The sequence below is a fragment of the Zingiber officinale genome, chromosome 1A (genome assembly GCF_018446385.1).
Source record: "Zingiber officinale cultivar Zhangliang chromosome 1A, Zo_v1.1, whole genome shotgun sequence".
Classification (NCBI taxonomy): Eukaryota; Viridiplantae; Streptophyta; class Magnoliopsida; order Zingiberales; family Zingiberaceae; genus Zingiber; species Zingiber officinale.
Genome location: NC_055987.1, coordinates 45,529,134 through 45,673,312, shown reverse-complemented (window position 1 = coordinate 45,673,312; position 144,179 = coordinate 45,529,134). Strand labels below are relative to the sequence as shown.

General features: G+C 38.3%; 6 protein-coding genes and 1 non-coding gene across 11 annotated transcripts in view; 5 read left to right on the top strand and 2 right to left on the bottom strand.

Annotated features, from left to right (window-relative positions):
* LOC122024244 (alpha-L-arabinofuranosidase 1-like) overlaps positions 1–11,490 on the top strand; it is a 20,549-nt gene extending 9,059 nt beyond the window's left edge. Inside the window, exons 6-17 of the mRNA XM_042582822.1 lie at positions 4,790–4,859; positions 6,369–6,514; positions 6,594–6,639; positions 6,713–6,765; positions 7,384–7,528; positions 8,807–8,925; positions 9,011–9,082; positions 9,227–9,330; positions 9,947–10,003; positions 10,190–10,385; positions 10,922–11,062; positions 11,151–11,490. Of these exons, the coding sequence (XP_042438756.1) occupies positions 4,790–4,859; positions 6,369–6,514; positions 6,594–6,639; positions 6,713–6,765; positions 7,384–7,528; positions 8,807–8,925; positions 9,011–9,082; positions 9,227–9,330; positions 9,947–10,003; positions 10,190–10,385; positions 10,922–11,062; positions 11,151–11,279 (1,278 nt within the window). The 3' untranslated portion in view covers positions 11,280–11,490. The remainder of the gene's footprint in view (positions 1–4,789; positions 4,860–6,368; positions 6,515–6,593; positions 6,640–6,712; positions 6,766–7,383; positions 7,529–8,806; positions 8,926–9,010; positions 9,083–9,226; positions 9,331–9,946; positions 10,004–10,189; positions 10,386–10,921; positions 11,063–11,150) is intronic.
* A 12,992-nt stretch (positions 11,491–24,482) lies between these two features.
* LOC122024223 (protein ROOT PRIMORDIUM DEFECTIVE 1-like) lies at positions 24,483–28,327 on the top strand. Of its 5 annotated transcripts, none has more exons than XR_006123381.1 (4): positions 24,483–24,807; positions 24,886–26,282; positions 27,253–27,401; positions 28,032–28,327. XR_006123381.1 is itself a non-coding variant. In XM_042582801.1 (3 exons), the coding sequence occupies exon 2, from the start codon at positions 24,928–24,930 to the stop codon at positions 26,236–26,238; it is 1,311 nt and encodes a 436-aa protein (XP_042438735.1). In that variant the 5' UTR covers positions 24,483–24,812; positions 24,886–24,927; the 3' UTR covers positions 26,239–26,282; positions 28,032–28,327. The 5 variants fall into 5 exon arrangements, 2 of the variants coding, with proteins under 2 accessions (XP_042438735.1, XP_042438729.1); XR_006123375.1 differs by having other exon boundaries at positions 24,483–24,812; XR_006123382.1 differs by lacking the exon at positions 24,886–26,282 and having other exon boundaries at positions 24,483–24,812.
* A 36,311-nt stretch (positions 28,328–64,638) lies between these two features.
* On the bottom strand, positions 64,639–70,117 carry LOC122024215 (40S ribosomal protein S4-1-like). The gene is made up of 5 exons (XM_042582781.1): positions 70,022–70,117; positions 66,086–66,163; positions 65,827–66,007; positions 65,612–65,709; positions 64,639–65,282 (listed from the first exon to the last, which is right to left on the bottom strand). The coding sequence occupies exons 1-5, from the start codon at positions 70,022–70,024 to the stop codon at positions 64,845–64,847; spliced, it is 798 nt and encodes a 265-aa protein (XP_042438715.1). The 5' UTR covers positions 70,025–70,117; the 3' UTR covers positions 64,639–64,844.
* A 4,264-nt stretch (positions 70,118–74,381) lies between these two features.
* On the bottom strand, positions 74,382–101,526 carry LOC121997787. The gene is made up of 3 exons (XM_042552420.1): positions 100,986–101,526; positions 100,718–100,771; positions 74,382–74,556 (listed from the first exon to the last, which is right to left on the bottom strand). The coding sequence occupies exons 1-3, from the start codon at positions 101,288–101,290 to the stop codon at positions 74,382–74,384; spliced, it is 534 nt and encodes a 177-aa protein (XP_042408354.1). The 5' UTR covers positions 101,291–101,526.
* Positions 101,527–114,435: 12,909 nt separating this feature from the next.
* Positions 114,436–118,696, top strand: LOC122024206 (60S ribosomal protein L18-2). Its single transcript, XM_042582771.1, has 5 exons — positions 114,436–114,547; positions 114,634–114,723; positions 114,818–114,946; positions 115,048–115,230; positions 118,304–118,696. Exons 1-5 carry the CDS (start codon positions 114,545–114,547, stop codon positions 118,460–118,462), a joined length of 564 nt encoding a protein of 187 aa, XP_042438705.1. The 5' UTR covers positions 114,436–114,544; the 3' UTR covers positions 118,463–118,696.
* Positions 115,957–116,038, top strand: LOC122039382. The gene has a single exon (XR_006128211.1). It is a non-coding gene; the product is annotated as a small nucleolar RNA snoR53Y (small nucleolar RNA).
* Positions 118,697–142,619: 23,923 nt separating the features above from the next.
* The window catches only part of LOC122024196 (importin subunit alpha-1b-like), a 4,517-nt gene continuing 2,957 nt past the window's right edge, over positions 142,620–144,179 (top strand). The window contains exons 1-5 of the mRNA XM_042582761.1: positions 142,620–143,117; positions 143,259–143,355; positions 143,476–143,567; positions 143,674–143,805; positions 143,906–144,091. Of these exons, the coding sequence (XP_042438695.1) occupies positions 142,908–143,117; positions 143,259–143,355; positions 143,476–143,567; positions 143,674–143,805; positions 143,906–144,091 (717 nt within the window). The 5' untranslated portion in view covers positions 142,620–142,907. The remainder of the gene's footprint in view (positions 143,118–143,258; positions 143,356–143,475; positions 143,568–143,673; positions 143,806–143,905; positions 144,092–144,179) is intronic.

Sequence of the window (144,179 nt, the reverse complement as noted above, 5' to 3'; positions counted from 1 at the left end):
CCCTTAGGGTATATGGGAATCAAAGCCCACGTAGTTTTTTTATATTTTTATCCTTTTACATTGTCACTCACTTCCATTTCTCGTTCATGTCGTATTCGTTCCTTCAGTTTCAAAATCTTCAACTTCGTCATCTGAAAGTTGCATTCCTTGGAGTCTTTTCTCCGCTCTAGTCCAATCGTCCAGTAATGCTTGGGCTTCCAATGAGTCGGGAGACAACGTTGATCGTCGTTCATCTAATATGTTGTTGCCGGCACTGAACGTCCGCTCCACAGCAACAGTTGACATTGGACAAGTTAAAATTTCTTTGGCGATCACGGAGAGGATGGGAAAGTTTTGAACCTTCCCACTACTTTAAGATATCAAAATTTTCGCTATCTGCTTCATTAAAATAAAAAGAAGTAAAATCATTCTTAAGTTCCGGTGTGGAACTTAAGAATCCTTGTGAACGTTTTGTCCGTTCTTTTAATAAAAGTTGTGCTTTTGTAAGTTTTAAATTACTACTAGTAGTTTGTTGTATTTCAGAAATATTAATTTGTATTCCATATTTTGCATAATATTGATTATAAATATCATATGAATAAATTCTAACATTATATATAATATTAACTGGATCAGGAGAAGAATCTTTAATTGGAATTAAAACGACATAATATAAAGTTAACATTTCTTGTAAAACTTCTAATTTAAATCTAGGATCTAAAGCAAATATAATTAAATAAATTTCAGGAATAAAATAAAAATATTTTTCTCATTTAGCTTTCATAGCTAAGATACAAGAAGATAAAGATTCATTATTAATATGTTCATTTAAAACTAATACTATATTAGAAAAATTTTCTATAACTAATTGAGCAGTAGGATAATAAACACCAGAAAGTTGTTCGATTGCATCATTAAATACTTTTAAAATTTCACAAATACTACTACAAATATTCCATTATTGTGAAAATAAATATATATTAGTATTTTGTGCAAAAAAATGAACATAATAATCTTTATATTAAAATGAATCTTGTAATAATTGATATGTTGAATTCCAATGTGTTGGTACATCACGTGAAAATTTTTTAGGTCCCATTCTATTAGTTTTACAAAACTCACCCCTTTGTTTCATTATAGATAGATGGGACCATAAATAAGAAATTGCAATTCTAATTGGTTTAATATAACTTTCTAAAATTTTTAATTCATCTTAAACATATAAATTTAAAACATGGCATACACAACAAATATGAAAAAATAAACCACCAATAATAGGTTGACAAACAAATTTTAGATCATTTATAGAAGCGGTATTGGAACTAGCATTATTTAATGATATTGAAAATATTTTATGAGTTAAGTCATATTATTCTAAAATTAAACATAATAATTGTGCGATGTTATGAGCATTATGTGATTCATCAAAAACCCTAGAAGCTAACAATCTTTTTTTTGGAGATTCCAAGAGTTATCGATCCAATGACAAGTCACACTCATTTACGAATGTGTTTGCCAATGATCATTCCAAATATCGGAACATAAAGAAACTTTATTATCTAATTTATTAAATTCATCAATTAAATTCTTTTTTCCTTGTTTTACTAATTTTTTAATTGTACGAGTAAGTGTAGTCCTAGGAACACATTTAGCACATGAATTAAGAGATTCTTTACAAAAATCTTCAAATGTGCATTTAGATCCAAAACTAAGAGAAAGATGTTCTACGAAAACAAATTTAGCTAATGATTCTCTTAATTTATTATCCAAATATAAAAATAAATTGGAATCAGTATTGCCGCTAGTTGAAGAAAATTTTAATAATTGTGTTTGAGAACTGTCGAGTCCATATTCCGTCGGATGCTTCGTTTCTACATGTCGTTTCAACGACCCATAACCGTCGTCGGCTTGGAATTTGTAGGAAGCATTGCACTGCTTACATTTTGCACGCATTTCTCTCGACAGAAGAGTGACCTTCTCAAAATGTTTAGTGGCAATAGAAGACTTAGAGGAGGAAGTTCCCGAACCTTAGAAGTAATTGCATCACGCATTTCCTTGTGTTTCGGGTGTTGAATTCGGAACGTGCTCGATCTCATCGTCGGTGAATTGAATGTTGGGGTCCTCCTCCTACGGATTCATTATTTCCTTTCCCTTCCGAGCTCGAGATGATGCACCTCCACGGCCTCCCATTGTAATTGAAAATTGGAATTGAAAGCATATAGAGTATGAAATTGAGATTAAGATTAGAGAAAATGTGTGCGAAAATGATAAAATGAGCTCTCTATTTATAGAGTTTGGATAGTAACGGACACTAAATCATAGTTATTGATAAAAAAACGATCAAATGATCCTAACCGTTGAAAAAATACTCAAAATAAACCCCACCCTCCCCCAACGACTAGGAACCGCCAGTTAACCGGCGGTTCCAACGTCTAAGAACTACCGGTTAACCGGCGGTTCCAACGTCTAAGAACTACCAGTTAACCGGCGGTTCCAACAAGCAAAAAAAAAATATATCTTGTTGAACCGGCAAGCTGAACTGACGGTCCGTCGAGTTTGCATTTAAGGAACCAGAACCGGCCCGCCGAACCGAGTCAATGGGCAACCGGCCCGTTGACTCAGTTACGGGCCCGGGCCGGATCCGAGCCAGACCCGGCCCGGGGTCGGTTCTAATTGCGGGCAGATTATGCAATAGTAGATATGTGACACCCAATTCAGTGAGGAGGAAGAACAATTTGTCCTTCCAGCAAGTGAAGTTTGTCCCATCAAACAGTCCAACTTGAATGCATCGAAAATAGACTTTGAATGCGTCCATTGGATGGGCAAAATTTTCCTTAAGATTGTTAGAAATAAATTGATAATAGTACTTCGTTTTGAGCGTGAATCATTTTCCTCAAGGAAATTTTGTACCCACTATGTTGCTGTTGGTTTAATGACAAATTCCCTCCGGGATATTCAAAACAAAACAGAATTTATAAATTCCCCCAAGACAAATTAGAGAATGGAATTGATTGGACCAAGAAGATGTTAAATGAATTGGGCTTTAAGGATGTATATATAATGAATGAAACAACCTTTGGGAAAGGTTGTGGACATTCAAAACATACACATGTTATGAACAGGCACAATTAACCATTGCACTTGTTCAAAATTGGAGTCCTATATCACTAATTATATTCAACATATAAGATGATGGTAGAAGTCTAATTCTTTAAAAGGACATGCAGTCAAAGACAATCCTGTTCTGTAGATGCCATAAACACCAAGTGAGGGATGTAGCATTCCTGGTTATCCAGAAGGCACGCCAGCCTTCATAAGTCATTGCCGCCCACATAACTATAATAGGATTACATGGAGGTCCTTTGATTCTTTGTGAGGTTAAGCTGCTGGTTGTGTTGTCTTGTAAACATGGGATGAACATATAGATATCAATCCTGATTTGTTCTTCAGAATAGCACACTAGGTGGAGTGCAAGAAATTCCTCCGTCTTATGTGTTGGTTTTGGTTTGTAGACACTTTCTAAATTCATAATTCAAACTCACTGTACAATCACCAAGTACTTTATCTCCAAAAAAATAATCTTCTAATTCAAAAACTTTGGTATATGGCATACCTAAATCAATTAGGAGTTCCTGATAATGGGAGAAAGGAAAAACACATCTAAACAGTAGTATTGGCATCTCATATAATAACCGTATCCTGGATTGTGGAATTTAGTTCTGAAGAAATATAATCATTTTTCTTCATAGGAAACCACCAATGTCATCTATATCAAAGATTCCTTCTGGAATCTGATCGGGCAGTTATTTCCTGCACATTGCTTTGTATTAATAATCATCCAGTCCTTAAAATAACATTCACTTTCCAATTTGGCAAAATCATAAATTATGAGATTGGAAATGCCGACCATTTGTTTCTGGAGAACTATCATTTAATATTTGACAAGACCTGTCCCAGGCCAGTCCCAATTATGTTATGACTTATGATCAACTGTCACACCACTTGCGCAATCTAGCCATACTATGATCAACAATATTTGACAAGCCGAGATGGCTATTGTCTCTGTGGGAGCTACTTGCTTCTGCATACTAGGTGATTTATGCATCAGTGGTGACATTCCTCAATTTGAGAAGTTACCATTCTTCTTAGCCATGGAGTGCTCAATTATATGCCTCTTAGTTTGTCATGCCCTAAGTTGACAAAGTAAGCCCAATAAATTTATCTCTAGATGATTGCATGTTTTATCATTAAGGTTCCTTCTACTTAGCATACTTCCACTGCATAGTTGTAAACATTTTACTAGCATACCTACATTGTGAATGTCACCATCCCATGATCTTAAGTAACGGATTATTATTGTCATATACATGCACATATAAGGGAAGCCATTTTTATCTTGGAAAGACATGTTAAGATAATCATATATCTGTTGGGTTAGTCCTAAATAGTAGTTCTACATTCTTTTTAAATTTTCTTTTACATTGCCCTCAACAATAATGTGACACCCTACGTTTCTCTTGCTTGGTATGTTGTGTGCTAATAGAAAGGCTTTATAAACTTAGATGAGTGAACTATCATTAACTTATGCTCAAGTATTTTGGGATATTGGTTGGGCCTCACAAGACAAAGACAATACATCAATTGTCTCATTTAAATTTAAGCAAATTATGGAAGATAGATGCAATTAAAATATTGTTCGGTAATTTAAGTTTCCACTGTTTGATCCCCAAAGCATTATATGTGTAGAATAGTGAGAAGGGATATATTTTGTTTTAACATAAATTTTATTTATTTGGTTTATGCACTGCAGGGACATGGTTTCAGGAAGGATCTTGCTTCAATGTTGGCAGACCTGAAACCTCAATTCCTCAGATTTCCAGGTAAGCTTTGGGTTTTCATTATCCATGGTTTCATTTGTGTTAGGAAGAACAAGGTTCTGATTCAGTGTAGTAATATGAAAGTTAAAACTGCAGTGGATAACATAGATAAACTGCATGTTAAAAGTAAAACTGAGTTTACATGGTAAAGTTCTTAGAGGACAGGAAATAAAGATTGGTTTGTAGATGCATAACCTAAAAACCATAGGCATCATTGCAATTGTCATTACATGATGCAATGATAGAACAAATTGTTGTCTTTCTTTTCATGATGCATGATTAAAAGAAAAGAAAACAATATCGTCTTCTCAATGTTATATGTATAGCCAAAGACATTATGCTTCTATGAATATTCAAAGGCATTGTGCTGCTTTATTCATATGTGTATCACACAATATTTCACTTTAGGATTTCACAATATAATAGGAGCATAGGAACCCTAGTCATTTGATTTCTGGGGGACTAGAGGTAAGATAACATTGGAAGTATACATTTTCCAGTTGGATCTCAATATAGAAATTTTGTTGGATAATGCAAAAAAAAATAATAATAAAGGAAAAAAATTGAGGAAACCATGATAAATACTGAATCGAGTCACTTACATTTCAAATATTAGTATTAAGAAGAGACTAGAAAGAACTCAAATGAATGAATCAATTTCCTTTTACCAGTACCACATGCATGACAGATACAAGTAATGAAAAAAATATATGCCAAACACATAAGTAACCGAGATGCAAAAGAAATTGATTCACAATCTATTACCCAAATTGGCATATTAACAAACCATGCTCCACTCCAATTGCCATGGCTATAAATATTGGTTTCTTGAGAATACATCTTAACAACAAACAATGATTAACAGTAGCTTTGATGGGCGGTTTAGGTAGAAGTGATAATAATGAAACCACCAGTTTAGGAAATGATGTCATTGATCCGCAAGAAGCTCAACAAGCTTTTGAAATAGTTGAAGCTAACTTGGGTGGAGCCAAAGGTAAAAGACAAGCAATTGAAGCAAATCTGGCTCTTAAACAAGCTAGGATACAAGTGGAGGTTGCTAATGTTAATTCCTACTAGTTAAGTCATTAGACCAAAACAAAAAGTTTTTTTAGAAGTTATTTATATATACGCCACATGGTTATTTTTCTAATTGAACACAATCAAATCTAATTTGATAAAAGAACATACAAAAGAAATAATAAAGAAAAAAAGTGATTAAACCAAGATAAATAGTGAATCAAGGCACTTACATTTACAAACATTATGATTGTGAAGAGACTAACAAATACCCAAGTGAATAAATTTCCTTTTATCTTTACCACATGCATGAAAAAAATACAAGTAATGAGAAAAAATAGACATCAATCACATAAGTAAATTGGCTTGAGTTATTTTTAAGTGTACCAATTTGGTTTTATATCTACTTAAATGCATCTTAGTTTGGGGAAAACAAACCCATTTTTGGTTATTAATGTGGTCAATAGAATCCCTTGTGCTACTGCTTTGTTTTAGGTGGTTCTTATGCTGAAGGCGGATGGTTAAATAATGCATTCCGGTGGAGAGACACAATTGGTCCATGGGAAGAGAGACCTGGTCATTTCAATGATATTTGGAAGTATTGGGTAGATGATGGACTTGGGTTTTATGAATTCCTTCAAGTAGGTTTCTCATTTTAAACAGTTTTTGATCTCTATTTGTAGTCTTCAAAGGCTTTTATTTGATGCTGGATTGCTGCAGCTAGCAGAGGACATTGGTGCCGATCCATTATGGGTGATTAATGCTGGTATGCTATTTCATCTGTCAAAAGTTTTGTTGTAACTTCTGATTAATCTGTCTGACGCGTATTGCTATTACAGGAATCAGTCACAACGATCAAGTTAATCCCTCAAATATATTACCTTTTGTACAGGCATGTCCATAGACTCCCTTTGGTCTTCTTCAACTTGCAGATAGAAATTTTCAATCTCTAATCACATCACACATTGTTTTTTCATATGTTTTTTCTTGGGGAGAGAGAAACTAACTAGTGAACTAAATATGATAACTAGAAACTTAAGTATATTGCCTTTTTCTGCATCTAAGAGTTTCTTTCTGATGTGATCTACATAACAATTTAATTGAGTTGAATTTTTTGAATGTGTGAAAACTACGGTTTTTATGACTAGTGGATTTAGAGAATATCTGTTTTGTAGATTTTTAGAATATGTTATGTACCAACACACTAGTTACCAATATGTTGCAACTATTTAAATTGTATCTTGAAGTCACCTAGAGTTGGTCTATTGAATGGGTAGACGGGGTATATCGCTAATTAAACATAATAATTTGCCAATATATTTTGTCCAATGTCTAATGTCTGTCTTTATTTTTTGGGCTAGTTGCCTTTTTGCTCTTAAAGTGTAACTAGAAAATTAAATCTTTATGTTACTTTATGGCTCCAAAGTTTCCTTGTAAATAAAAAAATAAATTAAAAATAAATAACAAAGAAAGGAAATTGAGTTTGCTAACATCTGTCAAGAATGTATAGGATACTCTTGATGGAATTGAGTTTGCTCGAGGTGACTCTGGGTCTAAATGGGGCTGCATTCGAGCAGCAATGGGGCATTCAGATCCTTTTCTACTGAACTACATTGCCATTGGGAATCAGGATTGTTCAATGAGAAATTATAGAGGTATTTTTTTTTTTGTATTTGAAACACTGGATTATGTACAATAGCAACCAATTGTCAAGTATATTCACCTTGGTATGCAAGCAAGGACTCTTTCACAAGTCAACAGTTCAAACAATTCATGTACTTTAAAATGAACATACAGATATAGGCTCATTGCTTGTTTGTCTCATCAATGTAGGTTGGATAAAGTGTGAAAGTGGATATGTAATTTATGATAATAATACTCATCCAATTATAGTTTTTATCGATCAGATTAATTTGCTACAAGCCTGCAGCAGGTTAAAGAACCTAAAATACATATGAAATCAGCTTGGACATGTAGAGTGTGCTAATAATCACTTTCCTTTGTACAACATAACAACAAATAAGCCACAAGAACTAAGGCTTTATCCTCTTGCTACACTTGCAAGGAGAACTTTGGCACAAACGGTTAATCGATAATTGACCCTTATGATTCAGGTAAATCTTGTGTTGTCATTTTACTGCTTGATTTTTCAGACTTTCAAATTAGGACTTCTGACTGATTTTATTCAAGGTCAAGTTACCTTATGGTGGAAAACACAATAGACTTCATTGATTCTAATCACATGAACAGATGCCAAATGTACCATCGTCATCGTTGAACTGTGTTTGTCTGTTATTTTGGATCAGCTACATGATGCTTATCCCTCCATGAAGTTTATTCCTCCATTAGCTCTGTGCAATGGCTATTTAACTACCAAATTAATAAATTGTATTTTTTTAAAGCCACTAATCTCTTTAGCATTGTACCAGTTCATTCATTCAGGTACCAAGAACTCCTTTAGTAAGCCCAGATGGAAGAGAATTAAAATTCTTAGAAAATTAACATTTATGCCCTAGGACTATAACCAACATCCAAATTATCTATTTTAACAGGGAACACCAGGCCAGGCAAACCATTTGAGACAAAACCATTTATTCTAACAGGGAACATCAGGAAAATTGATTTATAATGTTTTAAATGTGGAATCAGGAAATTCAGAAGCACATAGTTGTGTGACAATCATCAGAAGTTTATTGCCTTTAGTTTATGGAAATAAAACTAGTTAAATATAAATAAGCAGTCTTAAGAACTATTGCATTCTTTATTATTATGTAAATTACTCTTTTGTCAAAATTAAAGAAATATATGGACTGCCATTGTAGTTTATTTCCCAAGACTAAGAGCAATGTTCTAGATTGTAAGTTTCTCTTAGTTTCAGTTTGAAGAAAAATAAGTGTTATATCAGACACTCGTCTTGACTTACCATGTGACAGGAAACTACTTTAGATTCCACTCAGCCATAAAGAAGGCTTATCCAGATATCAAAGTTATATCAAACTGTGATGGCTCCTCTGGTTATTTAGATCACCCTGCTGACATGTATGATGTTCATGTAAGAGCTTTCTTTAAAACATTTTCAATGTATGTATGTTTAATTGTATCAATAATAGCTGAATGAAGCTATCACTTCTATATAGGTTTATGCGTCTGCAGATAGCATGTTTTCCATGAGTCATTATTTTGATTGGACACCACGTGTTGGCCCCAAGGTCAGGATAATTTCAGCTATAGGCACTAACTCAAGAATGTAGATAGAACCTTATGTTGCAATGCTGATTTAACAAATAGTTTTTAGATGGTTTGAATAAGGGTACATTGTCTCTGGGAAGTCAATCATGATTGTATGCTTCCAGGCTCTTGTTAGTGAATATGCTGTAACTGGGAGTGGTGCTGGAAAAGGAAGCTTTTTGGCAGCTTTGGCTCAGGCTGGTTTTCTGATTGGACTGGAGAGAAATAGGTATTTGTTCCTTATTTCCATTCATTTTAACTGAACTGATGCACCGACATTCATCTACTGTGCTTACAAATGTAGATGATATTTATTTAGAAGAACATTGTATTTTGAGTACCATCTCGGGTTTACATGATCCTTTGACATATCTAATGCAAATATGGATCTACTTATTCTGCTTTAACCTACTTGCCTATATGATCAGTATCATTACCACAACAGTTCACCACCCTTAACTACTCTGATCTTCTTCCTCTTTCATTACCATTCCAGCCACCATCAGTAATACCATTCGGCAAATAATTCTGCAAATAAAGATACCAAATTTTTAGAGATAAGCTTTTATTTCCATCTACTTAATTGTACCACCACCGTGACCAAATCATGATTTTGTATGCTTCTTTTGGATATGCCAAACCTGAACAATAAGCAGTATTTTCTCTTTTTTTTTTTCTCCTACGTTTGTGCATCTGTTGTTAGAAGCTGCATTTCTTATTCTATTCTATCTCTTGGAAAAGAAAAATGAAAAATTCTATTTAATTTTGGTGTGATGTGTTCAAGCTATTTTATTCTTGCTTGTGCTGTTAGTCCCTACTCATGGTTTTGCTTGATGTCCTTGCAGTGACGTTGTTGAGATGGCAAGCAATGCACCACTTTTTGTCAATGATAATGATCGTAGGTAACTCTTTATTTGATGTTTCGCATCTTGACCAATGAGAATGGAAAATAATATAGCTAGCTGCAAGACAGTAGGAACTTCGGATCATGATCTCTTGTACTCTTTAAATTTATTATTGATCTCTGAACAAATTCAAAACAATCATTCTTTCGCTTACTTTTGAATTCCTTTTCTTTTGGAGTCAAGATGGAATCCAGATGCCATTGTCTTTGACTCATGGCGGCACTATGGGACACCAAGTTATTGGATGCAACACTTCTTCAAGGAATCAAGTGGTGCAATTATTCAACCATCGAACCTACAATCTACTTCCTCCAAATTGGTGGCATCTGCAATTAGATGGACCAATTCTGATAATGGCAACGATTACCTTAAGATCAAGGTGGTCTTCTCAAAAAGTCTGCAAATCAATTGCTTTTGATCTCAATCTTCATATATCAATGTAGTTCTGCTAGTTTTCTCTTTCTTTTATGCCATCACCCCTTTCAAGGACAAATCTACCTTTCATGTCATTTTCTTACTCAACCACAAGACTTGATGCTTTTAGGTGATAATTAACAGTCAATATTTTTATTAGACCTTGTTATTTAGGTTCTTTTCCAATCACTACTAATTAAATCTCTATACATGCTGCTACCGTAACATACTCTTTTGGTCTATGCATAGTTTTTTTCAAAGTATTGTTCGAATCTGTTAATTTATCCAGATTACTGTCATTTAAGATGGCTAAGCCAACAAATTCTAGAAACATTTTTTCTATCACATCACTTGTTCTGAACATTACTGATGATATAAACAGATAGGATCCATTTAGCCAATCCTAAATATTAGGTACTAATAGGATTTACCGATGATGATTGCATTAGATTTATTCTACTCACTGTTCCATTAATCAAACAATTGAACTTCTTTATCCAGATAGTCAATTACGGGGGTGATCTTGTGAATCTGAAGATCTCTGTGACTGGATTAGCAAACCATGTGAGAGCATTAGGATCTACAAACACTATACTTACCGGAAAATTGACAGATGAGAATTCATTCAGCAATCCAGAAAAGGTGAAGTAGCTCTATTAAACACATTCTTTCCCCCATTGTTTGATAAATTAAGCTCCCTGACACTTTTTTTGCTACTTTAATGTAATAGGTGGTGCCAATTGTGTACATGCTACCAAATGCTGGAAAGGAGATGAGTGTTTCAGTTTCTCCATACTCGATCAATGCATTCGACCTGCTTCTTGCACCAGAAAGTAGCACAGCAGTGACTGATATCTAAACACGTGAGAGGTAATACTCAAACAATAATGAGAAGAACCTATTCATGAAATAATTGGTTAATTTGTGTGTGTTCGGGTTGTGAATTTGTCAAGTGATGAAATGAATGTTTATTGCTTGTTGTGTTAGATTATAATAAGTATCTTTGTGATGATTTGTACAGTGAGATTGTAGATTTGATGTGTATAGATGAAGAATGACAATTTGCTACTTCCTCTTTGCCTCTATTATTTTGTGATTTTTACTATTTCCAATATTTAATTCGCAAGCAAGTTATTGAGTAAAAGGGTTAGTTAAGGGTAATTAGCAATAACTGAAATTACTAAAGGCTCTTTATTAAATATCAAAACAAGAGTTACTTAAGGAGTGATTTATTAATTTTAAATTTTCAGAGTATTTTAGAAAAGGATAAAGTGGGGGTAAAAATGAAATTACAAAAAAGAGCTAAAATAACATCTCTAATTATTAAAATGTGTTCCTCTTTGAATTTGTTAGGCCCTTCAATAGATAATTAAGAAATATAAGGTTTGCTCATCTAAGAAAAGAATATTAGCTATTTAAATAGACATCCATGAGTATTTTATAATTTATCCTAGTAGATGGATGAAAAATTTATATAGAGTCAAACATTTTCAAATTTAGTCAGTTCTAATAGTTTGATATCTGGATTCTAAAACAAATACAATTTAAATAGTGAATGTTTAAATTATTGATAAATAGTTAATTTAGTAAAATTAAATAACTTAACTAATCTGATTCATCCGAAAAATTCTAATTCATATAAAATAATTTATAAACTTTATAAATATTTTTTAAAAAATAAAACTATAAAAAAATTATAAAGAATTATAATATTTATTGATCATTAGTGAATAATTTTTTATTTTATAAAATTGAAATAAACATATATATATATATATATGTATATATATATATATATATATATATATATATATATATATATATATATATATATATATATATATATATATATATATATATTAGGAAATAAATTTAAATTCATAAAGAATAACTTTGATAAAGTATTTAATAAAAAGGTAATTATGTATATTCACTTAAGGATAATTTAGAGAAACATTTAAGTGCTTTTAATAAAAAAAAAATGTCTCCTATGTAAGATACCGAAAATTTTAATAATAAACATTATTGGACGAAAAATCTTATTGGATTTTTCATGAATTTTTAGAAATTTTTCGGGATTTAAACGGAGTCCGAATGACTCATTTTGAGGGGATGAATTGGTGGGGTTAAACGGAGCTGTTTGGGATACCCATTTAAATGAGAGTTGATCAATTTTATTTACATAAGGTTTAAATAGAAAACCTTAGTTTTTATTTTTCTTTTTTCCCTTATTTTCTCCCAAATCCCCGATTCTTCTCCTCCTTCCCCGAATTCGCCTGAACCCTCTCAATTTCCTCCTCTTCTCCATTTGCCCGATCGCGAGCTCTCTCCTCTAACCTGTTGATTTCTCTCCCGGCGACAATGAGCCACAGCTTTGAGGGCTTTTCGATCGAATCGACGCCGCTCAGCCCACCACCGACCGAGTCTCCTTCTTCATCTCTCTCCATCTCCCTCGCGGACAACCCGACATACCCGACGCCGAGGGAGACGATTTCTTTCCCCGGCGATCTCGTTCTCACCACGTCGCCGGAGGAAGCATTGCCGGATCTCAACAGTACGTGCCATTTTCGGTGGAGTGGATGTCTTGGTGGCTGTTCTTGAGCGCGATTGGTAGCAGCTCGGCGCCTAGGGCATCACGGTGGACTCGTCTTGCATCATTCCCAATCGATCGACCTTCTCGTTCATTCTCCTTGACCTGATCACTGGAGAGTGATTTGTATCTCTGCACCGGTTGGATTGAAGCGGGCGTCATCATCTAAGGGCGACCAATCTAGGTTAGTTATATCTGGAGCCTTGTAGATTCGAAGATCTTGTGTAATTTGTTTCCCCATTGTGATGCTCACTCTGATCCGGACTAGGAGGAGGGATTTGGATTAGCATGTTGGTGGATTTTCTTCCATGCCGATTACTGCTCTCTTCCTTTCTAGCTGTGGTTGGGATCTCTGGTGAAGAGGTAAGTGTTCAATTGAGGTAAATGTGGCCTTATTTGTTAAGGTTTAGCAATGTACTGCTTTATGGATCAATTAGGTTCTGGATTGAGTTTTTGGAAGAATTGGTGTAGGTGTTCTGTTGTAGCTTCCGGACAGTGGCTGGCTGGTTGTTAGCTACAGGATTTGCTGCCATCGCTCAAAGTAAGTGTTTACCACTAGTTTTCTTATTAGGTTTGTTTTGTTTTGGGTGATCATGCAAGGTTGAAAGAAGCAATAAGGTTTTACCTCTAGTTGTAAGTTGTTGCGTTTTGGGTTAATTAGTTGTTGATGGTGATTGGTTGATATAGTTAGTTATGTGATTATTCTTATGATCATTGGATTGATTGTGGTTGGAGTATCAGATGTGGCGGTTAGGGATTGATTATGTGGAAGAATTAGACATGTTGGATTCATGATGTATAGTGGTTGATTTAATGGATTACATGATTGGATGATTATCGTATTTGGAAGTATTGTGATATGTTGATTTGGGTGAGTTTTGGAGATGTATCATGTAAGACTTAATCTAAGTAGGTTGTATTATGATTAAGGTTTATTGGGGGATTAATCGATAATCATACTTGATTGGAGTTGTTCTAATTAGGTGGGGAGTTGTTTAGTTAATTACTTTCTATGTAATTAGCTAAATATACCATGCGATTCGCAGGACTTGGATTCGGGACGAGCGTTTCGAAGTGGGATTGATTTATCTGACACGGTCGACAGATAAAGGCGGATATTTCTTCCTTAGCCTCTATGTAGATTTTCTTGTACTTAGTGCATGGTTATTATTGGATGAATTAGGTTTCTTTATCTTATATCATGATCGGTTGTTGTCTTTCCTACATGATACTTATGCTTGACCCTTGTGATGATCTATTTAATTCATATACAGTCTCCACTCTTGATATCTACTCTGTTGTGATTACACGTGTAGAGTATGTCTTGTAGGGATTGTTGGGTTGTTGGTATTCTCATGCTGATTGAGTATATGATGTGGACTGTACATAGGTGGGTATGAGTTATAGGAGTCATCTTGTTGACCGTGCATTTACATGTGGTGTGTACATATGTATTTGTCATGTACTTTTGGAGGAGTTATGTTGATTGTATGTTTGGGGTATATACACATGTCTGTTGTGTTTTTATTGGAGGATACATGTTGATTGTATTTATATTTTGTGTACATGTTTCTGGTAGCATTATTGGAGATTTTTGGTTGATTATACATGTGTAGTGTATACATATGTTTGGTGTGATACGTGGAGGTATCATGACGATTATACTCTTGCTGGAGGTATTTATGAGGTTTGGGGTTGTTGTATGGATGATGATTATATATATATATATATATATATCATGTTCATCATTCATTGCATCTGATGACCATTATCTCCCTTGTGGTTGAGAGAGTCATTAGTTGGTTTGGGAATAGCACCGCACACTCGGCCACTCATGGGTAGTGGTAGCTGGAGCAGTTGCTGCTAGTCCTGTCGTGCCACCCGGTCATGAGGTTTTGTGAGATCCGGTGTTGTGAGCAGTCAGGGACCCTGATGCTATGTAGCTAGATAGCTATTAGCGGACTGTCCGCCTCGACCACTATATAGTGGGCTGGAGGGTAGTACAGTCGTCACAGACCCAAGCCTCTCGGCCATACAGGGGTCGTGGTATTTGGAGAGGTGGCGGGGGTGACCATGGAGCATGCATGCACTTTTGCATATGATGCGCGGTGCATCTGGGGGTTATATTTGCATACATGCCTAGTAGATACTAGTTGCATGTGATTGTCGTTGTTGCATTTGTTTGAGATATGATTGTTGCATATGGTTGTCATACTGCATACATGTCATTTATTTTATATGTATATGCAGTCGTATTTATATTGCATAGGTGTCACGGGTATATCTGTTGCAGATCTGGTGAGTTTACTGATCATTATACCATGTGTCGATTCCAGATTGGGTATGTATCTGTCATTATGTTAGTTGTGGTTTGTACAGTTTATATGTCAGGTTTTTATGTCAGTTATGTTTAGGTGCATTGATTATGATAGTATGATCGTGTTCTTTATTCCCTACTGAGACTGTATATTTGTGATCTCCATGTTTGTTTATGGACCATGCACCACTATCTTATCTATTACCCGTTGAGTTACCTATACTCACCACCGCATGTATACATTTATGTTTTCAGGTAGCTTGTAGATGGTTGATGTCGCTCGGGGTATCCTGTCTGCCGGGTCCTACGTCACATCCGAAGATCGTGTTTGTTTTCTTTTGTATATTCTTTTCTTATTTTTGGCATTATATTTGTGTTTAGCTATGTGGCTATCTTATTCTTTTGGTGTTGCATTTGTGTTTAAGCCGTGCCGGCATGCATTGTATTTATTTGTGTTGTGTGGGCTTTCCTTCGTTTTTCCGCTGTGTTTTAGTACAGCCGTGTGGGCTGTTTTATATATAACTGCGTGGTTGTGATTGTTTCATTCCAATCGAGTGGGCTGTTATTATAACTGCGTGGTTGTATATATAAATATTCCAGCCGCATGTGGCTGATGTATTTTGCTTGTATGGGTGCTTCAGATTGTCACCGGTACAGGGGAGATGTTGTCGGATTTTTGTCTGGCAGAGACTCCTTTGGGGGCGTGACATCCTATGTTTTTATATATAATTTAGATATCAATTTTTATGATTCAATTAATTTTTTTAAAAAAAATCATTGATCACCATAATAAATAAGGACACTGTTAGGATCCTTCGTACTCGGCTAGAGAGGGGGGTGTGAATAGCCGCCCCAAATCGCTCGTTTCTTCCTACAATTCGTTAGCGCAGCGGAAAAATAAACTAGAAACGAAAGGAAAACTACAAACCTCAAACAAACCGATGTAACGAGGTTCGGAGATTAGGGCTCCTACTCCTCGGCGTGTCCGTAAGGTGGACGACTCCAGTCAATCCGTCGGTGGATGAGTCCCCGGAGAACCGGCTAATACAAACTCCTTATGGGTGGAGAAACCTCGCCACAACACACTCTTGCAACAGCAAGTAAGGAGAGTACAGAAATACAAAGAAAGACAGCAAGAAATACAACAGTAAGAAAACTCTTGCTTGCCTTCTCTTCGACTGGAAGAAGCAGCAGCTCCAAGCGCCTACAACAGCAGGTGACCCAGCCAAAGGGAAGCTCACGCAAAGCTTCAACGCTTCAAGAACTCAGCAGAGCTCAGCAGCAGAAAGAAGAGGAAGAAGGAGAGCGACGCACAGCAGATGCCCTTGATCCTTTATACCTGCGAAGAAGAAACAGTGAAGAAACTAGCCGTTGCGTCGCAACGGCTAGGACCCTGATCGGTCCACAGACCGATCAGGGAAGAGGTGGATCGGTCCACAGACCGATCCCCTTCCTTTCCTTCTCGCGATGCTCGTCTCTGATCGGTCCACAGACCGATCAGGACATGGCCTGATCGGTCTGTGGACCGATCAGGCTGCCTTTCTTTTCGCCTCTGTTTTCTTACTGATCGGTCGCCAGACCGATCAGTAACCGAACAGAGAGCTTCTGTTCGGTAAAACAAGGTATCACTGGATCGGTCTGGTGACCGATCCAGAGCTTGGTTTTTTTGCCCAAACCAAGTCCCAAGACTTCCAAACCAATATCCGGTCAACCTTGACCTATTGGTACTTCATCCCTAGCATCTGGTCACTCCCTTGACCTGCTAGAACTCCCTGCCAAGTGTCCGGTCAATCCCTTTGACCTACTTGGACTTTCCTCAACACCAGATGTCCGATCATCCCTGATCCATCTGGATTTTCCCTTGCCTGGCTTCACTTACCAGGACTTTCACCTGGCTTCACTCACCAGGATTTCCACACTGCCTAACATCCCAGTTAGGACTTTCCCACTGCCTGGCTTCACTCACCAGGACTTTCACCTGGCTTCACTCACCAGGACTTTCCCTTTCACCTAGCTTCACTCACTAGGATTTTCACCTGGCTTCACTCACCAGGATTTCCACACTGCCTAGCTTCACTCACTAGGATTTTCACCTGGCTTCACTCACCAGGATTTCCACACTGCCTAGCTTCACTCACTAGGTCTTTCCCCTGCCTGGCTTCACTCACCAGGACTTTCTCCCGTGCCAGACTCCCTGTTTGGACTTTCCCCGTGCCAAGTCTCCATACTTGGACTTTCCGCGTGCCAAGCTACCTGCTTGGACTTTTCCCCGTGCCAAGTCTCCGTACTTGGACTTTTCCAGTGCCAAGTCTCCATACTTGGACTTTTCGCGTGCCAAGCTCCCTGCTTGGACTTTTCCGTTTGCCAAGTCTCCATACTTGGACTTTTCAGGTCAACCAGGTCAACCTTGACCTAGGGTTGCACCAATAATCTCCCAACCATCTATTCTTGTCCCATAACAAGAATAGAACTCTCTCACAAGAGTCAAACATCAACATGCAACTCAACTAGGTCAATCTTGACCTAAAGTTGCATCAACAATCTTCCCAAGTCAAACATCAAAATACAACTCGAGTCAAGTCAACTCGAGTCGGGTCAACCTTGACCTAAGGTTGCACCAACAATCTCCCCCTTTTTGATGTTTGACAAAATCATAATCAAGTTAGGTTAACCCGATAACCTAACTTAGGTTTTCCAACCATCTTCCAATGTCCAATGTTCTTTCCTTGAACATTCTCTGGACATTTTCCCCTTAGGTTAACCCGATAACCTAACTTGGGTTCTCCAATAATTCTCCCCCTTTTTGACACACATCAAAAGGTATTCCAATGTTCTTCCTCGAACATTCCTTGACATTCTTTCCCTAGCTTAGGTTAAACCGATAACCTAACTTGGGTTCTCTAATAATTCTCCAATGAACACTCTCCCCTTTTTGACACACATCAAAAAGAAAAAGGAGGGTATCAAGGTCAAGAGTTTCTTCCTAATGAAAGTCCCATACCTTTCATTGAAACTCTTATTTTCCCTTTGATACTAAGTTCAACAATCCACTTAATGATAATCCCATATCACTAATCCTCAAGGAGTAAAAACTCCCCCTAAAAGCCAACTCCCCCTTGACCATTGCACCAACAAAACAAGAGTTTCAAACCTTTATAAATCTAAAAACCAACTGTCAGCCGAAATTTCAGACATGCAGTCGAATTTCAGCACATTGGCACGCTATCAGACCTCACTGGATCGGTCACCAGACCGATCCACAGCACTCTGGATCGGTCCAGTGACCGATCCAGCCCTCCCTGGATCGGTCCAGCGACCGATCCAGACACTGATCAGGGATTTCTGATTTTTCTTCTCCCGAAATTCAGAAACCCCTAATAAATTCCAGAAAATTCGAAAAATTGTGAAATTTTGAGGATACATTCCTCATAACATACATTATCATGGAAAAATAGTTTTCTATGAAAATAGTTTCCATTTTCAAATCTTGATACAAAATTTGAAAACTTTGAAATAGTTCAAAGTTAAGTCATCTTTGTATCATCTTGCTCAATGAAGAATGCTATCACTAGGAAAGCTTCATTAAGGTTTTTCAAATCAATTTTAAAATGCTTTTAAAACCATTTGAATTTAGGACCATAATCTTAGGGCTAAATGTACATGACTTGTACACAGGCTTTCCCTATGATCCCTATTTTCTTGAATTAGGCTCATCTAGGTACAAAACCTATGCACCTTGATCCTAACTCATGATCCTAATATCTCACACACATCTAAAGTGTATCAAACACATCCAAGTCAATTTTGATGTGAGATATGGGTTAAGGTCAACTTAGGCTAAGTTCTCATGCATTTTCTAAACACCAATTTGATCTCAATATCAAATTATATGTTTGTCCTTAAATCAATTCAATTGATTATTAATGCAAGAGATGATGACATGGCATAAAATGGTATCATAAATGAAAACATGTGCCAATGTCATGATGTCATGGCATAAAGTTTGAAACTAAACTAACACATGACATATAGATAACCTAAGCATTATCATGACATTTCAAATGATAATAAGATAAATATGATGTCATGGCATGGCATATGGCAACCAATCATGGTAAGTTAGCATAGATAAATATACCTAGATTACCTATCTAAGTATCCTTAACCACTTTGCTAACTTAAAATCTAACCCTAGATTGCCCAAAGTGCTCCAAGAAAATGTCAAAACCCAAATTGGCATTTCTTGATCTCTTGTTTGATTTATACCATTTAAAATTCTACAAGAGTAGCACTTCTAATTTAAGGCCCGGATTGCCTTGATTACCTAAGAGAATATCAAAATCCCAATTTGATATTTCTCTAGGTTTTCAAATTGTGTCAACTTAAAGTGAGATTAATATATTCTCACTTTGGCACACTTTACTCTTCCAAGGAGTGAATGATAAAGATTATTCCATTTCATTTTCAAAGGTTCCCAAAAACCTTGAAAATGCTCCTTGAGTGTCAATTTCCTCAAAGTTGGGTTAACTACCCTTCTTATTGGAGTTGACACTCTCTAACCCATCTATGGGGTAGAGAAAATGCTCCTAGGAACCCAATACCTACTTGAGCTCATTGGGTTCACTAAAAATTCACTAGGGATAACTTCCCTAGCAACCCTCCTAATGACCCTCTTAGGCTTTGAAGCCTTGGTCATTTGGGTCTCATCAAGGTCAACTATAGGGGTGACTCCCCTTGTAACCTTGGTAATGGTCTTCCTAGCCCTAGGTTTTGTTCCATAATCGAATGGAACATTATGATAGGTGGGCTTGACCATTTGGGACTTAGGTTTGTGACCCAAACCTTTCTTGTCCTTGGACTTGGGTTTTTGACCCCTAGACCCTAGAGTCAAATCCTTAAGAGCCTTTTCTAGAGAGTCAAGTCTTGACCTCAAGACTTGATTTTCTTTCTCTAATACCTCAAGTTTTGGTTTGTCATTCTTTCTTGAGGTGTTCCTAGGCATGTGTCTAGTTGATTTAGGGTTTCTACCTAGGTTTTCCTTAACCTTAGAAGTGTTAAACCTAGGGTTAGCATTCCTAGTAGTATCCCTATCTAGGTTGACATGTTTAGCACCTAAGCACATGTGTTGATTTCTAGTGTTAACATGCTCATCATTATTGACTAATGCAATAAAATTACTAGCATGTATCCTACTAGAATTGCACGAATGAGCCTTAAAAGATACCTTAGGGTTTGCCTTAGCTCCCCCTATCGATGTGCATCCCTTGTCCTTGTGAGGTTTCCTCCCCTTCGGACATTGGCTCCTATAGTGTCCCCGTTGCTTGCATTGAAAGCACACCACGTGCTTCTTGCCTTTGCGTGTTGGGACTCCGGCTTCCTTGACCTTTGGTGCCGGTGGAGTCTTCCTAACTCTCTTTGGACATTTGCTCTTGTAATGTCCACACTCCCTACACTCAAAGCATATTATATGTAACTTATTTGAAATTGAAATGCTTGAGTTACCTAGGTTTGGGCATGGGTGTGAGCTCTCTTCCTCATCCCTTCCGGAGGTAGATGCCTCTTCTTCTTGCTCCGAACTTGAACAAGAGGAACTCTCCTCCTCTTCTTCCTTGGATGTTGAGTAGCCCTCAACTCCCAATTCGCTCCCTCCATGATGTGAGCTACTTGGCTCACTAGGCTCCTCTTCATGGCTTGAAGTGGAGCTCTCCTCATGGTACTTGGCCAAGTTATCCCATAATTCCTTGGCATTGTTGTACTTACCTATCTTACACAAAATATTAGTAGGTAATGAAAATTCAATTGTTTTAGTTACCTCATTGTTGATTGTAGATTGGTGGACTTGTTCCTTCGTCCACTTGTTCTTCTCTAGAGGCTCTCCTTCTTTATCCATTGGAGGAGTAAAACCTTCTTGTACACAAAACCAATTCAACATATTAGTCCTAAGAAAATACATCATCCTTACCTTCCAATATGCGAAGTTGTCGTTGTAGAAGGGTGGAATGGTGATGTCTTCTCCGAATTGATCCATCTCTAGCTTTGCTCCCACGGGTGTTGATCCGATGAAGAGCGACCTTGCTCTGATACCACTTGTTAGGATCCTTCGTACTCGGCTAGAGAGGGGGGTGTGAATAGCCGCCCCAAATCGCTCGTTTCTTCCTACAATTCGTTAGCGCAGCGGAAAAATAAACTAGAAACGAAAGGAAAACTACAAACCTCAAACAAACCGATGTAACGAGGTTCGGAGATTAGGGCTCCTACTCCTCGGCGTGTCCGTAAGGTGGACGACTCCAGTCAATCCGTCGGTGGATGAGTCCCCGGAGAACCGGCTAATACAAACTCCTTATGGGTGGAGAAACCTCGCCACAACACACTCTTGCAACAGCAAGTAAGGAGAGTACAGAAATACAAAGAAAGACAGCAAGAAATACAACAGTAAGAAAACTCTTGCTTGCCTTCTCTTCGACTGGAAGAAGCAGCAGCTCCAAGCGCCTACAACAGCAGGTGACCAGCCAAAAGGAAGCTCACGCAAAGCTTCAACGCTTCAAGAACTCAGCAGAGCTCAGCAGCAGAAAGAAGAGGAAGAAGAAGCGCGACGCACAGCAGATGCCCTTGATCCTTTATACCTGCGAAGAAGAAACAGTGAAGAAACTAGCCGTTGCGTCGCAACGGCTAGGACCCTGATCGGTCCACAGACCGATCAGGGAAGAGGTGGATCGGTCCACAGACCGATCCCCTTCCTTTCCTTCTCGCGATGCTTGTCTCTGATCGGTCCACAGACCGATCAGGACATGGCCTGATCGGTCTGTGGACCGATCAGCCTGCCTCTCTTTGCCTCTGTTCGCTTGCTGATCGGTCACCAGACCGATCAGTAACCGAACCAGACCGATCAGAGCAAACAAGTATCACTGGATCGGTCTGGTGACCGATCCAGAGCTTGGTTTTTGCCCAAACCAAGTCCCAAGACTTCCAAACCAATATCCGGTCAACCTTGACCTATTGGTACTTCATCCCTAGCATCTGGTCACTCCCTTGACCTGCTAGCACTCCCTGCCAAGTATCCGGTCAATCCTTCGACCTACTTGGACTTTCTCAACACCGGATGTCCGATCATCCCCGATCCATCCGGATTTTCCTGCACGGCTTCACTACTGGGACTTTCACCGGCTTCACTCACGAGGATTTCCACCGCCTAACATCCCGTTAGGACTTTCCCACCGCTTCACTCACGGGACTTCACCGGCTTCACTCACCGGACTTTCCCTTTCACCTAGCTTCACTCACTAGGATTTTCACCGGCTTCACTCACGGATTTCCACCTGCCAGCTTCACTCACTAGGTCTTTCCCTGCCTGGCCCAGGACTTTCTCCAACGCCTGGCTTCACTCACTGGGACTTCCATTGCTGGCTTCACTCACTGGGACTTTTCCCCGTGCCAAGTCTCCGTACTTGGACTTTTCCAGTGCCAAGTCTCCATACTTGGACTTTCCGCGTGCCAAGCTACCTGCTTGGACTTTTCCCCGTGCCAAGTCTCCGTACTTGGACTTTTCCAGTGCCAAGTCTCCATACTTGGACTTTTCGCGTGCCAAGCTCCCTGCTTGGACTTTTCCGTTTGCCAAGTCTCCATACTTGGACTTTTCAGGTCAACCAGGTCAACCTTGACCTAGGGTTGCACCAATAATCTCCCAACCATCTATTCTTGTCCCATAACAAGAATAGAACTCTCTCACAAGAGTCAAACATCAACATGCAACTCAACTAGGTCAATCTTGACCTAAAGTTGCATCAACAATCTTCCCAAGTCAAACATCAAAATACAACTCGAGTCAAGTCAACTCGAGTCGGGTCAACCTTGACCTAAGGTTGCACCAACAGACACTACAATAAATTTGAACTTATGATGTATAATATATAGGTCCCTCGTTATCAAAAGAGCATGCCCCATCACTTAAGTGACGTTTGATTTAGGGATTTGGAAATGAGGAAATAAATTCATTCTCAAATCTTGTGTTTAGTTGATGAGAATAGAATTAAAATTTTGGAATAAAATTTAAAAACTTGAATATTAATGAAACGCACCTCCTTCCTTATATTTGATGGAAATGAGAATGAGAATTAAGTATTGAACGAAAATACTTTTAATATATTTATTTAAATTTTCTTTCATATTATTTTTTCTCTCCTTATTCTTTTCATCATACTTTCTATCCTCATTCTATCATTATATTTTCTCGCTCATCATACTTTCTCTCTTCTCAATCTCTCTCATCTTATCCTCTCTTTTCTTATTTTCTCTTATCACATTTTCTCTTTCTTCATTTTTTTCTCATCACTCTTTCTCTCTCTTTATCCTCTCTGATCATGCTTTCTCTCTCATCACACTCTCTTTCTTTATTTTTTTTCTCATTACACTTTCTTTCTCTTTATCCTCTCTGATCGTGCTTTTCTCTCCCATCACACTATCTTTCTTTATTTTTTTCTTATTACACTTTCTCTCTTTATCCTCTTTGATCATGCTTTCTCTCCCATCACATTCTCTTTCCTTATTTTTTTCTTATTACACTTTCTCTCTCATTATATTTTCTCTCTCCTCAGTCTCTCCCATCACACACTCTTTTCTTATTTTTCTCATCACACTTTCTCTCTCTTCATGCTCTCCCATTATACTTTCTCTCTTATCATATTTTCTCTTTTCTCATCCTCTCTCATTATGTTCTTTCCATCACACTCTCTTTTCTCATTTTCTCTCATACTTTCACTTTCTTTATTCTTTTCCATCACATTTTATATGTCATTATAATTTTTCTCTCAACATTCTCTCTCGTCATATTTTTTCTCTCTTATCTAATTTTTCTCTTATTTTCTTTGATTTATTTCAATAAAAAAATATTCATATAACTAAATATTATTTTTAAAAATAATATTCATACTCATACTCATTTTTATTCTATAATATTATCATTTTTTATTTTTATTTTTATTTTAATTCTTAGGAAAAATCAAACGTCACCTTGACAATTTGAAGCTAATGGGATTTCGGATGATTATTTTTACATGGGTTAATTATGGGTACAAGATTTTGAAAATTTGAAAGTTTCGGGGTAACAGTGAAAATCTTCTCTGCGTTAAACCTACTACCCGTCTTTTCGCCCAATCCTTTTCTGCGCCGGGCGCAGTCTTCTCCGTGACTGACGAGGGACACTCCACCCACAGCCGCTGGCACCTCCTTCCCTTTCGCCTTCGCGAGCGCCCTCTGTAGCGGCACATCGCATCCCCTTCGCTGCTGCCGTCGCGAGGACTTCCTCCTCCGCGCAACCCTCTTTCTTGCGATCCTCGAAGCGACTGAACGCTCCTAGCCGCCCACGCTTATCCATAAAAACCCTAGAAAGTAGTCTTCCTCCGTAATCCTTGAAGCTTCACCTGTCGATCGCCGTGAAAATGGAGGAAATTTGTTGCTGACGGCTTGAATCGAAATCATTCTAGGGTGAGGTAAATTGCTCCCCATTTCTTCAACAATTCGAGATTTAGTGTCGTTATATATATATATATATTGCTGAATTAGGCCGATTCTGAACGCGGTCATAATTCCCTTAACGCAAAAACAATGAGAATGCTTCGAGGTATTGTACTTCAGACATTATCTTCGCCTTCTTTAAGTGAGATCTACAGCTTTGGCCCGTTTAACTACAACATACAAAAACGATGGAAGAAACCAGTAGATTCTGCACAAACCCGTCTGGAGAGCAGAACAATAGATTTTACGTTAGACAAGCTGATGAACCACTTAAAGAAGCTAAGGCAAGCACTGGGAGTTCATGAGTTAATGTCTAAACGTAGGGGTCACTACACGTCTGTCCAGCTGCTCTCGAAATGGAGACATATGAGTGGCTTGAACACGAGTATAGGTTCCTTTCTAAGGAAGTACCCTCACATTTTTGAGGTGTACGTTCACCCAGTTAAGCGAAATCTTTGCTGTAAAACAACACAAAAGATGGTTGACTTGATCACTCAGGAAAGTGTTGTCATCAAAGAAACTGAACAGGATGCTGTTCGGAGATTGAAAAAACTTCTAATGCTGTCCACAAATGGGACTTTACACATCCATGCATTATGGCTTATACGAGAGGAGTTGGGTTTGCCCGATGATTTCAGGAACTCAGTTATTCCAAACTATCCAGATGATTTTAGAGTTGAAGAACCAGATACCTTGGTACTGATATCCTGGGACTCAAGTTTGGCAGAAGCATCAATTGAGAGATGGAGGGAGAATGAATATAGGGAAAAATGGTTGAGTGAACATGAAACTAAGTTTGCTTTCCCAATTCAGTTTCCCACAGGCTATAAGATTGAAAAAGGGATGAGAGAAAAGCTAAAGAATTGGCAGATGCTCCCTTACTTGAAACCTTATGAGAAGAAGGATGACCTCAGGGTTGGCAGTGCTACGCGATTTGAAAAGCGTGTTGTCAGTATTCTTCATGAATTTTTAAGCTTGTTGGTGGAGAAAAGGCTGGCGGTTGAAAGGCTGGCTCACTTCAGAAGAGACCTTAGTATGGAAGTAAATGTGAGAGAGCTAATTCTTAAACACCCCGGCATATTTTACATCTCCACAAAAGGGAATGCCCAAACCATGTTTCTTAGAGAAGCTTACTGCAAAGGTTCTCTTGTTGACCCCAACCCTATTTATGTAGTAAGAAAGAAAATGCTAGATTTGGTATTGATGGGAAGCAGAAACACTGGACAGGTGCAACAGATGGAGCAAATTGAAGAAAGACATAACTTGTTAAGCAATGATTCTCTTATAAATGATTGTAATGATGATTGGTTTCTTCCAACCACTAAAGATACTGTCGAAGGACAAATTATTGATAATCTTGACAGCATTGGCGAGCATTATACTGAGGTAGAGCAGGAATGATTTCCTTTTCAGGAAGTTCCCATGAGTCATACAAAGACCAGAAGGTTTGTTAATTGTCAAGTTTTGAAGGCTCATCTTACCCACACACTATTAATTCATTTTTCTCAAAGCAAGCTTTAACAGTTGGCCTCAGATTATACTTTGCCATTTTATATAAGCTAAACCAGCAAATATCTTTTCATTTCTATTGCTTTGTGAATTAGATAGTTTCAGGGTAGAGTTTATGGATACCATGCCCAAGTAGATAAAGTATACTAAAAGTGCATTATCTTTGCCTTAGTTCATTATTTCTATAGATGGTCATCATTTTTTATGCAAGTGATCCTTTCATGAAAGCCTAAACAAGTTCTGACAAAACTCATTAAACTTTTTCTTTTTGAATATTGATTGAAAAGTGCAACTAACCAAATGTATTCTCATTGGTTATTTTCTCACATTGTATGGTCTTGAGAATGTAATAGGCAACTTGTTGGGCGATAATTTGCCAGACCCTGGAAAATCCTTGTGTGGACACATGTTCCTTGAGGAATTGGGTGCCACTCTGAACTAACAGTTTCTTGGTTATGCCTTTAATTACCCTTTTAATTGATTTAAATTTAGCTCACTAATCATCAACAAAGATATTTTATCTTTCCGTGAACAGAAGAAATTGATATTGATATAATGATTTTATCAGATGTGAATTTGAGGCTTCTTATAATTGCAAGAATTTATTGCTGGATAGAAGTATTTTTTGTCCAAAGACTCCACTCTCGTGCTTAGTATAAAGAAGTATAGCAATTTAGCTTGTATTACACTAAAGTTTAATTTTATAACTTAATAAAAAGCTTACTTTTGATCTGCAAAGTGTAGAATGTATTAAATTAGTCAGCTTTCCCAAGTAGAATTATCATCATATATACAAGAAATGCGGTAGGAAAGATTGTTATTCTTCATTAGTCTGCCTTCCCAAGTAGAATTAGTATCATATAAATAAACAATGAGGCAAGAAAGATTGTTTTCTATATCTAACAGTGGAGGGATAGCATGCACCATCGAGGAACACCCAACAACTCAGCTGCAAGAAGAGGTACAATGTGGAAGTAGAGGGAGAGAGCTCAAAGACAGTCAACACAAGACAGCAACAGTAGCTCACTGATAACTCCTGGAGCAGGAACTAGTTGGTACTCATCTTTTACTGAGACAGTCCAGCAATCTCCACCCATTTCTTTCAAATCGTCTAGCTCTTATTTGCTAAAATCTTCTGATATTAGAAATATAGAAAAGAAAAATTCTGTTCTGAGAGCTGGGTGCATAGCATGTTTAAGTAGATGTCATCATGCTAGAAAATGTCCTAAGCCCATGAGATGCTACCTCTGCTTGACGTCTGGTCAGAAATATAACGAATGCTATCTCCATGAGTTCCTGAATCAAGCAACATGCTTGCCTGAACAAATGGAAGTTCAGAACCATAGGTAGTTCCTCGAACAAGATTTTTTTGTAATCATGAGTTAGTAGAATTCCAGTATATTACCCCTTGCTCATATGGGCTCTTGAGTGTGCGTTCATGGAATTAGTATGATTAGTGTCTTCCTCAATTTGATAAATTCTATGCTATAGTGAGACTGCTGGTAGTTTTTTTTTTTCCTGCCTTTAATACTTTTAAACTACTTACAAGTTCTTGGGGTGTTTGTATTGATTGGAATAATAATCTGGATGATTCACTCTCATTCCAGAACTTATCATTCAATGTAATGAAGATGAGGCTATTCCAAGCACAATCAACTTACAAGTAAATGATTTTAATTTTACAGACAGGATGGAATTCCTTGCTACAGATCACAAGCCTTCAGAGAACCAGCTGTGCTAATTGGAAAAGATCAAACTGACAAGAAGTCTTTCTTGGGGCAGATGTTTTCCTTGGCAAAATTGATAATCAACCTAAATGGCATTCCGAGAACAGTGAGACTAAAATGAACGTTGGGCAAAAGATAAAAGTGCTCCCTTATTATTTTTTTTAAAAGGTTTTTTTTTCTGTGGTAGTTTTTTATAATGTGTTAAAATAAATTTTTATTTATAATTAAAAACATAGAGAGCTTTTTCATATAAAGATTTCTTTACTAATTTGGTTAAAATTATTTAAAGTTATTAAAATTATTTTAAAATGGTTAAAATATTTTAAAATTATTATAATAGCTATTAAGTTTGATCATTTTGAAGTAATTTTAATTTTTAAAGAATTTTTTATATATAAGAGTGGTTTATAGTATGTTTGATTAAATTGAAACAGTAGTTTTAATATATTACAGATAGAATAAAAATATTTCCGAGATTAGATGTGATTTTTGCATATGAATTTTGTAGATGAGGAAGACAATTGAGTTAATCATTGAAGTTGCTTGGCGTTCCGCCGAGTGGACGAACCAAAACTATCACATTGGTAGAGAACACAGCCATTGCCGGGGTGAGGAAGGTTATATGTATAGATGTGTACAATTAGGGATGATAATTTTCTCGGTAGGATATTATATTCAATGAGAATGAAAAAACAATATGGAGAGACTTTTTTTAATCTGATTAAATAAAATAATGACTATGGGTAATTAGGTATAGAGGCGGATTAAGTAGAGTCTTATTCATATCCTATTTGAATACCTGATTAAATATAATTGATATGTATTTTGTTTTTCAGTTTTGTAAACTTTGGGTTTAGCCCTTTAGGATTATGGGTTTAGGAATTAGGAGTTAGGTTATAATATTTAAGTCAAACAAAAAAAAATTAAATGCCAAACACAGGAATAAGAAGCAAGCTCACCTTCCTTTTTGATCATTTTGTTAGAGGGGGATGTATAAAGTGGACAAAGAAAGGAGACGGATTCCAATCGAAAAGATGGGTTCTCGTCTCGAAAAAGAAAGCAGAATCTTGAAAACACTCATATTAACCCCTTCGTAGAGCCAGCCATGTGTATTGTAAGTGATCCAAAGTTGCCCGGAGCGAGCCCCCCACCTAGGAGAGGAGATCCTCTAGACATTTTTTGTGATCCAAAGAATGTTCCCTTTGCATATATTTGTGGGGATACATGATCCTCACTTGTATTTGCCCAACTAGAGGTAAGTTCAGTTGATGAGCCATATGATGGGTATATATATATATATATTTGTTAAATCATAATAATTGAACGATAGTTAAATGAAATAAAGACAATTATTAGTATAAAAAAAATATGATGATTGATATATGTATGTGGATGAATATCTAATTTCTGATAGGTATGAGCATGAAATTTGAAAGTTGGATGGAGATGAGAATGAATTTAATAATGAATATAATAAATAAAGATGGAAATATAAAATCCAACCTATTGTCATTCATTTATACAATCATAAAAACATCAATTTTCTCTGCGGACATGTGTCCTTGGGAAAAAACTACTCTCATTTGACAGTCGGTTATAAACTGATCTCATGATTTATCTTTCTTTATTAGTATTCAAAAATGTACTATAGGTGGTTGCCTAAGCATTGCCTAAGCGCTCGACGGCCAACACTCGTACGAAAAGGTGCTAGGCGTCAAACCTAGGCGGCCCAACGTTGGGCGTCGCTGGACATCGTCATGGAATTTAAGAATTTTTTTATATTTTTTTTCAATTTAAAGCCCTAAATGGCTAAACTCTGTTTGATCTCACAGTTTCGATTGCCCCGGCTGCCTCTCGTCTCCTCCGGAAGAGCTGTAAGTTTTTTAATTTATTTTATATTTTTAATCAATTTTTTTCACCTCCTGCGACCTTTTGGCGTCGCGAGACTCATCTGGGGTTGTTGGACGAGTCGTCGAAAGCTTCTCGCGGTATCGGACGCTTCGCCGAAGGCTCCAGAAGCATCGGGGATGCGTCCAGCGCCAGTGTCATGTTGGCGCTGAACGTGTTCCTGACACTTCTGTATCTGTCGGAAGCCTCCGGCGAAGCGTCCGGTGCCATCGGAAGCTTCCGGCAACTCGTTCGACAACGCCAGATGCATCTAGGAATGCATTGTGCGACCCGTTGCCACCACCATGCCGCGTCGCATTCAGCACTTGATTTTTTTTAAATTTTATTTATTATTTGTTTAATTTATATATTATTTATTTAATTCAATAATTCCTCACTTAAATAGGATAATTTGAATAGACTTTTATACCCTCTAATCAAATTTTCCCAATAAATTATATATAAAAAATATTTAAAATTAAAATCTTTTTTAAACTTTATTAAGTTATTTATATTCTAATAATATCATATTTTAAATTTAAAAATTTTAATAAATATTATTAATTGATTTATATTCTGATATTTTTTTAAAAAAATAAAAAATTCTAATTAATCTTATTAATTCATATAAATTATATTTATATTCATATTTTATATTTAAAATGTTAAAAAAAATTAATAAATTTTATTAATTATTTAATTCATATAAATTACATTTATATACTAATAATATTTTTTAGTGATTTATATTAATAATTTTTACTGATTTATATCCTATAAATTTATTTTTAAATTACTTTTCAAGTTATCACAATTACAATAGCGAGCAATCCATTTTCGACGGCATCTATCACTCAACCTAAATCTGGGATTCTTTGGAGAAAATCAAATGACATTGAATGAGTGTTTGGGATGTTGATTGATCCTAAGAAGCTCGATAAAATTAAAACTAAGTTGTGTAAAAAAATGATGTCGGGGGTAGTGTATAGGATCCTTTGTGCCCGCTAGAGGGGGTGAATAGCGGTTCATCGCGCTTGCGTCGGTTTGCTTCATCTTGATGATGATATGCAGCGGAAATAATGTACAAGAATCACACAACGCTAACAAGTAGATTCATTTGGTATCCACCTCAAGAAGAGGTGACTAATCCAAGGATCCACACATGACACACTATCTCCACTATGAAAACCTCCTTCTCGGTCGCAGCCGGAGGCGGAGAGAAGCCTCGTACAAACTCACACTACAACACAACACTCACACAAGAAAGAGAAATACAAATACAAATGAATTCACTCTCTTCTTACTTACTTGTGCTTGAAATTGCCTCTTGAACCTTGAGAGAACACTCTCAAGAGCCTTCAAGAACTAGCGGTGAAGATCGGAGAAAGTCGCTGAAGATCGCAGCAAAATCGCAGGAAGAAAGTGTTAATACAGTCTGACCTGGCTGTTGTTTTGATGTTGACACTGATTTAAGTTTGTATCAGATATTAATTAAACTCAGATTGATTAATGATCAAGGTTGATCATGTGAAGAGGAAAAGTCTAAGTACGGATACTTGGCACGCGAAGTCGGAGAGGGCTCGGTAGCTCGTTCTCCAGACTAGGTCAGAGAGGGCTCGATAGCTCGTTCTCTGGAACGGACGAAGTCGAAGAGGGCTCTGCAGCTCGTTCTCCAGACTAGGTCAGAGTGGGCTCGGTAGCTCGTTCTCTGGACCGGACGAAGTCGGAGAGGGCTCGGCAGCTCGTTCTCCAGACTAGGTCAGAGAGGGCTCGGTAGCTCGTTCTCTGACCCGGATGTGGAAGTCGGAGAGGGCTCGGTAGCTCGTTCTCCGGACTAGGTCAGAGAGGGCTCGGTAGCTCGTTCTCTGGACCAGGAAGACGTTAGGATTTAGGGCTGGGAAGCTCTAAAACCAACAGAGGCATTAGATCGGTCTGTTGACCGATCCAGTGATACTTTGGCTGTCTGGATCGGTCTGTCGACCGATCCAGTGATACCTTAGTTATCTGATCGGTCTCATAACCGATCAGTAACCACACAGTAGCTCTCTGTGGGTTATCTGATCGGTCTGGTGACCGGTCAGTAAGAAGCGAGACACAGGGGATCAATAGGGGGATCGGTCTGTGGACCGATCCACCTATAGGCTGATCGGTCCACAGACCGATCAGCATCACTCCAGACCGATCAGGATGTGTCCTGATCGGTCCAGATAGCTATGGATCGGTTTGTTAACCGATCCACGACGATGTCGTTTGTCTTCTGCTGTTTCTCTACGATTTCTGATTCATCTGATCTAACCATCTGCTGTAAGCTTTTTTGAGTTACAGATTGCAGGTGTCGTGCCAATGCTTAAATTCAAATTAAGCTCCATCAGAAGAATAAGACCAAGTGCTCTTTCTGCTGTGTTTCGCTGCAAATGGTGCAATTGGAGCGTCAACGTTCACTGGCTGCGATCAGCTTGACTCTTCCTTATTGGTTCGAGCTCAGAGACACCAGTGAAGACCATGGATGGTATTGGTGTGAGTTCAGAGAACCAGATGAGGAGGAAGAGTGATTGGCGACGCCTGAGTTGGTCGCAGTGATTCGATACAGGTGACAGTGATTCGGCTCTGGCTGAAGATAGTAAGAAAGCAGAGGAATAAGAAGGAAGAAGAGAGGTTTGTGTAAGAAATTTTCAAAAACTCTCTGTCGATCATGCAAGAGTGCTGTGTGTTTGAGCTCTTGGCTGGGGAACTTCTTCTGTCTTTGCGCTTTGCTTTCATCGTGGCTGTATGTTTATTGTTCATTTCTCTTAGCCACTAAACTCTGTAAGTCTTGTGCTTCATTTCAAATCTTTTCTGAGACTTTGTGTGGAGAGGTTACTCCACCGAGAAGGAGAAATACTTAGCCGGAATTTGTCCGGGGTGTGATCTATCGAAAGATCAAGGGATTGTCCACCTTACGGACACGCCGAGGAGTAGGGGCAAGTTATCCCTGAACCTCGTACATCCTTATTGTGTTAGTGGTGGGTTGTTTCTTTTCCTTGCATCAGTTTTCCTTTTGCTTATTTCCGCTGTGCTAACAAACTTTTGTGAAGAGATTAATTGAGTTTTTAGAGGAGGCTATTCACACCCCCCCCTCTCTAGCCATCCGAAGGTCCTAACAAGTGGTATCAGAGCAAGGCGCTCTTCATCCGGATTAACACCCTAAAGAGCAAGAAGATGGCTATGAAGGAAGGTTTTAGCACCAATCGTCCACCCTACTTCGACGAAGCGGACTTCCAATATTGGAAGAGTTGTATGGAGTATTATCTCAAGACCGACATCTCCATGTGGTTCTCGGTCAAGGAAGGGTTCACACCTCCGAAGGACGAAGAAGGTAAGGAACTAGAGTCGTCAAGGTGGTCCGCCGAGCAAACTCGCAAAGGACAAGCCGATACCAAGGCGGTGGTCACTCTACAATGTGGGATAGCCAAAGATCAACTTGTCAAGGTAGGTCCATTTGTGAGCGCAAAAGATTTGTGGAACAAGCTCATCGAGCTCCAAGAAGGAACCCGAGACTCTCGGATCGCCAAGAGAGACTTGTTCCTAAACCAAGTACAAAATCTCACCATGAAGGAGAACGAAACGGTAAGTGAACTACACGGGAGGTTCAAAGAGATCATCAATGGTCTTCATTCTGTAGATGAACGCGTAGAGAATCGCGATCTTGTAAGGTACGCTTTCAAAGCCTTTCCGAGGAATGCCTTGTGGTCATCTATGGTAGATGCCTACAAGGTCTCCAAGGACCTTTCAATTGTTAAATTAGATGAATTCTTTTGTGAAATGGAACTTCATGAACTTGCTAACAAGGGTCAAAAAGAGAAAGGTATTGCCTTAGTTGTAGGAGAAAAGAGCAAGGATGGAAGAAGGAAGAAAGAAAAGAAGAAGGAGAAAGAGATTCCTACATCCTCATCCTCCTCCGAGTCCGATGATGAAGGTGGATCATCATCAAGCGAGATGGCAAACTTCGTAAGGAGAATCATGAGAAGGAGCCGGAGATACAAAGGGAAAGGTAAGTCTATTGATCAAAATGTTGATAAGACTAATGTTACGTGTTATGAGTGTAGCAAGAAAGGACACTATCGGAGCGAGTGTCCAAAACTCAAGAAGAAGGAGGAAAGGGCCAAGAAGAAGAAAGCACTCAAAGCTACTTGGGATGAATCCTCCTCAAGCTCATCGGAGGAAGAGAAGAAGGAGAAAAGCACTCGTCAATTAGCGCTCATGGCAAGGGAGGAATCGGATTCCGGAAGTGATACATCAGCCGCGGCTTCATCATCTTCGGATGATGAAGAAGTAACTTCTCCTCACTTAGAAAAATGCTATAAAACTATTGCACATTTATCTACTTTGCTTAAGAAATCAAAAGCTGAAATCAAATCATTAAAAGATGAAGTAGAACACTTGAAGACTCTTAGGGAAGATGAGGTTGATGACCTACATCAAGAGCTTCTTGAGGATGAAAACAAAGCCTTAAAGAGTGAAGTTGAGAAACTCAAGAAAATGCTTGAGAAATTCTCAACTAGCTCTAAGACCTTAGATATGATTCTAAATGCCCAAAGGGCGGTCTACAACAAGGCTGGGTTAGGATATCAACCTAAGGAGTCTAGTTTCATTTCCCTAGTGTCTAGAACCCAATTTCATATATCACATGCTTCTAGGGTTCATGAGACTAGGAAGGGTGTGACCAAGGCATGGGTTCCTAGGTCTTTCATTGTAGATGCATTAGGTCCCAAGATTTGGGTACCTAAAACATCTATCTTTCGTGTCTTGTAGGCATTTGTCAAGGGGGATCATCTATCAACTTAGTTTGTTGATAGTGGATGCTCCAAGCACATGACCGGGGACAAGTCACTCTTTACTACCCTTCAAAATAAAAATAGAGGTAATGTGTCCTTTGGTAATAATGGTAGCCTTAAGGTTATAGGAGTTGGAGATATTCATATATCCGAATGTCTCCAAATCAAAAATGTCCTTCTAGTCAAGGGGATGACCTTTAATCTCCTAAGTGTCAGCCAATTGTGTGATACGGGTTACACAATTGAGTTTCATTCAAGTCAATATTTGGTCAAACACATTGACACACTTGACACGGTACTAGTAGGCACAAGGGTAGATAACATTTATCAAGTATTTTTTAAAAGTGCTACTAATGCCTCTGCTAAGTGTTTCATGTCAAAAGAAGAAGAATCATGGCTGTGACATAGGAGGTTGGCCCATGTGAACATGAAGAATATTCGAAAGCTAGCCAACAAAGGATTAGTGCGAGGCCTACCAAGCATCAAGTACCAAAAGACAAAATTATGTGGTGCATGTCAAAAGGGTAAGCAAACAAAAACGTCTCATAAAGGTAAAAGCGCTGTAAGTACATCTACTGCTTTAGATTTATTGCATATGGATTTGTTTGATTGTAGTAATGTCATTTCTTTGAATGGAAGTAGATATTGCTTAGTGATCATTGATGACTTTACTAGATATACATGGACTTTCTTTTTGAAAAATAAGGATCAAACCATAGATATTTTTGTTTCCTTTTGTAGAAGAACTGAAAATGAAAAATCAACAACAATTAAAACAATTAGAAGTGATCATGGTGGAGAATTTCAAAACCATAGATTTTTAGAATTTTGTCAAGAAAAAGGATATAGGCATGAGTTCTCTACTCCAAGGACCCCACAACAAAATGGGGTTGTGGAGAGAAAGAACCGAGTCTTGCAAGAGGCTGCACGAAGCATACTCAATGAGTACTCACTACCGAGCTACTTATGGGCTGAAGCTGTAAATACCGCTTGCTATGTGCATAACCGAGTATTGATACATAGGTTTTTAGGAAAGACTCCCCATGAACTTTGGTTTGGGAAACCCCCTACAATTAAACATCTTAGGGTGTTTGGTTGCAAGGTGTTTATCTTGAACACCAAGGATCATCTTGGAAAGTTCACGGCTAAGGCTGACGAAGGGATACTAGTCGGGTACTCTCTCATCAGCAAAGCCTATTGAGTCTACAACAATAGGACTAAATTGATTGAAGAGTCCTCGGATGTAGCATTTGAAGAAATTCCTAAATCAAATGATCAATCAAGGGATGTAGGAGAAATTCAATTTGAACTTAGAAATCTAAGTTTAAATGATCAAAACATAAAAAGAGTTGAAATTGACTCCGATGATGATGAGCAAAGGCAAGAGAGGGCTCAGTCTGATCCTTTGCCTGATACTGAGCCCTTGCCTGTGTCTAGTGAGATCACTCATGAGGCACCGCCAACACCAAGGCAATCTAGGATAGCCTCTAGTCATCCCCAAGACCAGATTGTGGGAGACATTCAACAAGGGGTTAGGACTAGATCATTCTTTAGAAATGAGTCTAATGAGGTCGCCTTGATCTCAGAAATCGAACCAAAATTAGTTGATGAGGCATTGCACGATCCTGATTGGATCATAGCTATGCAAGATGAGTTAGGTCAATTTGAAAGGAGCCAAGTGTGGGACTTAGTTCCTAGACCTAAGAAGACCACCATTATTGGAACCAAATGGGTCTTCAAAAATAAGTTAAATCAAAAGGGAGAAGTCGTAAGAAACAAGGCAAGACTTGTAGCCAAGGGCTATAGTCAAGTTGAAGGCCTCGATTATGATGAGACTTATGCTCCCGTGGCTCGATTAGAGTCCATTCGTTTAATGCTAGCTTTTGCTACACATAGAGGCTTCAAGCTCTATCAAATGGACGTTAAATCGGCCTTCTTAAATGATTTCATTAAAGAAGAGGTCTATGTTGAACAACCACCGGGGTTTGTGAATACCGAAGCTCCAAACCACGTGTACAAGCTCAAGAAAGCTCTTTATGGGCTTAAACAAGCACCTCGAGCATGGTACGAAAGGTTGTCAACTTACTTACTAGAAAAGGGTTTTGTAAGAGGTCAAATAGACCCAACACTATTTCTGCGTAGAGATGGTGAAAACATATTTGTAGCCCAGGTGTATGTCGATGACATAATTTGTGGCTCAAATAATAAGGGCTATTTGAATGAATTTATAACTCACATGGAAAGTGAGTTTGAGATGAGTCTGGTGGGAGAATTGACATTCTTCCTTGGACTTGAAATCAAACAAACTCGAGATGGCATCTATGTCCATCAGACGAAATACACTCAAGAGATGTTCAAGAAATTCAAAATGAGTGACTCTAAGGAAGTATCCACTCCAATGGCGACGAACACTCGCCTTGACAATGATGAGAATGGAAAACCAGTTGATCTAACGCAATATAGAAGCATGATCGGTAGTCTTCTATATCTCACAGCTAGTCGACCGGACATACTTTTTGCTGTGGGCATGTGCGCTAGATATCAAGTATGTGCCAAGGAATCTCATTTAATTGCAGTTAAGAGAATTCTGAGATACCTTAAGGGCACAATTAGAGTAGGTCTCTGGTACCCTCGTACTGAGTCTTTTGATTTGATAGGTTATACCGACTCCGATTATGTTGGGTGCAAATTAGATCGGAAAAGCACTAGTGGGGGTTACCAATTTTTAGGATCATCATTGGTTAGTTGGTCAAGTCGGAAGCAACATTGCGTTGCTCTCTCCACAACCGAGGCTGAATACATTGCCATGGGAGAGAGTGTATCACAATTATTGTGGATGATCCACACCCTAGAAGATTATGGGCTTTCGTATAAGGGAGTGCAAGTGTTGTGTGACAACATCAGCACAATAAACCTAACGAAAAATCCAGCCCATCATTCAATGACCAAACACATTGAAGTGCGTCATCACTTCATTAGAGATCACGTAGCTAGGGGAGACATTGCGCTCACATATGTTGAGTCAAAATCAAACCTAGCTGATATTTTTACCAAACCTCTTCCGGAAAATGAATTTAGTCATTTAAGGAGAGAATTGGGAATGTGTTTGGCTCAATAGGTCATTAGGACCACGTCATGATCAATAAGGATATTAAAATGACAAGAGGAATTGGGAAATTAACTTGGGCAACTTGGGGGCATTTCACACAAACTATAAGGTTTAACAAATTATTTTTGTTTGCTAGAAATGGGGTGAGATGCTAGGATCAGCCGAATTATTCAAAATGTATCATGCATCCCTTAAATAATTAGGTTGAAGAGACATAAATTGAGTATGGGGAAGACCATTACATAATTCATGTGTATTTGGTTCTTAGATCTTACTCATATATTCCAACCAAGGAAACTTGGTTGGACCTTTACTTAGAATTTATCTAACTTTGGTTAATGTGTTGATTGATATCTTTGATCGATACCTTTCATGTTTTGGATTGAAACTAGGACAAGTCCTTGAAATAATGATAGCAATTTGGTTATATTTTGACAAACTTGAAACTGAACATAACAAGGTCGAAAATTTCAGTTTTCAAGCCTTGAGTTGTCTGTTTTTCTAATTGTCTGAAACTCTCGGGCTATAAACAATTTCAGACCATAATCTTTAGGAAATAGTTATGCTTGTAGATTCTTCAGGTTCTAGGTACTGAATTTGGAAGTTTTACTAGAGAAACTTCTACGAATTATCGAACACCTCTACGAATTTCAGTAACTGAAATTACTGGAGAAACTTCAGTATCAGACACTGATCGGTCTACAGCCCGATCAGGAGAAGGTGGATCGGTCTGTCGACCGATTCAAAATCTCTCCAGACCCTTCTGTTTGTAATCTGATCGGTCCAGGGGCCGATCAGGTTCGTTTTGTACGCCAGGAAGTCTACTGATCGGTCTACAGACCGATAAGTGGTTCCCTGATCGGTCCGGGGACCGATCATGTCAGTCTGGTAGCTACTGATCATTTTCTGATCGGTCCAGAGACCGATCAGGAGGTTCCCTGATCGGTCCGGGGACCGATCAGGAAGTTTCTGATATCTCCTGATCGGACAGCCGTCCGATCATTTCGACACCTGGACACCGATCTCTCTTAAATTTTCCCGATCCTTTCTCTTCTCCTTTCACGCTGAAGCCCTAGCCTACACTTTCCTACACCTCAACTCTTCTCTTCTCTTTGCACGCCGAAGCCCTAGCCAAAAGATACTTCAATGGCACCAAGGTAACTCCATACTTCCCTAGAACTACTCACCTTGGCATTTCAGTTTCATTTCTCACCGTTTCTGTGCATGTTGTTTTGGCTTTTGGTTGTTGGTGGCTCCGGTGCTCATTTACTTGTCCCATTGTATCACATTGTTAAAACTTAGGAAGAAACAAGTGGGTGAAGGAACCTCTAAGTCGCCTGAGAAGTCTAAGACTAAGGCTCCCTCCCGACCTCAACCATCTGTCTCCGGGAGATTCCTAAACCACCATTTTGAACAAGCCTTTAAACAACGGACTTTCAAATTGCTCCCTTGTAGGTCTGTGGATCGAAAATTCATGGACGAATTTTGTCCATCTGTGTCAGAAATCATTGCCTATTACAAACTCGATTCACTTGTCTATTTAGAACGAGATATCAATTATGACTTAGTATCTGAGTTTTATAACAACCTTCATCAAACTAATGATGTAAGTTATAAAACAAAAGTTGCTAAGCAGACTCTTGATTTCAGTTTCTCGGCTTTCTTTGATTATCTAGATTGCCGGAGGTGTTCAGGAAATGTCTTTTCTATATATCCTGATCTACCAGACCCCTTACCTTCACCCTTTGATATCTCATCTGACTCCATCTATGAGTATTTCTTCGGACATCCTAGACCGGGTGGACTAGATGAATTAGATGTTGATTTTCCTACTTTTGCAGCCTTGAGATTATTTGCCCCATATTACATTCTTTTTAAGATTGTCACAAACTGCCTTCTGCCAATCACATCTAAACCCTTGTCTGAGATCCGACCATATCATTGCCTGATGCTTTATGGATTGCGTCGGCGTCTCGACTTTGACATCATGTCTAGCATCTATTCTTCGATCATCTCCTATAGTGAGCCAAACAGCTTCACTGTTTATATGCCTTATGGGCATATAATTACAGATTGGCTCGAGACCCTTCAGATTGATGTCTCCAAGGGTAGAATAGTCAAGATGGTCAGGCAGGACTGCAGACTTGGGAAACGGGCATTTTCCAAGTCTGGCATCATAGGACAGAATGGGGAGGTTCGGTGGAAGGATGGAAGAGCACTAGGTGAGTTACCACGGGCACCTCCACGACAGGTTGCGGCTGCTCCTGTTGCTGCTCCTCCTGATGTTGCTGCTGACGATAGAGAGGCAGATCCTGATCTGCGCTGGCAGATCGCCGAGCTGGAGAGTCGCATTGATCAGCACGATGAGCTGCTGGTTGCTGAGCTCCACGGGCTGCGCGTTCGGATTGACCAGCGCTACGATGATTTACGCAGTCAGCAGTTAGCGACACATCAGGCGATTATGGGATGGATGGACAGATACCCACCTCCGCAGTATTTCCCGGGCTATCCATCCTCGAGCAGCGGCATGCCACCTCAGGGACCCACTCCTCCAGCTGATGATGCTGATGTCCCTCATGATGAGGAGGTTGATTGATACACATTGTTCTATACTGTCATTTTGATTATCTATGTTTTGGATGTTGTTTGTTGGATACTTATGTCTGACCTTGATACTTGCTGATTTCATATATTTATGCTGCTCATTTTCTTGTTTTTCTTTATATTTCACTTCCTATTGGCTATTAATATGCTGTTGATATGCCATGTCTTGTATGTCTCTTATTTCTTTATCACTGTCTTATAATACACTTAGAGGGCATTCTAGGTGGATTAAGAAAAAGACAGTATGGGTTGAGGGGGAGTCCTTTACCGTTTTCTTACCTAATTCGCACCTTTTCGATGTTTGACAAAGGGGGAGAAGATAACTAAGTTTAGAGATAAATAAAAGTTTGGCTTTAGAGGGAGGATTTTGATTCCCCTATCCTTACATGGTGTTGTATCTGTCTTAGGGGGAGGATCTTGATTCCCCTATCCTTACATGGGGTTGTATTTGTCTTAGGGGGAGGATCGTGATTCCGCTAAAATTAGGGAAATATGAACATTTCTGATCTAAACTTAAATCGTGTTGTCAAACAACAAAAAAGGGGAGATTGTTAATACAGTCTGACCTGACTGTTATTTTGATGTTGACACTGATTTAAGTTTGTATCAGATATTAATTAAACTCAGATTGATTAATGATCAAGGTTGATCATGTGGAGAGGAAAAGTCCAAGTACGGATACTTGGCACGCGAAGTCGGAGAGGGCTCGGTAGCTCGTTCTCCAGACTAGGTCAGAGAGGGCTAGATAGCTCGTTCTCTGGAACGGACGAAGTCGGAGAGGGCTCGGCAGCTCATTCTCCAGACTAGGTCAGAGAGGGCTCGATAGCTCGTTCTCTGGAACGGACGAAGTCGGAGAGGGCTCGGCAGCTCGTTCTCCAGACTAGGTCAGAGAGGGTTCGGTAGCTCGTTCTCTGGACCGAACGAAGTCGGAGAGGGCTCGGCAGCTCGTTCTCCAGACTAGGTCAGAGAGGGCTCGGTAGCTCGTTCTCTGACCCGGACGTGGAAGTCGGAGAGGGCTCGGTAGCTCGTTCTCCGGACTAGGTCAGAGAGGGCTCGGTAGCTCGTTCTCTGGACCAGGAAGACATTAGGGTTTAGGGTTGGGAAGCTCTAAAACAAACAGAGGCATTGGATCGGTCTGTTGACCGATCCAGTGATACGTTGGCTGTCTGGATCGGTCTGTCGACCGATCCAGTGATACCTTAGTTATCTGATCGGTCTCGTGACCGATCAGTAACCACACAGTAGCTCTCTATGGGTTATCTGATCGGTCTGGTGACCGATCAGAAGCGACAGAGATCAATAGGGGGATCGGTCTGTGGACCGATCCACCTATAGGCTGATCGGTCCACAGACCGATCAACATCACTCCAGACCTATCAGGATGTGTCCTGATCGGTCCAGATAGCTATGGATCGGTCTGTTGACCGATCCACGACGATGTCGTTTGTCTTCTACTGTTTCTCTGCGATTTCTGATTCATCTGATCTAACCATCTGCTGTAAGCTTTTTTGAGTTACAGATTGCAGGTGTCGTGCCAATGCTTAAATTCAAATTAAGCTCCATCAGAAGAATAAGACCAAGTGCTCTTTCTGCTGTGTTTCGCTGTAAATGGTGCAATTGGAGCGTCAACGTTCACTAGCTGCGATCAGTTGGCAACAGCTTGACTCTTGCTTATTGGTTCGAGCTCAGAGACACCAGTGAAGAGCATGGATGGTATTGGTGTGAGTTCAGAGAACCAGATAAGGAGGAAGAGTGATTGGCGACGCCTGAGTTGGTCGCAGTGATTCGATACAGGTGACAGTGATTCGGCTCTGGCTGAAGACAGTAAGAAAGCAGAGGAATAAGAAGAAGGAAGAAGAGAGGTTTGTGTAAGCAATTTTCAAAAACTCTCTGTCGATCATGCAAGAGTGCTGTGTGTTTGAGCTCTTGGCTGAGGAACTTCTTCTGTCTTTGCGCTTTGCTTTCATCGTGGCTGTAAGTTTATTGTTCATTTCTCTTAGCCACTAAACTCTGTAAGTCTTGTGCTTCATTTCAAATCTTTTCTGAGACTTTGTGTGGAGAGGTTACTCCACCGAGAAGGAGAAATACTTAGCCGGAATTTGTCCGGGGTGTGATCTACCGAAAGATCAAGAGATCGTCCACCTTACGGACACGCCGAGGAGTAGGGGCAAGTTATCCCCGAACCTCGTACATCCTTATTGTGTTTGTGGTGGGTTGTTTCTTTTCCTTGCATCAGTTTTCCTTTTGCTTATTTCCGTTGTGCTAACAAACTTTTGTGAGGAGATTAATTGAGTTTTTAGAGGAGGCTATTCACACCCCCCCTCTCTAACCATCCGAAGGTCCTAACAGAAAGCTCACAAAGAACTAGCGAAGGAAACGCTTCCCCCAGGCTTTAAACAGTATTTCCAATAGATCCAATTCATCCCCAATCGATTGCCACATCAGTACCGCTCCATCCCAGCCGTCCATCGCTCGTTTCCTGCCCAATGGTCACTTCCCAATCAATCAACCAATTGATTGGGACTTCTTGAATCAATCGCCCGATCGATTCAGAGCCTTTTTGTGCTCTCGCGATCGCACGAGAGCTTCTGCTGCCCAATCAATCGATCGATCGATTGGCAGCTCCCAATCGATCGCCCGATCGATTGGGAATGTTTCTGTGCTCGCGATTTCATATCCCAATCGATCGATCGATCGATTGGGATTTCCCTCAATCGCAGCACACTCCAATCGATCCACTGATCGATTGGACTCTGGTTCAATCAATCGCCCGATCGATTGACCAGTCTGAACTTGACTCAAACTCAAGTCCAAATTCCCAAACCCAACTCCCGGTCAACCGTGACCTATTGGGTCTCCATGCCTAGCACTTGGCCACTCCCGACCAACCTCGAACTAGCCTTCTAGTCTCCTCCATCAGCCTTGCGTCTCTCGGATATCTCCCATCCTTCACACCTTACCTTCAGGAGCTTCTTTCGGCCTCATCCTAGTTATCGAGTTCTCCTTGCCAAATCACACTAGGATTACCCGTGCCAAGACCACATGCCTGGACTTACAACCTTTGCCAATATCACATTTGGACTTTCTGTTGCCTGGCTCATCACCAAGACTTCCCAATTGCCTGGCTCCTCACCAGGACTTCCTCCTTTGCCAAGATCACACTTGGACTTTCAGTTGCCTGGCTCCTCACCAGGACTTCCCAAATGTCTGACTCCTCACCAGGACTTTCTCCTTTGCCAAGATCACACTTGGACTTTCAAATTTGCCTAACCTCCAATTAGGACTTCCACCACTGCCTAAACTCTAGTTAGGGCTTCCAATTTATCTAACCTCCAGTTAGGACTTCCACCACTGCCTAAACTCCAGTTAGGACTTCTATACGCCTAACCTCCAGTTAGGACTTCCATACGCCTAACCTCAAGTTAGGACTTCCATACGTCTAACCTCCAGTTAGGACTTTCCCAGTCAAGTCTCCTGTTAACCTTGACTTACTTGACTTGTATTCTCATTAACCTGGTCAACCCTTTGACCATCTCCATTACTGGATGATTGCTCCAACAATCTTCTTATATTGTCAAACATCATAACTCAAATCCTGACTCAAGCTTGATTCAACTCAAGCTTAGTCAACTTGTCAAACTTGACCTAGGGAAATTGCCCCAACAATCTCCTCCTTTTTGATGTTTGACACTACCTCTAAGTTAGGCTAAATCTCATAGCCTTAATCCTTTTCATGACAAGGCATGAATGAAGGTTTCCTTCATTCTCTCCCTTTCCTAGAGGGCAAACTCCCCCTACTTAGGATGAAGGCCTAACTTAACCTTCCATTCTCCCCCTTTGTCATACATCAAAAATTAAAAACAAACTCTTCTCCATAAGAGTTAACTCTTCGTTGTTTACAACCTCATATGTTGTTAACAACCCCACAATGAAGATCTCATAATCTTCATTGCCACCAAAGCTCCCCCTTGAGCTCTATTTCACTTCATAATGCTCATCCTAGAGCATGCCTCAACTTCGCAATGAAACTCTCATTCATTGTATTCAATGCTCCCCCTTGAGCAGTAATCTTCTCCTCCATGCTCATCCGAGAGCATTTTCCACTTTACCAATGAAGGTCTGATCCCCTTCATTAATCCAATGCTCCCCCTTGAGCAGTAATCTACTCCACAATGCTCATCCGAGAGCATTTATCATCCTAGCAATGAAGATAACCAATCATCCATTGCTCCCCAATACTCGACCTTGAATATTAATTCATCACGAAGGTTTAACCCCCTTCTAAGATCTTTGAAAATATTTTTATGTTTTCAAAGAGTAACTCCCCCAAAAACATGGTCAAACTTCTATCATTGCACCAATAATGACTTGGAGTTTCTAAATAGTTAGGAAAACCAAAACTTGAAGTTTTGAGGTTCAAAATTCAATAATGAAACTAAACCTCAACCTAAACTTAACCTAAATCTACCTTAACCAATCCATACTTGCTTTCAATATGAAAACTCCCCCTAAATGGATACAAGTGTATGCCAAAGGATTAAGAATGGTTAATGACCCTTGAAAACCAAAACTTAATGTTTTAAGATTTCAAAATTCAGAATTGAAACTAAACCTTATCTTAAACTTCACTTTAGTTTCTCTTAACTAATTCATACTTATTTTCATCATAAAAACTCCCTCTAAACGTATACAAATGTATTTCAATGAATTTGGAGTGGTTAACGGGACTCGAAGTGACTTGAAGTGCTGAAATCAGGCTTTTCAACCCAAAATCAGATTTCTCAATCGATTGAAGTTGGGACTCAATCGATTGAAATCACTTCAATCGATCCATTGATCGATTCCGCAAGCTACTGCTCGCAGAAATTTCCTTTGAATCGATCGACTGATCGATCCAGCCTGGGTCAATCGATCTGTTGATCGATTCACTACCCTTCTGTTCGCGGGAATTGGCTTCCCAATCGATTGGCTGATTGATCGAACTCATCCTAATCGATCAGCTGATCGATTGAGTTCCTGATTTCCTGAAATTCAATTTCAACGAAATTCAGAAACTCCCCAAAAATTCTACAAAATTCTAAAAATCATGAAAATTCATGTAGACATTATTTAGGGTATACTTTATCAAGGAAAAATAGCTTTCTATGAAAATACTTCTTATTTTCAAAGATTAACACAAATTTGAAAACTTATAAAAACTTTAGTGTTTTCTTCAAGTTTGTGTCTAACTATTCAATGATGATCACTATCAAAAGATAGTCTTCACCAAGGTTTTCCAAAGGCATTTTAAAATCATTTTCAAACCAATATCCAACCATGTTCTTTGGGCTCAATATACATGACTTATACATTAGCTTTCCCAATGATTGGAAGTCACATGACTATGTGCTTTGATGAACCTAAAACTCAACAAGATGCACTAAATGAACATCTTGAGTTTTGTTCTCCATCCTAACATCTCACTTGTATCTAATATGTGTTAAAACATATATAAGTCACCTTATGATTCTTTGTGAGATGTATATTTGGTTTTACCCTAAACTAAGGGATCATGCATATCTATCTAGGCATTAAGAGATTTATGATCATCCACCTAGGATGTCATTTGGTATAATCCCGCTTGTTGAGATATTTACCATTCTTAATAAATGTCTGTTGTCCTTAATTACAAGGAAATTAACATAATCCATGATGTTACATTGCATACATCAAAATAAACAATTTTTAAAAGAAAAACATGCTATAGCTACATGATGTATGTATGATATGATATGATATTTTTATATTTTTCATAATAAAAATAAATGCAACACATGATGTCATGACATTTGATAGGCAATCAATCATGGTACTTTAGCATAAATAAAATATACCTAGATAATCTATCTAAGTATCCTTAAACCTTAGCTAAAACCTTAAAAAATTAAGCCTAGATTGCTTATCTCTTGAAGGAATGTCAAAACCTAACCTAGCATTTCTTTTACCCCTTTTCTATTTGTGCCAATTGAAATTAAGAATTTAATCCTCAAATATTTGTTTGGCACATATACTCTCTTTAATGATCAAACATTTAGATTGAGACTTAATTTTGCTCTTAATCCCTTAAGAACATACTAATATCTCAACTAGACATTTCTTATCCTTTCTCAAGTGTGTCAACTTACCTTTGATGTGATTCCTCAAGGTTTGACACAACTTACTCTTCCAAAGAGTAATTAATTTGATTAAGGTTTAAATTTTCCCTTAACCCCTTGATAGAATACCAAATTTTCAACTTGGTATTTTTTTTTTTTTTATTTGTGCCAAATTAAATTTTAGTCCAATTCCTCAAGACTTGGCACATTTTACTCTTTCAAAGAGTAAATGAAATCAAATTAAGGCTTAGATTCGCCTTTAACCTTCTAAGAAAATGTCGAAACCCTAACTTGACATTTCTTATCCTCTTCTAAATGTGTCCATTTAACCTAAGTTCAAATCCTCAAAGTTTGACACATTTTACTCTTCCAAAGAGTAAATATCTTACATTAGGACCTAGATTTTTCTTTAATTACCCTAAGAAAGTATCAAAACCCCAATTTGGTATTTCTTATGTTTTCTCAATTGTGCCAAGTTAAATTAAATCCAATTTTCTTAGGTTTTGGCACATGTTACTCTTTCCAAGAGTGATAATTTAGATTAAGGTTTACATTTCCCTGAATTCCATAAGAAAATGTCGAATTCTAAATTTGGCATTACTTTTGCTTCTCTCAAGTGTGTCAATTTAAATTAGATTGAACTCCTCAAATTTTGACACATTTTACTCTTTCAAAGAGTAACACTTATAATCCTTTTCATTTTCAAAGGTTAACAATAACCTTGAAAATGCTCTCAAGTGTCAACTTTAACAAGGTTGGGTTAACTACCCTTCCAATTGGAGTTGACACTCTCTAAACTCATCTAGGGTGTAAAGAATATGCTCCTAGAAACCCAAAACCTATTGGTGCTCCTTGGATGCTCTAGATATTCACTAGGGATGACTTCCCTAGATACCTTCCTAAGGACCTTTCTAGGCTTCTTAGAAACCTTGGTCACTTCCACTAGGTCACTTCTAGGGCTAACTCCCCTTGTAAACTTATTTGTGACTTTTTTCGCTTTTCTGGAGCCTTAGTCACCTTTACTAGATCAACTCTAGGGATGGTCTCCCTTGTGACCTACTTTGTGACTTTGTTAGATTTCTTAGAAGTCTTAGTCACATTGGTCTTGCCAAAAGTACTTTTGGGGATTCCTTCCCTAGTATCTTTGACTTGACCTCTAATCCTAGGGTTGGTTCCATAACTATATGGAACCCTATGAAACGAAGTCACATCCTTCTTAGCTTTAGGTTTGTATCCCAAACCCCTATAGCCATTGGATGACTTTTGTCTAGCTTTTCCTAGGTTATACTTATTAGTGTGGTTAGCACTAACGGTCGAACCCAGGTTTTGATGAATGAAAAAATATGTTAAGTTAATTTTGTTGTTAATCTAACAGTCTGACCGAGTGTGCGGGAGAAGCCTAGACAGGTCGACGGGCTGATCGGACGTTTGGCACGAAGTCCAGCTAGGTCGACGGGCTGACCGGATAGCTGGCAAGAAGTCCAGACGGGTCGAAGGGCTGATTGGATGTCTGGCAAATAAGTGGAGCTAAGTCACTGGAGGGGAGTGACTGTGAGAACACGTTCCCGAGAAGGGAACTTAGGCGCCGATCCGACTTAGAACCATTTCGGAACTCTAAGTCGAGATCGTGATTAGATTCCGGTCTCGAAAAGACGGAATCTAAGTCATACTCTTTTTCTGTTAAACTATGAATTGTGCTAATAATCTGTTTTGCAGGGTATAATTGCCTCGGACTAACGTGTTTCTTGCAGGAATGAGTCTGCTGGAAAACTTGGGTCTGGGCACTCGGGAGGTACCCAGGCGCCCGGAGGTACCCGGGTGCCCGGAGGCAAAGTGTTATCCCCTTCGCGTCAACGCCACATGGAGGCTCTTGGTTGGGTTAGCTACGTCACACTGGGGCGCCCTGACGGTTCCAAGCGCCCCCGAACCTCCTATATAAGGAGGGTCAAGGCTGAAGCTCCAACAGAACTCAGAATTCGTTCTCCTGTGCTCCTGCGATGCTACGAAGCTCTCTGACGACGCGCTTTTCTTTTCAGTTCTTACTTTTTGCCGGTATTCTCTTTTAATAATTCCTGTACTCAATTCTTGTAATCATTTTCTGAATTATTAGTGAATTGCCCATCGAAAGCACCCTTGTGTGCGGGCCTTGGAGTAGGAGTCGTTAAAGGCTCCGAACCAAGTAAAAAGAACTTGTGTTAGCCTTGCAATTCTTTTCTTTATTCTTTTTCCGCTGCTTAACTCGCTTCGGAATTTTTTATTAACGATATTCACCCTCCCCCTCTATCGATTCTTCACGGTCCAACAAGTGGTATCTGAGCAGGTACCGCTCTGATTTGGTGAAACCACCAATCAAATAAGGGGGTGATCTGTTTTAAATTCTTTTTCTTTCGGCTTTCAATTTTTCGTACAATTCCAAACTGATATTATTACCTTTTTGAAAATTTCTTTCCGTTGTAATTAAATCTAAATTGGTGCAACACCAATTTAATCATTTTATTTCTTCCCGCACTACTAATCCAAGACCAAGTCTTGGAACCTCTCTTGTTTGTTTTCCTGTGTGCAGATTAAAATGTCGCAACTTGAGGGCTTCAGCATAGTGCGACCTCCCCTGTTCAACGGGGATGATTTCTCATACTGGAAGAAGCGAATGGAGGTGTATCTCAAGACGGATTTCGACCAGTGGCTCAGCGTCACAAAAGCCTATAAAACACTCGTTGACAACTCCGAGATTCCACTAGACCCGGAACAGTGGACTTCGGACTTGAAGAAGAAAGCATCGACGGAAAACAAGGCGATCAACACGTTACAATGAGGATTGATAAGGGAAGAGCTGAACCGGGTTGGACCGCATCGGAACGCGAAAGGGCTATGGGATAAATTGATCGAGCTGCACGAAGGAACTAGCGACGCTAAGGTAATAAAAAGGGATTTGTTGTTAAATAAAATATTTAATATAAAAATACAGGAAGGAGAAACGGCGAGTCAGCTGCACGCGAGGATCAAGGATATCCTCAATGGGCTCCACGCGATAGGCCACCAGATGGAAAACAGAGATCTAATCAGGTATGCATTAAATGTGTTTCCACGCAACAATTTGTGGGCATCTATCGTGGATGGCTACAAAATTTCTAAGAATTTATCTAAACTTAAATTAGATGAACTATTTTGTGAATTAGAGTTACACGGACAAACTAATGCTAGATCCGAGAAAGGTATAGCTTTGTTTACAGGTTCCTCCAAGGAAAAGAAGAACAAGCCTGAACCTGAAGAAGATTCTGACCAGAACTCTAATGATGAAGAGCACCTGGTGAACCTGGTAAGGAAGATGTTCACTAAGAAGAAAAGGAGCTTCAGCAAGAAGAATCTTCAGAAGATCAACACTCCAACCTAATCGAGGAACGTGACGTGCTTCGGATGCGACAAAAAGGGGCACTACAAGAATGAGTGTCCGAGATCGAAGAACGACAAAACGAAGCCGACTAAAAAGAAGACCCTTAAAGCAACGTGGGATGACTCGTCTTCGGAAGAATTGGAGAACGAAGATCAGAAGAACCAGAGCTACCTCGCGCTGATGGCTCACGAAGCAGAGTCGGAGGACGAATCGGAAGACGGGTCAAAACCCGAATCGAGCCACGAGTCCGTACTCGTTTCCGAAGGTTCCAAAGAGGTATACTTTAATTTGAACAAAAAGTTTTTTTAAATTATTTCATGTTTAAATAATAAATTAATGAAAATTGAAAAAGAAAATAAATTGTTCCTTGAGGAAAATCAAAACCTCAAGAAACAAATCACAAATAACAAACCAACTCAAGATCTAACACTTTGGGAGGAGAATTCATCATTAAAATTAGAAATTGACAATTTAAAAGGTATGTTAGAAAAATTTACTACAAGATCAAAAAATTTAGACTTAATCTTAAATAATCAAAAAGCAAGTTACAATAAAACCGGACTTGGCTATAAGTTAAGTTTAAATAAAACATTTAATTCATTAAAAACCAACACAAACCAACAAGAAAAGCTTGGGTTCCGAAAGCGTGCTTAACCACGCAAGTAGGACTTAACCAATATTACATACCTAAAGATAAAATATATTACATAAAGTCAAATAAACCAAATCAAAAAACAGAATACAAACCTAAACAAAAAAACTCAAAATCTAAATATTTTAAAACTCACCAAAACTCAACCTATCATCAAGTAAATTATAACTATAAAAGAAATAGACATAAACCCAAAACGAAAAATTACATTAAAGGTCAATAATTGAGGGGGAGACTCCAGAATAGCTGGCACCTCCAAAACTAACATACCCGGAAGGGTAATTCAAACTAATCTACCCGGCAGGGTTCTTAGGATTAATTAGAGAAGGGGACTCAAGTTTAACTTGAAAAATGGTACTGGTGAAATTTTGGATGATAGTATATTAGGGAAGCTTAGTCTATGCATGTCTAGGAAGATATGGCTTCGACCTGGTGCCTTTGGCTAAGTGGAATTGACCGAAGCTACCATTTATGGATCATAACCAGTTAGACCAAGGTTTTGTACTAAGTCCAGTGAATAGAACTATTTGGAAAACCTCGAAGGCATGGTTACACTAATGATGTCCAAGTGACTCACCATAACTCAGAAGTTTATCTAGAGAATGTCTATCTGTTGAACCCAAAGCTAAACCTAAATCTAACACAAGTTAAAATCAAACCCTAAAATTGAACATAATTCATCTCACAAAATTATAGGATTCCCTGATTGAAAACATAGATTGGGTGAGATGACTAAGGACTTAAATTAAATTAAAATTACAATCAATTAAATTAAATTTAAATTTAAATTAAAAAAAATTAAACTAAAATTAAATTTTAAAAATAATAATAATAATAATAATAATTTTAAAATTAAATTTTTTTTACTTAAAAACTTATTTTAAAAATTAACTTAAAATTTTTTTAAAATTAAAAATTTATTTAAATTTTTTTAACTTAAAAATTTATTAAAAATTTTTTAACTTAAAAATTTATTAAAATTTTTTTTAACTTAAAATTTTATTTTTAAAATTAATTTAAATTTTTTTTAACTTAAAAAATTTTATTTTAAATTTAAATTTCTTTACTTAAAAATTTATTTAAAAAAAAATTAACTTAAATTTTTATTAACTTAAAAATTTATTTTAAAAATTAACTTAAATTTTTTTTAACTTAAAAATTTATTTTAAAAATTAACTTAAATTTTTCTTAACTTAAAAATTTATTTTAAAAATTAACTTAAAATTTTTTTTAACTTAAAAATTATTTTAAAAAAAAATAAACTTAAAAATTTATTTTTAAAAAATTAAACTTAAAAATATATTTTAAAAATTAAACTTAAAAAATATATTTTACAAATTAAACTTAAAAATTTATTTTAAAAATTAAACCTAAAAATGTATTGTAAACTTAAATATATTTTAAAAATTAAACTTAAAAATTTATTTCAAAATAACCTAATCAACTATGAATTGTCCTTAACTGTCTAACAATTAGTTATTAACTAACTATCAGAAGATAGCAATATTCACGTGGTTAGTCAGGTTAAGTCTTTTTATCCAGTTAGTGTTTGACTAAACTAGATTACTTAACCTAATCACTATAAATTTGATATTTAACACCCAGACTTATGTTAATGCACTGATATAAGTATCTTAAGTTCAAACAATCTGCCTATGCATCTCCAGGGCCGTCTCAAGGTTTCACGAGGCCCTAGGCAAATTTTTTTTAAAAACCTTTAATAATTTTTTTTACTAAATAATTTAAAGTAAAATACTTTACCTAATTCTTTTAAATATATTAACTATTTTCTATCATATTTTTTTGATAATTTTTTAATATAATAAATTATAGAAAAATATCTAGAAGTTTCATCATTTAGAAAAAAAATATTGATTTTCTCTGGTTGGAACTTTTTCAACAAATAAATATATTCAATTATATATATATATATATATATATATATTAGATTTACTATTATTAGAAAGTTTTAACAGATTTTTTTTCCTAAATACTATCTTCCAGTGAAAATTTAATTAGTTTTTCATTTAAATTTTTAATTATATTATTTTTGAGTTTTAATTTTGATTATTAATAATAAATCTATAATGAGATTGAATAAATTTTTTTATTTTCCTTTTTTCATATATGTTTTGTATATTAAAATCAGATTATTTTTTTAACATAGATATTTATATTAAAATAATAATAGAAAGAAAAATAAATTCCTACTATTTTATCAAAATACAATATAATTACTTAGAATTAAATGAACAATAAAACCTAATTTACGTCATATAGCTTTAATTTGATGATATTATAATAAAATAAATAAATATTAAGTAAAGATTTTTTTAAAAAATCTGAGTTATGCATTTAAAAACTTTATTTATGCATTTAAAAACCTGATTTATGTACTTAAAAAGTATATAATAAACCGTGCACTTTAAGTATTAAAAATCTATGACTATATTCATATTTTATGATTTTTTTAAGTGCATAAATCAGATTTGTGGTGAATTATGATGGTAACAATTTGATATTTTGCTTGCACGGGAAAAAAGAAAAAAATGGAGAAAAAAAATTCATGTAATTGTTAATATTCTATTTTTTCAAAAATATTTGGATCTATTTCATCTATAATTTATCATTTATACATAAAAATAAAAAACATTTTGAGAAAAAAAAAATATTACTAAGTTAGGAAGGAGAAGGATGCCCTTTGAGAATCAAAGGAACATATGAGAGAGAGAAAATACAGAGCACATTCATGAGCGAATAAGATGATCTAATGGATTATTTTATTATAAAATTGATTGGAAAAAAATTTAGATAGAATTTTAGTAGAATGTAATTAATATGGAATTAATTGATCGATATAATGGGTTAATAAGGAGCGGAAATCGAAGCATCATTGTTGCAAAATTGAAGCGTCACATGCATGCGCGTGTTGCAACTTTGGTGTAGTATCCCGATCTATTATTATGATATTTAGCCATTAAAAATTTAATGAAAATACTATACATTTAAAAAAAAATAAAAATAATGGGCCCTCATTGTATTTGGGCCCTAGGCATAGGCCTTAATAGCCTATGCCTTAAGCCGTGTCTGTACATCTCATCCCTTTCTAAGTTTGGCAATATACAAACAAGGTATCCCTAATGTGTTGGTGAGATGCTCAAGTCCTAACTCTATAAGAACATGCTTTCTATGGATTTGATCTAGACTAGGGCTAAAATTGATTTTGAAATTTCTAAAAATAAGGGAATTTTGAGAAAAATGTAAGAAAAAAAATTTACTCTGGAATTTACAAATTATTTGAAAAAAAATAATTTTAAAAATAGTGGTCCTAGTCTATTAAACACGTTACTAATTGTCGACGTAAGTTGCTAAATTCACTTTCAAGGAGGGGTTTGGTGAATATGTTAGCTAAGTTTGACTTGAACTCAATGTTCTTGAGTTCAATGTCACCTTTAGTGACATGATCCCTGATAAGTGGTGTTTAATTTTGATGTGTTTGGTTCTTTAATGATGCATGGAATTTTTTATTAAATTAATTGAGCTAACATTGTCAATTAGTACTTTTGTATTTGTAAAGTTTAAATTAAAATCTTTTAGAATGTGCATCATCCATAACAATTGTGCAACATATTCTCCTATTCCTATATATTCTGCCTCAGTAGTAGATAAGGCAACACAATGTTACTTTCTACTAAACCAGTTGACAAGTGATGGTCCAAATTATTGGTATCCACCACTTGTACTCTTACGGTCTAGTTTACAGCCACATAGTCTAAGTCAGAGTAACCTATGAGTTCAAAGTTGAGTGTTCTAGGATACTAAATTCTTACATTTGATGTTCCTTATAGATATCTAAAAATTCTTTTTACATTAGTTAAGTGAGATTCTTTAGCACAAGTTTGGTATCTAGCACATATACTAACCGTAAATAAAATATCAGGTCGACTTACAGTTAAGTATAAAAGACTACCTATCGCACTTCTATAGTATTTTAGGTCTACGGGTTTTCCATTTGAGTCATTATCTAAGCTTGTGTTAGTTGCCATTGGTGTTTTTATTTCCTTGGTTTTTTCTATTCCAAATTTTTTAAGTAATTCCTTGATATACTTTTGTTGGTAAACATAATTTCCTTCATTAGTTTGTTTAATTTGTAAACCTAAAAAGTAAGTTAGTTTACCTACTAAGCTCATTTCAAATTTTTGTTCTATTAAAGTTATAAATTCTTGTAAAAATTCTGAATTAGTTGAACCAAAGATTATGTTGTCTACATATACTTGGGCTATAAAAATATCTTGGTTGATTGATTTTACAAATAAAGTTAGATCAATTTGTCCTTGGTTGAATCCTTTGTAAATTAGGTAGGAGGTCAACCTTTCATATCAGACCATAAGTGCTTGTTTAAGATCATACAAGGTTGTCCCCAGGGCGTAGCATAGATGGGGAGTGCATGGTTCTGTGGCTGAAAGGTCCAGGGGTCGATCCCTGGGGTGTCACTGCCTGGGGTTAACGTCTCCGCTATGCACTTTCCACCTGTGTACCTGCATTTACCTCCCTCCATATCCGTGGGACCGGCTCTAGGGGGGCCGCTGATGTGGCGGTTCCACATTTTTTTTAAGATCATACAAGGTTTTCTTAAGTTTAAAGACATAGTTAGGATGATCTAGACTTTCAAACTCAAGTAATTGACCCACATAAACTTCTTCTTTTATTGGCCCATTTAAAAAGACAAATTTAACATCCATTTGATAAGGCTTAAATCCTTTATAGACTGCATAGCTAAGTAGCATTCTAATAGACTCAAGTCTAGCTACTGGGGCATATGTTTCATCATAGTCAAGTCCTTCTACTTGACTAAACCCTTTAGCTAGAGCCGTCAATTTGAGTTGGGTCCGTTGAGTTGGTTCGCCCCACCAAACCAATTAAGCGGGTTGGATTGAAATTTTATCAACCCATACCCATTACGGGCCGGCCCGCCTAGACCCATGATATGCGCGGATCGACCCGCGATGGGCTTGGATTGACCCACATATTGAGAAATATATATTTGTGGATGTGATGAAGGACACAATACTATAGTATTTAAGATATAAAGTTTTTCTATAGGGTACAAAAATTAATATTTCATGAATATAATCATAAATTAATTAAAATTGGTATTTAAAGATATAATGTGCTAAAACTGATAATAAACTAATATTATTAACTAATAGTCTAATACATGCAGCAAACGTAGAATATACATTCTACCGTAAGACCTTAGCCTTGTAAATAACCAAATGCTTTAAGATTTGAAAGCTAATTGGTTACTGCAATTGTAGAGTAATACACAACGTTGAACACGACCCGATTGAGCATAATCTTACAACTCCACAATTGAGCATGAACAAGTGAGTTGCTACTGATCCTCGGCAAAACTGTTCAACATTACTAGTTTACAGGGTAGAAGATTATCGAGTAATTAACCAATGGCTCAGCGGCTAATCTAGAGTAGAGGGCAATGTTGAGCTGCTCCTATGTGTAAACCTGGCTCAACATCTTCACTGTATCTTGTTGGATTAGCCCACAATCCATCTATCTCCCTTTGTTGCTTTGATCTTTTTTATTGTCTCTCGTAAACCATCAATTTCTTTTTCAAGTAATTTCTTATGAATTTATCTCAAGCTACAATTTTTCAAAGTTACAATTTTTTATTCTCCTTTAAAGGTTGCATGTCAAGCTAAAGCTACAGAATCTTACCGAAGATATGAAAGTTTTTTTATTTTTTTTTTAAATTTTTATAGGTCCGCGGGTTGGCCAGCCTAACCCGCAACCCACCTTCGATTGGGTTGAATTGAAGATTTTCTAATCCGCCAAGTTGACGGGCCGGTTTGCCCCACCCCGCCAAATGGTTGGCTCGCCACAAATCGACCCGCCCCGCCACAGGCCAGCCCATTTGACAGCTCTACCTTTAGCTACTAGTCTAGCCTTGTTTATAATAATTTCTCTATTTTCACTTAGTTTATTTTTGAATACCCATTTTGTTTCTATTGCCTTTTTATTGTTAGGTGGTGGTACTAAGTCTCAGACTTCGTTTCTTTCAAATTAGGCTCATTCTTCCTGCATGGCTATGATCCAGTATGGGTCAAGTAAGGATTCTTCTATTGTTTTAGGTTCAATTTTTTAGATCAAAGATATTTGACTTAAATTTCTAAAGGATGATCTAGTCTGAACTCTTAGGTCTAGGTCACCAATTATTTGGTCAATTGGATGGTTTTGGTTAACTCTTACTATTCTAGTAGGTTCATGTACTTGAGGTTGATCTTCTTCTTCGTATTTGTGACTTAGGTTTTCACTGGCTCCCCCTTGACTACTGTTACCTCGAACAAAATTAATTGTTTGAATCTGAGTCTGTTCTAAGTTTTGGTTGGTCTCTTTAAATTTTACATTTGAGGATTCTTCAATTCTTAGTGTAACTTTATTATATACTCTGTATCCTCTACTGTTTAATGAGTGGCCTATAAAGATTCTATTTTCTTCTTTTGAGGTAAATTTTCCTAAGTATTCTCTTGTGTTTAGTATATAGGCTGGGCTTCCAAATACTTTAAAATATTTAATATTAGGTTGTTTATTATAATAGAGTTCAAATGAGGTTTTATTATAAGTTTTATTTATTATGATTCTGTTTTTACATCCAGGTTGTGCTAATAGCTTCTGCCCAAAAATATTTTAGTAATTTATACTCATTTAGCATTGTCCTAGAGGCTTCAAGTAGAGTTCTGTTCTTTCTTTCTACTATTCTATTTTGTTGGGGTGTTTTAGGGCATGTAAATTCGTGATGATAACCATTTTCAAGGCAAATTGATTAAAATTGTGATTTCTAAATTCACCTCCATTATCACTTCTGATTCTTTTAATTTTTTTTTCTTTTTTATTTTCAATTTGTTTGTAAAAATTACTAAAGACTTCAAATATTTTATCCTTATTTTTTAAGAATTTACCTAGTGAATCTATAGTAATCATCTATTATTACTAGGCAATAAAGACTCTCATTTATTGATTTGATTCCATGAGAGTCAAATAGGTCCAAGTGCAACAATTCTAGTATAGAATTTGTTTAAAGTTGATTATTTGATATGTGAGTTGACTTTGTTTGTTTTCCTTGTTAACAAGCATTACAAATTGTTGAGTTTAAGTTGGGTAATTTTGGTAAGCCTGTAATACCTCGGTTCTGGGATTCTGGTTAAGTATGACTTAAAAGGTTAGATGGTATCAGAGTAACCTTGCGACCGTGAGTGCGCCTGTGGCAGAGCACCCAGGGCACCACCTATCGAGGGAGATTCTGGGATTTGTTTATGGTGTGATTCGTGGTTACACAATGAGGACGTTGTGTCTTTAAGTGGGGGTGATTGTAATACCCCGATTATGAGATTCTGGTTAAGTCTGACTTAAAAGGTTAGATGGTACTATCCATATCACCAAGGTGCACCTTCCTTTTCGGAAGCCCAAATTTAAGAACTCCAAAGTTAAGTGTGCTTGGCTTGGAGAAATCTGAGGATGGGTGACCTCCTGGGAAGTTTTCCAGGGTGTGTGCGAGTGAGGACAAAGCACGCTGAAAGGACCTCCGGTGGCTGTGGATCTAGTCGTCAACCCGATGGCCAATTCTGGTGGCATTCCCGGTTCGGTCCGGGTGGGGCCCGCTCAGGCCGGAGTGTTACAAAGCATCTAATTAATCCATTTAATTTACTTAGATTTTTAAAGTTTGTGTGTGACATTCTTCTATGTCATGATCAGATTTCTTCTTTTTATGTCAAGTGACACTTAAGTGAGAAAGTAGTTAGGTTGATTGCATAGATATTGTCCTTTCTAAACTCTTTTAGTTTTATGGTATGGTTATCTATGTGCTGAGTTAAGCATTCAGAGGATAGGAACCTAAGCTTATATCCAGAATCATACAATTAACTAATGCTAAGAAGATTGTATTTAAGATTTTCAACAAGTAACACTTTCTTAACAATTCAATATTACCTATCCTAATTACCTTGAGTTTGTCATTGTTTCCAAAGACAACTATTCCTAAGCTTTTGTATGTTAATTGAGTGAATCTGGTGTGATCCCGAGTCATATATTTATAACAACCACTATCCAATATCCACTTGGTTTCTTACAACAGGTAGGAGTTAAAACCAATTTAGATTAAGCTTGATTTGAAATTTGATTAGGGTGAATAGTTTAAGTTTAAATTTAACTTTAAATTTTTAAATTTAAGTTTTAATTTTAGTTTAAGTTTAATTTTTGATTTAAAGTCCTTAATCATCTCACCCGATCTATATTTTCAATCAGGAAATCCTATAATTTTATGAGATGAGTTAAGTTTAATTTCAGGGTTTGGTTTAACTTTGTGTTAGATTCAGGTTTAGCTTTGGGTTCAACAAATAGACATTCTTTGGATAAACTTCTGGGCTATGGTGAGTCACTTGGACATCATTAGAGTAATCATGCCTTTGAAGTTTTTCAAATGATCTCATCCACTAAACTTAGAACAAAACCTTGGCCTAACTAGTTAGGATTCATAAGGGGTAGCTTCAGTTAGTTCCACTAAGCCAAATGCACCAGGTCGAAGTCATATCTTCCTAGACATGCATAGACAGAGTTTACCTAACCTACTATCATCCAAAACTTCACCAGTACATTTGTCAAGTTAAACTGTTGTCCCTATTTTAGTTAGTCCTAATTACCTAGTTGGATAAGTTATTATTTTGGAGGTGTCAACTAATTTAGAGCCTCCCCTGAATTGTTGAGTTTGATTTTTAAGTTTTAGATTTGTATCGATTACTTTTATAATTATAGTGGACTTGATGATAATCTGATTTGTTTGATTTTATTTTATCTTATGGATTTAGGTTTGATTTTGTTTTATTTTAAGTTTAGAATTTAATTTTGAAGATTTATTTTGATTTGAATTTAAGGTTTTAGGTGGATTTGATTTTATATAATGGATTTCATTCTTAGGTACATAATATTGGTTAGTTTCTACTCGCGTGGTTAGGCACGCTTTTGGAACTCAAGCTTTAGTTTGGGTCTTATTTTGATTAATTAAGGATATAAAGGATTTATTGGTTGAGCTGGACTTGTATCCGAGTCCGGATTTATTGTACACAGCTCTTTGTGACCCAAGTATCATGTCGAGGTACTTGGATCTAGTTGTGAATTTTTGTAGTAATTCTTTTAGTTCAATTATTTCATTTTTTAGTCTGAAATTATCCTCCTCAAGTTTTGCAACTTGAGTTGGGATTTCAGCTTGAATTGGTTCAGTTGTTGAACTTATTTTAATTGTTTATTAAGTTTATTATTTTCTTTTATTAGTTCGTTTATGTAATTTTCAGAGTTAATTAATTTCTTATTTAAATATGTAATAATTTTAAAAAATCTTTTGCTTAAAGTAAAGTATATCTCATCGAAACATTCAGAAATGAGTACAGACTCGTAGCTCGATTCGGGTTCAGACCCGTCTTCCGATTCGTTCTCTTATTCTGATTCGTAAGTCATTGGCACGAGGTAGTTGGTGTGCTTTAGTTCTCCGTCGTCTGATTCATCTTCGGACGATTCATCCCACGTCGCTTTGAGAGCCTTCTTTTTCTTCAGATTCGAGCAGTCGTTCTTGTAATGTTCCTTTTTGTTGCACCCAAAACATGTGGCGTTCATTTTGTTGCTATTTGATGTTGAATTAATCTTCTGCAAGTCCCTTTTTGAGAAATTCTTCTTTCTCCTGATGAACATTTTTCTTACCAAGTTCACCAGGTGTTCTTCATCATCTGAATCTTGGTCAGTCTTAACTTCTGATTTTGGTTTGGTTCTGATCTTCTCTTTTGACATTCCTGTAATAAGAGCAATACCTTTCTCGGTTTTGGCATTAGTCTGTTCGTGTATCTCTAATTCGCAAAACAATTCATCTGATTTTAATTTAGACAAGTTCCTCGAAATCTTATAGGCATCCACAATGCATTTCAAGGAAACACGCTTAGCGCATACCTTATTAAGTCTTGATTCTCCATTTGATGGTCGATTGTATGAAGCCCTTTTAGGATATCTTTTATCCTTGCATGTAGTTGACTCACAGATTCTCTTTCCTGCATTTTTATATTAAATAATTTATTCAAATAAAGGTCCCTTTCTGTTACCTTTGCATTGTTGGTTTCCTCGTGCAATTCGATGAGTTTATCTAACAGCTCCTTTGTATTTTTGTATGGGTCGACGCGGTTCAGTTCTTCCTTCGTTAGCCCACACTGGATTGTGTTAAGAGCCTTGAAGTCAATCTAAGCCTTCTTCTTCATTTTTGAATTTCAATGTTCCAGGTCCATTGGAATTTCGGCATTGTCGACGGTAGTCTTGTAGCCTCTGGTGATGCTGAACCACTAGTCAAATTCGATCTTCAGGTATACCTCCATCTGCTTCTTCCAGTACGGGAAGTCGTCATCGTTGAAGAGGAGAGGGCGGACGGTGCTATATCCCTCGTTTTGAGCCATGAATCTTGCATACAAAGAGAAAAAAGAGAAAGGAGGTCCCAAGACTTGGTATTGGATTGACAGTGTTTGAAATATATAAAAACATAGAAGAACTCGAGAGGTGTTGCACCAACTTCGAGTTAAAACCAAACGAGCGAAAAAAAATTATCTGAATAGATAAAGGTTTACCAATTTAGATAGAAAAAAACTAAAAACGTTTTCCCCCGGCTTGATTGGTGGTTGCACCAATTCATAGCAGAACTTGTCATAATACCACTTATTGGATCGATACACATGTGAAAGGAGAGTGAATCACGTGATTTTCAAAAACTTGTTTTCTCGTTTTTAAAATCGCAAATGCGAACGCAGTGGAAAGTAAATAAGAAATTGAAAACAAAAACCACAAGAGAACACAGTCAGTTTACTTGGTTCGGAGCTTTCGGCGACTCCTGCTCCAAGACCCAGGTCCCGCGGACTTACAGATGGGTAATCCACTAAAAACCTCATCCGGTACCTCCAGAAGAGGGAATCAAGTACAAAAAAGATTAGAACAAGTGCAACACACTGCATTTGTCCTTTTGCATAAATTAAGTACACAAACAAAATTCGTTACCGACACTTAAGGATCGAAATGGGAGCGCTCGTGTGTCATTGTCGGTCTACCGACCGCGATTGGAAGTCCTCGGAACAGTCGTTAGGCACAGTAGCTTTGTAGCAGAAGCCTGGAGCAGTCGGAAGCTCAAACGGATGCGTGGTAGTTCATATATTAATGTTCTATCAAAGCATTCTCGAGACTGCCTTAAATAGGGCTTGGAAGGCGCCTTCCATAGCTGTTGAAGGCGCCTTCAACCTGGTAAATTTGATCCCGAGCAGCCCGATACTTATCCGAGAATTCATCCAAAATTTATCCTGTGGAAGGCGTCTTCCATAGCCATGGAAGGTGCCTTCTGTGAACAGTACGAAGGCGCCTTCACTGCTTGAAGGCGCCTTTGGACACTGTTCATCCAAAGACAAGTTTTCTCCTTTGTCCTGCAAAACAATGTTAGTCCTGCAACATAAGGATAATAACAATTAATAATAAAGAGTAATAATTAGTTCATGTCCTCACAGGATGAGGAACTAGTCAAGGTCTCAATTTAGGGATCCCAAATGGACCTAAAGTGGATCGACGCCTACTGTCCCTCAACCAGGACACGTTCTCACAAGGTCACTCTCCTCCAGTGACTTACCTTAAATTACCAATTTGTCAGACATTCGGTCAGCCTGTCGACCTATTTGGACTTCATGTCAGCTATCCAATTGGCACATTGACCTAGCTGGACTTCTCGCCAGATATCTAGTCAATCCGTCGACCTATCTAGACTTCGTACCAGCTATCCGGTCGACCCGTTAACCTAGATGGATTTCCTGCCAGATATCTGGTCAGCCCGTCGACCTATCTGGACTTCTCCTGCACACTTAATCAAGTGGTTAGATCACAATAAAACCTAACTCAACTTACTTATCATTCATCAAAACCTGAGTTAGACCGTTAGTACAAACTGCACCAACAAACAAATTCAACAATATGTTGGGAGATGAGTTTATGAAAATGGAATTTCATTCAATGTTGTTGATAATGATAGCTTCAAGCAACTAATGAAAGCAGTGAGCCAATTCGGACTAGGATTCAAGCCTCCAACTCAATATCAACTTAGGGAGCCACTATTGAAAGCCGAAGTTGAAAGAACAAAACAACTGCTAAAGAAACACGAAGAAGAATGGGTGCTCAATCATGACAGATGTATGAAATGATAGTAAAAGAAGAAACATCTTAAATATGTGTGCTAATTATAAGCTAGGTATTACATTTTTAGAGTTTAAGACTAAATGATGTGTGTGTTGAATAAGTAGGAGTTCAGAATATTATTTAGATTGTAACAGACAATGATACTAATAATATGGTTGCAGCTAAATTGATGAGAGAAAAGTGACTTGGGATTTTTTGGAGTTCATGTGCAACTCACACCGTTAATCTCATGCTTGAAAGTGTTGATAAGCTTCCACGATATAAAAAGGTTATTGAGCAAGCCAAGTTTTTTACCATCTTCATTTATGCTCACCATGAGAATTTGTCATTGATGAGAAGTTTCATGAAAAAGATAGACATAGTCCAGCCAAGAGTTACCAGATTTGCATCAAATTTTCTCATATTACAAAGTTTGATTGAAAAAAAAAATCTAGTTTAAGGGTTATGTTTACAAGTAATATGTGGGAGAAATGTAAATGGTCAAAAACAAAGGAAAATTGGCTTACTCTACTGTGATAAGCATGAGTTTTGGGAATGTTGTAACACTTTATTTGAAAATATTTGTACCTTTGGTAAGAGTTCTTCGATTAGTAGATGAAGATAGAAAGTCATCGATGAAGTTTCTATATGGGGAGCTTCTTTAAGCTAAAAAAAACATCAAGGTGACCCTAAATAATGTGGAATCAAATTATCATACCATCATAGTGATTATTGAGTCAAAAATAAAGGATAGACTTGATACATCATTACATACTAATACATTTTGTTGAATCTCTATTTTTACTATAAAGATAATTCTATTGCTCTTTATGAAGAGGTCGCGATGGGGATTTTGAATGCATGAAAATTTTGCATGTCAATGAGTTAGATCTATAGGATACAATTACTACCAAGGAATTGGCAAAATACAGAGACAAGACTGGGTTATTTGAAAAAACATTATAGCAAAAGCATGTGAAAAAAATAATAATATATTTAATTCATGTGTATGGTGGAGTACATATGGTGCTCACATACCCAACTTGTTAAGAGCAGCATTGAGAATACTTTCATTAACTACAAGTTCTTCTGGATATGAAAGAAATTAGAGTGCATTCGAATGAGTAAGCTTTAAACTTCAAGTCTTTAATTAAAATATTATTTTTTAAAGTTTTATATTCATGTTACTCACTATTATATTTACTCTCTCTCTCTTTTTAGATTCATATAAAAAAAAAGTTGGGTGTCAACAGATTGAACAATCTAATATTTGTCTAATTTAATGATAGATTGTTGAACAAATAATAAAGAGAAAAAAAAAAAGAAATATCGATATCCTTCTTACAAAAGATGTTTCAAATGCACAAGGTTGGATTATGGATGGTAGAAAAGATGATGCAATTGAATTAGATTTTATGCTCACATGGCAAATGGTTGATGAACCAAGTAAAGTAGATAAAAATCGACAACTCTAAAGATTTACGAAAATAATTTTACATCCGAAGAAGAAGAAGATCACAACAATGATATTGAGTCTGTGTCTAATGAAGAATAAATCATTAAAAATTATAGAAAAAAATAGAATAAATTTGATATTAAATTTGTGTCTAATGATATTTTATTAATTATTTCATCCAATACTAAAGCATTGAGGATGCATAACAATTGGATGCGCACATTGTTGTGTAAGTCATGGAGTTTATAATTGCAAATAAAAACAAATCATTGAATAAAAAGAATGCCGAAATTAAAGAAAAGCATAAACTACATGTTCAGATTGCTTGAATCATCCTGGCCACTAATAATCCGAACAAAGAGAGACTCATGCTAGAATATAGTTTAAAGAAAAAAAATCCAGATGCATTGCATCGACACAAACAGTGAAGAATCCTTCAAAACACAGCTGATCAAATTGTATCTGAGAAATTGAACTAAGCAGTCACAGTCGCACCAGCAGCAGCTAGGCGCTTCCTGGCTTCCTCGATGATGCTGAGCTTGATACCCTTGCCCTTGGGAAGGGATACCCATGGCTTTGTTCCTTTTCCAATTGTGAAAACATTTCCCAACCGAGTCGCAAATTCATGCCCAGTGGCATCCTGGATATGGACGGTCTCAAAGCTGCCCTTGTGCTTCTCTCTGTTCTTAATGATGCCGACTCGACCAGTGTTTCTCCCACCGGTGACCATCACCACGTTTCCAACGTCAAACTTGATGAAGTCCACAATCTTGTTCGTCTCCAAATCAAACTTGATGGTGTCGTTGGCCTTGATGAGAGGGTCAGGATAGCGAATGGTTCGACCATCATAGGTATTCAGGTAAGGAATTCCCTTCTGCCCGAACCTGACAGAGCGAACCTTGCAGAGCTTGAACTGTAAGGCAAAAAACAAATTTGAATACAAGAAAGAAAAGATGCACTACAAGCAAATTGAACCTCGACTTCATATCAGAAATGATAAAAGTATACTTGTTAAGCGATCATTACCAGGATATTGTTGTCTCTGATTAAAAAAAAAGTCATAAAAATAATATAGCTCCTAAACGGAAGGAATGACTGATCAAAGACAGATTCACTGGATAGATAGATGTACAATAGTTATATGATCAAGGATCCAAGAAACTGATAAACCAATAATAGATAGACGTGCATAATCAAGGATCAAAACAACTGGTAAAAAAATTAAAGCACAAAGGCACAAACCTTTGCCTCCTCATCCTTGATTGAGTGTAGACGGAAGCGACCTTTGGTGTCATAAAGCAAGCGGAAGTTCTCATTTGTCTTTGGGATGGAAACAACATCTACAAGTGAATACAAAACGTGTTTAGGCATTTTGCGATGATGATGAAATAAAACTTTAAGTAACTTCCATCAGAGAAACAATAGTGATTAGTAAATCAGCTGGAATAGGCTCATACCCATAAATCCAGCTGGGTAATTCTTGTCGGTCCGAACTTTTCCATCCACCATGATATGGCGTTGCATCATAATGGCAGTCACTTCCCGGTTAACAAGTGCATAGTTCAATTTGTTTCTCACGATAAGAATCAGCGGCAAGCAGTCCCTTGTTTTGTGCGGACCAGATGACGGTTTAGGAGCCTAGTTGATAACCAAATGAATTATGTTGGCAGAAACAAGGTACACAAATAAGAAAAACTGCTTAAATTGAATACTCACAAAAGCTCCACCAAGCTTGTCAAGCATCCAGTGCTTTGGGGCATTGAGCCTCTTCAGATGTTTCTTCAACCCTCTCGCCTAATAACAACAAAAACAAAAATTATAAGAGAAAACAAAAATTATAAGAGCAAGCAGAGAAGCAAGAAGGAAAAAAACGAATAAAAATGTCAGAAACATTTGTCATGAAAAACTAGATTTGAACATCCCAAAAAAATTAATAACTTGTCTAGAAAACAAATATGTAAAACTAACAAATTAACAGAAGCCCGGAGATCAACAGCGAAAACATAAGAAATTCATCTATTTAAACAAGTAGTAATTTTAACCATCCAAATCTTCTTGATCTAGAAGCAAAAAAGAAAAGATTTAGTAGAGAAAAAAAATACTAAAATTTAACCATCCTAATCTTCTTGGTCTGAAAGAAAAAACACAATGGTCTAATAGAGAACAAATTACTGAAATTGATGTAGCATTTTCTAGACAAGACCGAGCTGCTAACTCTAGACAGATACAAATATCACTAGAGAAAACCCATGTGTTTTCGAATGATTTGCTTTACTAGTAGCATAAGATGCCAGGACTATAATTTATTGAATGCATTTGCAGAATACAGACTGTTATTAAAAATAGCAAGCCAAACTTCTTGGACGAACATATCTCGTGTAAAAAGCAAAAACCTCGTATACAAAACATGCTGTCATATTCATAATTATTTAAGGTGTGAGATGCTCAAAGCACATAAGCGCTATGGGACCTGAGACGGACGGCGAAGCGTATGCCTTACCAAAGTAAAGCAGGAATAAATCTTTACAATTCAAACATATATACAGAATTTCTGCCAACATATTTCACTAACAAAACTATAATCCATAAAATATTAATCAATAATGTAAATATAAAATAACCTAACAAATAAATACGCTATGTCATAGTTGTCAAAAGCGCACGAAGCGAGGCGCAAGCCTTTGGCTTCCGAGACCTCAGAAGCGCATGAGGTCTCGGAAGTGTGTATTTCGCACAAAAGCGCAAGCAATCGCCTTTGCGTGAAGCGCCGAAATTTCCTTTTTTCATTTAAAGTCCTAAATCCTATCATTAAAATGATTCATCTGCCTCTCACCACCGAAAGTGTTTGCTCGATCGGTAAGAATTTTTCTATTAATTTTTTACTTCAATTCATTTTCCCGACACCACTGTCACGATGCCATCGCCACCTAACATGACGATGTTTTTTCATAACTTATTATTTAATTAATTCAAACAACTCCTCACTTAAATGGGATAGTTTGAATAGGTTTTTATATATTCTAATTAAATTATACCAATAAATATATAAAAAAACTCTTAAATTAAAAAAATATAATAAATTTTATTAATTCATATAAATTAGATTTATAGTTATAATTTTATATTTAAAATTAAAAAAAAAATCTAATAAATTTTATTTCTGATAATTATGTTTTACTATTTATAATTTTTATTTGTTAATTTCAATGATTTAAGTCTTAATCATGTCAAAGACAATAATGTCATCAATTTGAAAAGATATTGCTTAGAGTTATTACTTGGAGTTTTACAACATATTCGGATCCTAAAAATCCAAATATTGTCAATTGTATTTTTTTATGTAAAGTAACAAATAGCGAAATTTATTGACACAAGCTACATTTAGTTGAGGCAATAGAAATGTGAAAGTTTGTCCAAAATATCCCGAGCATGTTAAAGAAGAAATTAGAAAGTTTATGCAAAAAAAAAAGATAATTTGAAGAATCAAATGGGTGATATTCCTATTGATGATTTTGAAGATTTGGAAGAACATGAAATGCTCTTCAAACTAAAGTGAAAGGAAAACGACCAATATCCAATCCAAGCATTGATCCTACGGTCTAAAATAAAAAGTGTAAACAAACTGGACCTAATAATCTTTATTTTATGAAAGTTGTCAATGAAATTGTCAAAGATCTGCAAAAAATAAAGGACAATTTGATGAAAAGTTGAGAGATATTGTGGTTGAGAAGTTTGCTAGATGGATGTATGATGTCAGAATTCTTTTCAATGTCGTTAAATATGATTCTTTTGAGTCTTGATTTGAAGCTATTAGGCAATTTGAATAGGGGATGAAACCTCCATCACATCACGAAGTCAGGGTTCAATATTTGAAGAAGTTGGCAAAATTTACTTTGTTTTTTCAGATCTTTTGAAAAAACTTACTTCTACACTTGTACCTGTGCGGTTCATGGTTTAAATTTGTTACTCGAGAATATATTCAAAATTTCTCACCTCAGAAAATTACATTAAGAGGCGTTGATGGTGAATAATTATATTTACAACAAATCACAAATAATGAGCATGATAAAAGAGTTTACTAGATAGAAAGAGGTAAGAACCTCAAAGACACGCTTCACAACTACTTTTTTTTACTTTAAAGCGATTTCACGTACAACAAGCAATTTGAGAAAGATGTTTACATCTGAAAAGTGGACAACTAGTCAATTTTCTAAAGAGGTTGCACGAAAGTTTATAGTAGAAGTGATATTGATTTCTTATTTTTGGAAAAATATGGTTTTTGCATTAAAAGTTGATGACCCATTAGTGAAAGTATTACGACTGATAGACGGAGAAAAAAGATCTCCTATGAGTTATATTTATTAGTCCATGGGCAGAGCCAAAAAAAACTATTGTTGTGTCATTTACAAATAGTGAAGAGAAATATTGTAGCATTTTGAATTCATTGACAAAAGATGGAATGTTCAACTCCTTTGCACTCAATCAGATATTTCTTGAATCCGGAGTATTTTTACTCAAACCCTAACATAGAAAATGATACAAAAGCAATAGAGGATTTGTACAAGAGCATATCCAGATTAGTGAGAGGTCAGAATTTACATGATAAGATCATGAATCAATTGGAAAAATACAAGAAAGAATATGGTCTTTTTGGTTTGTCAATGGCTATCAGATGAAGAACTTGAAAATCACAAAGTAAATTCGTAAGTAATATATTACGCAATATCAATATTCCAATAATAAAATTAATCTTATATGTTTTTGTGTTGCAAGCTAATTGGTGGTCTTCTTATAGTGTATCAACACCTGAATTAAAAATATTTGCAAGGAAGATTTTGAACCTCACATGCTCTTCTTCATATTGTGAGCGTAATTAGAGTGTTTTTGAACATCTAAGTTGGAATTTTTTAATATATATTAAAACTTATATTGTGGACTTAAGTTTTTTACTTTTAAATTTTTTTTAGTTACATTCTAAGAAAAGAAATAGGTTGTCTCAACAACGATTGAATGATTTGGTATATATCAAGTACAACAAAGCTTTGAGGCGAAGATATGACATGCAAAATAAGATTGATCCTATTACTTTGTTAGAGATAGATGATAGTAATGAATTACAAGTTCTTTCTTCTTTTTAATTGCAAACTATGCCTCTAAAAAAATAGAAAATAGCATAAATCTACAAGTGGATCCAAATCATCATCAACAATTTAGGCAGCATAAAAAGTAAAATATTAAAACTGTGAGGCAATATCCAATTGCTAAAGTTCCATAACACATCAAGTTAGCAATGCCTCTGAAACACGATACAAAGAAAGCCATAAGTTAATAAAACTGTGAACTAATACTCCATGTCTAAAGCTCCATAACATAGAGTTATTTTATTTTAATTTCTAATAACGCCTCTGAAAATAATACAAAAAAAACACAAAATCTACAGGCGGATCCATATCAGCATAACAATTTAAGCAAGAAAAAAACTGAACTAATATGCCAATGCTAATGCACCACAACAAGTCTAGGAAAAGTCTAGAAGGGCCGGCTTAAAAATGCGACACTGTGCATCCAAAACAATAAAAGTGTGCAGGGCAAAGGATGGGAAAGCGATCAAAAATGAAATTTTTTATGTCTAATGACTGAATAAGGACTAACCATGCTTACGGATCTCTCCCCTCTTCCTCTGACTCCACTCGATAAAACTCTGGAACGGCGAAGCAAATCGTTGAGATGACGACGGCGCAAATAACCCTAGAGAAGCAGCGGTTCGCATATATATCGGCTGGGCATTTTCTAAATGACTATAATGCCCTCAATATTTTTTTTTTATCCATAATGCTCGGAAATACTATTTTTTTTATTCAAAATCAGTGATAACTTAAATTTATATAATTTATATATTAAGATAATTTTTTTTAATGCACTCAAAAGTATTATATATTTATATTCTCAAAAGACGCACTAAAATTACATATTTCATACACCTAATTTCAAAAATACACTTCCTCTTTTGCAACCTTAAATTAAAATAAAAAATTAATTTTCTTTATTTAAACGAACCCAAATTGAATTGAACCATATAAAATAAAAATAAAAACTTAATTATTACAAAAGTCTTGATGATTATATATATATATATATATATATATATATATATATATGTTGGGTTTTTCGGATCGCGAAAACCGTTTTTTCGCATCGTGGAAACCCTGAATCACCCATGCACTGGATCTCGTGCGAAGAAAAGATTTCAAAACAAAATTACAAGTACGAGTTTCTACTTAGATCTACTCCTAGATCTACATGAAAAATTTTACCTTTGAAGCGAAGCCCTTCGCGTTCCCGCTCGTCCAAACGGTGCCGGATCTTAAGAGTATCAAGATAGATACTCCTCTAGAAGTATCCACACGAACACGTAGGTGGAGAAAATCACACAAAAAAGGTGTGCTAGCACCTATGTGTGGTTCGGCCAAGTAGAGGAGGAGAGGGAGAGGGAGAGAGCTCCAAGAGGAAGAAAAAGGAATAATGCACTTGAATGAGGAAAATCAATTTCATTCTCATTCAAAAGTGGCCAGCCAATTCAAAGTGTAACTCCCAAAAATTGCATTAAGTGCAATTAATGTGAAGCTATTAAAGAAAATGGCTTTGTAACTTCCATGAGGTGGCACCCATGATGATGTGAAGTAACATCATTGGTCCACATCAATACCAACTCACCAATGAGGTGGCATAAAGTCAAGTCAAACTTGACTTTTAATCTTCCTCTCAAGTCAAGTCAAACTTGACCAAATCTCTTCCATGGTTGATCTAATCTAACCATTTGATTCAAGCCAACTTAATATAATGAATCTAATTCATTAAATTAAGTTAATTTAATGAGTCATAATCTAAATTAGACTCATTGAATACATGAATCCACTTGAGTCCAACTCAAGTTAGCCCAATTAGGATTACTCTTAATCCAATTTGATTCATCAAATGAATCTAATCCTCTTGGTTCATCATATGAACCTAATCTCCATCTAATTGTCCTTAGTGTGTGACCCTATAGGTTCTTGTAACGTTGGCAATGTCCTAAACCCATTTAGGAGCATAAGTAATGAGCGGTATCTAGCAACACATCATTACTACCCAAGTTACAAGAATGTTGAAATCCAACATCACCTTGTGACTACTAATTGTGACTTCTCACAATATATGACAAGTGTCCTTATATCCTAGACATCTAGATTGGTCAATGTGAGACATACACCGTGTCATCCTTTGACCAATCTAAATCTTGAACTCCAAGTAGACTCACTAAATCAAATGAGCTCAATATCCTATATTGACTCATTTGGGCATGGCCATGCACCTCGTGGTCTCACTCTATCAAGAATACCGATGTCTCTCCCGTCATATAGGAGGGATAGATCCCATCTACATCACTCACATCCCTCTGCATAATTTGTTATATACCCAGGAATCGCCTTTATAGTCCACCCAGTTACGGGTGACGTTTGACGAAACCAAAGTACATAACTCCTTATGTAGGGAACCATGGTGACTTCAGGTCTAAGGACTAGTAGTCATACTAATAGCCACATGAGAAAATATATGACACTCATATAACGATCCATGATACTTTCTCATGGCGGGTCATTCAGTATACATTCTCTAATGTATATACATATGTCAACTTGATATCTCTATATCCATGACTTGTGAGATCAAGTCATCGAGTTGACCTACATGCTAGTCTTATTGCATTAACATTGTCTCTGAATGTTAATACTCGACTAGGAATGATTAAGAGTAGTGTTCCCTATATCATCTCACTATCAGTTCAACTAACCGATTGATATAGGTGAGAACCGTCTACTCAAGGACATTATTATACTTAGTTCATTTGGCACCAATACAAGTAAGTATAATAACCAAAATCCAAATGCATTTATTTATATAGATAGAATATGATACAACAAGTCCAAAATACAATCATCAAATGATTGACTCTAGGGCTCTAGCTAACAATATAAATATATATATATATATATATATATACGATTTTGATATATTACGCGATGCGCACAGTACGTGACTGTGCACGTCGCACAGTATATCATGATTTTTTTTATTTTGATTAAAAAAATAAATAAAATATATTAATTTTGATTAAAAAATAAAATAAAATATATTTTTTACGATTTTATTGGTAGGATTCAGGCATCCTAATTGGGATATAATTTTTCAGTTAATTTTTTCTTTTTAAGATTTTACCTTTAGGGTTTAGATTTTCCAATTGGATTATAGTATTTAGTTAAAATAAATAAAAAATGAAATAAATTTAAGTATTTACAGAGTATTGTAATATGTTAAGGGGATATCGTAATGTATTAGCTACTTATATAAAGAAATATTATTTTTTTAATTAAAATGTCTATGTTTTGTTGTTTTTTTTAATCTTGAATTAAAAAAATAATAATTTTTTTTTAGATTTTATTTGTAGGGTTCAGGCTTTGGGTTATAGTATCAAAGCTATTTTTTTTTTTTTTAGATTTTACCTCTAGGGTTGAGGCTTTGTGTTATAGTATCAAAGCTATTTAGGGTTCAGACATTGGTAAAAAATAAAAAAAATTATTAATTGATCTCCTACGCGACGCACACAGTGCACGACTGAGCGCATATATACATATATATATATATATATAATATGTTGTGCTACTGTGCTTTATTTTTATTGTAGCAATTTTTTTTTCACGGTAACAGTGATGGACGTTAAGTTTGTATTGTAATAACTATGATTCCATAGTTGTTATAATACGATTATAATTTGTTAAATCTGCATTGTAGCAGCTACAGAATCGTAGCTAGTTCAATGTGATCATGATTTATTCAATCATATTGTAGCACCTATGGTTGCATAGTTAATACAACACAAATTTAACGTTGTAACAACTACAAATACATAGTTGCTACAACGTGATTAAACAAATCATAATCACATTTTAGTAGCTATGGGTTCATAGATACTACAACACTACAAAACCATAGCTGCTATAACGTGGTTGTGATTTGTTTAATCACATTATAGTAGCTACGAGTCAGTAGCTACTACAACGTTAAGTCTATATTGTAGCAGCTACGAAACAGTAGCTGCTATAACATGATTGAACAAAATCATGATCACGTCGTAGAAGCTACGATTTCGTAGCTACTACAACACAGACTTAACGTCCGTCACTATTATAGTAAACAAATTTGCTACGGTGAAAATCAAAGCACAGTCGTGCAACATATAAAGTCATCAATTTGAGTTGTGTCCGTCAAGTTAGCTCGCTCCGTCAAACAATTTAAGTAGATTGGGTTAGAATCGTATCAACCCAAGTCCACCACAAGCCAACTCGCCTAGGCCCACGAACCATACAAGTCGCCCTGCAATGAGTTTGGGTTGACACGCCGGTTGAGAAACACATATAAGTTAAGTTTTATATTAATTTATTATCTTTCTTTGTTATAATTTTAAAATAAAAATAATACTTTTCATCAAACATGAGTACTCATTGGCATTCATTTACATTTAAAATATATATTTATGGATATATTTGATTGATGAAACTTTTCTGAAGTAAAATGTTGAAGATATGAAATTTTTTTTTAATTTTTTTTAAAATTTTTATAGGCTCACGGATTGGGTCGCCTAACCCGCAATCAGCCTTTGATTGGGTTAAAGGTACATATGGTGTGCAACCCTGGTTTTGAGCTTCTTATGTGAAGTTATGGATTTAAGCCCATTGACACGTGGATTGAATTTCTGAAAATAGACTGTGCATGACTAGGGAGACCTTAAATCTATGATTTTAGGGCATGGTAAGATTGAGAAGTACTGTAGAAACCTACAGGACTTAAATTGGGTCCTAATTCTTAAGGTAGTTTTGATGTGGTCAACCGAGTTAAGTTAAGTTATGCATTTTTGATGTCTTATGTCTAAGTGTGCAGGAACTTAGGAGTACAAGAAGTCGAGCGAAAGACGCAGCTAGCGAGAAGGACGACACGAGAACGAGTCAACAGGTTCGATACGTCCGAGGGACGAGGTGTTGCAGAAGAGAACGCTGCCTAACGAGAAGGAAGCGCGCGGCGTTTCCGATGCATGAGAAGCTGGATCGAAAGCTTGCTCGAGGAGAAGGCCAGAAAATGGGTTCAGATGAGCCCTATTTCAAATGACCAAAATCATTCAAGCGAACGGAGTCAGAATGTAGGAGAAATGAGTAGTCAATAGAAGTTGACTGCTCTAAGTCAAACACCTGGATGCTCCGGGCGCTTGGACTGCTCCGAGCGCTCAAACCCCTCGGGGCAGCCCAAGTGCGCCTCCCTTGAGGAGCCTTCGAATTGGCCACGTCAGCACAATCCGGGCGTCCGGAGCATTCCAGGCGCCTGAACCAAATAAGGTTGATCCATTGCGAACCGTTATGACATGGATAAAGTTTTATCCATGCCCAGGTGCCTGGAATTGCCACGTTAACAATGGTTAGATTTGACCAGCATACTATAAATAGAGTCCTGGTCTCAGTAATAGAGAACAACACTTGTACTCAAATTATTTTTCTATTTTACTACTTTAATTGTCAGTTGTCAACATTGTGAGAGGTTATTCTGTCCAAAGGAGAATTATAGTAAGTTTTTCATAGTCTTGGATTAACAATCTTCTAATTGCAAATCAAGTAAATTATGTGCCTCTTTCTTTCATTAATTAATTTATTTTAATGAATTATTTTACAAGCAAGTGTTTCTCTAATTTATTTTGAAGATGACGAGGAAGATTTGGTTTTATCTTTCAGGGCAATTCACCCCCTCTTGCGAGCTGCCCCAACAGGGACCTACACTAACAAAGTTGGCTAAGGTCATTAATGGGTTTTGCCCAAAACTCATTGATGGACATAAAAAATTTGAAATTATGAAACCTAGACATGGAGTGGAAGAATAGTATAGAGAAGGTATAGATGGTGTGCAACTATGACTTTGAGGCTCTTACATGAAATTATGGGTATTTATTTCAATGATCAAGACCATAGTGGTATTGATTTTCAAAGATCAGTGGCACTGTTTTAGAGAAATCACAAAATAGTAGTGATAGTTTCAAAGGATTAAAAACATCATGGTATAAGCACCACTATGTTTGAAAAATCACAATAGATTGGTGTTTGTTTCGAAAGATCAGGACCATTGTGGTACTGGTTTCAAAAGACTATAACTATTATGGTGTTGGTTTTTAAAGATTAACACTACCGTGTTAGAGAAATCACACTACAATGGTGCTAGTTTCAAATTATTAAGATCATTGTGGTGTTGGTTTTCAAAGATCAGCGTCACCGATGGTGTTGATTTCGAAAGATTGAGACTATTGTGGTGCTCATACTTATAAAACAACACTACAATTGTCCTGATCCTTTGAAACAACACTACAATTTTTCAAAATTTCTTAGTTGTCTCACTTTTCGTACTTAAACACTTACTCTCCTCTTTTAGCATTCATCAAAAATTATGCACATAAGTATATCAAAAGGAAGTAAAACATGCAAACACTCGATTTAAGGGAGCATTTAAAAATTTATAAGCATTTGTTTAAATAAATCTGTAAGTTTTTTTTTCAAAAATAAAAATCCAAAACATTTTTGAAAGGAGTTTTTTGAACCATTTTTCAAAACAAATATTTTAAAAAATATTTTCTAAGGTATTTTTCAAAATGTTTTCAAATATTTTCAATGTGATTTTGAACGTAGTTTTGAAAATATTTTACAATGTATTTCCATGTATTTTTCAAAAATATTTTCAAGTATAAATTTTGACAAGTATTTGAAAAGCAATTTTTGAAGAATCTGCACAGCATTTTTCTTAAGAAAATAGATCAAAATAATTTTGAAAACCTTTAAAAAAAATTGTAAAGTATTTCTTAAAGTAATTTTTCAAAAAAATTAAAAGAAAAAACTTTGTAAGAATTTTATAAACCATTTGTCAAAATAAGTTGTAAAGTAATTTTTAAAGAATTTTGCACCATATTTTCAAAGAAAATAAGGCAAAATAATTTTAGAAACATTTTAAAAATATTTTTCAAAATTAAAATTTGTGAAAAGACATTTTTCAAGGGATTTTCAAAGCAATTTTAAAAGTAAGTTTTCAAAACAAAATTTAAAATATTTTTAAGTTGTTCAAATATATCCTCCCCTTAAATTGATACTCCTCTTAATCTGACTAATTCAGATCCCTTGTCCCCCGTATCCCCTTATCGATGGGATGGTCATGACATCCGATATATGTGGTATCCTCGTGATGTGTAAAACATCCTTGAGATATAATCTGACACGTCCAATCAACAAGGGGACACAGAAACAAAGATATTTCAGGACAAAAATCCGAACTCTAATTTGACACATATGGTCAGCAAGGATCTTTATCTAATTATTTGAGATACTTAGTGTTAAAATATTAATTTTCAGAAAATAAATAACTTTGTAAAACTATATAAGTTAAGTTTGATTAATATTTTGAGTTTAATTCAATTAAGTTTCAATTGTTTACTTATTAATTATTTAATTAAGTTTTAAGTTTAAATTAATTACATTTAAATTGAATTGATTATTTATTTAATTAAGATTTAGATTTAAATTAATTAAAGTAAATTTTAAGTTCAGATCAATTTTATTAAGTTTAAATTTAAGTTTAATTAATTTAGAATATCATTAAAGTTTTTACAGTTTATAATTAAAGTTTTTTTTATATCTAGATTTAACATAGGTTTAAACTTACGTTTTAATTAACTAAAGTTAAGGACATCTGTAGTCGTAAACCTCTTACAGAGTTTTATGCTTTGCCACATCATTGTCACATCAAAAATTAAAAACCTTACTTCTTTTAAAAATGACTCTCTATTATCATAAAACCTCTCTCTTTTAAAAATTTCATTTTTTTAAAAAAATTCTCTCTTTATCCTCTCTCCACTAATTTTTTATAAACCTGGTCCCAAGATTTTGATACAGGTTTATAAAAAAACTATAAATTCCACCTATGCAGTGGGGGAGAGGTTTATATTGAGAGATTTATAGCATAAATTACATGCTATAAACCTCCCACTGCAGATGACCTAAGTATCATTAACAAGTTTTAGGTTTAGTTAAAGATTTAAGGTTAGTTTTAAGTTGTTTATTATTATTATTATTATTATTATTATTATTATTTATTAGGATGAATAATTCATAATTAATTGGTTTTAGGTTTTATATTAAGTTAGATTTTATTAATGTTTTAATTTAAGTATAAGATTTAATTAAGTTTTTGAGTTTTAGCTAAGTGTTTAAATTTAAATTAAGTTTTTAAGATACAAATTTTATAAAAGATTTAAAAGGATTTTTAAAATAAAAATATTTTTAAAAATAAAAGGAAATAATTTTTAAAATAAATTTTTAAATGATTTTTTAAATGATTTGTAGAAATAATTTTAAAAATAGTTTTAAAATATATTTAAAATATTTTTAAAAATATTTTTAAAATTATTTCTAAAATATTTTAAAAATAATTTAAAAGATTTTTAAAACGATTTGTAAAATGATTTTTAAAAGATTTTAAAAATAGTTTTAAAAATGATTTTAAAAATATTTTTTAAAGAATTTTTAGAAAATATTTTAAAAAAAAACAATTCAAAGTTTAAGTTTGATTAAGTTATATTTTAATTACTTTCTAATTTAAGTGTAATCCAATTTTAGTTTTAAAGTTTAATTAACTTTAATTTTAACGTTTGATTTAGTTTAATTTGTATATGATTTGATTACTTTAGTAAGTTTAATTAAGTGTTAATTTAAGGTTTTAATAAACTTTTAGATTTAAGTAAGTTAAATTTAGAGTTTTAAATTCAATTAATACTTAAAGTTTGATTAAGTTATTATTTAAATTTAATTGAAATAATATTTTTTAATTAAAATTTAAAAGGTTAATTAATTAAAACTATTTAATTAAATTTGGGTCCTTAATTATCTCACTCGATTTAATTTATCAACTAAAGTATTCTTACAATTGAGATGAGTTAGTTGAATTTTTTTTTATTTGAAAATAGTTTGACCTTTGAGTTAGATTCAGGTTTAACTGTCAGTCAATTAAATATATATTTTAAAAATCAGCTTCCAGGCTATGGTCAAACACAAAAGTCTTCTTGGATATCAGAGTAATGACTACTTCCAGATAAAGTTTTTTTTTAAAGAAATTTGACATTTAATTTTCCTATTGATAAACATTCTCTAACTAGTCTAGGATTTAGCGAGATAAATTCGGTTAGTTTCACTTAGTTAAGTAGACCAAGAAAGATACATCTTACTCCACTTGACTCTCTTGACTAAGTTTCTCTAACGTACTATTATCTCATCCCCCCTAATATTAGATTGGACAAAAGTGAAGTAATCCTTTTAAATCTAATCCTAATTACCTAGGCGGGTGGGCTATTGTTTTAGAGGCTCCAACTAGTTTGGTGTTGTTGGTCTCTTGCGGTTGGCAAGAAGTGTTGGTGCAATATTCCCCAGGTCAAGGTTGACCAAGTTGACTGAGCTTGAATTGAGTCAAGCTTGAGTCTTGATGTTTGGATTTCGATATTTGACAATACATATAGACAACAGATGAAGATTGCAGGTGCAATTGTTCATGTGAGGAGATTGTGAAGGAGAGTCAAGTAGGTCAAGGTTGACTGGATACTTGTCTGGAAAATCCTAGTGAGTGAAGCTAGGTGAAAGTCCTGGTGAGTGAAGCCAGGCAGAAGGAAAATTCTAGTAAGTGAAGCTAGGTGAAAGTCTTGGTGAGTGAAGCCAGACAGAAGGAAAATCCTAGTGAGTGAAGCTAGGTAAAAATCCTGGTGAGTGAAGCCAGGCAGAAGGAAAATCCTGGTGAGTGAAGCCAGGTGAAAGACCTAGTGAGTGAAGCTAGGCAGAGTGAAAGACATGGTGAGTGAAGTCAGGCAATTGGGAAAGTCCTGGTGAGTGAAGCCAGACAGATGGGAAGTCCTAGTGAGTGAAGCTAGACAGTTGAAAGTCCTGGTGAGTGAAGCCAGGCAGATGTGAAAGTCCTGGTGAGTGAAGCCAGGTAGATGTGAAAGTCCTGGTGAGTGAAGCCAAGCAATTGGGAAAGTCCGGTGAGTGAAGCCAGGCACGAGGAAATTCAGATGAATCAAGGCTGATCGGACATCTGGTGTTGAAAAGTCCAAGTAGGTCAAAGGAATTGACTGGATACTTGGCACGAGAAGGAAAGTCCAAGTAGGTCAAAGGGATTGACCGGACACTTGGCACGAGCAGGAAAGTCCAAGTGGGTCAAAGGGATTGATTGGACACTTGGTGAGCGAGTTCTAGCAGGTCAAGGGTGACCGGATGCTAGGCATGATGTACCAACAGGTCATGGTTGACCGGAAGTTGGTTTAGGGGACTTTGGACTTGGTTTTGGGCAAAAACCATGAGCTTGATCGATCAGTCGATCGATTGGCTCATGCCCAATCGATCAGCTGATCGATTGGGCGAGTCCCCACGCAAGCTTCTCCCAATCGATCAGTGGATCGATTGGGGAGAAGTGTCGTGTGAATAGAACCCCTCTGGATCGATCGGTTGATCGATCCAGAGGTCCCAATCGATCAATGGATCGATTGGGAGCTGCTGTTTGTGCGCGATAAGCCCTGGATCGATCAGCCGATCGATCCAGGCAATTCACGAGAGCACAGAGGCGCTTTGGATCGATCGATGGATCGATCCAAAGCCTCCCCGATCGATTGGGAGCAATCCAATCGATTGGGATCCGACCGTTGGCGTCATATTTAGCGGCTGGCGAGCTGTTCTCTCGGTAGAACTTACGGCTTGCTTCTCCAGCGAGCACAGAGCTTCTCCACAGGGTTCTCACCGCCAGATCTTGAGGGTTCTTGGAGGTTTGTCCAAGTCAAGAGGCGGATTTACAGCAGAAGAAGAAATCTAGGGTTAGGGTTTTCTTGTGCTAACTTGTAAGCTTCTAGCTTGGATTTTGTTCTCTTTCCCCTTCTTCTTTAGTGTGAACTTGTAGGGCTTCTCCGCCTTTGGTAGTTACCATAAAGGAGTGTTTTATTAGTGGAGGGTGCGTGAGTGTGTGGATCCTTGGACTAGTCACCTCTTGTGAGGTGGATACCAAGTAAATTCTCTTGTTAGCGTTGTGTATTTTGTTTCTTTATATTTTCCACTGCATATCTTGAAGAAACAAGTAACGACAAGCAAGACGAGTGCACCGAGCTATTCACCCCCCCCCCCCTCTAGCTACATAATCGGTCCCAACAAGTGGTATCAGAGCAAGGTTGCTCTTCACCGGAATCATCGCCGAAAGGGGCAAAAGGCTAGAGGGTGAAGAAGTTGGAGCAATTCTACAAGTCAAGATTTCTTCAAGCTCAACTTCAACATGGAATTCCAAGAGGACTTGGATTCGACACAAGGGTGCCTCCACCATATGTATCTACAATCTTCGATTCTTGGAGATCAAGAATCGAAAATTTTCTTATGATGGAGATAGAGCAATGATTTGCTCTTATGGAAGGCTTCGAAGCTCCAACAAGTTCAAAGGGCAAAATTCTCAAGAGGAGCAAGTGGAGCCAAGAACAAATCCAAAGATGTGAGGCCAATGACAAAGTGACCAATCTTTTGGTCAATTTATTGCCGAGCAACATCTTGGAGAAAATTGGAGAATTTGAAGATGCCAAAGAGCTATGGAGCGAATTGGCAAAGATTCATGAGATCCCCTCCACTATACCAAACCAAGAAGAATCCAAAGAGGCTGATTCATTGGAGCAAGACCAAGAGGAAGAGGACTTCGAGGTTGAGAGATGCTCAACTTCCGAAGAAGAAGTCCAACAAGCTTCATCTTCAAAGGAATTAAATGAAAAGAGCAAAGAGGGAGCATACTCTTTGTTTCACATACAAGATGAAGATGATAAAGCCTCCACCTCTAGGATTGAGGGGGAGTGCGGATTATTGACACCGGAGCAAGAAGAAGTCTCTACATCCGGGTCAAGAGAAGAAGAGGATGAAGAAGCTTCCACCTCCACAAGTCAAGTCAAATCTATTGGAGGAAAATCATTTTCGGATCAAGAGGAAGTCTCTACCTCCGGATCCAAAGGAGAAGATGTCATTCCTACACATGAAGGTATAAATGTTTCAATTTAAAATAAAAATCATATTATATGTTTTGAATGTAGGGAACATGAGCATTATAAGAGCAAGTGCCCTAAATTGGCTAAGAAGAAGAGCCAAGTGGCACTAAAGGGCAAGGAGAAGCCCAAAGAGACCGCTCCCGGAACAAAAAAGAGCAAGGAGCACATTGTGTGCTTTTCTTGCAATCAAAAGGGACATTATAAGAGCTAATGTCCCAAGGGGAAGAAAGCGATCAAGGCTCATGGAGGAAGCACAACTCAAGGGGGAGCCTCCAAGGTAAAAAGAAAGGTATCATTTATTGAGCATACTCCCTTGAATAATGGTAAAAAGCATGCTAGTTCTAATTTTTATCATTTTAATGCTATTTACCATAAGAATAGAAAGCATGAGAGCTTTAAGGAAAAACATGTGGCTCTCCTTGCTAAGACTACCACACCTAGGGTTAGGAAGGTAGGTAAAAGTCTAGGTAATAACACAAGGGACCATAGTTATAAGCCTAGAAACAAAAATGCTCATGGAATAATTGAAAACCCAAAAGCTAAGGACTTAATGATGGAAAATCAAGTCTTGAGGTCAAGACTTGATAAATTAGAAAAGACCCTAAAAAGGATGGAAAATATCCTAAAAGGGCAAAATGAGCATAGCCTAGGTCTAGGAGTACAAAAGCCATCCAATGACCATAGAGGTTTGAGATACAAACCTAAGGCTAAGAAGGATGTAATTTCTTATCATAGAGTTCCATATAGTTATGGAACCAACCCTAGGTCAAATGGTCAAGTCAAAAGTACAAGGGAAGTTATCCCTAGGAGTATTTTTGCAACTAAAGTGACTAAGACTTCTAAGAAGTCTAATAAAGTCACTAAAAAGGTCACAAGGGAAGAAATCCCTAGGGTTGGCCTAGAAAAGGTGATCAAGGCTTCTAAGAAGTCTAACAAGGCCACTAGGAAGGTATCTAGGGAAGTTATCCCTAGTGAATACCTAGAGCATCCAAGGAGCACCAATAGGTTTTGGGTTCCTAGGAGCATTTTCTCTACCCCTTAGATGGGTTAGAGAGTGTCAACTACGATTAGAAGGGTAGTTAACCCAACTTTGATGAAGTTGACACTCGGAGAGCATTTTCAAGGTTATTATTAACCTTTGAAAATGAAAAGAAGTGTTATTTACTCTTATAAGAGTAAAATGTGTCAAATTTGATAAATTGGATGATATTTTAATTGACACAAATTGGAAAAATCATAAGAACTACCAAGTTGGGTTTTTGGTATGTTCTTAAGGGATTAAAGACAATCTATGCCTTAACTCAAATGGTGATTCTTGGAAGAGTAGATTGTGCCAAAATTTGAGGAATATAGTTAATTTCAATTGGCACAACAAATTAAGAGTAAAAGAAATGTCAAGTTGGATTTTAGCATTTTCTTGATGAAATAGGGGCAATCTAGGTTTAATGTTAAGTTAGCTAAAGTTTTAGGATACTTAGATAGGTAATCTAGGTATTTTATGTGGGACCGTTAGAGTCGATAGAGGGGGGGGTGAATATCGATTCGAAAAAGACGAGTATAAACGCAGCGAAAAAATAAAATAGACACAGATGTTTTTATTTCGTTCGGAGCCTGTGACGACTCCTACTCGAAGGCCCGTGGTCCTTGACCACTTTCGTTGGGCAATCACTAACAAGTCGAAATATGATTACAGAATGAGTATAGGAAATGCAAGTGAAAATAAAGCAATACCGACAAGGAAATTAAATAAAAACCGAAGTAGCACTTTGTCGGAACTTTGTTGGCGTCGCACTGAACGTCGAGCAGCAAGACCAGCAGTAGAAGAGTTCTCAGCTTGATTGATTCTGAAGCTCCTGTCTGGGGCTTCTTTTATATACTGTTCCAGGCGCCTGGATCCCTTCCGAGCGCCTGGAATGTGACGTAGCTGCACAAACCATGATGCTCCACGTGGCGACGACTCGACTGGATAGAATTCGCCTTCCGGGCACCCGGATCCCTTCCGGGCGCCCGGACCTCCGGGCGCCCGGATCCCCTCCGGGCGCCCGAACCACCTTGTTTCAGAAAACTCCCTTTTCCTGCAAAACAAAGTTAGTCCGAGGCAAATATGTATCCTGTAAAACAGATTGTTAGCACAGTTAAAGTTCAACAGATGGATAAAAAGAGTATGACTTAGATTCCGTCTTTCCGAGACCGGAATCTAGTCACGATCTCGACTTAGACATCCGAAATGGATCTAAGCCGGATCGACGCCTAATGTGTTAGGATCGATGGACACGGCTAGAGAGGGGGGTGTGAATAGCCGCCCCAAATTCTCGCGTTTCTTTCTACAAACTAGGGTTAGCGCAGCGGAAACTAAATGCAGAAAGAAAACAGGAGAAGAAATCAAACCTCTACGCAAGGATGTAACGAGGTTCGGAGATGAAACTCCTACTCCTCGGCGTGTCCGTAAGGTGGACGAAGCCTATCAATCCGTCGGTGGATGAGTCCCCGGAAAATCGGCTAAATCAAACTCCTTGTGGGTGGAGAAACCTCGCCACAATCACTTGCAACAGCAAGCTAAGAGTACAAGAGAATAGCAAGAACAAAATACAACAGGAATGTAAACACAGTAGCTTGCCTTCTCGTCAACTGGGGTCCCGGATGAAGTAGCAACTTCACGGACAGATGCAACAAGCAACTTAGCAGCAGCTGATCCAGTCGTGGAATGAAGCTCACGCGAAGCTTCGACAAGGAGGAGCTCAACAAAGCTCAAGCACAACAGCACTTTTCAACTCGAAGGAAGAAGAAGAAAAAAAATGCCAGCAACGAAGCCCTGGACCCCTTTATACCTGCGAAGAAGACAGCGAAGAAACTAGCCGTTGCGTCGCAACGGCTAGAACCCTGATCGGTCTGCAGACCGATCAGGGAAGAGATGGATCGTCACTGATCGGTCTGTGGACCGATCAGGCTCTGTCCTGATCGGTCCCCAGACCGATCGACCCCTCCTCGGACTGTCCGATCAGAGAGTCTCCTGATCGGTCGTGAGACCGATCAGTGCTGATATCAGATTCGGACATCTGAATTCGAGCAACTGATTTCGCAGTCGGTTCTCTGGACCGATCAGGAACTCCACAGGAGGCTACTGAGTGGAATCTGATCGGTCACCGGACCGATCAGGAAACACTGAGTATCACTGGATCGGTCTGCAGACCGATCCAACTCCTAGGTTTAGAGTGTCCTCTCTAACCTAGTTCGGAGAACGTGCTACCGAGCCCTCTCCGACTCCATATGCCAAGCTTCACTCACTTGGACTTCTCAACACCAGATGTCCGATCACCCTTGATCTATCTGGATTTTCCCTTGCCCGGCTTCACTCACCAGGACTTTCCACACTGCCTAACATCCCAGTTAGGACTTTCCCACTGCCTGGCTTCACTCACCAGGACTTTCCACACTGCCTAACATCCCAGTTAGGACTTTCTCACTGCCTGGCTTCACTCACCAGGACTTTCCACACTGCCTAACATCCCAGTTAGGACTTTCTCACTGCCTGGCTTCACTCACCAGGACTTTCACTTTCACCTAGCTTCACTCACTAGGATTTTCACCTGGCTTTACTCACCAGGATTTCCCGACTGCCTGGCTTCACTCACCAGGACTTTCCCCGTGCCAAACTCCCTGTTTGGACTTTCCGCGTGCCAAGCTACCTGCTTGGACTTTTCCCCGTGCCAAGTCTCCGTACTTGGACTTTTCCAGTGCCAAGCTCCCTGCTTGGACTTTTCCGTTGTCAAGTCTCCATACTTGGACTTTTTCCCGAATCAGGTCAACCAGGTCAACCTTGACCTATGGTTGCACCAACAATCTCCCAAACATCTATTCTTGTCAAACATCAAGAATAGAACTCTCTTTTCATCAAACATCAACATACAACTCAACTAGGTCAACCTTGACCTAAGGTTGCACCGACAATCTTCCCAAGTCAAACATCAAAATACAACTCGAGTCAAGTCACCTCGAGTCGGGTCAACCAGGTCAACCTTGACCTAAGGTTGCACCAACAATCTCCCCCTTTTTGATGTTTGACAAAACCCATAATCAAGTTAGGTTAACCCGATAACCTAACTTTGGTTTTCCAACCATCTTCCAATGTCCAATGTTCTTTCCTTGAACATTCTCTGGACATTCTCCCCTTAGGTTACCCGATTACCAATGTCCAATGTTCTTTCCTTGAACATTCTCTGGACATTCTCCCCTTAGGTTAACCCGATAACCTAACTTGGGTTCTCCAATAATTCTCCCCCTTTTTGACACACATCAAAAAGAATTCCAATGTTCTTCCTCGAACATTCCTTGACATTCTTTCCCTAGCTTAGGTTAACCCGATAACCTAACTTGGGTTCTCCAATAATTCTCCAATGAACACTCTCCCCTTTTTGACACACATCAAAAAGAAAAAGGAGAGTATCAAGGTCAAGAGTTTCTTCCTAATGAAAGTCCCATACCTTTCATTGAAACTCTTAATTTCCCCCTTGATACTAAACTTAACAATCAACTTAGTGATAATCCCATATCACTAATCCTCAAAAGTCTTAAGGAGTAAAAACTCCCCCTAAAAGTCAACTCCACCTTGACAATTAGTTAAGGCTCCCCCTAAAGGTCAACTCCCCCTTGACCATTGCACCAACAATGTCTTGGAGAGTTTCAAACCTTTAGAAATCCAAAAACACCACTTCCAGAACTGAAATTTCAGACAACAGTTGAAAAATCAGAAATTGGCACGCACTGATCGGTCCCTGGACCGATCAGAAACCCCCTGGATCGGTCCCCAGACCGATCCACGCTTTTTGGATCGTCACTGATCGGTCACCAGACCGATCAGGCCTTCACCAGATCGCACCAAGCTCTCTGGATCTCACTGGATCGGTCCACAGACCGATCAGAACTTACCTGGATCGGTCCCCAGACCGATCCAGACTCTGATAGGCAGATTTCTGAAATTTCCTTCCCGAAATTCAGAAACTCCTAGAAAATTCCAGAAAATTCGAAAAATTGTGAAATTTTGAGGATACATTCCTCATATCATACACTATCAAGGAAAAATAGTTTTCTATGAAAATAGTTTCCATTTTTCAATCTTGATACAAAGTTCAAAAACTTTGAAATAGTTCAAGTTTAAACCAACTTTGTATCACAATGTTCAATGATGAATGCTATCACTAGGAAAGCTTCATCAAGGTTTTTCAAATCAATTTTAAAAATGCTTTTAAAATCATTTGAATTTAGGACCATAATCTTAGGGCTAGATGTACATGACTTGTACACAAGCTTTCCCTATGATCCTTAATTTCTTGAATTAGGGTCATCTAGGTACAAGGACTATGCACCTTGATCCTAACTCATGATCCTAATATCTCACACACATCTAAGGTGTATCAAACCACATTCAAGTCAATTTGATGTGAGATATGGATTAATGTCAACTTAGGCTAAGTTCTCATGCATTTTCTAAACACCAATTTGATCTCAATATCAAATTATATGTTTGTCCTTAAATCAATTTCATTGATTATAATGCAAGAGATGATGACATGGCATATAATGATATCATGAGTAAAAACATGTGCCAATGTCATGATGTCATGGCATAAAGTTTGAAAACTTAAATAAAGCATGACATAAAAACTAGCCTAAGCATTATCATGACATTTCAAATGATAATAAAATAAATATGATGTCATGGCATGGCATATGGCAACCAATCATGGCAAGTTAGCACAAATAAAATACCTAAATTCCCTATCTAAGTATCCTTAGCCTTAGCTAACTTAAAATCTAACCCTAGATTGCCCATATATCCCTAAGAGAAAACCAAAATCCCAATTATGGTATTTCTCTAGGTTTTCTTAAATTGTGCCAAATAAGATTAAAATCGATATTTTTCAAATATGGCACAATTTACTCTTCAAGGAGTAAATAATAATTCTTTTTCATTTTCAAAGGTTATCAAAACCTTGAAAATGCTCCTTGAGTGTCAATTTCCTCAAAGTTGGGTTAACTACCCTTCTTATTGGAGTTGACACTCTCTAACCCATTTATGGGGTAGAGAAGATGCTCCTAGGAACCCAATACCTATTTGAGCTCATTGGGTTCACTAAATATTCACTAGGGATGACTTCCCTAGCAACCCTCCTAATGACCCTCTTAGGCTTTGAAGCCTTGGTCATTTGGGTCTCATCAAGGTCAACTATAGGGGTGACTCCCCTTGTAACCTTGGTAATGGTCTTCCTAGCCCTAGATTTTGTTCCATAATCGAATGGAACATTATGATAAGTGGGCTTGACCACTTGGGACTTAGGTTTGTGACCCAAACCTTTCTTGTCCTTGGACATTGGTTTTTGACCCTTAAACCCTAGAGATGACTTCTCCAAGTTCTTAAGAGCCTTTTCCAAAGTATCAAGTCTTGACCTCAAGACTTGATTCTCCTTCTCTAATACCTCAAGTTTTAATTTGTCATTGTTCTTTGAGGTATTCCTAGGCATATGTCTAGATGATTTGGGATTTCTATCTAGGTTTCCCTTAACCTTAGATGAGTTAATCCTAGGGTTGGCTTTCCTAGTGTTATCCTTATCTAGACTAACATCTTTGGCACCTAAGCACATATATTGATTTCTAGTGTTAACATGCTTATCATTATTGACTAATGCAATAAAATTACTAGCATGTATCCTACTAGAATTGCACGAATGAGCCTTAAAAGATACCTTAGGGTTTGCCTTAGCTCCCCCTATCGTTGTGCCCGGTCTCTTGCCCTTGTGAGGTTGCCTCCCCCTCGGACAATGGCTCCTATAGTGTCCCCTTTGCTTGCATTGGAAGCACACGATGTGCTCCTTGCCCTTGCGTTTTGGGACTCCGGCTTCCTTGACCTTTGGCGCCGGTGGAGTCTTTCTTACCCTCTTTGGACATTTACTCTTGTAATGTCCATACTCCCTACACTCAAAGCACATTATGTGTAATTTATTTGAAATTGAAATGCTTGAGTTACCTAGGGTTGAGGATGGATGAAGACTCTCATCTTCATCCCTTCCGGAGGTAGAAGCTTCTTCTTCTTGCTCCGATCTTGAAGAGGAACTCTCCTCCTCTTCTTCTTTAGATGTTGAGTGGCCCTCAACTTCTAAATCTTCTCCTCCATGATGTGAGCTACTTGGCTCACTTAGCTCCTCTTCATGGCTTGAATTTGAGCTTCCCTCATGGAACTTGGCCAAGTTATCCCATAATTCCTTGGCATTGTTGTAACCTATCTTACACAAGATGTTAGTAGGCAATGAAAATTCAATTATTCTCGTTACCTCTTCCTTGATTTCGGATTTGTGAATTTGTTCTCTTGTCCACTCCTTCTTCTCAAGTGGTTTTCCTTCCTTATCCACCGGAGGAGTAAAACCTTCTTGTACACAAAACCAATTCATTATGTTAGTCATAAGAAAGTACTTCATCCTTACCTTCCAATACGCGAAGTCGCCGCATTCGTAGAAGGGTGGAATGGTGACGTCTTCTCCATAGAGATCCATTCTCTAGCTTTGCTCCCACGGGTGTGAATCCGGCGAAGAGCGACCTCGCTCTGATACCACTTGTTAGGATCGATGGACACGGCTAGAGAGGGGGGTGTGAATAGCCGCCCCAAATTCTCGCGTTTCTTTCTACAAACTAGGGTTAGCGCAGCGGAAACTAAATGCAGAAAGAAAACAGGAGAAGAAATCAAACCTCTACGCAAGGATGTAACGAGGTTCGGAGATGAAACTCCTACTCCTCGGCGTGTCCGTAAGGTGGACGAAGCCTATCAATCCGTCGGTGGATGAGTCCCCGGAAAACCGGCTAAATCAAACTCCTTGTGGGTGGAGAAACCTCGCCACAATCACTTGCAACAGCAAGCTAAGAGTACAAGAGAATAGCAAGAACAAAATACAACAGGAATGTAAACACAGTAGCTTGCCTTCTCGTCGACTGGGGTCCCGGATGAAGTAGCAACTTCACGGACAGATGCAACAAGCAACTTAGCAGCAGCTGATCCAGTCGTGGAATGAAGCTCACGCGAAGCTTCGACAAGGAGGAGCTCAACAAAGCTCAAGCACAACAGCACTTTTCAACTCGAAGGAAGAAGAAGAAAAAAAATGCCAGCAACGAAGCCCTGGACCCCTTTATACCTGCGAAGAAGAAACAGCGACACAGCGAAGAAACTAGCCGTTGCGTCGCAACGGCTAGAACCCTGATCGGTCTGCAGACCGATCAGGGAAGAGATGGATCGTCACTGATCGGTCTGTGGACCGATCAGGCTCTGTCCTGATCGGTCCCCAGACCGATCCCAGCTCTCCCAGCTCTCTCACAGAGAATCGCATTCGTCTCTTGATCGGTCGTGGAGACCGATCAGGCATACACCTGATCGGTCCCTGGAACGATCAGGAGCTTCTTTCTTCACTTCTGATCGTCGCCTGATCGGTCTGTGGACCGATCAGGAACTCCACAGTAGGCTACTGAGTGGAATCTGATCGGTCACCAGACCGATCAGGAAACACTGAGTATCACTGGATCGGTCTGCAGACCGATCCAACTCCTAGGTTTAGAGTGTCCTCTCTAACCTAGTTCGGAGAACGTGCTACCGAGCCCTCTCCGACTCCATATGCCAAGCTTCACTCACTTGGACTTCTTAACACCAGATGTCCGATCACCCTTGATCTATCTGGATTTTCCCTTGCCCGGCTTCACTCACCAGGACTTTCCACACTGCCTAACATCCCAGTTAGGACTTTCCCACTGCCTGGCTTCACTCACCAGGACTTTCCACACTGCCTAACATCCCAGTTAGGACTTTCTCACTGCCTGGCTTCACTCACCAGGACTTCCCAATTGCCTAACATCCCAGTTAGGACTTTCTCACTGCCTGGCTTCACTCACCAGGACTTTCACTTTCACCTAGCTTCACTCACTAGGATTTTCACCTGGCTTTACTCACCAGGATTTCCCGACTGCCTGGCTTCACTCACCAGGACTTTCCCCGTGCCAAACTCCCTGTTTGGACTTTCCGCGTGCCAAGCTACCTGCTTGGACTTTTCCCCGTGCCAAGTCTCCGTACTTGGACTTTTCCAGTGCCAAGTCTCCATACTTGGACTTTTCCGGTGCCAAGCTCCCTGCTTGGACTTTTCCGTTGTCAAGTCTCCATACTTGGACTTTTTCCCGAATCAGGTCAACCAGGTCAACCTTGACCTATGGTTGCACCAACAATCTCCCAAACATCTATTCTTGTCAAACATCAAGAATAGAACTCTCTTTTCGTCAAACATCAACATACAACTCAACTAGGTCAACCTTGACCTAAGGTTGCACCGACAATCTTCCCAAGTCAAACATCAAAATACAACTCGAGTCAAGTCACCTCGAGTCGGGTCAACCAGGTCAACCTTGACCTAAGGTTGCACCAACATAATGTTCCCTTCCCGGGAACGCGTCCTCGCAGTCACTCCCCTCCAGTGACTTACCTCACTTACCTGCCAGACGTCCGGTCAGCCCGTCGACCCGTCTGGACTTCTCGCCAAGCGTCCGGTCAGCCCGTCGACCCGCTTGGACTTCTCGCCAGCTATCCGGTCAGCCCGTCGACCTAGCTGGACTTCTCGCCAAGCGTCTGGTCAGCCCGTCGACCTAGCTGGACTTCGTGCCAGACATCCGGTCAGCCCGTCGACCTGTCTGGGCTTCTCCTGCACACTTAATCAAAGTGTCAGACAATAACAAACTAACTTAACCTGATTTGTCATTCATCAAAACCTGGGTTAAATCGTTAGTGCTAACCGCACCAACAATCTCCCCCTTTTTGATGGAATGACAACCTGGTTAAGTTAGTGAAAACATATGCAAGTAACAACATGCATTTATGTGGTTTTTAAGTTAGTTAGTATTTTCAAATTGGTTTAGCTAACTTAACCACCTAACCCTCCCCCTTTGGCATTCATCAAAAAATAAGCAGGGGTAAACAAGCATAGTGTAGAGTAATAAAAAGTTTAGTTCAAAAATTCAAAGATACTGATAAACGTACAATTTTTAACAGCAAGTTAAAAAAAATAGTCAAGTTGACTTGGGGGAGTTTAAAGTTTTGAAAACTTGTTTAAAGCATTAGCTTTTAGCTTTTAGAAAAATTGCTAAGTTTAGATAGTCTAATTTTCAAACATAAGTGTATAAGGTCTAAATTTCAAGATCAAGTTTAAATTTTCAAAACAAGTTTCAACTTTGAAACACTTTTCAAACATAAGTTTTCAAAATCAAAATTCCAAAACTAAGTTTGAAAAATTTATTTTTCAAAACTGATTGAAAAATACTAGAAAAATTCAGTTTTCTAGAATACTAGAAAAGTACTAGTTTCAAAACCATGGTTTAAAATACTAGAAAAGTTCAGTTTTCAAGTACTAAGTAAAAAGGATAAAAAGTTTGTGATTTAAAACAAACAATTGTGAGTTGATTTAAGAAATTTTTCATAATTTTAAACAGGTTGATTTTGAAAACTGATTTTTAAACTTTGATTTTCAAAATTAAGTTTAAAATTCGATTTGAAAAACTGAATTAGTTTTATTTCTCCCCCTGAACCTGACATAAAATTTTGAAAATATTTGCTAAATATATTCAAAGTAGAAAAAAAATCGAGGTAGAATTTTATAGAGAGATTTTAAAGAGAAGATTAAAAAATAGCACTTAAGGAGATAATTAAAAACCTCCCCTGAATTTGATACTCCTTTAATTTATTAATCCTCCTTATTTATTACTCCCCCTTAATATAAGATTTTACAACCGTAACATATTTTCGTACCTAAGTGTTTTAGGCGATTGTATAATTATCTTTATAAAATTGTTCATTTAAATTTGACTAAACGTAATTAACGTTAGATTCAGTTGAAATGAGTTAACCTTTAGTGTTAGTCATAATTATTATTATTTATATTTATTAATTTTTTTTAAAGGGATTTCTAAACCAGCATTTAAAAGGAATTTAAAATGATTTTTATGTCAATTAACATACGTTTGATTCAGTTTTGATTTTAGATTTAAATTAATATTAGTGGTTAATTTAAGTTTAAGTTTAATTTTAAGTTTAAGTTAAAATTTTTAATCAATATTAAGTTTTAATTTAAGATTTAATTTTCAGTTAAGTTAAATTTAAAAATAATTTTAAGGTTAAAATGATGTTTAGGATTAAAAATAAGTTTAGAGTAAAAATAATAATTTTTAAAGTGAAAATAGTCTATAGAAATAATTTATTATTATTACTATTTTTGTTAAGTTAAAAGAATTTTATTATAGTGAAAAAGTAAGAAGAAATTTTCAAAATGATACATAATTTTTAAAATAGTTTTAAAATGATTTTTAAAATAGTTTTTTTTTAAATAATTTTTAAAATGTTTTAAAATAATTTTTTAAAAGAATTTTTTAAAGTTTTTAAAATAATTTTTTAAAAGAGAAAAAAAATTTTAAAAGAATTTTTTAAATTTTTTAAAATGATTTTTAAAAGAGTTTTTTTTTTTAAAAAAAAATAATTTTTAAAATGTTTAAAAGAATTTTTAAAAGAATTTTTTAAAGTTTTTAAAATGATTTTTTTTAAAAGTGTTTTTAAAAAAAATTAAAATAATTTTTAAAAGAATTTTTTAAAGTTTTTAAAATGATTTTTAAAAGAGTTTTTTTTTTTAAAATAATTTTTAAAATGTTTAAAAGAATTTTTTAAAGTTTTTAAAATGATTTTTTTTAAAAGAGTTTTTAAAAAAAATTAAAATAATTTTTAAAAGAATTTTTTAAAGTTTTTAAAATGATTTTTAAAAGAGTTTTTAAAATGATTTTTAAAAGAGTTTTTTTTTAAATAATTTTTAAAATGTTTTAAAATAATTTTTTAAAAGAATTTTTTAAAGTTTTTAAAATGATTTTTTAAAAGAGTTTTTAAAAAAATTTAAAAGAATTTTTAAAAGAATTTTTTAAAGTTTTTAAAATGATTTTTTAAAAGAGTTTTTAAAAAAAATTTAAAATAATTTTTAAAAGAATTTTTAAAAGTTTTTAAAATGATTTTTTAAAAGAGTTTTTAAAATGATTTTTAAAAGAGTTTTTTTTAAAAAAAATAATTTTTAAAAATGTTTTAAAATAATTTTTAAAATAATTTTTTAAAGTTTTTAAAATGATTTTTTTAAAAGAGTTTTTTTAAAATAATTTTTAAAATGTTTTAAAATAATTTTTTAAAAGAATTTTTTAAAGTTTTTAAAATGATTTTTTAAAAGAGTTTTTGAAAAAAATTTAAAATGTTTTAAAATAATTTTTTAAATTTAGAATAAATTTTTTAAGTTAAATATAAAATTTTTAAAGTTAAATTTAAAAATAATTTTTTTTTAATAATTTTTTTAAGTTAATTTAATATTAATTTTTTTTATTTAGTTTTAATTCGAAATTTAATTCGAAATTTTAATTTTAATTTGAAATTCAAAATTTAATTTTAATTAAATTTGAAATTCAAATTTTAATTTTAATTTGAAATTAAATTTAAAATTTGAAATTTAATTTTAATTTGAAATTCAATTTAAAATTTGAATTTTAATTTTAATTGATTTTAATTTAATTTGAAAATTAATTTGATCATTATTCATCTCACCCGATCTAGATTATCAATCAGGGAATCCTATAATTTTGTGAGATGAATTAGATTTTATTACAGAGTTTGGTTTAACTTGTGTTAGATTCAGGTTTAGCTTTGGTCTCAACAAATAGGCATTTTTCGGATAAACTTCTAAGCTTGGTGAGTCACATGGACGTCATTAGAAGTAACCAACATTTCGAGATTTTTCGAATAGTCCTATCCACGGAGCTTAGTACTAAACCTTGGCCTAACTAGTTAGAATCCATTTAAAGGTAACTTCGGTCGGTTCCACTTGGCCAAATGCACCAGATTGAAGCCATATCTTTCTAGACATGCGATGCCCAAGCTTCCCCAACGTACTATCATCAAAAAACTTCACCAGTACCATGATTCAAGTTAAACTTGAACCCTCTTTAACTAGTCTTAATTACCCTGTCGGGTAGGTTGGTTGGGGTTACCCTTTTCGGGTAGGTTGGTTAGGGTTACCCTGTCGGGTAGGTTAGTTTTGGAGGTGCCAGCTATTCTGGAACCTCCCCCTGAATTATTGGCCATTAATTTAGTTTTTAGTTCCGGGTTGATTATAGTTAAGTTTTGGTTAAAATCTAATGTTTAATTTGTAATTTAGATTCAAGTTTTTAATTTTGAATTAATTAAATTAGTCAAATTATCTTTCTTTAAGAGAATGTATTTAATATTTAAATTTTCTTTCAATTTCACTTTTATTAGGTTAATTGAACTATCTTTCTTTAATAGCTTATTTTTAAAGTTTAAGTTTTTATTCATTTTTAACTTTGAATTAATTAAATTGTTTGAATTATGTTTCCTTAAAGGTTTATCTTTTAACCTTTTATTAATTGTTAATTTTGAAATTTCTAGATTATTTTTGTTTAATCTGTTATCTTTAACATTTAATTTTAAGTTTGCCGTTTTGATTTTATCAAAGTGTTTGATTTTATCCTTATATTTTCTTTATTTTTTAAGTTGATATAATTAGTGGAATTTATTAGATTATTCTTATCGTTAAAATTTAATTTTTTATTAATTAAATTATCTTGGGTTTGGATAAGATTTTCTAGATTAATATTGTCTAGATTATTAAATAATTTATTAATTTTATCTAGATCAATATTGACCTTGTCATCTCTATCATTTGAGTTTTCAGATTTGTTTAGGTTCAAGTTTGAATTTTTTAAATTAATTAGATTTGTTTTATCAAATAATATCCTAGGGGTATTTTTGTAATTATTGTCAACTATATTATTTTCGCATATATTTTCAGAAATAACCAGATCAATGCTCATATTTTTTAAACTACTATTAGCAGGGGTATTTTGGTAAATATCACTAACCTTGAGCGCAACCCCTAATTCAGTAGGCTTTTCGATTGGATCTAACCCGAGTTTGGATTCAATTTTTACTTGATCCTTGAGCTCCATCGGCTCCTCGTGAAGTTTGATCAATTGGGTCCAAAGCTCATGTGCATCTTTGTACTTTTCTAGTCTGCATAAAACATTGTTAGGTAAAACATTACAAATGATTTTACTTACATTTGTGTTTAGTTCTGAGTTCTGAGAAGGTTTTCTCAATATCAGCCAATAATCAAAGTTTACGCTTCCTAAGAAGCATTCCATTAATCGCTTCCAATAGTTGAAATCTTGATCGTATGGTGGTGGTTCGTGGGGGTTCCGTCCTTCTTGAAAAGTCATTATTCTTGCACACAGAGAAACAGAAAAAAAAATCCCTAGACTTGGTCTTGGATTAGCAGTGCTGGAAAAAATAATATTTCACTATTTTCGGAAAAAATAATAAAATATTTGAAAAAAATATTATTTCAAAATTTTGAAAATGTAATATTTTTTAAATACTAAACAATGGTGAAAAGATGGCGATGTATTTTTCAAAAACAGTTTTGGAGGGAAAAAAATGAAAGACGTAAGGTTTTATTTAAAAGACAAACAATATCTAATTTTTCTTTAAAAAAGTCCCCCTTTGCCTGATTGGTGGTTGCACCAAATCAGAGCGGTACTTGCTCTGATACCACTTGTGAGACCGTTAGAGTCGATAGAGGGGGGGTGAATATCGATTCGAAAAAGACGAGTATAAACGCAGCGGAAAAATAAAATAGACACAGATGTTTTTACTTCGTTCGGAGCCTGTGACGACTCCTACTCGAAGGCCCGTGGTCCTTGACCACTTTCGTTGGGCAATCACTAACAAGTCGAAATATGATTACAGAATGAGTACAGGAAATGCAAGTGAAAATAAAGCAATACCGACAAGGAAATTAAATAAAAATCGAAGTAGCACTTTGTCGGAACTTTGTTGGCGTCGCACTGAACGTCGAGCAGCAAGACCAGCAGTAGAAGAGTTCTCAGCTTGATTGATTCTGAAGCTCCTGTCTGGGGCTTCTTTTATATGCTGTTCCAGGCGCCTGGATCCCTTCCGGGCGCCTGGAATGTGACGTAGCTGCACAAACCATGATGCTCCACGTGGCGACGACTCGGCTGGATAGAATTCGCCTTCCGGGCGCCCGAACCACCTTGTTTCAGAAAACTCCCTTTTCCTGCAAAACAAAGTTAGTCCGAGGCAAATATGTATCCTATAAAACAGATTGTTAGCACAGTTAAAGTTCAACAGATGGATAAAAAGAGTATGACTTAGATTCCGTCTTTCCGAGACCGGAATCTAGTTACGATCTCGACTTAGACATCCGAAATGGATCTAAGCCGGATCGACGCCTAATGTTCCCTTCCCGGGAACGCGTCCTCGCAGTCACTCCCCTCCAGTGACTTACCTCACTTACCTGCCAGACGTCCGGTCAGCCCGTCGACCCGTCTGGACTTCTCGCCAAGCGTCCGGTCAGCCCGTCGACCCGCTTGGACTTCTCGCCAGCTATCCGGTCAGCCCGTCGACCTAGCTGGACTTCTCGCCAAGCGTCCGGTCAGCCCGTCGACCCGCTTGGACTTCTCACCAGCTATCCGGTCAGCCCGTCGACCTAGCTGGACTTCGTGCCAGACATCCGGTCAGCCCGTAGACCTGTCTGGGCTTCTCCTGCACACTTGATCAAAGTGTCAGACAATAACAAACTAACTTAACCTGATTTGTCATTCATCAAAACCTGGGTTAAATCGTTAGTGCTAACCGCACCAACATTTTATTTATGCTAATTTGTCATGTTTTGGTTGCTCATTATATGCCATGACATCATGTTCATTTTTGCATTCATGCTCTATTATGAAAAACACAAAAATATCATGTCATATCATACATACATCATATAGTTATAGGAAATTTCTTTTGAAAATTATTTATGATTGATGTATGTCATAACACCATCATGCATTATGTTTAATTTCTTGAAATTTAAGGATCAAATGACATTCATTAACAAGAAACATCCTTGGTGGATGTTAAATATTTCTAAAATGTCTAGGTAGATATGCGTGATCCCTAGATTAGGACAAAATCCAAATTTTACATCTCACAAAGACCTATAAGGTGACTTGTATGTGTTTTAGTGCACATTAGATACAAGTGAGAGGTTAGGATGATGAACAAAACTCAAGATGTTGATTTAGTGCATTCTTTTGAGTTTTTAAGTTCATCAAAACACATAGTTATGTGTTTTCCAATCATTGGGAAAGCTAATGTACAAGTCATGTGCATTGAGCCCAAGGAATATGGTTGGATATTGGTTTTGAAAATCATTTTAAATGCTTTTGGAAAATTTTGATGAAGGCTATCTTTTGATAGTAATCATCATTGATTAGTTAGACACAAAGTTGGAAGAAAACACTAAAGTTTTTACAAGTTTTCTAATTTGTGTTAATATTTGAAAATATGAAGTATTTTCTTATAAAACTATTTTTCCATGATAATATATGTCCTAAACAATGTCTACACAAATTTTTATGATTTTTAAAATTTTGTAGATTTTTCTAGAGGTTTCTGAAATTGACTGAAATTAAATTTCAGCCTTTTCAGAGCTTCAATCGATCAGTGGATCGATTGAAGTGCCTCAATCGATCAGCCGATCGATTGAGAGCAAGCTTCTCGCGAACAGAAGCTTCCTGGATCGATCCACCAATCGATCCAACCCTACTGAATCGATCAGTGGATCGATTCAAGCAGGTTCAATCGATTGGGACCCAACTCCAATCGATTGGGGATGCTGATTTTAGCTGGTAAAGTCTGATTTCAGCATTTTGGACCACCTTTAGTCTAGGTAATTATTCCTAACCCCTCAAAATACATGTGTATATATTTAGGGAGAGTTTTCATGATGAAAACAAGGATGGATTGGTTAAGGAAGACTAAGTAGAAGTTTAGGTTGAGGTTTGATTTCAATATTGAATTTTTGAACCTCAAAACTTCTAAATTTGGGTTTCCTAAAGGTTTAGGGATTCCAAGTCATTGTTGGTGCAATGACAAAAGTCACGAGCATGTCTTTAGGGGGAGTTACTCTTTAAGGACATGAAAATTTAATTTTCATACACCTTGGAAGGTGGTTAACCTTCTTTCGTGAAAATGCTCAAGGTTGGGCATTTGACTACAATGGAGAGTGGATATCTTCATTGTTCCAAGTGGTGCATGCTCATGAATGAGCATTTGATGATAATGAAGGATATGAGACCTTCATTTGAATCGGCTGTGAACAACGAGTGAAGTTGTGAACAACGTAGGGTAACTCTTCAGGAGGAGGGTTTTGTTTCTGTTATGTGCCCAAAGATGAGGCATGTAGGGATTTGATGTGTGCCAATAGGGGGAGAATGAAAGAGTTTAAGTTAGACCTTCATTATCTAAGAGGAAGTTTGCCCTCTTAGGGGGAGAGTGTAGGGTTTAACTTACGTCTTCATTACCTAGTGGCATGAAGAGAGTTGAGGCTATGAGATTAGCCTAACTTAAATGTGGTATTATCAAACATCAAAAAGGAGAAGATTGTTGGTGCAATATTCCCCAGGTCAAGGTTGACCAAGTTGACTGAGCTTGAATTGAGTCAAGCTTGAGTCTTAATGTTTGGATTTCGATGTTTGACAATACATATAGACAACACATGAAGATTGCAGGTGCAATTGTTCATGTGAGGAGATTGTGAAGGAGAGTCAAGTAGGTCAAAGTTGACTAGATACTTGATTAGAAAATCCTAGTGAGTGAAGCTAGGTGAAAGTCCTGGTGAGTGAAGCCAGGCAGAAGGAAAATCCTAGTGAGTGAAGCTAGGTGAAAGTCCTGGTGAGTGAAGCCAGGCAGAAGGAAAATCCTAGTGAGTGAAGCTAGGTGAAAGTCCTGGTGAGTGAAGCCAGGCAGAAGGAAAATCCTGGTGAGTGAAGCCAGGTGAAAGACCTAGTGAGTGAAGCTAGGCAGAGTGAAAGACCTGGTGACTGAAGCCAGACAATTGGGAAAGTCCTGGTGAGTGAAGCCAGGTAGAAGGAAAATCCTAGTGAGTGAAGCTAGGCAGTTGAAAGTCCTGGTGAGTGAAGCCAGGTAGATGTGAAAGTCCTGGTGAGTGAAGCCAGACAATTGGGAAAGTCCTGGTGAGTGAAGCCAGGCACGAGGAAATTCAGATGGATCAAGGCTGATCGGACATCTGGTGTTGGAAGTCCAAGTAGGTCAAAGGAATTGACCGGATACTTGGCACGAGGAGGAAAGTCCAAGTGGGTCAAAGGGATTGACTGGACACTTGGTGAGCGAGTTCTAGCAAGTCAAGGGTGACCGGATGCTAGGCATAATGTACCAACAGGTCATGGTTGACCGGAAGTTGGTTTAGGGGACTTTGGACTTGGTTTTGGGTAAAAACCATGAGCTGGATTGATCAGCCGATCGATTAGCTCATGCCCAATCGATCGGCTGATCGATTGGGCGAGTCCCCACGGTAAGCTTCTCCCAATCGATCAGTGGATCGATTGGGGAGAAGTGTCGCATGAACAGAACCCCTCTGGATCGATCGGTTAATCGATCCGGAGGTCCCCACTACAACAAAAACCTTCATAGACATCGGTTTTCCACCGGTGTCTATTTGATTTTCGACCGATGTCTATGAAGCCGATGTTAAAAGTCTGCCATTTTAGACATCGGGTTAAAACCGGTGTAGTATCACTTAACGACACCGGTCTTCGAATCGGTTATTAACCGGTGTAGTATCACTTAACGACACCGTTTCATCAACGGTGTAAAACCGATGTAATATTGTATGTTAATAACACTAGTTTTGGCAGCGGTAAATGACCAATGTAATATTACTTTATAACACCGGTTTTACATCGGTGGAAAACCGATGTAATATGTATATTTTTTAACAGCACAGATTTGATTTTAAAACCGACAATAACAAAAAAAATACACAAATATTCACAAATTGTACAAATATTCTTCATTCAATAATATCCATAAAATACACATATTCACAAATTATATAAATAATCTTCTTACAACAATATCCATAAAATACCCAAACATTCTTTTTACATCAAAAGCTAGCTAATAGATATCAAAATCAAAGTATAACATTCTGTTAACACATCAAGGTACAACTGTCTCAAATGTAATCTAGCATGCATTCAGCCCACTCGAACCGCACTTCATCAATTTCAACTCTGGAGTACTTGAGATTTGTAAACTGTAAAAACACATAAATAATATATTAGTAAATTAAGACCAAAAATCATAGTTGAAAAAGTAGTAAGAGCACCAGGTAACAAGATGAGTAATTGGAATGCTTAAAAAGAGAAACGTTCATCAATTATCTCAACCACAAATAAATAGAAAGAAGAATCATAGATGTAAGATACTGATATAGTCCAACACCGGCACAAATTTAAAGAAGCAATTACCTATCTTTGTAAGCTGAAGCCAAATTTGCATGGGCTTCAGGCATAGTTGGTCTGATATTCACAGCACGTATATAATCCTGAATTGCTTCAGTAACTCTACCAATCTCCTTAAATGTGTTCCCTCTATTGACAAGACCATCAGCATCAGTCTGAACTAGCAAAAAGCAGCAATTCTCATGATTGAATATCCATGCAGGAAGCAAAGGTTGAACTAGCAGTGTAGCTATGTAGGTGCTGCCTAGTATCTGCCAAATTAACGAAATTAGCCGAAGTATCTTGCCAATATAAACCGACAAAAATCTCATGATTGAATAAGGAAGAAATAAAAGCGAGAAGTGATTTTTACAAAAATTCCATATAGTAAACTGGAATTCATATCCCTAAGAAAAGTTTGATCCAATAAAATATTTTAAACTGTATTTGTCAAAGCCAATGCAGATGCTTCCCCACTAAAATGAGAGGTAGTTGCACTAAATGGTCAACGACCATCCATCATTGATGATCCTTCTCACTTCAATCTCATAGCAGTCCAGATGGCATTCTAACTGTATCCTGTTAAAACATAAACGTGCTGTAACCAACTGTTTGACAAAAAATCAAGCATGATTGCGAGGGCGTGATGGCAATGAACATGTTGTTAGTACATGATTGCAATGAAAAAGGTAGATATAGTACTCTACCTGTTGCTTGTATAGAATAGCCAAGTTGTTGAAGGGCGCAGATATCCCTGTTGTAACTGCTAAAGTTGCCTTATAGAATGATGCAGCAACACTCATCATGTTGCTGCATGAAGAGAAGTTTCATTAAGGAACAAAAATAAACTATCTGCACAGTTGTCATCAAACATTTCTAAAGCTTACCAATCCATGTATATGTTGCCAAGGCTTGACAATGCTTGTGGATGGTTAGGTTGTAAAGCAAAGCATGACTTGGGAAAAATTATTAAAATGAAGTTATTCAACAAGGAAAAAAAACTTAAGAGAATAAAAATATCCAAATTAAAAAGTCACCCTATAATATCCACAAGCTCTGGCCGTTCTACAAACAATAGCTTAAATAACAGTTTTGTCAGTGCTTCCCCTTCAATTAGGAGGTAAGCAACCATCAAGGAAAGTGAAGGTTTGATAAAGAATTCAATAAAGCAGGGAGCAACAATATACAAAGGGCGTAGTATGTTGCAAAAACAGAAGACGCTGATCAACTATAGGCACAACCCTAGTACTGAAGAAGACGTGCCATCTGAGATCACCATAACATTTTCTGGCTAAATTCACAAACCTTTCTTTGATACTAACAAAGATTGTGCATCTAATATTATTTGATGTGTGAAAGGAATGACAAAAATTTTCAGTTAAACGGTCAAGGTTACAAAGTATACTAACTGTTGAGATAAATTTGATGCTACATCCTGCCAATTAACAAGGCCTCACTAGTTCTTAAAGATAGACTAACAATTACACATGAGTTGGATTATGGGTTATCAGAATCCAAATGGCTTCTGACCCTAATACATGGAATGAGATCCACTTTCTACCAGAATAATTCCATCGATATCATATAACCATTGTTGGTCCATGTGACAAGGGCATTATAAAATGCATGCACATGACCCCACTTGTAGCTACTCACCAACATAAAGCCTATAACGAAGCAGATAAACTAAGATATTTTATTGATAGATATTTATTTATTTACACACTGAAATATTGAAAGATATCAAAATTTTTACTTGTTTGCTCAGCTTCTTTGATCTGTACATTTGAAATAATATGTTATAAGGCAACTGATTTGAAAGAAACTAAATATAGTGATGCATGGTGTATAATAGATTATTATGATTTTTCTTGAAATATATAAAATAATTTATTCACACTATCTTCATTTGGTTCAACTACTATCAGTTGGATCACCTTCTTGAGGCCATTCAAGTTCCTCATAAGCTAGACTAATAAGTATGTGGACAATTTGGTCACTACAATTTTGTTATGACTAACTTTACTTTTTTACACTGGGTTGGCTTTAAAATTGGGTGAATAATTAGGGATGATACATCTGATCAATTTTTGCAGTATATAGAAAGCAGAACGCCATATGACTGCATCCAGTAAGTCAGATGTTTATAGCTACGGAATGATGATATTAGAAATCGTTGGAGGGAGAAAGAACTTCAAAGCAATGGCAGACCGCAGTAGTGAAATTTATTTTCCAGACTGGGTTTATGACAGTTTTGATAAGTACTATGATTTGGTCACTCCTGATACCAGTCTTGTTAGTCCTGAGACTGATGCTAATCCTAAGACTAAAGAAATTACAAAAAAGATGATGATAGTGGGTTTATGGTGCATACAGATAAAGCCAGAAAATAGACCTTCAATTAGCATGGTTGTCACCATGTTGGAAGGAAGCATCATGGACCTGCAAATGCCACCAAAACCAGAATTCAATTAGAGTGCCATTTGAAGATTATTAAATGATGCAATATTGTTTTTGTTTCCACAGTATTCTGAACAATAAAACAAAATCAAGCCTGTATAACATTTGGCTTGAATGTAATCTGTGATCAAAGTAATTTCTTAATTCTGTTTTGTGTGGTGAGATTATATTGGAAAACAAATATTGTTTAAATGCTTGTTGACCTCATAATGTTGTAAAAGAGTCGCACAAATAATTGTTTATCATATGCCAAGCTAGTAATAGGGAGATATATATTCCCTTAGCACCCATAACAGTCAACAGGATAATGTTTTCTTCATTATATTGTTTTGTGTGGTGAGATTACTATATGTTGGTTGTGGAGATTACATGTCGAAATGCAGATTAGTCTAACTGATGAAACCTTCTACTAGATAGCCAATGAGGATCATAGCAGTAGCAGAAGATCTAAATTTAAATGACCTTTGTAGTCTATCTCATGAGCAAAGAAACTCGCGAGTGCCTACCTCTCTTCCCTCAACATAGTGATTCCTCTTGGTTTTCAACTTGAAGGGCCAAAGGAAAAAAGTTAACACAAACCTAGACGATGAGAAAGAATGGAGAAAAAATGCCTTACTACAGACCTGCCAATGTATGTTAGAATTGTCTGTAAGAGGAATGTGTGCAGCTTGTTCAGTGTTCCATATTCCCTTTTGTAAGTGACAAGACAACAATGTAATGTAAAATTCTTAACTGCATCGAGCTAACATGATATGAATGAGCTATGAACACAGAAGAACAGAACGATCCATACCCATTTGACACATGAGAATCCAACCTATGCAACATGTTCATTATAGGGAGATAGTAATCTGCACAGATATATGAAGAGGTCCAGCTAATGGATTCCAAAAATCAGAGAAAGTAATATTGTAAAGCTCGTAATCGGGCACACAAGCTTGAACCCCAAAAGATTTTTTTTCTTCATATGCTGGAAACTTCATTCAGATCTCTTGCTGGATAGTGTTTGAGGAAATTCATCAAACACATTGCATGCATCAATCAATTAATACTTGCAATCAAGATATCAAGAAGATGAAACTCTAATATTTTTTAGTTTCCACTATACTTGAGTTTCTAGGTTACACATGCAAGAACATGGCCTTGACAAGCAAAGTTTCAAGCTTATTTGAGTTTCAAGAAATTTAACTGACGAAGAAGAAATCACCTGCCAATCTCAATTGCATAGTCTGACCACCACATTCTTTCGCGTCCATACCATCGCTACCACTGGACCAGAGATGATGTACTCCACAAGGGAACCAAAGAAAGGCTTCGTGGAGAGGTCGACGTAGTGTTTCTCCGCAAAGGAGCGTTCCACGCTGACCAACTTCAACCCTGATCGACGCACAAAAATAACCAAGAAAATTTCTCGTTTCTTCTCTAAAGTAGACGGGGAAAACAAAAAAAGGATTGCAGTTGGTAAAATCTTCACCTTTCAAGTAGAAACCCTTTTTCTCAAACCTACTAATGATTTCTCCAACCTTTCAACTAAAAAAAAAAGGGAAGAAGAAGGATTTTGGTGTTTCAGTAACACATCTACTGTAAATTACGCAATGCAACGCCGAAGAATAGATTAACGAAGTGAAGGAAGAAGAAATCAAGGGGGAGGGAGAGGGAGAGCACACCAGGCCGCGTTGGACGCCGTCGGGCTTGATTATGATGAAGGTCTGTCTGTTCCATCGCCACGCTCGCTTCGTTTCTATCGCTTGCTTGCTGACGTTGTCAAGGAGAATGATGACCGAAGGCACAGCTTTCATAGAGTGGGAACGGAAACCCTAATTTAACTCAGCTCCAAAGAAGATCCTAGCTAGAAGTGCGAGTCTTCCCAAGTCAAAACTACAAAAGCCAATCAATTTGCTGGCAGCGGATGCTGACCACGGACTTCCGCATGGGGCTGGCCAGCGGCTGGGCTTCCTCGGCGTGAGCGGTGTCGCCGTCCGCGGGGTGGCCGACCACGGGGTCGCCAAGGCAACAGGGGCGATAGCGTGTGCGACGAAGAGTGGAGCGGAGACCGGCGGGCGAGAATGAGCTGCCATCACCGCTGCCAATTCTGGAGGCGACGTCCGGGGGATGGAATGCAACTCTGTCACCTCGTCCTCCATGGGTCAAGCCGCCTACGCTGCTACCCTCTGCGTCCTCAGTCAAACACAAGGCAAGCTGTGCTGTGCATCGATCTAGGAAGGGGAAAAGGGAGATGAGGCCGGATGGCCAGCAGTGAGGAGGAAAGTGGTGGATATACAGTGGATGTCGCGATATAGGTTTAGGTTTAGAGGGAAGAGTGAAGTGTTGTAAATTTTGGCTAAGTATTAGTAGGAAAATTAAATTATTTTATTTTATCATAGACATCGGGTTTCAAAAACCGCTGTTAAAACTGGTGTATATTAACGAAAAAAAGACGCTCATAGATATTGGCTTAAAAAACCGATGTCTATGAGCGAAAATATGCGCTTATAGACACCGGTTTTTGGAAAAAATGGTGTAAAATACTCAAAGACATCGGTTTTTGTTTAAAACCATTGTTGTTCCACCGATGTCTATGAGGGTTTTTCTTGAAGTGCCCAATCGATCAATGGATCGATTGGGAGCTGCTGTTTGTGCGCGATAAGCCCTGGATCAATCAGCCGATCGATCCAGGCAATTCCCGAGAGCACAGAGGCGCTCTGGATCGATCGGTGAATCGATCCAAAGCCTCCCCGATTGATTGGGAGCAATCCAATCGATCGAGATCCGACCGTTGGCGTCATATTTAGCGGCTAGCGAGCTGTTCTCTCGGTAGAACTTACGGCTTTCTTCTCCAGCGAGCACAGATCTTCACAGAGTTTCTCCACAGGGTTCTCACCGCCAGATCTTGAGGGTTCTTGGAGGTTTGTCCAAGTCAAGAGGCGGATCTACAACAGAAGAAGAAATCTAGGGTTAGGGTTTTCTTGTGCTAACTTGTAAGCTTCTAGCTTGTATTTTGTTTTTTTTCGCTTCTTCTTGTAGTGTGAACTTGTAGGGCTTCTCCGCCTTTGGTAGTTACCATAAAGGAGTGTTTTATTAGTGGAGGGTGCGTGAGTGTGTGGATCCTTGGACTAGTCACCTCTTGTGAGGTGGATACCAAGTAAATTCTCTTGTTAGCATTGTGTATTTTGTTTCTTTGTATTTGCCGCTGCATATCTTGAAGAAATATGCAACGACAAGCAAGACAAGCACACTGAGCGCACCAGATTTGGCAGAAAAGCCTCTTACAAGAGTTTAAGCACTAGATCACAAAGTAGAACAAAAGAGAAGATTGTTTACAAGTGTTGTATAGATTACTAAGATCAAGGTGTTGGAGTGTATACTAAAAGCCTAACTTTTGTAAACATTTATTTTTGAAATAAAAGAATCACATTGGTCAAATGTCTATATTTATTTGTTAAATATAGTTGTTCAATTAATTTATAAAGTAGATAACATGGTGTGTGGTGTTACACACAGAAGATCATGTTATCAGCTTTTTATAAATTATAAACAGTTGCTCACGACTAAGATGGAAAGGAACAAACCATTGATATAGTCGTAGTGTAATTAGGTATTAGTTTATCTTGATTAATAAATTACACTAATACACTCTAAGTGTATTGAGTAAGACCATTTTATGTAAGCTCTTTTTATACTGACTTAATAAAAGAACTAGACCTTAGTTATTATGGAAGTATGTACTCTTAATCCTAATATAATAAACAAGCATATATATTTAGTATCTATTTCTTTAACTTGTCAAAGGGTGAGATTTAGCTTGATAAATCAATAGACCCGATAAGTTGAGAAATGATATTACTTATAGTGTGTGTTGTTGATTATAGAAGGAAAATGTGTTCTAGTAATCTAGGTTGAGAATGTCCCCAAGAGGAGCTCATAAGGATTGTCATGTTAAACCCTGCAGGTGGACTTAGTCTGACATGATAATGAAGTTGAGTGGTACTACTCTTGGAGCTAGATATTAATTAAGTGAGTTGTCAGTAACTTACTTAATTAGTGGACATTCGTTATCTTAAACACAGGGAGACTAACACACTCATGATAAGAAGAAGCTCATAATGTAATTTGGGATTGGTATGGTAGTGCGATAATAACTCTCTAGTGGAATGAGTTATGATCCTGTCCGCACACTAAGTCGATGGAAATTGGGGACGTGGCGCTCTCTACTGCCTCCCGGTGATCTTCGCAGCGACGTAGCCTCCGATGAACCTGCAACAAAGTCGAGCTGGGAAGGGGTTCCTGGTGACGACCCTTTGACGCTCAAGTCAGGCGATGACAAGAAGAGACAGAGGCAGAATAAACACTGTGGCTATAGTAGATTAAGGAGAAAAATTCTCCCTCCGTTGAAGTCCGGGGGTCTTTATATAGGACCCTGAAGAGATGTGTGCACGCTTCCCAAGGCATGCACGTCCCCTAAAGCATACCTTGGAATGGTTATGTCAGAAAAGCATGTCTGACACCATATCTCAATTGTCCGAGCATATCTCTGTCATGGCAGCGGAAACTTCCTCCGTACGATCCTTGGTACAGCCCGGCCGCCGACCATGCTGCTTGTCGGCGGCAGACGTCTTGAGAATGATATCACTAGCTGCCCCTTTTGTCCTCTTCTAAGCCCTTTGTCTTTAACCGGGCCGGTCGGGCTGACCGCTCAGCCTCCCGGGCGCCCGGGTATACACATACCTCGGACTGGGTGAGCCAGTCGGTCGGTCATATACTCGGATGGGGGCACCGGCTAGTTGTTCTGCCGTTCGACCTAGCAACCCAGCTACCCCGCATAGCGGTTCCTCTATAAAGGAGCTTGTGAGCGTCGGAAGCTCAACCCGAGGTCGAGCTGTTTTCGTGCTGGCCCGGGGTCTACCTAGGCCGGTCGGCTAAGAGATTCCTCCCTGCTCGGAAGAGCCTTTGACTTCCTCCCTGCTCGGCCTGACCTTTGACTCTCTCATGCCATTGACCCCTTCCTCTGTGGGCCCCCGCTCCTTACCACCGGATCAAGTTATTATCGATGGACTTGAGTTGTGTGTTCGGGGTGAACACGGGATACTCAAGCTCATCGGAAGACCAAAACCAATTTTTCCTCTAGGTCCCTGTCGTAGCCTCATTAGTGTCTTATAAGCCACTCATTAAAAGCCCTTCTTGGTGTCCAAGAAAGGAGGCCGACCCATTGCTTGGTGACCAAGCAATGGTCGGCCACCATCTCCTTAAGAGGGCCGACCCTCTTGCTTGGTGACCAAGCAAGTAGGGGTCGGCCATAATAAATTCAAATAGGAGGGGTGTTTTAAATTTTTAAAATCTTCTCTTTGTAGAAAACTATAAGTTTTAAAAGAGAGATTTTATTTTATTTTTTAAAAAAACTTTCCTTATTTGAATTAGGCCACATGGTTTAATAGAGAGTTTTAAAAGTTTTAAAACTTTCCTTTTTTAACCATCCTCATAGTTTTAGAAAAAAAGGAAGAGAAGTTTTAAAAATTAAAATTTTCTATTCATGTTAAAAAAGGAAATTTTTGAAGAGAAGTTTTAAATTTTAAAATATGATTTTAATTTTTTAAAACTTTCCTTTTTAACATCCACTTTAGGAAAGAGAGCTTGTAAAATTTTATAAGAGGATTTCTTCTTGTAAAATTTTATAAAAATTATTATTCCTTCCTATAAGTGGCCGACCACCCTTGCTTGGTGCCCAAGCAAGAGGCCGCCCAAGATTAAATCAAGCCAATCATTGATTTGGTGATTGATTCAATCAAGAGGGAAGAAAAGGAAAAATAAAAAGGGAAAAGGAAAAATTAGAGGAAGATTTTAATTTTTGTTAAAATTCTTTCCTTATTTGCCTTGAGCAAATAATATAAAAGAAGGGGTGAGGAGGCCTCATGAGACACAATTCTTATTCTCTTGCTTGGTGATCCTCAAGTGGCCGACCCCTCTCTCCCTCTCTTTTCCCTTTGCTCTCTTTTGCTCCTTGGTGGTGGTGGCGGCCGAATTCTAGAGGAGGAGGAGAAGCTCTTTGGGTGGTGTTCATCTTGGAGGATCGTCGCCCACACGACGTCCAAGAGGAGGCGAGGAATGCGGCAGAAGATCTCGAGGTCATTAGCTTGAAAAGAAAAGGTATAACTAGTAATTTTCTTCTGCATCATGCTAGTTATTTTTCTTTGTTAGAATTCCAAACATAATAGACATTAGATCTAGTTTTTTGAATTAGTAATTCGTGTTTGTGTTTTTCTTTTTTTTTTTCGAATTTGTGATTCGATTGTTCTTTTTGGTTAAACCTAGAGTTATATTAGGAAATTAAATATTAGCTTTCCTTAAAAGACTTTGTCTAGGAAGTGGTGGTTGCTCCCATATCCAAGAAGGTCTTGTGCCTCGTCATGTTTAACCTGGAAGCTAATTTTGGAAATTAATATTTAATGGAATTTATAACGTAGGTGGATTTGAATAAATAGTGTTAAGTTCTACTTGCGATTCAAATCTAAACCATTAAGAACATATAAGTTAAATTTGGAATTAATGATGTTAAGTTCCGTCTGCGATTCCTAATTTAACTTCTAAAGAACACAATAGGTTATTTAGGAAAGGTTCGACACTTGTACAAATTTTTTGTACAGTGGAATCGGTACGATCTTCCTAGGACTAACCAACACAGGGCTGTATTTATAGTCTTGCTCAGGGCACTTAGAAGGGTTACAGATGCCTAGGTGCGGATAAAACTTTATCCATGGCGCAACGGCTCGGTGAAGATAGAATTTTCTTGTCTGGGCACCTAGACCAGATACGGGCGTCCTGACCGCCCGGACAGTCAATAGTCTATTGATTATCTAGTCCCCCCCTCCCCGTTTTGGCTTCAATCACTTGGGTGATTCCGACCATCTAGAATAGGGCTCACCCGAACCTATTTTCTGACCTTCTCCTTGAGCAAGCTTCCACTCTGGATTCTCGTACCTCAGAAATGTCGTGCGCTTTCTTCTCATCCGCTAGCTTACTCTTGCGCAACTCCTCATCCCTCAGACACACCGAGCCTGTCGACTCTCTCTCGTGCCGTCATTTAGCTAGCTGTGTGTTTCGCTCGATTTCTTGTGCTTTTAAGTTCTTACACACTTAGACACAAGGATCAAATCATAACAAGACCTAACTTGACTTGGTTACTCACATCAAAACTACCACGGGGTACTTACAGACGCCTCCCCTTGAATTATATATCACTTAATTAAGTTTAATTAATGTTTCAATTTTAATTTTTAAGTTCAAGTTTAATTTTAAAATTTTAATTTTAAATTAATTAAGTTGGTTAAATTATATACTTTAAAAGATTATCTTTATTGTTTAACTTTTTATTAATTTTTAATTCATTTTTTTTAAATTGGTTAAGTTATCTTTGTTTTAAAAATTATTCAAATTTTTATTATTTTATTATTTTTGAATTAATTAACTTGTTTGTATTTATGATTTTATCTTTAGTGTTTAGCTTTTTATTAATTTTTTTATTTTGAATTAGTATGATTTAATTTTGATTTTATTAAATTAGTTTTATCTATAGATTTATTCTTAAGATTTAAATTCTTGTTTATTAAATTATTTTTATTTTGGATATAAATTCCTAAATTGACATTATATAGATTATCAAATATTTTATTAAGAAATTTATTAATTTTGTCTAGATCTATATTGACTTCATCATTTTTATCATTTGAATTTTTAGATCTATTTAAGTTTGAATTATTATTTAAATTAAATTTTTTGTTATTATTTGAATTTTTAAGATTTTTATTGATTAATTTATTCAAATTCAGATTTAGTAAATTAATTAAATTTTAATTTTTATTAATTAATATATTTGATTTAAAAATTTTTGAAATAATTAAATCTAATTTTTTTATTAATTATTTTATTTAATTTCAAATTTTCTGAATTAATTAAATCTAAATTATTTAATATGTTTAAGGAAGTATTTTCATAAATATCTAAATTATCATGCAAATTTATAGAAAATATTTTTCTAAACTATCATGTATATTATTTAAATTGCTACGGACAGAGATATTTTGGTAAATATTACTAATCTTAAACACGACCTCTAATTATGTAAAGTTTTATGCTGATTCAGACTCGTATTTAGATTTGACTTTGACTTAATTCTTCAGTTTTAATAGATCCTCATGAAGTTTGGTCAGGTGAGTCTAAAACTTATAAGCATCTGGTGTTTTCCAATTCTACATTTAATTTCGTTAGACAATAAACTTAAAATTAAACTTATTACCTTTGTGTTTGCTTATATGTCTTGAGCGGATCACCTTAGTGCTATGCCACAATGGAAGCCATTCATCATTACGAAGCATTCCAACCGACACTTCCATACTCTATAGTAGTCTATTTTGTGTGGAGGTGGTTCGTTGACATTTCACCCGAACGTCTCTTTATGCTCCATTTTCTCTTGCACAACACAATTAAAAAGAAATTCCAAGATTAAGTCTTGGGATAAGTAGTGTGGGAGGAGAAAGAAAAAAAATAAGGCCCGAGTGATGTTATGCTAATTTCGAGTAATTCGAAGAAACCACAGTGAAAAACTTATCTGAAGAGGTTACTGTACCGGTTCAGATTGATTCAAAAAGCTTAAAATTGAAAAAGTAAAGCGGAAAAACAACAACAGAAATTAAACCTCCTTCTTGATTGATGATTGCACCAATTCAGAGTTAGCAGAACTCTGATACCACTTGTAGGAATGAAGCGTACGTGAAAGGGGGGGGGAGAGGTGAATCACGTGATTTTAATTACTTGTTTTTTTAGTTTTACAAAAAATTGAGTATGCAATGGAATTAAATAAAATACAAGAAAACAAAAGCACATAACGAGTTACTTGGTTTGGAGTTTTCGACGATTCCTACTCCAAGACCCGCTATCCCTTGGACCGTATCGATGAACGACAAACGGTTGCGCAAAAGCTTGCAGAAGAGATGTGTTTGAAGATTTGGCCAAGGCTTTCTTTTATTGAGCATTGAAGGTGCCTTCAACCGTCTAAATTTTATCCTAAGAAAGCAGTGCCTTATTATTGCTAAGGTCTTCTGTGTCATCCGACCGAAGGCACCTTCAAATGTGTCGAAGTCCCTCCCGCATGGAGTCTTTGACCAAGCCTCCAAGGCTCCTCCACTCACACAGGAGGTGCCTTGAGTTCACTCAAGCCTAAATTTGTTTCTTTCATTCTGCAAAATGTGTTAGTCCAAAAACTAAAGTGTACCCTGCAACACGAAGTTAGGACAATCATAATATAACAATATTAGTTAGTTATTGTCTTTCCAAGATAAGGAATTAGTCATGGTTTTAGTTTAGGTTTCTAAAATATACTTAAATTGACCTATACCTAAAGTCCCTAATTGAGACTCGTCCTCACTGGAACTCTCTCCTCTAATGACTTATCTTACTTACCATGCATAATCGATTAACTTCCTTACGGTCCACCAAGTCTTCTCGCTAGTTGTCAAGTCCGCAGACCCAACTAAACTTCGACCAACTGTTAGGTCCCGCAGACCCAGTTGGACTTCTCACCAGATATCAGGTCACTTCTTGACCTATCTGGGCTTCTACACTTGCTATAAGGTCATTTAGACCTAACTGGATTTTAACCAAGTGTCAGATGAGTCAAATCCTGCACATTTGGTAGGAAGGTTATATCACAACACATTTAACGTTAATTCAATTATTATTCATCAAAACTTAGGTTTGATCATTGATGCCAACTGCACTAACGATCTTCTCCTTTTTGATGCAATGATAATCTAATTAAAGTTAGAAAAATAATGCAACAAGAAATAGTAATAAAAATAATTTTTATTTTTCACTTTTATTTATACACTTTAATCTTATAATTTTTTATTAACCTTCTTTTATATATTTATTTTTTGATTTTTATTAAAATTTAAATTTTTTAAAAATATGGATAAATTTATAGGATTATGAGTTTAATGACATAATTTATATTCAAAAATAAATTTTTTAGGACGATGACTTTTATATGAAACTACTTGATTATTCGATGAAATATTTAATTTTCTATTTGGTTTAATTTGGTTCAGTTTAAATAAAGGAAATTATTTTTTATTTTAATTTAAGGTTTACAGACAAGAAGGGTATTTTTAAAATCAGGTGTTTTTTTTTTGGGAAATATGAAAATCTTAATGCACCTTTTGGGAATTCAAAACTTTGAGTGCATCTTTGGGAAATTATCGTTTTTTCTATTTTAATATTTATTATAATTTATTATTTTTTATATTTCTATTTTTTTTACATTTCTCTAATTAATACATTAAAAACACAGATAGTTTCAAATTTGTATATAAAATAAATTAAAGAATGCTAAAAAAAATGAAATGATTATAATAATTAAAGATATAATTTGCTTGCTATTTAATAATTAGTATGTTTATTTATATAATAACTAAAAATTAATATAAAATCTACTAAAATGATCATATTTTTTATTTAAAAAATTATTTTCGTATTTATTGATGAGTTGAAGTATAAAAAAATTTGTATTTTATTATATTAAGTTAATTGAATTTTTACTCTTTCTTTAAGGGGAGCTTATTCTTTGTTTTTTTTTAAAATTGATTTATTATCTACTGTTTTCTATTAAAAAATGATTTATTAACCTATAATCAAGTTCACCATGGAGCTAAATTTGGATGTCACACATAAAATATATGTAAAAAAATACCCTTTTTAGAAATGAAAAATGAATACAGTGAAAAAATAAAACTATTTTCATTTTTTTAATACTTATCTTTTTAATACAAATCAGTATAATAAAAGTTTTTATTGCCGGCCCAAATCTTTGCAATCCATAGATTCGTTTTCCGAATCTTGATGAAATTCTATCTATCGCTATCCATCATAACGTCCGTCACGTTACCCAAAGATCTACCCAAGGAAAAGTACGTGGTTCCCATCATCTATTCGCTTTGCTGTTGAACTGGTAGAGACTGTGTGTCCGAATTCATTGATGCTCAGTACAGCGACTGGAAACCCTAGTTATCCTCCGTCTATATAAGCCATGCTTTACAACCGAGGGGAAGAGGAGCGGACTTCAGCAGCAAGGAGCCGCCATGGTTATTCGAAGCCCTAATCCTCTCGTCCAGTCCTCTTCTTCCTCATCCTTTCTAATCTTCCATCTTTTTTTTGTGTATTGACGTAGGGTATCGATTTAGTCGCCGGCGGTCGTAGCAAGAAAACTCGTCGCACAGCCCCCAAATCCGACGATGTCTATCTCAAGCTCATAGTTAGGGTATGATTTACTCACACGTATATATTGTTTCTTATTAGGTGACTCATTTGGAGATTAGAGGAATTTGATCTCTTCTTGTTGTTTGGATCATCAGCTCTACAGGTTTCTGGTGCGTAGGACTGGAAGCAAGTTCAACGCCGTGATCCTCAAACGGCTCTTCATGAGCAAGACCAACCGGCCTCCCCTATCCCTTAGGAGGCTGATCAAGTTCATGGAAGGAAAGGTTGAATATTTTTTTCATCACTGTTTTTTTCCGTGGAAGTCTTTTGTTAATTCATTTCATCCTCTGTATATGATCTGCATTAATTTGTTGGTTTGGATTAGGAAGACAAAATTGCCGTGATTGTTGGGACGGTGACTGATGATAAGAGAGTATACGAGGTGCCTGCTATTAAGGTGACGGCTCTTAGGTTCACGGAGACTGCAAGGGCGAGGATCTTGAAGGCAGGAGGAGAGTGCCTCACGTTCGACCAGCTTGCTCTACGAGCTCCTCTTGGGAAGAACACTGTAAGTCTAACCGTTTGTTGTCCATATTGTTTTTTTGGTGTGTAATTTCTTATCTGTATAAATCCTTCTTGCTAATAATTATATTATGTTTTATGCTAATTATTAAAAATCACATCTATTGTTTTATTTCATTTTATATGCTGATTATGTCACTTAATTTTAAAACGGATAATTTCTTGTAAGGATTTTTCAAAGCTTCTTATGTATCTTTTTTGTCTCTTAGTTTTACTTCCATATACTTTGTTACTACAAATTGCATTCTATGTTGGTTGAAGATGTTGTTGGTTTATAAAAGTTACATCTTTTGTTTAAACACCTTTTCATTAGACTGTTTCTAATAGCTTGGTTTATTTTCAACATCATGTGATGTTGAAGCGCTTGAACATCTGTGTAGGATACAATTGAATTGCTCATGTGTCAATTCCTACTCAATTATGTTCAGTGACAACTACAAGCAATCTTCTAACACATTTTGGGTAGTTTTGTTTATCTAGTGATGCTGCACAGGCTAGAATGCCCTTCTAACTGTGTGGTTTGATAACATCCTTAACTTTTGCTGAGCGTTAACAGCGTAGGCAAAAATACCAAGGGCTTTCTCTGTTCATTTGCTACTCTACAATTTATTTAGAGTTTGTGTGTATGTATTTAAATGTTGAAAAAATAATATTATGTCATAAGTATTGACACTTTTTGAGCTATTTCTTGTTTGAATGTCTTGTTCTTTTGGTTCCCGATGATGTTTATCATTCTTTACCATGCTAATGCTGAGATACTTTGATGAATGTTCAATGTATATCCTGAGGGAACTTATCATTCTTCTTTGAACTGCATAGTTTTAGGTTTCTAGAGGTATCTTACCATCATAGTGAAAATTCCAATTTTTGAACGTTTTGTCGAGGTAGTATTCTTTTTCACTCTTTGTAAAATTGTCAATTATCTGTCTGAACCAACTTGTTGATTGCAATGATGATATTGTTATTAACCCAGCTCATTATGAGATATTCCATCTTTTGGAACATCAAAGAATACATTTCATGACAATATCTGAGGTCATTATGAGATTCTCTAGTAATTCATATTAACGCACTATTCTGTTCTTGTTCTCAATTATGCTTATCATTCCTTACCATGCTAATACTGAAAACATTTGATGGACTTTCAATGTGCAATTTTAGGTTATTTTTGTTCTTAATTCTATTAGCCGCGAGAGCTATGAGAATCTATTTTCAGTTTTTATAATTATGAAATTCTCAATCTTTGAGCTTTTGTCAACGTGGTATCCATTTGCATTAATACAGTAATGCCATATATCAGTTTGAATCATACTCTAATCGTGCAATGATGATATTGATATAAACCCAGCTCTATGAGATTTTTCCAATTTTTTGGAACAATCAAAGAATATATGTCACGACAATATCTGAGCAAACCTAAGTTCTGTAGCCTTTCATATTACATTCTAGTATTTCATATTCTTTTTGAAATTGAACGTCTTGAATGTTTTCAAATAGTAAAGACTTCACTGAAATTTTTGCTGACTTCAATGATGTGTTTCATGACAATATCTGAGGTCATTATGAAATTCTCTAGTAATTCTTATTATCCCATTATCCTATTTTTCTTGTTACCAATTATGCTTATCATTCCTGACCATGCTAATACTGAAAACATTTGATGGATTTTCAATGTGCAATTTGAGGTTATTTTTGTTCTTAATTATTTTAGCCGCCAGAGCTATGAGAATCTACTTCCAGTTTTTATAATTCTGAAATTCTCAATCTTTGAGCTTTTGTCAACGTGGTATCCTTTTCCATCAACACAGTAATGTCATATATCAGTCTGAATCATACTCTAATTGTGCAATGATGATATTGATATAAACCCAGCTCTATGAGATTTTTCCAATTTTTTGGAACAATCAAAGAATATATTTCACGACAATATCTGAGCAAACCTAATTTCTGTGACCTTTTTCATTTTGCATTATAGTATTTCATATTCTTTTTTAAACTGAAGGTCTTTAAATAATTTCAAATAGTAAAGACTGCACTGAAATCATTGCTGAATGCAATGATGATATTGTTATTAACCCAACTCATGATGAGATCTTCCATGTTTTGGAACATCAAAGGATATGTTTCACGGCAATATCTGAGGTCATTATGAGATTCTTTAGTTATTTTTATTAAGACCCACTATCCTATATTTCTTGTTCCTATTTATCCTTCATCTCATGTTTAGTGTTAACTAGTTCGTTATTTTTTTTCCTATTTATGCTTATCATTCCTTACCATGCTAATAATGATATTGATATCCCTTTCCATCAGTACAGTGATGTCATATATCAGTCTGAATCATACTTGAATTGTGCAAATGATGATATTGATATAAACCCAGCTCTATGAGATTTTCCAATTTTTTGGAACACTCAAAGAATATATTTCACGACAATATCTGAGCAAATCTACGTTCTGTTGCCTTTTCATTTTGCATTCTAATATTTCATATTCTTTTTCAAACTGGACGTCTTTGAATGATTTCAAATAGTAAATACTGTACTGAAATCATTGCTGATTTCAATGATGATATTGTTATTAACCCAGCTCATTATGAGATCTTCCATGTTTTGGAACATCAAAGAATATCTTTCATGACAATATCTGAGGTCATTATGAGATTCTCCTAGTAATTCTAATACTGAACATTTGATGAACTTTCAATGTAATCTGAGGTTATTTTTGCCCTTTATTCTATTAACTGCCATTGTTAATACAGTAATGTCATATATCAGTCTGAATCATACTCTAATTGTGCAATGATGATATTGATATAAACCCAGCTCTATGAGATTTTCCAATTTTTTGGATCAATCAAAGAATATATTTTACTACAATATCTGAGCAAACCTAAGTTCTGTAGCCTTTTCATTTTGCATTCTAGTGTTTCATATTCGTTTTGAAACTGAACGTCTTTGAATGATTTCAAATAATAAAGACTGCATTTAAATCATTGCTGAATTTTTGTTTGTGAAGCAATTTATTTGATGTGACAAAAGCTTTTTCTACTTGTATAGATTATCCTGAGAGGTCCCAAGAACGCAAGAGAAGCTGTTAAGCACTTTGGTAGAGCTCCTGGTGTACCACACAGCCATACAAAGCCCTACGTGCGATCCAAGGGGAGGAAGTTTGAGAAGGCAAGGGGTAGAAGGAACAGCAGAGGATTCAGGGTTTGAGTTGGTCTATTCGATACTTTGGGAGTTGTATTGGAGTGCAAAAATCTTCCATCATGTTTCTTTCTTCTGTTCTATTTTGCATCGCCAGGGATTTGTCAATTTCGCTTAGATATCTCATGCCTTTTTGAGTTGATTCGTTAATGATCAAACCAAAATGTAGTTTGCATTTGGTTTCTTAAAATGCATATCTTTGTAGGTTGTGATGTTGTCAATATAATTGCAATGTCAGTTCAATCTCTTTACTACGTCAATATAATTCTTTTTTAAAAAATTATTTCTAGATTTGTTATGTTTAATTATTAGTTTTTACAAGTTTATTTTTATTTTTTATTGACCTTGTTCAAAAATATTTATTAAAGAATTTATTGTTTTTTTTATCTAGTTTCGTTGACCTTATAATTTATTTGGGCAAAATATTATTATAAAAATGAAACCTAAATTTATTTTTAAAATAAATTTTAAACCATTTAAGCTATTAAAAGAATTTTAAATTATTATATATATTTAATAAATATTATAATGTTTATAAAATTAAATTGTATGTGATCTTGTTCGAGAGTTGAGTCGACAGATGTTGGGGACGTGACGCTTTTTGTTGGCTCCGCGTGTACTTCGGGATGAGGTGGACCTTCGGTGAATCTGTAACAAAGTCGAGCCGGGAGGAGTTTCCCTGCAACGACCCTTCGACGCTCATGTCAGGCAGCGAAGAAGAGAGGTAGAGTAACGTTACTGTGGCTACAATAATGAGAAATTGCATACCTCCGATGAAGTCTGGGGGTTTTTTATATAGGACCCCGGAGAGGCGCGTGCACGTTTTTTGATGCATGTACGCTTCTCCAAACATACTTCAAACATGGATGTCAGAAAAACATGTCTGACGTCATTCCGCAATCGTCCGAGTATATTTCTGGTATGACAGTGAAAGCTCCCACCGTACGATCCTCTGTACGGCTCGACCGCCGACCATGCTGTTTGTCGGCGATCGGTGTCTCGAGGCTGATATCGTCAGCTGCTCCGTTTGTATCCTTCTGGGTTTTGTCATCTAATGGTCCGGTCGGGACGACCACTCGGTTCTCCTGGCATACGGGGATGTGAGTGTATCGGACTGACCGGGAAAGTCCACGGTCACATGCTCGGATGAGATTGCGCCTTCTTGTTTTGCGATTCTTCTGAGTGGCCTGGCCGCTCGGAACGACATTTCTTTTACCTTGAGCGTCGGAAACCCGATCCGTGGTCGAGCTGTCTTCCGTCCGGCCTGGGAGATTTCCGGTCGGATGATCGGATGACCTATCCGCTCGGCAGGACTTTAGGGTTGACCCTCCTGACCTTTGACCACCTACCTGCCCGCGTAGGTCCTCCGTCCTTACCACCGGATCACGTGCCTCCCTCTCAAGTCTAGTCGAAGGAGGCGCTAAGTCCGACTGACTGGATTACAAGTCTATCCGAGTGACAGTCGATCTACCACTTTCGATAATGCCCTTCCGCCCAGCCTAAATGGAGTCACGTGCTGTCGTTCGGCCGACTACTGATGATTGTCTTGTCGACCCGCTGACGATCAACCCTGACGCCCCTCGTATCTCCTTGGAATGCGCGCAAATCCTTGCCATTAAGGCTGAGCACGCTGCCCCTGCTCCGTAATGGGGCTGATTAAATGCGCTCCTATGACCAGATGCCACGTGGCGCTGTTGCCGTCATCGTACGACGGCGGCGTCGCGTCCGATGGGACCTTTGGCGGTTTGAAACGAACGGTCAGATATGGGCCTCGAGTCCCGTGACCTGAATCCGACGGCTCGGCGGGACCGAGCTCAACCTTATAAAGCTCTCGTCGTTCTCCTCCGCCGCACTTTCGCCTTCGCGTGTCCATAAGCCTTCTCTTGCGTTCAGTGCTCCGACGACTTTGTTCCTCGGCATTCCGGCGACCCCTCGCCCTCTTCTTTCGGCCGCCTTCTTTTCCGTAAGGATTCCTTGCCTCTTGCTCTTCTGTTCTCGCGTTTTTTCCCGCATTCTTCGCTATGTTTGTGCTCCGTGGTTACTGTTCCTATCGTCTTTCCGTCGAGCCCCCTGCTCTTCCTTCTGCCTTTGGTCTTTCCACTATTCCGACAATGGCCAGCTCTTCTCGTCCTTCCGAGCTTGCCCTGGGTCCCTGGTTCACGACTATGCAGTTGTGCTTCGACGAGCGGGATGCAGAGAGCCTAATTAGCACTTTTGACCTTCCGTCCGACTTCGAACTCATCCTGCCCTCACCTTCTGCCCGACCCCATAAGCCGCTGCGCGACACAATCTGTTTTTTCCACGATCAGTTTGTGGCCGGGCTGCGATTTCCTCTCCATCCTTTCATCGTTCAAGTCTGTAATTTCTTCGGTATTCCGCTCGGCCAGTTGGTGCCAAATTCCTTTCGCCTTTTGTGTGGAGTTGTTGTGTTATTCAAAATCCACAACATCTCTCTCCGTCTGGAGGTTTTTTACTATTTCTATTACCCCAAGCAATCCAAGCTGGACACTTATCTGTTCCAGTCTCGGATCAGCTTGGTCTTCTTCGATAAAATGTCCACCTCCAACAAACATTGGAAGGAATACTTTTTCTTCCTCCGTCTCCCCGGACGGCTTCCCTTCTTGACCAAGTGGCAGGTCGGACCACCGACTTCACCCGAGCTGAAGAGGTACAAGACTCGGCCGAATTATCTCCAGGCTGCGAATATGCTGGCTGGCCTCAAGCTCGATATCAATAAGCTTCTATCAGAAGGGGTGATGTATATGTTCGGCCTGAGCCCGAGCCGAACCAAACTCCCGAACAGCTTTGGTAAGGTATTTACTTATCCTTTCACTTTATGTCTAACTGATTTTCTCCTCTTTCTTTCGCAACTAACATCGTGATGGAGTCCATGCTGCTCGGAATCTTGAAGAAGAAGGCAGTAGCAATTGAGGCAGCAGCAGTCAAGGAAATGGAGCAGCTGAACATCGCTCCGGTCGGCTCTCACGAAGGTGAGAGCGAAGCGGACGCTGGGGAGTCGGCCGCTTAGATCGCCCCTACGGAGGCGACGGGCGAAGCAACCACCAGCAGGGAGCCTGCTACTCGGGATGACGGCTCCGACCCAGAGGATGAGCTTCCCCTCGGGCGGAAGAGGCGTCGAACAGAGATGCCTCTGTGCTCGGCTACATCCGCAGTACAGGCATCCGAGCGGACGGGCCCTCTTTCTCCCCGAGGCCAGGCTCCTTCTGTCGAAGCCCTTTCCTCCAACCAGACCCCCTCCCAGCTACAATTGCCAGCAGATCCCATCGCAGCTTAGCCGGTCAGCTCCCTGCCTCCAGTGTCTCGGAGGCCTCGCCGCTCGGCCATACTCTCTGCGTCGTCTGCTCTAGCATCTGATCTCTCCGTGTCCGCTCACATGACGCCGGGCAGGCGCCGCACTGTTAAGGCCACCCTGCATCTTCCCACCGAGGATTACCTGGCGAGTTAGATCGGCCCTCGGCCCCTGAGCACATGATCGCCATTCGGGGGCCGCTTGCCGAGGTATGGGAGGATGCCCGAGCTCGCGTTGCCATAATGTCTACCGGTCTGCTGGCTAACAGTCACATGCGGCATGCCACCGGCGTAAGTCTTTTGTCCACCCAAAATTCTGTGCATCGCTTCCCCGTTCGGCGCTAACCAGCTTCTTTTTCGTTAGCGTTGGGTGGAAGACGTAGCGGTGGCCGCTCGTCTGGCGATGCTGGAAGAAGAGCTGAAGCATCTCAAGACTTCCGGCGGGCCGTCCTCTTCTCAGGGCCCTTCATATGCCGAGTTGCAGAAGGAGCTGGCCAAGACCAAGGAGCTGCTGGAGGCCGAGCGAAAGAAGACAGCCGATCAGGCGTACATGCTAGGCCAGCTCGAAAAGCAGATCAAAACCTACGACCGCAAGATAGAACTTGCGACCACTCGGAAGAATAATGCTATCGCCGATCTGGAAGCGAAGAATGTGGAGGCCTGCGCCCTGGAACAACGGGTAAAGGAATTGGCGGACCTGCTGGACGGCGAGAAGAAGGGTCGTTTGGCCGAGGTGGTGACTCTTAAGGAAGAGCTGAAGACCTTGCGGGAGGCCCTTGAGGCCTCTCGCTCTGCTCTCAAGGAGTATCAGGAGGCTGAGCCGAGACGGTTCGCCGTGCTGAGGCATAAATACATCCGCTCGGATGAGTTCGTCCAGAAGGTCTGCGATCGGCTCGTCCACGCCTTCGAGTTGGCTATTACAGCCACGGCGGATTATCTGAAGGCAAAGGGTCATCTCCCGGAGTCCTTCCTGATCCCCGTCCGCGAGCATGCCGCCCTTCTTGCCACTATGCCGAAGGATGTTTTCGATTTTCTTGAATGAAGTGTTTTTGTAATTATGCCGCTCGATAGGCGAACCTCCCCTTTTATGAAAATTTTGTTGCGCTTCGCTAGTTTACTCTTTTTGGTCTTAGATAGTCGTATATCCCGAACAGGCTATGTTGATTTCTGTCTTCTAATGGTTGCCACACGCTTCTTGTTAGTCGTTGCGTTTCAATGTTGCCTCTAGGCGATCCCCAAGCCGGGGCTTATAGTCGCTGGTTAGTCTGAGCTTTATCGTCACCGGTTCAACTCTAGAGTTTAACGTCGCTTCTCGACGGTCTTCGGGCCGGGGGGTTTATAGTCGCCGGTCTGACTCTAGAGTTTAACGTCGCCGCTCGACGGTCTTCAGGCCAGGGGGTTTATAGTCGCCAGTCCGACTCTAGAGTTTAACGTCGCCGCTCGACGGTCTTAGGGCCGAGGGGTTTATAGTCGCCGATCCGACTCTAGAGTTTAACGTCGCTGCTCAACGGTCTTCGGGCCGGGGGGTTTATAGTAGCAGGTTCAACTCTAGAGTTTAACGTCGCCGCTCGACGGCTTCGGGCCGGGGGGTTTATAGTCGCCGGTCTGACTCTAGAGTTTAACGTCGCCGCTCAATGGTTTTCGGGACGGGGGGTTTATAGTCGCCTGTTCGACTCTAGAGTCTCATATCCTTTGTCTTTTTTAATTTCTACTCCTGCAGCTAAAGGATACAGACGAACGGAGCATACATGAAATAAATTATACTGGCGCACCTTTTACCTCGCTCGGTACGGCTGGAGGTGGTTTGCACTCCATGGTCGTTCTAGCCTCCGTCCATCCTCATCTTCCAGGTAGTATGCACCCGATCGGAGCTTCTCGACGACTCTGAAGGGCCTCACCCAGGGAGCTTCCATCTTGCTCACATCGCCGACCGGCTTTACTTTCTTCTAAACTAAATTGCCGACTTGAAATGCTCTGGGAATACACGCCTGTTGTAATTCTGCTTCATTCTTTGCCGGTACACCATCAGCCGGACGGCTGCTTTAGCTCGATCTTCGTCAATCAGGTCCAACTCCAGCTGCCTCCGCTCGGCGTTGTCTCCATCATAATTTTGAATCCGATCGGACTCTACGCCGACCTCGATTGGGACGACTGCCTCTCCCCCGTACACCAAGTGGAACGGCGTCACACCCGTTCCTTCCTTTGGAGTCTGCGGATGGTCTATAGCACGCCCGGCAGCTCGTCCGCCCAGTTTCCTCCCATGTGATCGAGCCGGACTTGTAGAATTCGAAGGATTTCCCGATTGACTACTTCGGCTTGACCGTTGCTTTGAGGATATGCCACGGAGGTAAAGTGTTGCTCGATGCCATACCTCTCACACCATTCTCCGAGCTGCCGTCCAACGAACTGTCGCCCGTTGTCAGACACGAGCCGGCGAGGGATTCCGAACCGACAGATTATATGTTGCCAGATGAACTTCTTGACCATCTGCTCGATTATCCTTGCCAACGGCTCGGCCTCAATCCACTTGGAGAAATAGTCGACCGCCACTAGTAAAAATCTTCGCTGCCCGGTCGTCATAGGGAAAGGTCCTACGATGTCCATGCCCTACTGGTCGAACGGGCAGGACACGGTAGATGCCTTCATCTCCTCCGTTGGCCGATGGGAGAAGTTGTGGTACTTCTGGCAGGACAGACAAGCAGCCACGGTCCGAGCGACATCTGCATGTAGGGTGGGCCAAAAGTACCCGTCTAGCAGAATTTTCCTCGCCAGTGATCAACCGCCCGGGTGTTCTCCACAGGACCCTGATGTACTTCCTTGAGTATGTACTCTGCGTCTTCTGAGCTGACGCACTTCAGCAACGATTGGGAGAAAGCCTTCTTGTAGAGCTAATCTCCAATAAGGGTGAACCGACCGGCTCTTCTCCTTAACAACTGGGCTTCATTCCGATCGGAGGGTGTGGCTCCCGAACGCAAAAATTCTGTTATGGCGGTTCTCCAGTCGTTTGGGAACGTGAGGCCTTCCATCCGGTCGATGTGAGCCACCAGGGACACCTGCTCGATCGGTTGCTGGATGACAACCGACGATATGGAGCTTGCAAGCTTGGCTAGCTCATCCGTTGACTGGTTCTCGGCTCGGGGGATCTTCTGTACGACAACTTCAGTGAAGCTAGTTCTGAGCTTTTCAAAGGCTTCCGCGTAGAGTCTGAGCCGTGCACTGTTTAACTCAAAGGCCCCTGAGAGTTGCTGAGCGACTAACTGGGAGTCTGAGTAGAGTATCACACGGCTGGCTCCCACATGCCGTGCCGCTTGTAGGCCGGTGATGAGGGCCTCGTACTCCGCTTCATTATTTGTTGCCCGGTAATCTAACCGGACGGACATATGCATTCGTTCTTCTTGAGGAGAGAGTAGCAAGATGCTATTGGTTGCTACTCGAAAAACCTAAAGGTTCCACTGTACAAAATTTTTGTACAAAGGTGTGAACCTTTTCCTAGCTACCATGTGTTCTTTTAAATTAAATTTTGGATCGCCTGCGGAACTTAACACGTTTGATCCAAAACTTAATCTATTTGTTCTTTTAGGTTTTGACTTGGATCTCCTGCGGAACTTTACACGTTTGATCCAAATCACCTAAGTTATTAATTCCATTAAATATTAATTTACAAAATTGGTTCCCAGTACTGACGTGGCGAGGCACATGACCTTCTTGGATATGAGAGTAACCACCACCGACTAGACAAAATCTTTTAAGGAAAGCTAATATTTAATTTCCTAAAATAACTTTAGCTTAACCGAAAGGAACAATCAAATCACAAGGAAAAGAAAAAAAACAAAAGAACACAACATCAAAAAATATATTCGAAATACTAGAATCGTAAGCCTCTTGTATTTGGTATTATTTCCAAAAATAACTAGTATGATGCGGAAAGGAAAAATTACTAGTTATACCTTTTAGAAAGACCTCTTGATCTTCTACCGTATTCCTCTTCTAACCTCGGACGTTGTGTGGGCAACGATCTTCCGAGATGAGAAACCACCAAAGCACCTTCTTCTCCTCCTTGCTAGGTTCGGCCAAAACAAAAGCTTCACTAAGGATGAAGAAAACCACCAACCAAGCTCCAAGGGATGCAAGTTTTCTCTCCTTCTTCTTCTTCTTCTTCTTCTCCAAGTAGTATCCGGCCACCACAATAGCTCCAAGCAAGAGAAAGGATTCGGCCACCACAAAGAGGAAGAGAGGGAGGGAAGATGGCCGGCCACAACACCAAGGAAAAGAGGGAGAAAATAATAGAAGTTGTAACCCATGAAGGCACCCAACCCCTTCTTTTATATTCCTTGGCTTTGGCAAATAAGGAAATTTATTTATAATAAAATTTCCTTAACTTTCCTTGACAACAATTAATTAAGAAAAATTAAATAAAATTTCCTAATTAATTGTATGTGGCCGGCCACCTCATGTAGAGCAAATAAGATAATTTTTAATCAACAATTAAAACTTCCTTATTTGTCTTTGGAAATTTTAAAAAATAAAATTTCCCTTTAAAATCCCTTCATGGTTGATAAAAAGAAATTTCTATAATTTTAATTTTCAACATGTGAATAATTTTCAAAGAGAAAAAATAAAATATCTTTCCAATCTACAAAGAAGGAAAGAGATCTAATCTCTTTCTTTTAATCTTTTGTAGATCCTTTAAAGAGATATATTTTAATTTTAATTCTCTGTAATAAATTATATCTTCCACATAATAAAAATAAAAATAAAAATTCTTTTTAATTTAATGGGGGCCGGCCACCTAAGCTTGGGTTCAAGCTAGGGCCGGCCACCCATGAATCAAGGCTTGGCCGGCCCTAGCTTGAACCACAAGCTAGCTTGACCAGCCCCTATATCATGGGTACGAAGGTGGGTATAGGTGGGTTTAGTACTCTATAAATAAGAAGCTACGATAGGGACCGAGAGGAGGAATTGGTTTTGGTCTTCTGATAAAATTAAGCATCCCATGTTCGCCCCGAACACACAACTTAATTTTATCAATAATAATTCATTCCACTAGAGAACTATTATTGAACTACCGCACCAATCCCAAATTATATTTTTGGGCTCCTTCTTATTATGAGTGTGTTAGTCTCCCTGTGTTTAATATGTCAAATGTCCACTAATTAAGTGAGTTACTGACAACTCATTTAATTAATATCTTCATCCAAGAATAGTACCACTCAACCTTATCGTCATGTCGGACTAAGTCCACCTGCAGGGTTTAATATGACAATCTTTATGAGCTCATCTTGGGGACATTATCAACCTAGATTACTAGGACACAGTTTCCTTCTATAATCAACAACATACACTATAAGTGATATCATTTCTCAACTTATCGGACTTATTGATTCATCGAACTAAATCTCACCCATTGATAAATTAAAGAAATAAATATCAAATATATGTGCTTGTTATTATATTAGGATTAAGAGCACACACTTCCATAATAACTGAGGTATTTGTTCCTTTATAAAGTTAGTATAAAAGAAACGACCTCAAATGGTCCTACTTAATACACTCTAAGTGTACTAGTGTAATTATATAGTCAAGATAAACTAATTTCTAATTACACTATGACCTTTCAATGGTTTGTTCCTTTCCATTTTGGTCATGAGCTACTGTTTATAATTTATAAGGTATTGATAATATCATCTTCTGTATGTGGCACCACATACTATGTTATCTATAATATAAATTAATTGAACAACTACAACTAAATGTAGACAATTTGACCAAATGTGATTCTTTATTCAAAATAAATGTTTACAAAAGCTTAGACTTTCAGTATACACTTCAACAGATGCCGATCCCACTTCCGAGCCGAGTGGACGACCCGTCGACAAATACCTTCCACAAAACTTCGGGTTCAGGATTTTGTACCTCTGTTATGAAATCTGCCAAGGACTGCACCTTGATCACCGAGCGGGGTTGATACTGGATGTCGAATTCACTGAGCTCCGTCGTCTACTTAATGAGCCGCCCGAACGCTTCAGGATTTAGGAGTACTCTTTCCAGCGGGCTGTTCGTCATAACGATGATAGTATGCGCCAAGAAATAAGGACAGAGCATCCGTGCGGCAAGGACTAGGGCGAATGCGAGCTTCTCGAGACCAGTATAGTGGGACTCAACATCTTTTAAAATATAGCTCAAGAAATACACAGGCTGCTCTTCTCCGCCTTCCCTCACCAGCGCCGAGCCAACATCATGCTCGGTTGATGACAGGTATATGCGGAGCGGCTCGCCTACATTCGGTTTAGCTAGTACGGGCAATGAATTCAGATAGGCTTTCAGCTCCTCGAACGCCCGGTCGCACTCCTGATCCCATTGGAATTTGGTGGCTCGGCGCAAGATCTTGAAAAATGGCAAGCTTCGGTCGGCTGTCTTAGAGATGAACCTCAACAATGCCGTTATCCGGCCGGTGAGACGTTGCACTTCCCTCAGATTCCTGGGAGGCGGTATGTCTTGTAGTGCCTTCACCTTGATAGGGTTCGCCTCTATGCCCCGCTCGGTCACGATGTATCTCAAGAAGAGCCCGCCTTTTGCTCCGAACAAATATTTTTGGGGGTTCAGCTTGACTCCATACCTCCTCAGTGTTCGGAAGGTTTCCTCTACGTCTGCACAAAGATCCGTCGCTCGGAGTGACTTGATTAGTATATCATCCACGTAGACTTCCAGGTTGTGCCCGATCTGCTCCCGGAACACTTTGTTCATTAGCCGATGGTATGTGGCTCCGACGTTTTTTAGTCCGAACAACATCACATTGTAACAGTAAGTGTCGTCCGCAGTAACGAAGCTCACTTTGTCCTGATCTTCCCGGGCGAGTGACACTTGGTGGTAGCCCTGATATGCATCCAGCATGCATATCAGCTCGCATCCAGCAGTAGAGTCTACCAGTTGGTCATCCGGAGTAGAGGGTAAAAATCCTTCAGGTATGCCTTATTTAGATCCCAGAAATCGATGTAAACTCTCCATTTGTTGCCTGGCTTGGAGACCAACACCACATTTGCGAGCCAGCTCGGGAATTGCACCTCCCGTATGTGGCCGGCCTCCAGAAGCTTCTCGACTTTAGCTCGGATGAAGACATTCTGTTCGGTGCTGAAGTCCCTCTTCCTTTGCTTCACCGGCCGAGCGTCTGACCGGACGTGAAGCTCGTGCTGCGCTACGTTCGGCGAGACCCCTGGCAGCTCATGGGTCAACCAGGCGAAGACGTCGCAGTTTTGCTGGAGACATCTGATCAGCTTCTCCTTCTGGCTCGGCTCTAGGTCGGATGCGATGAACGTAGTGGCATCCGGTTGGACAGGGTGGATCTTTACCTCCTCCTTTTCTTCGTAAATTAAAGAAGGTGGCTTTTCGGTTATAGCATTTACCTCAACGCGTGGTGCCTTCCGGGCGGCTTTGGCTTCGGATCAGACCATCTCTACATAACAGCGACGGATCGCTAGCTGATCACCTCGGACTTCTCCCACCTGATCTTCCACGGGGAATTTTATCTCCTGACAAAATGTTGAGATGACCGCTCGGAACTCGTTGAGGGTCGGTCGCCCCAAGATCACATTGTACGCGGAGGGGGCGTCGACCACGATGAAGTTGGTGGCCCGCGTTCTCCTGAGCTACTCTTCTCCTAACAAGATAGCCAGTCTGGTCTGCCCGATCGGAAGGATTTCGTTGCCAGTGAACCCGTATAACGGGGTTGTCATTGGCAGTAGCTCGGCTCGGTCAATTTATAGTTGATCGAATGTCTTCTTGAAAATGATGTTGACCGAGCTGCCTGTATCAATGAATATACGGTGAATAGTGTAGTTAGCTATTACTTCTCGGATGATGAGGGCGTCATCGTGCGGGACTTCGACTCCCTCAAGGTCCCGGGGCCCAAAGCTGATCTCGGGGCCACTCGCCCGCTCCTGACTGCAGCCGACCGCGTGGATCCTGAGCTGTCAAGCATGTGACTTCCTAGCCCGGTTCGAGTCACCATCCGTAGGCCCGCCGGCGATGATATTGATCTCACCCCGGGCCGCGTTGCTTCTATTCTCTTCTTCCCGAGCGGAAGGTCTTGCTTGCGCCTGCGATGCTCGGGGACTGCCTCTTGGCTGCCGATGATGACTCCGCTCGGGTGACTCTCGGGCTATGTGCCGACCGGGGCTTCGATGTCATCGGTCCGGCGAAGGCAATCGGCGGCGATAACTCCTTGGTGCAGGGTGGGCGATCGGGGGAAGGCTCCGACAATCGCGCGTGTTGTGAGTGACTGACTGATGGAGCGAATAGAACATGGGGGTCCATACCTTCTCTTTTTGCTTGGGCCGATCAACCGCCACGTACTGGACAGCATGCGGCCTTGCTTCTTGATGAGGGCGTGCTACCTCCGCCCGGGGCCCTCTGGGTGGATGATAGCTGGTAGGTGGCTTCCGCTCGGCTGGGGCTGGTGGCTCAGATGGGGCTTCCTTCCTTTTGGCCGCCTGAGCTTCCTCTACGTTGATATATTCGTTGGCCTTGTGCAATATATGGTCGTAGTTGCGGGGCAACTTCCGAATGAGTGAGCGGAAGAAATCTCCATCTACCAATCCTTGCGTGAACGCGTTCATCATGGTCTCCGAGGTGGTCGTCGGGATATCCATAGCCACTTGGTTGAAACGCTGGATGTAAGCTCGGAGCGTCTCCCTTGGACCTTGCTTTATTGCGAACAGGTTGACGCTGGTCTTCTGGTAGCGCCTGCTGCTCACAAAATGGTGAAGGAATGCCATGCGGAATTCCCTGAAGCTTGTAATCGATCTGTCCGGCAACCTCCGGAACTATCGTTGCGCCGATCTCGAGAGGGTGGTGAGGAACACCCGGCATTTCACACCATCTGTATATTGATGCAGAGTAACTGTGTTATCGAACTTACCCAGATGGTCATCCAGGTCGGTGGTCCCGTTGTATTCTCCGATCGCAGGGGGAGCGTAGTGCCTTGGCAGCAGGTCTCTCAGGATGGCGTCAGAGAACTGTCGGTTGATCCGCTCGGGGGATAAATCCGCTCGGGGCGCCTTACCCTTTCTGTTGTCCCGAACTGGTGCTTCATCAGATGAGGACCCTCAGTCTAGGTTAGCTTGCGCGACCTCCGAGGGCATTTGGAATAAGGCTCGATGGAACGGTATCGGGGCGGGCGGTGCTTCCACTTGAGTGCCGGTCGGACCTTTGTTCTGCCCCCATATTGAGAGCTGCTCGGGACGGTCCTCCGGCGCCGCCCGACCGCTTGATGCCGATGTTGCCTGCTGTGCTATCCGCTCGGCTTAGGCCTTCTGCTGCTGCTCAACTATCTTCGCCGCTCGCACTTGGATGAGTGCGTGGAGTTCTTCGGGAGAGAGCGTCACTATGAGTGGGCGTCCCTAGTTTCTTCCATCTTCTCTGCTCGGATTCAGGTGCGTTCCCACAAATGGCGCCAATTTGATCCTATCCGAGAGCTGAGTCGACAGACGCTGGGGACGTTGCGCTCTCTGCTAGCGCCGCGTGCACTCCGGGATGAGGTGGACCTCCGGTGAACCTGCAATAAAGCCGAGCCGGGAGGGGTTTCCCAACGACGACCCTACGACGCTCAAGTCAGGCAGCGAAGAAGAGAGGCAGAGTAACGTTACTGTGGCTACAGTGATGAGAAATTGCATACCTCCGATGAAGTCTGGGGGTCTTTATATAGGACCCCGGAGAGGCGCGTGCATTCTTCTTGATGCGTGCACGCTTCTCCAAACATACCTCAAACGTGGATGTCAGAAAAGCATGCCTAACGTCATTTCGCAATCGTCCGAGCATATCTCTGGCATGACAGTGGAAGCTCCCACCATACGATCCTCTGTACGGCTCGGCCGCCGACCATGCTGTTTGTCGGCGGCCGGTGTCTCGAGGATGATATCATTAGCTGCTCCTTTTGTCTCCTTCTGGGTTTTGTCATCTAATGGTCCGGTCGGGAGGCCACTCGGTTCTCCTGGCGTACGGGGATGTGAGTGTATTGGACCAACCGGGAAAGTCCACGGTCACATGCTCGGATGAGATTGTGCCTTCTTGTTCTGCGATTATTCCGAGCGGCCAGGCCGCTCGGAACAACAGTTCTTTTACCTTGAGCGTCGAAAACCCGACTCGTGGTCGAGCTGTCTTCCGTCCGGCCTGGGGGATTTCCGGCCGGACGATCGGATGACCTATCCGCTCGGCAAGACTTTAGGGTTGACCCTCCTGACCTTTGACCTCCACGCGTCGTTGACCACCTGCCCGCGCAGGTCCCCCGTCCTTACCACCGGAGCAGTATCAATACACAATCTATCTATTCCTTAACATATGTACTAAAAGAACACAGAAGTTAAGATTTTAAATTTATTTGATTCAATATACATTGTTTGAACAAGTCATATGATATAATAAGAACACCCAATCTCTTCTCTTGCATTGTTCGATTTACTACCAGGGGTGAATATTCGGTTAATTCGGTCCATAAATTAACCGAATTAATCGAAAATCGATTTAGTATTCGCTAATCGAATCAAATTAAAGTTTTACTAAAACTGAATTAACCGAATTAGTTATTTCAGTTAACATCAAATTAACTAAATTTGTTTAAAATAACAATAAAAATAATTTATATAAAATTAATATCAAATTAACCGAATTAACCGAATGCTCACCCCTATTTACTACCCAATCAAACTAGTCTCTAAATTTGATGTTACTAATATTTTTTTTGAAAACAAAAAAGATTTTTTAAATAAAATAAACTTTAATGAATTATTTGTCTGTGCGCTTTTCACAAGTATTAAAGATCACGATATTAGTTGGCACGTCCCTTTCGGGCGGTGGGATGGTTGAGGTATAAAGTGTTGCCACATGAGATCTTGGGATCAAAATTAAACGCGTTCGAGCATACCCTCCTTCATACCTTGACAATTTGTATTAATGGCTAGTAGCCACCCGTTTATCTCTTTCGTATTGACCTACGGAGAGATTAGTAGGGATGCTGAAGATGAGCGAATCATCTTTTATCACACGAAATGAGTTGGCACCTTCTTATTCTATATCTTATGTCATTTATCTCCCTATAATCCCTTTTCATACTTGTCAATGTTAGAGTTTACCGAGGTGTTGTCACAATGAGGTTTGAGGTTCGAATCTCGATAAAGCCGAGGTAAATACCTCCCTTATGTGCTAGTCACTATTTCAAAAGCTAGTAGCCGTCCGTGATTTACCTCATCCGTGTTAGTCCTGGAACGTATTGACGGGGACGCTAGGGATGAACGTATTCACCTTTTTTTCCACAATGTTAGAGTTTACCGAGATTTCAATAATTTTGCAGAACAACCATTTGAGGATCTATCCAAAAACACCCACCTAATTATGGCAACCTAATTCTATTTGATTATTTCAGATCTAAACACTTGGTAATTCTAGACTTAGATTCTTATCCATTTTCCCACTTGGCTCATTTATTAATTTTTTTCTTCTTCCATTTTTGGCGGGTAAAATGAATCAGGCAGAGGAGGCGGGTTCCTTGAATTTGTCCTTTTTCCTTTTCCTTCTCCTTCGCCTTGTGGTTCTCCATCCTCAATAATTGGCCTGCTCCCTTCTCTCTTGTTCTCCAGGCTTCTGCAGCAGCAGGAACAACACAAAACTAGTTTAAGGGGCCTCCTCCCGCTGCCCCCTTGCCTCGAGGGGAGCTCATGAAGAGGTTTTTTCTTGCATGATCCCGACTGAGTGTTGGATTGACGTCTAAGTTTGATGGCCTTTTCTTGCATGATCCCGACTCCTGAGTATTGGATTGGTGTCTAAGTTTGATGGCCTTTGTGCCTTGTATGTGTTTGGGGTATTGTCTCTCCCCTAATCATCCGTGTGTAAGGTTTGTCCATAACTTTATTCGGTGCTCCCAAAATCCCATTTTGAGGGTTTTTGTGTGGGAAATTTTTGGTTTTGGAGTGGCCATGGATGCATTCAGAAAGTGGTAATTTTGATCTTGTGTTTCTCTCCTTTTTTATAGTGTTTTCTATGTCATCTAACCGTGACAAAAGGTAGCTTATAAAAGAGATAAAAGAGAATTACCATAATTGACCGGATCAAATCATTAAATCAAATCAAATTAGTTTTAGGATTATTCTAATAATTCTGTTATAATTATTAGTATAATTCTCAGAATAATTTTTAGAATTATTCTATTATCTATTAATTGGTTAATTGACTGAGTACTTGTTTAAATCCTATATATTGTATTGTCTTGAGGACAAATATCAACAAAAACAATAAGATTAATTATTACTCTCCTATTTTATCTTCTTTCTATTCTTCTTTTGACATGGTATCAGAGCCATGATCCTTTATTCCTTCTCTTTCTCTTAATTCTCCCTCACAAATCCTTTTCCCTTCCTTTTTCTGTCGCCGCCCAAGACAAAAGAAGAGTTTTTTTTTTTGAAACCGCAAAACAAGACGACAAAAGGGCTTCTCCTTTTGTGCTACCGCCGCTGTCCACCAAACGCTGACCAAACCTCGATGTCGACAACAAGTGGTTGCTCCAGCCAAGGCTTCTATTTCCTCCAAGGGGAGTTTCTCCAGGCGAAAGGCCCCCTTTCCGGTGATCCAGTCTCTCTAAAGATAAGTTATTTTACTTTAGATGTCAAAAACTCAACACTATCAAGGAGGCCAAAAACAAAATTCAGTCCGATGTCAAATTTGTCGTATCATTGGTCATACTGGAAATTTATGCCCTAAAAGATTTGATTACTCTCGGATAAAATGTCAAATTTGTCACATCATTGGTCATCCTGGAAATCTATGCCCTTAAAGATTTGCCTCAAATTTCATTGGTGGTTCTACAGTCTCAAGACAACCGTCTATTTCATAAGCATATCCTAAAACTCTCTCATCTGTGCCTACTTACGGTAAAACCCCAGAGTTTTCATCTACTGATTGGTATATTGACACTGGAGCAATTCATCATGTCATATCGGATTATAATATCCTTACAGACATAATGTCATATTATGGCTCAGATACAGTTCAAGTAGGCGATGACTCAGGTTTGCAAATTGCTAATCTTGGAAACACATATATTCATTTATCTAATCGAACTTTTCACATGCGCAATATCTTTCATGTTCCATCTATCACTAAAAATTTACTTTCTACCTGTCAGTTTTGTTTTGATAACAATGTCATTTTTGAATTCCATTATAATCATTATCTTATAAAAGATAAAGGAACAAATGCTATTGTGTTTCATGGGAGAATCAAAAATGTCCTCTACTATCTTCAAAGTTCTTCAATCAAAGCTTTTGTTGGTGAACGCACAAATAAACCAGCTTGGCATGCTCGACTTGGTCATCCTTCTCTTCATATTGTCCAGTCAATCATCAATAGGTATGGTTTACCTATTTCCATTACCTCCTCTCCACCTCATTCATGTAGGACCTGCATGGAATCTAAAAGTCATAAGCTACCTTTCTATTCATCCGATTATGTTTCTAATTTCCCACTTGAATTAATTCATTCTGATGTTTCGGGCCCTGCACCTGTTTTATCTAACCAAGGTTTCCAATATTATGTTACCTTTATTGATCATTTTAGTAAATATACTTGGCTCTATCCTATGAAAAGAAAATATGATTTATTGGATATATTCTGTAAATTTCAAAATCAAGTTGAACGATATTTTAATCGTAAAATACTTTCTTTTCATTCTGATTGGGGAGGTGAATATCAAGCTCTCCATCGTCATCTTGTCTCTTGTGGAATTGTTCATCGAGTCTCTTGTCCTCACACTTCGGAACAAAATGGCTCTGCTGAGAGAAAACATAGACACATAGTCGAAACTGCCTTAGCTCTTCTTCATCATGCATCAGTTCCACGTAAATTTTGGAATAAAGCTGTTACCACTGCTGTATATCTCATAAATCGACTCTCTACTCCATTGCTCAATCATAAATGTCCTTTTGAAACACTTTATAATCAAACTCCTAATTACACTTTCCTTCGAATTTTTGGTTGCGCATGTTATCCATGGTTACGCCCCTACTCTAAACACAAACTTGACTCTCGTTCACTACAATGTGTTTTCCTTGGTTACAGCAATTTGCACCATGGTTATCGTTGCTTACATATACCAACAGGTCGAATTTATATTTCACGACATGTTACTTTTGATGAGACTCTATTCCCTTTTTCAGTATCTTCTTCGATCTCTCCTCCAGATACAGGTGGCACCTTCTTAATACCACCTAATATTGTCAAAAATGATGGCATCCTAGGTCCTGCTCCGCTCTCTAATAACTCCCCTATACCATCAGAATCACCTCAGGATGCTACTCTAATCTTGGAAGCCTTGCCGGTCGAAGATAATATGCTCTCTAGTTCTGAATTCTCGGATAATGCAAGTCCGTCATCTACATCACCATGTCAGTCTACTTCCTCATCACCATCAACAAGTGATTCAGATGATAATGCTCCTCGTCGCATGCTTCCCATTAGTGACATTTATGAACGTTGCCCACTGATCCGGCAGTAAGGACGAGGGAACCCCTTTAAGAGGAGTCAACGCCACGTGGAAGTCAAAAGGTCAAACGGCCGACCGGAGAAGGGTGGACCGGTCGGCCGAACGGGGTCTAAACGGAATCAAGGAACCCGACGGGGGAGTCGGGTCTCCGACGCTCATGGGTAACATGGTTGCCTGGCCGATCGGGTAGCTCGCTCGGCCGGGGCAGAAAGCAGCAATACTGTGAACAGTCAACAGAGCACACGACCGGGAGTCTCCCGAGCGGACCAACACCTACGACCGACTGGATGAGAGGGGTCGGCCGACCGGCCGGACGCTCGGTATGGGGTAAGAAGAGACAAAAGGACAAGGGAACATCTTCTGATAAAGGGTATGTTCAACGACCAGGCCATACACAGGATCTTACGACAGAAGGTTCCGCTGTCCCATCAGAGGGTGTTCGGACTGTAGCAGTATGGTGTCAGGCAAACTCCTCTGATAAGTCCATACTGAGGTATGGTTAGAGGACACGTATTCGCCTTGGTATGTGTGCATGAGCTTCTCCCTTGCTCTATATAAGGGTCCTCATTCTTCACCGGAGGTACGCATTCTCGCATATTTAGAGCCACTTTCTTGTCCTCCTCTTGCCTGACTTGAGCGTCGGAGGGTCGTCGCCGGGAACCCCCTCCCGGCCCGACTTCTTTGCAAGTTCGCCGGAGCTCCATACGACTGGCCGGAGATCTACGTCAGCAACTCGGAGAGCGCTACGTGCCCAGCGTCCGTTGATTCGGCGTTCGGACAGGATCAATTTGGCGCCGTCTGTGGGAATACACCTGCATCCGAGCGGAAGGCCAAAAAAATTACAAACTTCAATGATGAAGGGATGAACGGGAAGTCGCAGACCGACGGTGAACTGGTTGCGGAAAACAGAAAAGGCTCCGCGCGACGGTTTGTGTGGCCGAGCGGAGGGAGTGGGTAAGATAATTTCGAGGTCGGAAGGGATGTCAAAACTATTTATCAGAATGTCGGCGTCGCGCCGATCGAAGCGCGACTCCATGGTAGTATACCACGGGCCGAGAGTTTGGTCTTGGGATTGAGAGGAATGGGCCATTGTCCGAACGGACGAAGCCAAAAAACGCGACGAAAGGTAGAGGATAGGAAAAAGAAGACAGCAAACGAAACGATGCCCCGAGGATCGAAACTCGGGAAAGAAATGCAAAGAAAACACAAGAACCAAAGAGAGAAAGAAGGAGAACCTTACAACGAAGAGGAGGATCGAGAGAAGAGCACCGGAGATCGCCGAAAACAGAAGAGCAAGATCACCGGAAATCTGGAACGCGAGAAGAAGCGGTGAGCACGGGACATCAGAAGTGAGGCGAAGGAAAGAAGAGAAGACTTTATAGGGTGGAGCCCGAGCGACCTCCACCGTCGGATCCAGGTCGCGAGAATCGGAGCATGCATCGCGCCGTCCATTTCGAACCGCCTCGGTCTCATCACCTGCGGCGCCGCCGCCGCCGTACGATGACGATAGCAAGGCCATGTGGCATTCCATCACGGGGGAGCGTTTAATGAGCGCCTTAACGAGGCACAGAGCGCGTGCCCAACCTTAATGATGGAGATTGGCGAAACTTTCGAAAAGATACCGAGGAGGATTGGCGTTGACTGGCGTTTTAGCTGCCCCCGTGAGGGCCGAGCGGAGGACAGTTGCTTATGGACGCCGCTCGGCGAAACTGATGGTCCAGTTAGTCAGACTAATCGCCTCCTTCGACTAGACTTGAAGGGGAGGCAAGTGATCCGGCAGTAAGGACGAGGGACCCCCTTTAAGAGGAGTCAACGCTACGTGGAAGTCAAAAGGTCAAACGACCGACCGGAGAAGGGTGGACCGGTCGGCCGAACGGGGGTCTAAACAGAATCAAGGAACCCGACGGGGGAGTCGGGTCTCCGACGCTCATGGGTAACAGGGTCGCCTGGCCGATCGGGTAGCCCGCTCGGCCGGGGCAGAAAGCAGCAATATTGTGAACAGTCAACAGAGCACACGACCGGGAGTCTCCCGAGCGGACCAACACCTACGACCGACCGGATGAGAGGGGTCGGCCGACCGACCGGACGCTCGGTATGGGGTAAGAAGAGACAAAAGGACAAGGGAACATCTTCTGACAAAGGGTATGTTCAACGACCAGGCCATACGCAGGATTTTACGACAGAAGGTTCTGCTGTCCCATCAGAGAGGTGTTCGGACTGTAGCAGTATGGTGTCAGGCAAGCTCCTCTGACAAGCCCATACTGAGGTATGGTAAGAGGACATGTATTCGCCTTGGTATGTGTGCATGAGCTTCTCCCTTGTTCTATATAAGGGTCCTCATTCTTCACCAGAGGTACGCATTCTCGCATATTCAGAGCCACTTTCTTGTCCTCCTCTTGCCTGACTTGAGCATCGGAGGGTCGTCGCCAGGAACCCCCTCCCGGCCCGACTTCTTTACAGGTTCACCGGAGCTCCATACGACTGGCCGGAGATCTACGTCAGTAACTCAGAGAGCGCCACGTGCCCAGCGTCCGTTGATTCGGTGTTCGGACAGGATCACCCACCAAATGCGACTCGATATCCTCTTCCACGGGCTCTAGTGGTTTCTTTAAAATCTATTAAACCAACTTGTTTTATGCAAGCAAACAAGGATCCAAATTGGCGTAGTGCAATGGCTACAGAATTTGATGCACTTCTTCGCAATGGAACATGAAGTCTAGTTCCACGCACTTCCTCAACGAATGTTGTGGGCTCTAAATAGATATTCCGTCTTAAGTATCGAGCTGATGGCTCTCTTGAACGATACAAAGCTCGACTTGTAGCCAAAGGTTTTAGTCAACAACCAGGTATTGACTTCAATGACACTTTTAGTCCAGTCATCAAGATTACATCTGTCAGACTATTATTATCGATAGCTGTTAGTTCCAATTGGCCTGTACGCCAATTGGACATCTCAAATGCGTTTCTCTATGGTCATATTGAGGAAACTGTATTTATGGAGCAACCACCTGGGTTTATTCATCCACAATTTCCATCTCATGTTTGCCAACTTAAGAAACTTTATATGGTCTTCGACAAGCTCCTCGTGCATGGTTTCATCGACTATTCAATTGGTTACAATCTCAAGGATTTTCTAGATCAAAGATTGACTCGTCTCTATTTCACAAATATAATGATGGATCTATGATATTTTTTCTTATTTATGTGGATGCCATCCAGATAATCGGTAATGATCATAAGGGCATCATAATTTTATTAAGTCTTCTCAATCAAGAATTTCCTACCCGAGATTTGGACATTGCTCGTTTTTTTCTTGGTATTGGGCTTATTCCACATGAGGATGACTATCTTCTCTCTCAGAGCAAATACATTACTGGACTTCTTCAAAGAGCCAAAATGGATGGAGCACGTCCGGTCTCTACACCAATTGCTATAAACAACTCTTCATCTGCATCCTCTCCTGTTCTGTCTGATCCACAGATTTATCGAAGCATTGTTGGAGCCTTACAATGTGTCACTATCACACGCCCTGATATTACTTTTGCAGTAAATCGTGCTTGTCAATTCATGCATGCTCCAACTGAACAAAATTGGGATAATGTAAAAAGAATACTTCGCTATGTCAAAGGTACTATTCTACATGGTCTTCTTTTATATCGTCAATTGTCTCGAGATTTACATGCCTATAGTGATGCGGATTGGACAAGTTCTCCTGAAGATAGGCGCTCTACTAGTGGATATGCAATATTTCTTGGACGAAATCTTATCTCATGGAATTCGAAGAAACAACCTACGGTATCTCGTTCAAGTACTGAGGCAGAATATAAAGCTATAACAAATACAACGTCTGAAATTATTTGGCTTCAATCACTTCTCTCTGAACTTCATCTTGCATCAAATATTGCACCAAAAATTTGATGCGACAATATTGGAGCAACATATCTCACAGCAAATCCAATCTTTCATGCTCGTACAAAACATGTGGAGATTGATTTTCATTTTGTTCGTGAACGTGTGACAACTCAACAATTATCAGTCTCTTATATCTCTGCTGAGGATCAAATTGCTGATATCTTTACTAAGCCATTATCTAGACAATGTTTCAACAAGTTAGCAAGCAAACTCAACGTCAAAGATCTCCCGTTAAGTTTGTCGGGAGGTAAAAGAGAGAAAAGAGAATTACCAGAATTGACCGGATCAAATCATTAAATCAAATCAAATTAGTTTTAGGATTATTCTAATAATTCTGTTATAATTATTAGAATAATTCTCAGAATAATTTTTAGAATTATTCTGTTATATATTAATTAGTTAATTGACCGAGTACTTGTTTAAATCCTATATATTGTATTATCTTGAGGACAAATATCAACAAAAACAATAAGATTAATTATTACTCTCCTATTTTATCTTCTTTCTATTCTTTTTTTTTGACAGCTTAGTCCTCTTCAAGAATCGATGGTGTTCTTCCATCAATGTCCAGATCTTTGATGGCCTAATTCAAATTTTCATTTGGAATGATGTTGAATTGTGGGAAAATTCCAGGAAGGATATATGTGCTTGCTTATTTTGCTTGTTTAAAATCCAAATGCTGACTACTCTGATGTTTTGATGCTATTTTTGTAGGTTTTTTTTATTAGATTTTTTCTCTCAGTATTTTTGCATCTCGTTTCACGATTGTGGATTCAATATTTGGGTTTAGATCTTCTGGTTTTATGAGTTACTCAATAATTGCTCTTTATGGTGCTTGGATTATCGATGTAGATGCGATGTAGATCGGATGCAAATTCTAAAAGAACATGCTAATAATGTGATCATCCTTTTGGGTCGCTGATTGTCGTTTTCTAGGCCATTGTGATACTAGTTTTAGCGATTGTCGATCTCATCAAAGTCATTGGAACTGATGATGTGGGCTATTGCAATTACGAACACAACTTGACTCCTAAGCCTCACAGTGTCACAATAGCAGAATTTGGCATGATCGGAGATAGTAACATGGAAGACAGCGGCCTTCTAAAATACTGTCTTTTATTTGAAGTCATTCTCAGACAAAGGAGGGGAGCTCAGCTCTATGTTCCTAAAGGGAAATACCTCACTGAAAGTTTCAATTTGACAAGTCATCTCACTCTCCTCCTCGAAGAAGGCACAGGAATCTTCGGCAGTCAGGCATCAACCACAATTAACACAGTTTATCCTCTCTTGTGGCTTTTGTATACATCAAATGCGGGCATATAAACTTTCCTCGAATCTGCTTTCCATCTAATATAATTTAAAGGCATAAAAGATCTGTGCCATTTGGATAGTTTAAAGCATTGAAAGTTTCCTTACCTTCTTACGGTCAAGGGCAAGATCATCCTGCTCAAAGGCACCGTAGCTTGATAAATGGATATAACTTGACCGATGTTGTGATAACAGGCAAGAAGTTTTGAATCTTTTACGGATTTACTATTTCTTAGCTCCATGTTTCATTTCAACATTCCCCGTTTCATGTTGGGCAGGTGATAATGGAGCTATTGGTGGGCAAGGTCGCATTTGGTGGGAGTGGTTCAACTCCCGAACTATAGTCGGTCTCATATTCTCGAATTTATATGATAAAAGATGATTCATTTATTTCCAACGTTCGGATCAATCTGTCCCTAAGTTAATCATGAGGTCATATTCTCGAACTCATGAACTCTACTGATGTTGTCATATGGAATTTAACTTTCTTGAATTCTCCTGCTTAGAGTATCCATCTAGTATATTTTAGGAATGCGATAAAGTTTCTACTGGTTTTCAATGTCCGTTTGCAAACACCTTTTGGATTAAGATAATAATTGGGATTTAGAGAAAATCTTTATTTATTTATTTATTTTATAATTCTTATAAATTTAGCTTTGACAATATTAATGGCACTAGAAAATTATTTTTAATTATCTCTAAATTTTTATAGAAACAGTTGTAATTCTCATAAACATTTATCTTAAAAACACATAGAGATAATTATAATTGTATTTAGATCAAATAACAATTGGCATAGAAAATTTAAACCAGTGGTACACCCGTAATTTTAAGCAACATAGAAGCCTTCTTATTACGTTGAAATTTAAACTTCCATTCCACCGCGGTCAAGTTACCGTGTCCTGTCAACTTACGTCATTTCGACGGTATTTTGTTCCTCGGCCCTCTAAAGGGATGCAGATAAATTACACGTGGCTAACCGACCACGTCCCCCTTGATCCACTTGCTGATCGCCACGTCGTGCGGCTCATTTTTAGTTAAACTCTACCGCGTGCTCGGCCACTCTCACCTGGCACAACTTTCCGAACCTTTGACGAAGCGTTGATCACACCCACTCTGTAGACCAACGCGGCAACGCCATTCGGATGGCGCCCGCAGAGCTTGCGGCGGGTAGTGCTTTGGGTAAGCGAATTCGTCTGGTAGTTGGCTCCTAATTTTCTGTCAAATCTAGGGTTTCAGCGTTCTTCGTCGGCGTGTCTCTTTTCTCTTCTCCGCCCCGATTTCTCTCTCATCACCGCCCTCCGATCACGCTTGAGCTTCACTGTGATCCGCCACCATTTCCTGATCGCATCGCGGACCGATCTCTACTTCTTGTTGGCTGCGGAGGTCGAGCGGAGCACGATGTCCCTGAGGCCGAGCGAGAGGGCGGAGGTCCGCCGGAACAAGTACAAGGTGGCCGTTGATGCGGAGGAGGGGCGTAGACGGAGGGAGGATAACATGGTGGAGATCCGTAAGAGCCGTCGGGAGGAGAGCCTACTGAAGAAGCGGCGGGAGGGGATGCTGACTCAGCCCCTCCCTCAGACTGTGCACACCTCCTCGGTGGAAAAGAAGGTGATGTCCTTTGCAAAGATCCTTTCATTTTCGTAATTTGAACTGCTAGATCTGTGTGAAATCCCATCGGTTTTTCTATGGTTTTAATCTTGTGGATTTCCCACGAGTCGTTTAATCCTTCGTTTGATTGATGATTTGCAGTTGGAAAGCCTTCCGGCGATGGTGGGGGGTGTTTATTCTGATGATAGTTCTATGCAATTAGAAGCAGTTACACAGTTTCGAAAATTACTTTCTATAGGTACTTGTTGATGAATAAATATGCATGATTCTTCCGCACATAATCTTTGATTCCTGTAGACGAGAAATGAGTCATTCTGAATTAACTTCAAATTGTATTCACGTGGTTTGTGTTTATCAGAAAGATGCCCTCCGATTGAGGAGGTGATACAGTCTGGCGTAGTTCCTCGATTCGTTGAGTTTCTTATGAGAGAAGATTATCCTCAACTTCAGGTAGTACTTTTTCCTATCATTATTCTAGTCTTTTTCATTCCACCCACCCCACCCCCCTACCAGTAGGCTTATATATACTTGTTGGCTTGTTGCTTTTGCATGTTAGTTTGAAGCTGCTTGGGCTCTCACCAATATTGCATCTGGCACTTCTGAAAACACTAAGGTTGTCATTGATCATGGTGCAGTTCCAATATTTGTTAAGCTTCTCAGTTCCCTGAGTGATGATGTCCGTGAGCAGGTATGATCCTTTGCACAATAGAATTTCTTTGATTCTAGTTGTTAACTTGATATCTGCTTTTCCTGTGAATGTTTTTGCTGATGCATTGCATGTTATGTAGGCGGTATGGGCCTTGGGAAATGTTGCTGGGGATTCCCCAAAATGCAGAGATCTTGTCCTCGCCAATGGTGCATTGTTTCCACTCCTTCAACAACTGAATGAGCATGCCAAACTCTCCATGTTAAGGAACGCTACATGGACTCTTTCTAATTTTTGCAGAGGGAAGCCCCAACCAGATTTTGAACAGGTTTATTTATTGTAATATTGATTTATCTGTTCATATTGTTTTCCAATCTCTTTCATGTTTGTCTTTAATCCTGTCTTACATTTTCTGT

Coding starts and splice junctions, on each gene's coding strand:
- LOC122024206 (XM_042582771.1), top strand. Junction 114,724..114,817: donor ATCTCAAGCTCATAGTTAGG/GTATGATTTACT, acceptor TTGGATCATCAG/CTCTACAGGTTTCTGGTGCG. Junction 114,947..115,047: donor TCAAGTTCATGGAAGGAAAG/GTTGAATATTTT, acceptor GGTTTGGATTAG/GAAGACAAAATTGCCGTGAT.
- LOC122024215 (XM_042582781.1), bottom strand. Junction 66,008..66,085: donor ACAAGCTTGGTGGAGCTTTT/GTGAGTATTCAA, acceptor GTTATCAACTAG/GCTCCTAAACCGTCATCTGG. Junction 65,283..65,611: donor TCAAGGATGAGGAGGCAAAG/GTTTGTGCCTTT, acceptor TTTGCCTTACAG/TTCAAGCTCTGCAAGGTTCG.
- LOC121997787 (XM_042552420.1), bottom strand. CDS start 101,290: ATGAGATTTTTGTCGGTTTATATTGGCAAGATACTTCGGCTAATTTCG. Junction 100,772..100,985: donor GCTTCAGCTTACAAAGATAG/GTAATTGCTTCT, acceptor GTGTTTTTACAG/TTTACAAATCTCAAGTACTC. Junction 74,557..100,717: donor ATGAAGTGCGGTTCGAGTGG/GCTGAATGCATG, acceptor CATTTGAAATAG/GGCTCATCTGAACCCATTTT.
- LOC122024223 (XM_042582801.1), top strand. CDS start 24,928: ATGAGAATGCTTCGAGGTATTGTACTTCAGACATTATCTTCGCCTTCT.